Below are 121,896 nucleotides of genomic sequence, written 5' to 3' on the forward strand. Positions count from 1 at the left end.
TCAGGAGCCGCCGCAACAATATTGCAAAAGCACAACTCTCCACCGACCCCCCGCAAAACAAGTGCATGTAAAGCTGCTTTTTTAGCAAATCAAAAACTCGTGATGGATAAGCACAACATAGAGCTGAAAGGAATAGCTAAAATGGCGCGTATCAACAAGCGTAAGGCTTATGAAGAGCACTTTGCAGAAAAGGTACAAAAATTCCTAGAAAACGTAGAAAACGAGAATAATCTAGCACGAATGGCAAAAACATTCAGGTTTATCAAAGCTCATAAGCGGCAAAGAGAAACGAGAAAGAGAAGATTTATAAGTGTACAGCAGTGGCAAAAAAAGCTACAAGATTCGTGCCCCAGCGTTAGCTCTTAGGTAACGCTTCTCCCGGAAGACGATGGCAGAGAGGCAGGACCAGATCCAACTTGGGAAGAAATATGCGCAACCATGTGGAAAATACGCAATAATAGCGTGCCTGGAACAGACAACATAAATAATGAACTGCTGAAGTACGGCTCAGAAAACATGCAGCGGGAACTAACCGATATGATAAAGCAGGCATTCAGAAGAAACGAGATCCCTGAGAAATGGACAACAACGGTACAGGTATATGCTGGGGGAGGGAGAGATCTCCATCCAGCTTTATTACCGTGGGGATCACGTGCCGAGAAAACCTCCGTAGGGGGTTGTAAGGGACGGGGTACTTTGTGGGGCAGGAAATAGGGGATGCCTTTATTGCGAAAAGCTGGCGAGGAAAACGGTTTGCAGCGGGCATAGAAGGGGCATGATATATCAATACGAGGTGGGGAAGGGATGGGAGATGCGATAATAAAGCTGGGTGGACAGTTTGGAGACAGATCATGCGGGATACGGCAGGAAACCCCAAAATTAAATTTAACACCCCTCCAATAACCACAGCGAGAAACGTCGACGAGTACAGATGCATAACCCTATGCCTGACGGTCTACAAAATATATGCAAAAATTCTGCCAAACAGACTAAGGAACCAAATGAACCCGATCCCAAGCTATCAGATGGCCTTCCAGGCAAAAAGAAGTGCCTCTGATCAGATATTTGTATTGAGGCGGATACTGGATGAACGCTGGAGGAAAGGATATTACACAGTTCTAGTCTCAGTGGACGTCAAACAAGCTTTTGACAGAAAAGATACCTCAAAAGCGGCAGCCATCTTGCAAGATATGGGAGTTTCAAATGCACTAATCAATCGAATAACATAGGCCTACTTGTTTGAAATAACTTCAATCCAATGGTTCGGACAGCGCACGAGCCATGAACAAAGCTAGAGGAATAAAACAAGGCTGTCCTCTAAGCCCAGAGTTGTTCATTGTAATTCTGCACCACGTGCTGAGATCTATCCAAGACTTCTGGTCAGAACTTCGTTTGGAACAGGGAACGGACATCCGCCTCCCGTGTCTCCTGGGATACGCGGATGACATCTTATTCTTATCCAACAAAGAGGACGATGTGGGAAAGCTGCTGGACCTCCTAATCCCCTTGCTAGCATCAGTAGCAAATCCCTACTACACCGCAAACACAGCGCCAGATACATCAAGGAAGTTCGGCAATTACGTGCTGTCAGTGGTCACAACACTGAAGTACCTCGGATTACTCATCACCAGTGGTTGGAGAATTCGCGAAAAAGTGATCATTTGAATCGATTAACATCCCTCATGAACATACACTATTCGCCTGCCTCGCCGATAATGCACGCATCAGCTTTGAATTTTATCACGAACAGAACCTCAATGTGAACATCAGAATTCGTTCAAAAATTGAATATTGAACATTGAGTGTGTTCGATTTTTCGGACGTCGGAAATTATTCAAAATAATATTACCACGAAAAGGGAATAGTTTAAAGTAGTGTTAGTGGCTTTACAAGCAGCAGAAAGCGTCGATTCGCACTTTTGCGTTGCTCACGATATTCGTATATTCAGCGATGCTACGAAGCGTGAGTGTATGTTGCTCATTGTTATAGGCGAATTGAACCACTCGCGTAGCTGTTTTATCATGATAAAAACCGTTTGCCGATGCTCGACGTATCTATTCATTTTGTGAGTTTTCCAACCTCTGCTCATCACAAGTAGTTTAGCAAGCCCACCTAGCAGTTTAGCAGGCAACCACCTCAGAGAGAGTGGGGAAAGCATATAAGGCTTTCTACCACCTATGCAGTTTCCTGAAAAAGCATACGGTAGAGTGGGATACAGTAAAGCGATTGTATCATTACCTCGTCACTCCAGTGGCGACGTATGGTCTGGAGGTATCGACCATCCTCAAGAGAAATCGGAATTCCTTAAGAAGAATGGAGAATGAAATGCTGCTCACACTGAAAGACCTGAGCAAACGGCAAGAGGATACGGAGGAAAGTGCAGACGAAGGAGATTCAGGACGGAACCCTGATACAGAGAGTGACAGAGCGGAACTCGGAGTGGAAAACACAAGCAATGCGAACAGAAAATCGCAAGGCTCGATCGGATCTGACAGCCCATACATTGCACCTCGTTGGCTAAGCAACTATACAATCAACAATAAAATTAGAGTAGCGAGACTAAGACTAAGAGGACGACGGTATCCTGAAAAAGGCCCTGGAGCATAGAATACCAACACAAAAGAAAAGGGGCAGGCCGGCGCCCTCTTGCAGGAACAACATCAGACAAGATATAGAGAGGAGCGGAATTCCAATTAAGGCGTGGCATGAGCGGAAGACAGATCAAAGTACAAGACTTTGACTCAGTCACTAAACAAAAACGCACTGGAATCGGAATACGAAATGGGCGAATCAGAAGACGACGACGATAGTTCGGACAGCTCATTCCTGCCGTCACAGTTTGAAGGGTTCACCGACGAATCTGGAATCTCCGAGGAAAACTGAATAATTACATTACGCAACTACAACGAAATAAAAGCACCCACCGATTCTTTGTTTTACTTTTTGACGTAGGACTACGTCTTTGTTTACTATACTGGGACTGGGTAGCACTTTGTAAAAACGAGAAATAGAAGTGTAACGTTTGAATGAAATATTTCAAACGCTAATAGCTACTATACTACTGAACGAAACATAACAGTTAATATGTCGTTGGATAGATAAAATGTCCAACAATTTTATAGTAACATATTAATAATAATTTTTGATACGCTAAATAGTGAAAATGTGTGTAAAGTTTTAAGGTCGAATTTTCCCATACATTTCCCTTGTGATCGCCTAGCTTCACAGGCACGGACGACAATTAGATACACCAAAGGATTTGGATCCAAATGATAACCTTTGAGACCACTTTGTAAGCTACACCCCTTTCCCAATCCAATTGGCAACATCGATGGCTATTGACGGCAACACCGACCCCGAAGACAAGCGGAATCAGCGGGCAATGGCCAACGTGAATCCCACACGATGCACTTTACGTTACATTTTGCATTATCCCCATCGCAGACATGCGAAATTGTTCGATAGCTTGCTCAATCAGTGTCGGACAATCATTTAAGCAGCAGCAGCCGATATGGTTTCCTCCACCACCTACACTAGCTTACAAGTAGCAGCGGCAGTGCCAGTGACTATAAAATGGTACACTTGGTTCGCCTCCTGCTCATTTATCGCACGATCGCACTGACGGACGGTCAGTATTTATCATCGACGGCTATTGGTGGCGAAACCAACGGCATTTGGCGGCAACACCGACAGCAATTGGAGGTAAAAACGATGGCATTTTGGCGGCAACACCGGCAATTGGATGCAAATCCAAGGACTTTTGCGGCAATTAATGGCAATTCGAGGCATACCCGATGGCATTTTGGCGGCAGTTTCAATGGCAATTATCGCAAACCAACACTGAAGGCAAATGGAAACGGATCGACTGACGGGCAGCAAATTCAGCAGCAGGCCATAGTGGTCTTAAACAGTTCTCATAAGTACTATAGTAATTGAAGAGTGGAAAGATTTTTCTACACTTTCTAAATGGTTAACGTTCCATTCGGATAATTATTTGAGCAGCAGCAGCAGCCGATCTGGTTTCCCCACACCTACACTAGCTTACAAGTAGCAACGGCAGTGCCCGTGACTATAAAATAGCACACTAGGTTCGCCGTCTGCTCATTTATCGCACGATCGCACTGACAGACGGTCAGTATTTTGATAAAACTAATCCATTTCTACTTTACAGTGATTTGGTATTTCCTATCACTCCTGTATTAGCGAGCAACCATCATCCTAGAGTCTAAAGGACCGAATAACGACACCCATCTATATATTGGCAACAGTAATTATAGTACAGATTTTTAAGAAGTGCTATCAGCTCAAACATAGTTCTTTTCAGGGCCACCAAACAATTTCAAAAGGTTTTTTTCTAAACCACCATTGATTCAATGAAGAATTAAATCAGAATATTTCGCTCTTCTTTTACAAATAAACACTCAAACAATGATACTCACAGATACTCAAATATGCATATGCCATAAATGCAGTTTGCATTAGTCTTTGATCTAATGATCAGACATAAAGTTATACTTCATCGATTAAAACATGTTATCAATGTAATGAGTATTATATGACACAGTCCTACGTCACCCTTTCGTACAACCCTTAGGGCTGTATACCTTGTAGTTTTTTCTCTTGCCTGGTCAAACAGGCACTAGCTTATCAAAAGTACCAAGTATCATCACTAATCACAACTCATTTTACATTCTCATTTTCGGTTAACATGAAAATCCCAACGCGAGTCATCAAGAACATCGTTCTATCTTCTCATTTTCGAATTAACGTAAAATCCAATCCCGAGTCAACGAGAGTGTCATCAACTCAAAACCCGGCCACGACACGACACGGAGAAAGCCCGACCGTGATTCCATGATTAAGATAAGTAACCTCGTCCTATTTCCCCGCATTCTAGCCCCTGCATTTTTCATATCATCTTATAATCATGTGCTGTCATAGTCATCCCATAGATGCATAAATTTAACGCCGTAAATTGTAAAACGCTGGCCTTTGGCAGAGGGATCTCCGAATCAGCTCGAAGGGTCCGCGCAGGGTCGGATCACCGCTGTCTCCTGGCATAGGTGAGCCGACTATGCTTGGGGCTCTGCCTATGTTTTAGTGGGCGCAAGTGCCTGTCTCGTCAGATAGGTCTGATATTTGAGGTCTCTCTGATACTTTGACATCACAAAAAGGGCCCAGCGCAGAGTTTTATACGCTATTAAGCGACCAGCTGGTCAACCCAAAAAAAAGGAAAAAAAAGTTTTTGGTTCAAGATTTCGGCCTGCCCAGTTAACTTCGAGATACAAGTCTCGGATCGGTGGTACTGCTAGATAGAGTCAGATTCTTGCACTAGCCCCGTAAGTGTCCTATACTCTAACGGCAAGCTGCGCAGTCTGTCGGTATAGAAAGGTCAAGTTTTTGGAAGACATTTAAGCCCAAGGTTTTGCTTCTTTGGTTCAATTTTAAGTTTAATTCAAACTCGTTTCGAACGCAGACAAGAATACAAACTGGCTATTCTTTCGAACGAAAACAAACGAGAATAAGGGTGATAAAACAATGATGAGATATTCCGCAAATTTGACTGGACCATCTGTAAATTTGACTGGGGACCGTTTAGTGAAAATTTCGAGGATCACTCGAACTGAATCATACCTGAATAAACACTATCAATATCATAAATGAATCATATCTGAATCAGAAACAACACGTAGCACAAACCTTTGAATGTCATCGGGCAAACGAAAAATCAAGACCGGTACCACCGATAATCTTCTCTAGTATAGATTCAACAATATATTTCCGTAACCTTTGGAAGGAAACCTAAAACGAACATGAGTTTGCACTGTTTCAACCAGTCAACTAGCGTGATGTATACGATGGTTTTTATTGGCATATCGGAAAGTTCCATCCCATTTTTTTTTTTGCGTGTCGTTCTTAAGTTGCTATCATGTTTTCTTTTTACAGCTAAGCCGACCTTTCAAAGGTTTCCTATTTTTTAATAACTTAGTACATGCTGCTATGGCATTCGCCTTCAACTAATATGGGAGGGGCGTCACAACCCTGTTCTTTTCTTTTTTTTTGTATGGAAGTGATAAGTAAACTAATGGGAAATGCGAAATAAATACATCTTTACATCGTCTCCACGCCACATTGCGGGAGCGTAATCGATGGATGGTCACAACTGATTGCGTGGTTATTATATCTACGGTATTTTTGATTAAAAAAATTAACAAGCTTAAGCTAAGCTCGCGCTTCCCAGCCAGGTATATTTAAGTAGGTTCATTACTAGTAATTCTCTCAAGTTCTATGCAATGCAATGTTTTATGTGTCAAAATTGGATGGACTTACATGTTATCTTCTAATAGGGCGTTTTTGAACTCTTACAAACTCTTTCGTTCAAACATTGTCTGTGACGGTAAAATATTTTGATTTAAATAACTTCTATGTTCTTTTCTCAGTGTAATTGAAAATGAGAAATTCGTTGCCATTCTATCGTGTATGATTTTTCCTCATTCTCGCCTTCCAACGTCCTCATTTGCCAAGAAAAATAAATTGTGTACAGACTTGTTGGTTTCATGTTACTCCAGCTCATTGACATACGTTGTGTTAGGACTGATTATTACATGTCTATGTAAGTTTGGCATGGAACGATATACTATTCCAACTCCCATTATAACCTGTCTTCAATCGCAATCGAGTGAAATTAACATTATTTTGATTGTATGTTTAAAATTAGAAATTAAAATCAATAGTAGTGATGCTATTTTTACTGAACTGTGAGCGGGCAAATTAAAGCACCGTCGTCTTAGTTTCTAATTGTTCTGTTATAAAACTTAACTTAGGTTTGCTACGTCTTTGTGGTTTGCGAATCTAGTAAGTAACAAAAATTTAAAATACGTCATAAAGTGAAAATAGAACATTTTTGTCCATATCATGAACTTAAAACCGTCGCTCGTATTTATAGCTGTTGCTATTCTCGAAAAAAAAACACGTTTGGCCATTTGATTGCGCTGCTTAAAACACTACTACCGTACCATACATATAATAGTTATCACGCACTGGGTATTCACATTAAACTAGTGACAAGTTTTGAGCTTTCCTTCACTGCTCGGAATACCTTTCAACACATCTTTTCTGATCGTTAACTGTATGCTACTCAAACAATGCCGTCTAAACATACCTAATAATTCTGTATATATGCATTTACATTACGCTATTTGTAACTATCGCCCGTCTGTAACTTTTCCTTCCCGCGGTAGACTGCTCCGAGCCATGATGAAGTACTGCGATAGGGCATAACATGACAAATAACGTCATAATCGTCGACTTTCTCCTGCATGCTTTTTTTTTTTCATTTATCAACGTGTGTAATGCGCACAAACTGCTGCTGTTGCTATTATCGCCGAATGATTTTTTAGGCTTATTTTTCGATGGAAATGTTGAACAGGTGTAGTAAAACGTCAAAGCTGCATTCCTTTCAATAAAATTACTTCTTCACCTTATCTTCGCCCCGTTTTCTTCGTTTGTTTAGAAGCGCATTATTCGAGCTGTCCAAATTTTTGATGTGCATCTAGAATTGAGGAAAAAATTAAACAAACGGTTACAGTAAGTGTTACAAAGATTGGCCGGTGCGCTACCTGATCATAATCCACGCGCATATTAGCGAGTGATCGCGTCATTTCCTCCTGAACCTCTGGCCAGGTTTCCTCACCCTCCTTTAGGACACGTCCCGTGTGCAGTGGCGTCTGAGGAACTTCTGTGTAAAGCTTAAAAAAAAGAAAACAACCCCACCGTTAGCATCCCATTTTAACGCAGAAACAAGCCTCGTTGTCACTCACCCGAACCCAAGGGTTTCGCATGACCTGATCGATGGTTAGTCGTTTCTCCGGTTCAACGCTAAGCATGCCCTTGATGAGGTCTTTGGCAGCCTGGCTCACGTTCTGCCATTCCGGGTTAGGAAAATCGTACTGGCCGGTTCGGATGCGCGTTTTCATTCCGGGTGAGATCGCCAAACCGTGATTACTGTAGAAAGGAGGGAATCCACACAGCCTGCGGAGATCGAATAACTCAATCGCATTGCTAGGTAATGTCAGTGTGCGAATATTCAAGTACGTTAGCATCATGAAGTGAAATTTCTAGCGACCTCAATGGCATATCAGATTACTTGTATGTGAAATAATTTTCTCTTTAACCAAGGCCTGTAATTCGTGACTCATGCGCTTACGCCACTCTCCGTTTACGTTTGTACTTTTCTACAATTTTCGTTCGAAAATGGCAAGTACTCGTACGTCTTCTGTCAGTAAAATTATAGTCTCCACCCTGTCAAATTGTAGATCTACCGATGCTAGCCGGCAACTCTATCCTTGGCTTCCTCAGACCCCCGAAGCTACTATTACTACTATCGATTGTGGATCTCATACTTTCGTTGTATCGCCAATGAGATGCTCATCGAAGAATTACTTCCAACTGTCGATTACCTTGCGCTCTTCGGCCAACTCAGTCCGCGCTGGACGATACTTTCGGACAATAGGACCTTCCGTGAGCAAAACGATGATCACTATCTCATAGCAGTAAGTTTCGCTCCCGAGTGCCTCACAAATCGACACCAATTAGGACAATATAGCTGTATGTCTAGTGATTACCAGCAGAGGGTGCTACTGAAGAGTACTCACGGATCGATGGCACAGCATGATACTACAAGTAACATCAGTGGTTTGTCTCAGAGTACTAGCGAGTTACGGATAAGTACGGATAGGAAAGTAGGTCCACTAGACACCAAACAATGAACGGAAGCAGAAATTGGACCGTGCCAATTCCTGTTTTGTTCAATAGCAGAGAAGGGAACCTAATTACCAAGAGGTCAGGCAGCGGCGTTGGAAATGATATTTCAATGTGCTTATGAATGGTGAAGAACGTCGATCGGAGCTCAAGATCAGAAGGACAAGATAAGTTGAGGATGATAAACAATCTGTGGTCCACCGACTAGGGACGAGCTAAAGAAACCAGCGAGAGAGCTAAATAACGGCACACAGCTGGAAAGGGCGGTATTCCTGACGTGCTTTTTGAATTCGGGACCGGCTATATTATGCATTCCATCGCGTCACTGGTATAGTCCGAAGAGAAACCCTGCCTGCAACAAAAGCCTTTCACTAAAATGCAGCAGTTATCGAGGCATAAAGCTCTTCAACTCAGCATAATAAATTGATGCTACTAGAGGAATCTTTTGTTAGCAAACAACCCATCATCTAATTCTAGATTTCGAGGCAGCATACAATTTAGTGAAACGAAATGAGTTATGGCGAATGATGGTTAAACATGGTATTCCATGGAAAGGGGTTGGGCGAATACATGACATTGACATCCTTGATGGCTCCACGTCAAGCGTCAAGATGGTGAGCGGGATATTGGACACTGTTGTGACGGCAGTTGATTTGAAACAAAGTGACAGATTATGGAATCTACTGACCGATATATAATTGGACTTGGGAGGTGTTATTCGAAGTGCAATTATTTCTGAAAATTGTCGTGCAAAATAAACCGAGAATACGAACATAGTTTTATTATTTTATTAACCTTTCGTTCCTCGCGCCAACTTAGATTCATAGGCATGCTAAAACAGAACAGAATTCACTCGAATACTGACGCCACTTGGCGAAAATCTTATCAAACTTCATCCACCGATTGAAAGATCTTAGTTTGCGGATAAACCCGGCTAAAAACAGTAATTTTCTTTATTGCAAAAATCTCGAGATATACCGAGATAAACTTTACGTTCCACAGGCGTTGTACAAAATACAACAGTGAAGCAAACCGTGGCTCAATAAAAACATTATTTTGCCAAAAAAAAAACTCCAAGAGCAATTTTCCGATTTCTTTAAACTTGGCTCATTTCAAGAGTGTTAACTTTCGAACCAAACTTTTGCATGAAGACGCAAGAAAATTAACTCAGCATTTCACGAAAAATAACACGAAAATTTCGAAATAGGTTGTTCTTGTTCGCTAATTTAACTTTAGTGATAAACATTACATGTTAGCATTTTTTGTTATTCATTTACTTCAAATATTCATGTTTCCGCAGCCAAACACCGCAGAGTAAATATTTTTATTTGAAAATGTAAATAAATTTTCTTAGCTATCCAGACAAAATATTATCTGAACAAAAAAAAATAAAAAACATCTTTGTTCACCAATAACAATATATTCCCAATATCGTCGTCGTCTCAGAAGTCGCAAATCGCTTTCGACCTGGTCTAGTCATCTTGCACGTTGAGTCCCGCTGTTCTTAGTGCCGGTAGAGCTATTGAAGAGAACTATTTTCGTCGTTGTATCCGGCCCACATTAGCCTACCGACTTTCACTAGGTGTACGAGGGGAATCTCTCTAAGCAGTGCCTGTAGCTCGTTATTCATACGCCTCCACCACTTTCCACTTTTAGTTTGTACTCCGCCAAATAACGTTCGCAGCACCTTCCGATCGGCCACGGCAAGGGCCCTCCGTAAGCACCGTCACAACTTCAAGTCCATAAAGAACCACCGATCTGATAAGGGTTTTGTATACACTGAAGACTTATTTACACGGCAGACCAGCAACGTACCTCGAAGCTAACTGGGCGGTTTAACGATCCCAAATACACGAATTCATCTAAAACTGCTAGTTCGTCTAGGACCTCTACTTCTCGTTCGTCGCCGTCAACGGTTACCGCCCTAAGGAGGCATGCGTTTGTTTCCTTTGAGCTTCTTCCTTTAATGTATTTGGTGTTCTACGCCGTTTATTTTCAGCCCAATCTTCCTAGACTCCGCTTTCAGTCTGGCGTAGATAGCTTTCGCTGTCGCAAAGTTCCTGGCTGTGATATCAAAGTCATCTGCAAAGCCTAGGAGTTGTTACTAGGAGTGGTTACCTAGGAGTGGTTACCCTGGGTGAAAATCGTGCCTCTCGTCGAATCACCCTTTCAAGAGCGATGTTGACCAGTATGCAGGTTACCTTGTCTCAAAAGTTCGATCAGTCGCGTCCGTTTGTACGGAAGAGCGTGTTCATGCATTATCATTAACGATTGACTTTATCGTATGCTGCTTTGAAATCAATAAAGATGTGATGCGTGGGCACGTATCACTCCCGACATTTCTGCATGTACTATCGGATGGTTTTGGTCCGTAGTGACGCAAATCCCCATGAGGGTTGGCTAGTGATTCCCTACGAAACCTTGTGCAATCGGTGACAGCCGCCATAACAGGATCTGGGAGAGTACCTTGTAGGTGGTGTTATGCTATGTCACAATAGATTGAAACGCACAATAGAAAGCTCTGCGGTAGGCGGTCTTTACCAGCGGCTTTGTACACTCAAAATAATCTGCACGTCGCATCCACGTGAAAAATCATGTAAACTTCTGTACAGCAACTTACGTGAGCTTCATGTACTAGTTAATGGGAAAATGTATACAACTTACCGGGATCGCACGTAAACTGGTTAGTATGAGAGCGAGTTACCAACAATTCACGTGAATGTTACATGAAAAGTGTGATGGATGAGAATTACCTATGTTTTCACGTAAACTTGACGTGCTGATTTTTTTGAGTGTAGGCAGGGATGGGATGGGATAATCTCTTTAACTCAATTTTAATTCATTTGACAGTACCGTCTCAGCATAGCGAAATTTGAAAAAAATACATATGGGACATTTTTGGAACTAGTTATTATCTACCATTTTGCTGAATAAAACTAGGTTGTATTTTTTGTATTTACAATGCTATACCTGTTGGTAAATGGTTACCAAATTAACGTTCACTTGGCTACCGACGGGGTAGCAGCATTGAAAATATAAAAGATACGGCAAAATTTTATTCAGCAATATTGTAGAGAATACCTAATACTACAAATGACCCATGCATAAATTTTTCAGATTTTTCTTGGCTGAGACGTTACTGTCAAAAGAACCAAAATTGAGTCCATGTGATTGAACTATTTTTGAAGCATTTTAGCCGTACTATTCTGATTTTGTTGTTACCAGTTCTCCCTTTCGAAAGCTGTGCTACATCAAGAGAATCCATCAGGCTGCCCCGTCCAGGAACAAGGTCTCCCTGGTTACTCCACATAATGAGTATGTTCGTTGGGTTGCGACGGGGATGCATTATAATCTGTTACATCTGATTAAGCTACCGTATATCTTATCGCTTCAATACCATCTTTACAGAGAGCTTCGCTAACGTCTCATACTCCGTCGAACGTGAATCATCTCGGGTGCACTTGAGTATGATGGAGAGCTCCATACTATAAGTAACTAGGGGTATTAGGGGCATAATGAGCACCCTAACTTGTTGGCTGATTTAAGCATCCAAAATGACTGAATTTTTAAAGTGTCGTCATTGCAAAACATACATTCACTATCGATAATTAAAGGCATACTGTTAACAAATTGAAAAATAATTCACATGATAACGAAAATTGCAATTTGAATTCATGCTTCAAAAACTAAAAATTAGTCAGTGTGTGGGGCACAATGAGCACCCCCTGGGGCATAATGAGCACCCTTATAAACACATGATTGGAAGGTGTATACAACTACAACAACCACACACACACACATACACACACTCACACACATACATATACACATACATACACACATACATACACATATACTCATACACATACACACCCATACATACACAAATACAGAACATGTCAAAACGTCGAAAAAACTATCGACCGCTAGTCGCTTAAAGCCAATTCAGTCGCGAAGGTTGCCTCTGGAGCACACAAAGAATATTTCGGGTGCCGCTTAGGTTAGCTGTGTTTTGGTGTTGAAGACATAAGCTTTTCCGTTTCTCTCTGCCAGCTGGTATGCGAGGCTTCTGATTTCACGGGTAGTAATACCGTAGCATCGAACCTCCATATGCAAAATATGGTCCACCAGCTCTTGTTCTGCAGCGGGAGCGAACACAGTTTTGAAGGAATCAATTGGGCCCACCTCCTGTCCCGAGATTGCCGTTCGTATCGCGTCACATACCGAGCTAACGTCTGCCGCAGAATGCCGTAGTACTTGGCGACTTGTTTTGTGGATATTCCGTCTCGCTTTACAGTGGTCAAGGCCGCTTACAAGACCTTTTTTGACCAACTATATCTTCCGGATTCCTTTGGCATATTCATACCATCACTGTAAACATGCATTGACGCGATAAACAAAGAAACTGACAGGTTAGTTAATGCGACATAGTGCTCGTTTCACCCCACCTGAGGGTGCCCATTTCGCCCCCAGTCAAGTAGTTAAAGTAAAAATGGGTTTTTACACTAATTATAGTATAAAATCAAAACTTCAATGAAGGTGAAATTTGAGATACAATATATACATCATGTTGCAGTGTGCACTTGATAGTTTAAAATATCTAAATGGACGTAAAAGCTTATTTGGTAGTGCACCAAAATTATAACTTTTTCAGCGTCTGAGAACCAAGTTGAGTTTTTTAATATAACTCCGTGTTTTAAAAGGAGAGATCACTCATTTTTTGATCAATAGATACTGTAGTACCTACAGCAGTGTTTGGCATGCCATACGATATTACAAAATGCGTACTTTCGTAGAAAAGAGGGGTGCCCATTTCGCCCCGTGTGCTCATTATGCCCCTAATCCCCCTACTTGAATATAAGCGCTGGAGCTGGAACGGGAACTGGTTATCCTACCTTAACCCATTAAGCCCCACACTTTTCCCAGCAGGGATAGAAAGTTGAAACTTTCAGGAAAATTCTCTTTTAGGTAAACTAAGAAAAAGCCGCTGACATGTATTTTAATTTTGACCTTGTATCCCGCAACGCTACGTTGCGAAAACGCAACGCTGGGCGTTAAGGGTAGGGGCACGCTATGTCCGAAGGCACTTATTATTTAACTTACATGCACCTCAGATTTCTCTTCACAGGATGTTAGTATTAAACAAAACAATTAATTTAGAGAAGGTCTTAAAACATTCTATCTTGGGTTTCTTGAAAAATTCAATTTTCAAGGTTATTTAGGGGTCAACCCCTCTCAAATGATCATATCCGTTGTACTCGACCATCTCCGATTTCAACCAAATTTGGTATAATTGCTCATTCTGATCCCACATTAATTTTCCCAAAGTTTTGTACGGATTGATCAATCCCCCTTGCAGTGACGCTTCTCCATTTTTCTCAGATTTTCGAAAATACTAATTTTTCACTGCATGTCACTGCAAGGGGGATTGTTCAATCCATACAAAACTTTGAGAAATTAAATGTTGGGTTGGAATAGGCAATTATACCAAAATTGGTTGAAATTGGAGGTGGTCGATTACAACGGATATGATCTCTTGAGGGGATGACCCCTAAATAACCTTGAAAATTGAATTTTTCAAAAAACCCAAGCTAGAATATTTTAAGACCTTCTCTAAATTAATTGTTATGATTAATACTAACATCCTGTGAAGAGAAATCTGAGGTGCATGTAATTTAAATAATAAGTACCTTCGGACATAGTGTGAGGGGGACCCGGGGCAAGATGAGCACCCGGGGCAAGATGGGCACCCCTCCATTCCACAGCTACAAAACAGCTTTTGGTTATAAAACTCCCACAAACTATTAAATTGTGTCGAAAGGAAGTAATGTTTTAGCGCTGAACATAAAATATCACGCGCTTGTTGGAAAAATTCCATGAAATAAAATATCGTTCTGACAGCCTTGATTTCTTATAACATTTTGCCATCAGCAAAATAGCAAAATAGCAAAATCTGTTGTTTTGTCACAGCTCTAATTATGTTACATGTAACATCTGACCTTTGAGCAAAAACAGTTCGATTAGATTTTTTTCCAATCTTTCTTTGTTTCTCAGAGTCCAAATTGATATCTTCAAACGGGCCTTCTCTAGAAACGAATGAAAGTGCGTTGCGTTTTCGCAACGCTGGGAGGAAATGGGTTAAAGTAAAGTATACTTCCGTAGGAAAACGCATAATGCGTGGAACAATTTCTTTGCTTTCTTTATTTGCTCGGCGGTATTTTTTGCGAGCCCTAAATAGTGCAACTTAGTGGTTAATCAGTACTTGCTTTCTATTGATTGGAGGGCTTTACTTGAGTATAACGATGTTGGTGAGATGGCATCGAATGTGTGAGCTGTTCGCCAACTTTTTCTCATCTGTGTTCGTCAATGAAACAGCGTCTGATCTAGGGGTGTCGGTATTGGACACTTTTGGTGAAAACCGGTATTTCGGTATTGGCTCACAAAATACTGGTAATACCGGTAAAATACCGGTATTGACAAAATTTTCCGAGTGAAAGAAAATGTTGGTACTTTCCAGTATAAACCTTTATTTTTGGAAGGTAAATTTAAAAATTTCTGCTTAGCAAAGCAGAATTTCATCAGACATAACTTGCCTAATGATCTAATGATCTATGTTGCATTCACTGATGGTAGAATGAGTGCATTTGGTTCCTACCAAGTTCTTAAATTTTTCCATCATCAACAAACCTAATCAATCCCATTAGTCGCAGTTGCAATTAACCACTTTAAGATTTTGTCAGTTTGACTAATCAATGTAGCTCTTGAAGTCTTCCAAATTTGTTAAAGTCTATACTTACAAATTCTTTGACGTCAAAATTGCTCAAGAAAGCGATTCCGAAAATTTCAATTTCAAGTTGTTCCAACAAGAATTGAACATCGCGCTGGAAGGTGTTATGTACGCGGGTTTTAACATGCGGGGCACGACCTTCAATACATCTAGCCAATTCATCTGTTGACGATGTAGACAATATCGGAAGGACATTCCAGGCGGTTGCTGAGCAGTATCAGTAACAAACAGAAACGTGTAGCATTTAAGGTTGGATTAGTGTGAATACGTCTAAAATGAAGTATCTGTTAGCAGGAAGAATCGAGCGTGATCGTGCTCACATAGGCAATAGTGGTAGTCGACGGAGATGAGTTCGAGATGGTGGACGAATTTGTATACCTTGAGTCGTTGATGACGTCGGATAACAACGGCTAACGGATAACATACGCAGACGTATTCTTACATTCTTATGCATCTTGAACACGACTAATGTACACGCGCTAATAAGACCGGTAGTCCTTTACGGGCACGAAACGTGAACAGTGCTCGACGGTGACTTGAAAGTCTTAGGACCATTTTTGGCGGTGAATATGAAAACGGTGTATGAAGGAGAAGGATGAATCACGAGCTCTTCGGCGAACCCAGGATCCAGAAAGTTGCTAAAGCTAGAAGGTTACAAAGGTGGACATGTTGTGGGAATGCCGGCCAACAAGTCCGCAAAAATGGCGTTTGCCTCGAATTCGCCTGGCACCATATGTAAATATGCGTAGCCTGCCCGATGGTTAGACCAAGTGAAGCAAGACCTGGAAAGTGTGGGGCATTCGAGAAATTGGAGACGGACAGCCAACCACCGAGTTTGTTGACAAACCATTGTTATGCAGGTGAAATCATAAAGGACTTCGCACCAGGAAAAGTAAGTAACATGACTTGAATTACTACCTACGTGCAACGTCTGCCTAATACGGCCTGATTAGCAACGTTCCAGAGCTACTTAAACAAGTCCAAAACATACGCCAAAGTCCAAAGTCCAAAAGTATCAATTATTTGATTGATTCAAACTCTTCATCGCTAGTTACATTTAAATCAATGTTTTGAATAGTTCTTTCACATTAAGAACCGTCTTCAGCATTAATAGTACGCTATTTTTGACGAATTTTCGAATCTTATTATTTTCTGATATTACATCAGATATTTTTTATTCGAAGTTTTGAAGAAATCCCAAGAGAAGAAAAATACCGAAAATACCGGTTTTCTGCCTTTTCAAAACCGGTATTTCGGTATCCAAAAATTGGCCGGTATTACCGGTTTCGGTACTACCGGTACTACCGGTTAGACAGCCCTAGTCTGATCAGGATGCACAAACCGCTGCTTCATACGTTCCAGCTGATTTGGTCAACTTGTGTGTGTTTGAATTTACTGCTGACATGATAATAACCACTGCAACAAAACTGAAGCGTTCCTTCTCTGCGGTGCCTGATGGCATCCCAGCTGTAGTTTAGCTGTAGTTCGAACAAGCTAAATTCCCGAATATTTGGAAGGAGTAGTTTATGTTTCCAGTGTATAAAACAGGCGACCGCCGGAACGTTAGAAACTATCGCGGAATTACTAATTTGTCTGTCGCGTCAAAATTGTTCGAAACAATTGTTATCAGAATGATGTTGTCTCGTACAAAAAACTACATATCTTCAGCTCAGCATGGCTTCATGCCTGATCGTTCCGTTTGTACGAATTTAATGGAGTTTACCTCTACCTGTATTTCGCAAATAGAGAATAAGAAGCAAGTGGACGCAATCTACACGGACTTGAAGGCAGTTTTTGATCGGATCGACCATTCAATATTATTGCGTAAACTTTTTCGACTCGGTGCATCCCAACAACTAGTGCAATGGCTCAGCTCGTACTTGCGTGACAGGGTATTGCGCGTGAAGCTTGGCACGTGTATTTCTGCGCAATTTACTAATATCTCGGGTGTTCCGCAAGGTAGTAACATTGGAACACTACTTTTTTCACTGTTTTTCAACGACGTCACGTTGCTATTGGACATCGGATGCAGACTTGCGTACGCTGATGACTTGAAATTGTTTCTACCTATTGGAAAAACTGATGATTGTCGCCGCCTGCAAGAACTACTCGATACATTTGTTGATTGGTGTAAACGAAACTGGCTCACACTAAGTGTGGCAAAATGTGAGGTGATAAGTTTTTACCGTATTAAAAGTCCGATTCTATTCAACTTTCAGATTGAGGGGTCTGAGCTGCGCAGAGTAGACCACATTAGCGACCGTGGTGTGTTACTTGATACTAAGCTAACATTCGACCTACACCGTGAATCGATTATTTCGAAGGCAATGCGTCAACTGGGATTCATTTCTAAAACTGGACGAAATTTCAATGATCCGCATTGCCTCAAATCCTTGTATTGTGCTCTGGTTCGGCCACTGCTTGAAGCCTGTAGTATTGTATGGTGTCCTCAGCAGTTAACATGGAACTTGCGCATCGAACGAGCACAAAGGAAATTCATTCGGCTTGCCCTACGACTTTTTTTTAAATTTCACAGCCATCAGCTTAGAGCAGGACCCGACATCACTTCCAATTGCAAAGTGGCACTCGAAAATGAAGCAATGAAGTTTCGGTTTCAACTGAAGCAACACCGCTTCGCTTCAAAGCTGGCTTTAATCTGCGTCAGTAAAAGAGGTCTCACGTCAGCATGACGATTGGTTTTAAAGTTTTCACTTTCATATAAAACATTCAGTAGAAGGTCAGGAACTTGAATTGAATTTGAGTAACATTTCCTACAATATAACGCATGTAATATTTAACTTAGTCAACATCGACAAATCGTGTTCGTGCCTGGCTTTCAGTTGTCGTCACTTGAAACAGTCACCAACTTCAGCTGGCGCTTGCTTGAAACATTCTCATTCAACAAATGAGACCAGTCTCTTTTTGTATGCTGCGAAGGTAAGAGAAAGTCAGCGTCTTTTATTTGTTTCGACTATGCCAGGAGCCAGTGTTTCGACCCTGGCCGCGTCTCGAAGAGGCTCGATCCTATGGACTTTTACAGCCTCTCCCAGCCGAGATTCGAACACACAACGTACTTCGATGCGAACTAAGAGGCAATATTTTAACATTTGTCTGCTTTTGTTTCAATTCGATTTTTTGTCAAATGAAGTACACTCAATTTCAACCTAAATAGCTTTTAACTGAAAATAATTTCCCATTTCTTGAATAAACTGCTTAAGGTTAGGCTATTTCCGATTTTTTTTTGTAAAGCCCCCCCACAATTTTTAAAAAATAAACACGTCCCGATACGAATGCATAATTTTCGTTATGACCTGTTTAATGTAATACTCACAGAATGTACATAATCACACCCAGCGACCAGATATCACAGCTCTTGTCGTACTTCTCCGGACCGAGCACCTCCGGGGCGACGTAGTACGGTGTGTAGCAGGGCGTCTGCAGCGTGTCCTTGACGAACGTTTCCTTCGAGAAGCCAAAATCGGTCAGTTTCAGGAGTGCGTTCGGGTGGGGCGAAGCGTACAGCAAGTTCTCCGGCTTAAGGTCCCGGTGTGCGATATTGGAATCGTGCAAGTACTTGACAGCGACACAAATTTCATGCATGATCTGAGCGGCCTCTGTGTTTCACTCGTAAAAGGGAAGAGAGAGAAGGGACCGGTAACAGAGGGATGGGAAAGGTTCAAAGGAAGGACATTTAGATAAGACGGTTCGGGGCGCAAATGTAGTGTAGTGAGAAGAAAAACGAGAAAAAGTAAAAGAAAAACACCTATGAGAAGATGTAGGGTAAATATTCCCGAGAGGTAATAATTTAGGAATGTGTAAACTACATATAGGTTATCGTTGCGATAGGAGTTAAAATATCGTGGAAGGTAGGGTGTTACAGATAAACTAGTTTGGTTTGGCCTGCGTGAGCCGTCTGTCGACAATCTACATTCCAGAATGGTACTTTGTTAGCAACGCCAACATGGTTCATTCAAATGTAGGTTAAAATGTAAACAAACGACCACGTTAAATGCTTTGCTCTGCCTTTAAAACTTTCTATGCCCTATACATGGTAGGTACCATTTTCGCTCGGCAAACGAAAAGGAATTTGTGTTAAACCGAATAGCCGTAAGAAAATCTTACATAAATTAATTAGTAGTTGAGTTTACCTCTTTCAGTGAATGGACCATCCTGTCGTTCTTGAATACGCTGGAAAAGTTCACCTCCTTCCATGCTGAAAGAAAAATATAAAATGAAAATGGGTTTTCAAGTCTTTGCATCCAATTTGAACAGCAAGTATTCATTCATCGGATAAAGCGGAAATCAAACTGCTAACTATTATTTGGGTGGATTTCATAACATTTCATAAATCATCGTCTTGCCTATCTTTTCAACGTTGCGAAATGGTGCATGCAAGGACGATGCTGCCGTTTTTGCCTTGTATCTAGTAATCTAAAAACTGGCTTTAACCGGTTATAGAAAATTCCCATTTCCAGACAAAAAAGTAATCATGCGTATCTAACGTTTCGTTAGTTGAATATGTTATTACCATTCCATGACGACCAGCAGACATCGGTTTCCACTGTAGCTATTCTCGTAGACATCGATGATGTTTACAATATTGCGGCAACCGCTTGCCCTCCAGTGTAGCTCCACCTCACGCCGGGCCTTAGCATTATCGTGCAGCACCTGTGTAACAAACAAAAAAAAACAAGAAGCAATTAAATATCATGAGATTTGCCGGCTGCCGTGATTTTATGAACAGCTAGGCAGCTGTATTCGTGAGATTTATCTCAGTCACTAACTGGACTCACTGGATTGTGAGGAATAGTGTCGAAATAATGAGACAAAACTTCACCATCGTCAATCTCAATGGAACGTGTTGTCGAATCGAATTTTCTGTACTTTACACATACTTAAGCAAAGGCCGATAATATCTGTTACACTCGTTAATTGCAGTTTTAAAATGTGTGGGTTTAAAAATTGCGTACGCCATTAATTCATTATAATACTTATGAAGCAATTAGCATTCGAACGAGTGTCTAACGCCCTACACAAACAGTTGAACTGCACTACAAGGTAAAATGGTAACTTTTTCCTATGTGACACTTCGGATAGCCTTAAGCAGTGGATTTTACCCCGCACACCCCATTTCATAAAGCAATTTAAACACGATATAATTCAGATCATTACGGTCACATACTGCAATCTGCTTAACGTATAGGCTATCTGCGACACGCGTCAACAACCGTAATGCGTCTAACATTGCCCGCGGGGGGGATGAAGAAAACATTTGCGGTTCGGTTGATTTGCAATTCAATTTCGAACTGCATAATATGGAACAAAAGTACCTACATTACATGTCATCGACGCAATATTCCCCGGTCGCCACACAGGTAGCCTCTAGTCTGCTACAAATACGACTGAAGGCGACAAAATAATTGACATTTAATTATGTTGATTGTGTTTGCATTTGCGGACTGTATTTGGAAATCATTTCGGTCAAGCTACAAAGTCGTAAGGCGCAAACAGTTAGAGTAAATAGTGTCCGAATTAAAATATTTTTAAAATATCCTTTACTATGTATAGTAGAGCTTTAAACAAAGCAAATTTTTTCAACATTACCCTGCTAGAAACAGTGAATGTGAATCGATGCACTACCATTTTCGTTTGTTTATTTTATTTTGCCAACAAACTAACCGGTGACTAAGCGCTAGCCTTGCCTCGTGCGCTGCCCTCAAACACCCGGATTACTTTACGCGAATTCCGATGGTTGGTTAGTCATTAGCAGCCTACGATAAATAAACGCCACTTACCTTAAGCGCGTACTTGCTGCCCGTTTTCTTGCTGGTGCATTGCACTACTTTGCCGTTGATGCCAAGCCCCAGGACCGTGTTGGAAATTTCGTAATCCTCTGTGATCGGAGTAGACTTCGGCTGACGACCGTTCGGTCCACCTCCTCCCTGGGGTAGATGTTGCTGGGTCTGCATCGGAATCGGTTTGATTTCTGGCATCTTGTACATGGCTAACTTTCGCTTGCGACTTTCGCCACCACCGCAGCCTTTGTTGACGTTGCCGCTGCCGCTGCTGCTACTGTTCTCACTGACGTTGCAACTGCTATCGTCCTCTACTTTTTGATCCGTTTTGTCGGCTTTTGATCGTTCTGTACACTGCGAGAACCTTTGCCTGTTTGGGGTAAACCCGAAAATGATAAAATTTTTAGCAGTAGTTGTCCGCAGTCATTGTTGTTTTCTGTCTGAGCTCAGTTGAGAGTGAAAGGCAAGTAGATAGGCGAGCACATAAACGCGTGACAGAGTTTTTATCGCTTGTGTTTAAACAAAACTGCCGTCATAACTCTCACACGAATCTTGACTCCAGGGAAGGAAGTTATATAACAGCAAGCCTACGACCCACACATCGTATTGGGGACGTGTGTGTCATTCGAAATTTCCTGTCTGCAGCAACAAGACTGCATTTACACTAATTGCCTCAACTGTCCTCTATAAAACTCATGGCATTATTGTTTCACCAGTCACGGCCCTCGTTATGCTTCAGGCATTCAGTAATGCATGTAGTAGATTATTTACTAGTACAACTGTTTTCTATGCTATCTTATTTCAGACATTAACTTTTCTTTTGCTCTCTGCTCTCAAAGGAAAACATTATACAGTAAATTGTGTCATACACGCAAATACACTGTAATATAACGTCACACGTGCGACGGAGCATGAATATGGAAAGATAAACAATTTATGCAATCTATAGCTGGTATTACATGTTTATATAGTTTACTTTTATCTGCAACACAATTAAAAATGACGTCACAGATTTTATGTGGAATCTATATACTAATCCTAAACTGACGATAATGTTAGTCCAAACTTTTCTGCAAAAATTAGCAGTATTTTGTGCCTCAGCTCAACATATATTTTGGATCAATCACAATCTCAAGAAGCAAGGTCTCTTTTTCGGTAAACAACTAAGCTGCAGGAACCGTTTGGTCTCGAACCAAACAGAGCACGGAACACGAACACAACTAAAACAAACGATTCACAGCAAATTCAATTTGTATATCGTGATTATGCTTGGCTAGCAGACCCGAGCAGAGCAGTGAGCAAATTGATTATGATCTTTTGTCGGGTCTCGGGGGCGCAGACAGAACAGAATGCTTTCGCAGTGCTTTTATCTTTTTTTTTGTTTTATCCGATTAACCAAAGCAGTAATCCATCTCACCTAGTGGTAACCGTAAACGCAATAACAATAACGCACTTGCATTTATGTAATGATTTTACAATATTTTCGATTAACTTTTGCCGTAAGTGATTTTGTAGCAAGTGGCAATTTCGTCATCGATCACGTCGTCGTCACTTTACACTCGGTCAGAATCCTGCACTTTTGAGCTGTATAAATTCCTTGCCAGTTTTCTGGACAGTACACGAAAACTTAACAACACGAATAAAACGCTGCAGTTAAAACATATGTTACCCGAATAAAACTATACGTAAAGAGCAGAGCAAACGAATTACGATTGAATATTCAACGCGTATACGGAATATGGGAATTTTTCACAAACAGCTACTACACGCATGCACACGCACCAACCGAGAGAGTTCCGAACCATCAAAGCGACCGACGATACGAAGACGAAGACTGACGGATCGCTCAGGTCAGATGACATTTCTGAACGCAAAGTTTAAAAGGACGAACGAAAAAGCGAAAACCGCGAGAAAGAAAAGCGAAATAAAAACCCTATATGCACGCTTATTTCTGCCTGACTGAATCGATTAAATTAATAATCACTGATTTTCAGCATTTTCATCAAAGAGGCCAATTCTGGCTTTAGTTTTCAAAAGGTCGCATAATCAACCCTTTTACATGCATTTTGCGACCTTTTGAAAACTAAAGCCAGAATTGAAATATCTACCAGAGACGGTAATGTTTAAAAGTGTCTTGGATTCCCTGTGATTCCGAATTAAATTTTTCCTACTGTTTTACCTGACTCACTGTGAATATACGTGTTATTGAAAAAAGACGCAACCATATACATTTTATTCGTTTATAACGCATATGCAGCTAATATCATATAACAAACGATTTTTTATATGTTGTGCTTTTGTTATTGCATTTAACTTGCAAAACAAAAAGTTGCATAAATAACAATTCAGTTCTACAATACAATTATTATTGCGTACTACTGGCACTTGAAATATAACGTTTAAGTATACGTTATATTTAGTGTAAAGTGACTATATACAGAGTGGCGACATGTCATCCCAAATGTATGCAATGCGGGTTTTCCAAGGTTATTCTTTCTCTTTCCTGCATACGCGTTGGATAGGTCGTTTGCTCGATTGGAATGACACTGACAGATAATTATCATTCCAATTTTGACATTGTCGCCACAATTTTGGGTCAACGTCGCGGTTGACACATGGCACGTCCTGTCCTACTGTGTTACCTGACTCACTGCGAAATGCGTTGTATTCGCGGTATCGTGTTGGTTCGAAAGGTTTCGAAAAATATCGCCCTTGTATCGAAAATATCGTTAATTTTGATCACTAAAAATAACGTACTTAAACGTTATATTTCATGTGCCAGTAGTACGCAATAATTGTATTGTGAAACTGAATTGTTATTTATTCAACTTTTTACAAATTAAATGCAATAACAAAAGCACAACTTACAAAAAATCGTTTGTTATCGATATTAACTGCATATGCGTTTTAAACGAATAAAGCGCATGGTTACGTTTTATTTCAATAATACGCATATTCGCAGTGAGTCAGGTAAAACAGTAGTTTCGAACCAACACGACTTGCAACTCACAACACGATCCCGCGAACAAAGCTGGAATCACACTGACCATCACCGAACATCAACGGCAACGTATCGTAACGGAACGTCAGTGATGGTCGTATGCACTTTCAATGTGCGCATTCTTACGCGTCCAGAACATCACATCATGAAACGTCAAGGCACTCATGTGAATGCGCTCATTGAAAATACATGCGACTGGTGGGAGATAAGAATAATAATAATAATTAATGATGAATAAACATCATAAACAAAAAAATAATAATAAAGCGATTCACATCGGTCTGCTCTGACAACACTGTCAATGCAACGTATTATAGTCCAATATGGCAACGGCGCGTCAGCTGCCGAGCGATGCTATATAAAGGGACGTCATCCATATGAATGCTCATTCTTGTGACGAACTTTGGAGAGGCAACAACTGGAGGATCATCCCACCTTGGACCATGCAGCAGCAGTGGCTGAAAGGAGAATCGGTGGCTAAACCGATAGCTGGGCAGATCGACGCCTTTCGGACTGAAAGGTACTGCCGCAACAACAGGAGCGGAGATCCACCGGTAGCAATACCGAAGGGTTCGAAAGCGCCGCAGTAAAAGGTGGCTGATACCCACCAGCGGCGCGGACCCTTCCGCTTACTGGTTAGCAGCAGCAAGAGCACGGGCGGATGAACGCAAGCCAGTCGCTTCGGTTCACGACAATGGCACAGCCAGGGCCTTTAATTATCACCGAATTTCAAACAAAACAGAAAATCTTTTTTCTTAGCATACATTGTTTTTTATGCCTCTGAGTTTCGTATGTATAACTGCACAGTGATTTTCATCATAGTATACAAGTTCAATATATCGTGAAAATAGAACAGCAGAAAGTGATTTTCAAACCCAAAAGGTGATATTCACTTCAGGAAAAAAACAATTTTGAATGCAGTAAATGAAAAGAAAAATCTTATGTCCAACAGCTGAACGCAATAAATGCAAAATTACAACATAATTTTTTTATTGATTTTCACTGCTCAAACGTGAATATCAGTTTGTTACAATATCACAGGGCGCTGATATTCTATATTCTCGTGCATGAAGTTCATGCTTGCTGTATATAGTTATTATGTACGTTTGATCAAAGCAAGCAGATTTTCAATGCAAGGTAGACTGATAATCCAGAAGTTTGAACGTTATGCTGATGAATATTAACAACACTGGGCACAGCAGCTCCCTCGTAAGTCAAAAGCGGTAACTAAAAGTAGAGCGCTAGCCGACGGAAGGGCGGCACAGCGGAAGAATTTATTTTACTAGCCGACGGAAGGGCGGTTAGCAACATTATAAATAATACCTTACCCGACGGAAGGGCGGTGTAATGGTGAAATTTGGCTTGATAACTATCCGACGGAAGGGCGGTTAGTAACATTGTAAATATTACCTTACCCGACGGAAGGGCGGTGTAATGGTGAAATTTGGCTTGAAAACTACCCGACGGAAGGGCGGTTAGCTAAGTTTGCTAAATGCACGAATTTTTTTATTACTTTCCGACCGACCCCTTGGATTTATTACATTTGGATTGATGTAAAAATACATCTTTAAAAACGGATTGGGAAATTTTCGTTTTATTTGATGGAAATATATCTGATTTTTGTTTACGTCGAATGTGAGATTCATTTGTTCGTTCTGTGCAGTGAAACAGCAGTTTATAAATTGAAGGTTAGTTGCCTATTTCCAGCCAAACAATATTGCTCTTATTTTGTTGTTGAACACTTGAGCGAACCGCGAAAGTTTTATGACATACTCGCCCGTATGAATAAAACAGTTCTGTTTGCTTTGATTTCCCCTGGCAAACCTTATAGACGAAGTCTTATATATTTTTCAGCCTTACGTGATATTCAGCCTTTTGATTTTCAGCCTTTCGTAGCTTACAGCCTTTTGAAATTTCAGCCTTTCGGTTTTCAGCCTTTCGTAGGAGACCCCTTTGACATAGCTGGTAACGATGCCAGAGCTAATTTTTCATTCCAAAACCAGCGTCATGAGGGTGTTCATTATTTCAAAATAACTCTAAATATTGTAAAAATGTAATAGTTCAAACAATAATAAATAGTTCAAAAAAGGTAAACACACAACACAGAGCAAAATTGGCGACCGCTAAGGCAATTTTTTTTGAAAAAATCATGTTTCGATATAAGACAACTTTTTGAAATTATAAATTGAAATTATAAATCGCAGTGAGTCAGGTAAAACAGTATCCAGCTTTTTACGCGCTATAATAATGGCCGCTATAAATTGTGTTCGTAATATTCGAACAATCTTTTTGACAACTCTGCATCCATCAAAACTGGGCACTCTTCTCATGTACGGCAGTGTTGCTCTTTCTTTCGTTTACGCAAAAGAAGAAGAGCAATAGTTTTGTTTACATTTCGCACATTTTTGCTCTCCTTCTTTGACGTAAAGGAAAGAAAGAGCACGGTAGTGTTGCAAGATAAAAGTGCCAGATTTGATGTATGCAGAGTTGTCAAAAAGATTGTTCGCATATTACGAACACAATTTATAGCGGCCATCATTATAGCGCGTAAAAAGCTGGATAGGCATCCGGCTTTTTCGTAAGCGGGAAATAGGGGCAAATGTCGCAATATTTGGATACACTTATTTTAGAGTGCAGAATACTCGATTCAGGTGCAATTTCAGTGTATGTCGTTATTGTCGTGTAATATGTATCGATAAATATCGATAACTGTTTCATCTGTTTTGTTAAAAACCGCGCAAGGCGCAACACCGAAATCCGAAACCGTACTTCAATTTAAAATAAAGATTACAATTTACAAACAAAAAATAGTGTTTCCCTATCTAAGACCAAAGTGTGCTAGTTACTGCCGTTAGTATGGATTCGTCCAATAATTCCCCTCCGACACATTCAATAGCATTTCCGGATAAAATCTCAACTTTCGAGCTTTCAAGTTACGAATGGTCTCGAAATCTGCTATGCGTAGCCCTTCCCGATAAGCTGCTGTTAGGAATGGTTCGGTTTCCGGTTAGTTTTTATTGGCATAAAAATTATGTATATCTAATACAAAATGAATAATTTGCAGGAAGAAAGCGAATCAGAGTGCTTCGAGTGGAGCCTGCTAAAGGAGGTGCATCATGAAACTCGATGTCATGCAGTAGCATTTGCGCCGGAAACGTCGCTGGCCGTACTGCCTAAGGTTATCATAGTGTGCACGGCTGGAGCAGATTACAATCTTAGAATATTGAACAGTGATCTTGAAGATGATAATACAGTCCAGGTTTTATCTGGACATAATAGCTACGTAAATCAGGTTAGTTGGGATCCAGACGGAGAGTACTTGGCATCGTGTGGAGATGATAACATGTGTATCATGTGGAAACGGAAAGAGAATTACTCGAAGGGACCAGTTTTCATTTTGGACTCGGCGGTCGTTTCAGCAAAATGGCACCCGGATGAGGCAGGAAAAGTACTAATCGCAGAAAAATCCGGAATTGTACATTTATACAATGTGGAATCTAAGCTTGCCATATTATCGGTAGAGAGTAGCAGAAATCCGCTGAACTACGCCGATTGGAGCCTAAACAATTCGGCCTTTGTTGTGGCCATAGCTGGTGGAGAATTGGTGTTTTGGGATCTCAAGAAACCAAGCCGACCGATTGAGAGTAAAAAGATTCACGAAGACTGCGGTCATATCGTTAAATTTGCCCCTCATTCCGAGACGATTATTGCTAGCGTGGGCCGTCCGAGAACCACGCTGAAAGTAATCCACGTTAAGAACCAGATACCGCAAGTGGAAGCTAAGCTGTTGCTTTACGGCGGACTGTGCTGGCATTACCAACTTCCTTATGTTGTGGCAGGACAAGACAAAAAGCTCTGCTTTTGGAAGATTTGTTCGTAAAGTATCAATAATCATTAATAAATGTTGAATTTTTTAACCGAACTGGCGGTTTACTTTTATTATAACATCACAGACTTTTTTTTCATAATTGTTTATCGATTTATTTTGGTGTGAGTTCAAGGAACATTTGGGCTTATGTTTGGTAGGATAATCAGCTATTATTCGCATTGTTAAATGCGTTCTTCACGTACTGTAAAATTTGATTTAGCGAATCTTTTCCAGCACTCCCTCCTTGAAAGACCAGCAAGAGATAGTATCCATCGTTCGGCTTACTTCTTAAACTAAATGCTGCTTTTACGATGGGTTCAATACTGTGCACGTCCAACCTTGCCCGTTTGCAGTGTGTGTTCTCTTCACGCTGTTCGTTACGACTGTTTTCACCGCCAGGACTAAGTTTTCGCTGGTCCTCCCGTCTTTTTCTTCGTTGATGGGACCAAGTATTCTGGAAGGCTTCTAATTCCCACATGGTTTCGGAGTCATCCAATCGGCGAGTTTTGATATTAAGTGACGACAAAATAGTGATAAGTTTAGTGTTTGCCTCACTTAACGATGCTACCGCATTTAACTCCAGGATCTTGCCCTCCAAGGGTTTCCCAGGTAATTTTCTCTTCGTCGGCCTTTGTTCAAATCTATCCGGAACACGACAAAGCAACTCCTTTTCAGAAAAACTCCAAGCTACGCCCCATCGGGTCGTATTACCCTGACAAAATCTAGTAGTTGTAACATTCGTTATCGAATAACGTTTAAGAACTCTTAGTATCTCTTCAAAACTTTTTTTATGGCCGAGCATTGTGCTATAAATCGTAATTCGGTCTTTAAATTCCAAACTTTCCATAATTATCTGCGTTACGAATCCAACCTCACCTCCCTCAACTTGCAATTCCTCCTTTGCGCCTGTTCTAACATTCGAAGGTTCTTTTCTTCTTCCTGTTCGGTTTTGACCTTCAGCTCCATCTTCGTCGTAAAACGGTGGATTACACATACAGAATTCGAACTGTTTTGTACTCGTTTTATCAAAATATGTTTTTAAAACAGTTTTTGCGTCTTTATCCTGCTGAATGATTTCGATTATATTATTTAACCCATTGCGCTTTACATTTGCTCTAGCAATCTCGACACTGTCTTCTGACTGTTCTAAGCCAACCATTTGCCAACGTTGCTGAGAATTGACCGCACACAGCAAAGGGTATATGCAGGAAGCCCCGCAGCCGATGTCCAGTCCTCTTAGTCCGTCCACTTTGTCGTGTTTCCATCCGAAAGCAGCTTCGAAATCCTCTAACCAATGAACGTAATTTAAACGCAACGGAAGCGTTGGAATTAGCTTATCCGGAGGAAGCTCAATATCCAGGTTGAAATCTTTCTTCAACAGACAACGAGTCAGCAGTTGAAGCGCTGTTTTATTTTTGTAGTCGAACTTGATACGTCCGTTTAAATCCTGCAAAACGGGAAAATGTTACTTATCGTTGCAATTATCAAAATGTGTTCCAGGTACTCACCACATAGCAAACCGGTTTCAGTTCCGGATATTGTTTGACCATGAGCCGAAAGTCCGGTTGTTCACGGTAGATATTTTTTGGGTGCATATACTTATTCATCGACATTTTCAAAAATAATTATTGGTTGTAAATATTTGAACAAAAAATAGAGCGCCAAGAGCACCAGCATTTAGCATGGACGAGGGGGACGAGCGATATTTGCACAATACGCGGCCTTTTCGATTCTTTCCGTTCTTTCCATTATAATATCGAGTGCGTGATATCGATATTTTTTCAAGGAAAAGAGACCAGTGTTCGTTCACTAGTAATGAACCCACGACGGATACCGTGTACCCCCGCTGGAATGACCTTCCTTGATCTGAACATTTTTAATCTGAACTCCGTTGGTATGAATACGTTCACATTAAAAACTGATCAAGTGTCATACACAATTGACGGTTAAGTTGACCGGGCAAATTGAAGAAAAGCAAAAAAACTTAATACGTTTCCTCTTGCTAAGCAGCTTTGGCAATATAGCTCATATGCAACTCACTCCAGCGCTCAAAATAGACCATTTTAGTTGATACTGTCGAGCCAATTTCCTTTTCTACAATCTGGATGTTCAGAATTCGCGCATATCCGACATGTTTTCAAAACGTTTGTTTTCGTCGTTAAATCAAAACAATAAGATTAAAGAATGCGCGTATGTGAAAATGAATAGAATTACCAAATATTCAGATTAAAAATGAATTCGCCTGAACTGAACAGGGTGTTTTTCATATTAGCGGGGGTTGACAGTACCATTAAAGAGCCTCTCTAGATATTTTCACGTTGAAATTACGGGAAAAGTTATGTGAATACCCAGGTAACCAATAAGCATTTCCAATGCAATTTAAAAGCAAGCCGATAAGCATTTAAGTTGCCTTAAATGCTACTTATATGCTATTTTGACAAAATATGCGGCTACTTTACTGCTACTGTGTTACCTGACTCACTGCGAATATGCGTTCTATTCGCGGGATCGTGTTGGTTCGAAAGGTTTCGAAAAATATCGCCCTTGTATCGAAAATATCGTTAATTTTGATCACTAAAAATAACGTACTTAAACGTTATATTTCATGTGCCAGTAGTACGTAATAATTGTATTGTGAAACTGAATTGTTATTTATGCAACTTTTTACAAATTAAATGCAATAACAAAAGCACAACTTATAGAAAATCGTTTGTTATCGATATTAACTGCATATGCGTTATAAACGAATAAAACGTATGGCTACGTTTTATTTCAATAATAAGCATATTCGCAGTGAGTCAGGTAAAACAGTAGCCCTCTTATAGTTCTCACAATGTTTATTTGCAGCTAGTTACCAACAAGAAGAATTCAAATAGAATTTTGGATGCAGTCAAAAAGCTGATAAACAACAACCTGCAGTATAAAACGCCAGGGATGCTAATAAACGACTGATTTACTGCTTATTTTAATGCTTATTGGTTACCTGGGTATACTTATAACTTACAAACAGCTAAACAGATTTTTTTACGACGATTTCAAGCAGTCAAGAAAGTGAGCAGTGCGTTTTATTATCAAAGAAACGTGCAATATCGAGGTTTTTTCAATTAGATCATTAAGCCCCAAACACAATGCATACGGATTTCACTACGTTGCGGCAAATTGACAGTTTTTCCATGGGTTTTCTGTCAAATTTCCGTAACGTAGTAAAATCCGTGTGCATTGGGTTTTGCCTTTAGATTTAAATTGCTGCTTTTTTTTTTAGAGCTTTCCTTGAAGGGTTCTTCACAAGGTGCACAACCTGTTTTAATATGGCGCTGGTATTTTTGGCCGATGAGGCAAACAGTGTAACTGTCAAAGTCACGCTGTTCGATGACAGGAGCACACGCCAGCAACGATGGCATCGCTGGTTATTGATGTTTTCGCAAAACGCGATTTTGGATGGCTTTTGTGTGGTTATAATTTCAGCAAACGGTGGTGTTTTATATAAAAATATATTCAAGCTGCCGTTTTCGAAACCACCGGAACGGCGCAAAAGGTGCCGGAGCTACGAGTTCAACTTTTGCGGAAATGATCGATGCGCTAAAATTTCGGTAAGTGGATAAAAACGAACCGGCAAAGCAGCCTCCCATGTTTTGTTCAAAACGCATCGCGCTTGGGAACGCAAGCAAAAGCCACATTCAGTACTATCAGCCTACTTCTATTTCTGCCAAAAAATATAATTCAAAATTACACGCAGTCCGCACTGGATTCACGGCAAGTGCTTCAATTTCTTTGCAATCTTTTCCCCTGCGACTTTGTTACCTAGGTAGTTGTTTCAACAAAATCCAAAATTAGATAAGACTGATGAAAATTTTATTTGTCTTTTGTCACCATTTTCCTGACATGTGTTAATAGTTGAAATAATTATAAAGAGACCTTTTTTATGATTTAATTGCGAATGGTTTAAATTAATGTTGCAAGTCGTTTGCGGAGTTGATTTTCACATTTGCTTAATTCCTTCATCGTGGCTCCACCCAATTAAATGAAAGTATCAACATTTAAAAAAATAAATTTTGGTTACTTTTTTAGATCAAACTAATAAAAAATTGTTGATAAAATTGGTAGATCGATAAAGCGAAAATAGGGGATAAAAGACAATCTGGAACCTTGATTGCCACTGTATACTTTATTTAAAAATCAACAACCTGCCTGCGATGGAACCGGCAAGTGAAGTGGTGGGATTGGCCAATGAGTTGGCTCGGGCGGTCAAAATCACTATGGACCCAGCAGCTTCGCAGCAGGCACGAATGGATGCTTACGTTGCTTGTGAGAGGTAAATACGCACCGTAGAAAAGTTAATCTTTGAGCAGTAACATTATTTATTATCCGCAGGTTTAAGGAAGTTTCCCCTCTGTGCGCACAAGCCGGTCTTTTCCTGGTTACGGAAAACTATCCCTCCATAGTGCGTCACTTCGGGTTGCAATTGATGGAGCATACCGTCAAGTTCAACTGGAATAACATTTCACAGCAGGAAAAAATTTTCATCAAAGAAAATGCCATGAAACTGCTTTGTGCGGGCGTGGGCGAAGCACAGGATCAGAGCGTGTCGCACATCAAGGACGGTTTGTCGCGAATCATCGTTGAGATGATAAAGCGCGAGTGGCCCCAGCAGTGGACTACGCTGCTGGCAGAACTCAGTGACGCATGCTCGAAAGGTGTGTCTCAAACCGAGCTGGTGCTGCTGGTATTTCTGCGCCTGGTGGAAGATGTGGCCTTGTTGCAGACTATCGAAAGTAACCAACGGCGAAAGGATATATACCAGGCCCTGACGGTAAACATGTCGGAGATTTTCGACTTCTTTCTAAGACTCATAGAATTGCATGTAGGAGAATTTCGAAATGCCACTTCAATCGGTGCAAAGGACAAGGCTTTTGGCCATAGCAGAGTTGTGCAGGTCGCTCTACTGACATTGACCGGTTTCGTCGAGTGGGTGTCTATCAACCACATTATGGCTGCCAACGGAAGATTATTGCAAATTATGTGCATACTGCTGATCGATGAAGAATTTCAACAACCGGCAGCAGAATGCTTGCTACAGATAGTAAACCGAAAGGGACAAATCAAGGACCGGAAGCCACTGCTTCTACTGTTTGACGAAGTTCCGGTAGGTCACTATTATCGTGCGGCATTGCAAACCGAACGCATGAACAGTGAATCGTATTATACATTTTTGAAAAAGTTGATTCAAGTGTTGATCGGACTGGCAGGACAGCTTACTGGCTTATGGGGAAAAGAGGACTGCCAAATACCCCGACAAAGTCTTGCGACTTTCCTGGAAACGGTTCTGGTTTTTACACGTCACTCGAGCTTTACCCTCAATCAATCGGCAGCGTTGATTTGGATGAGCCTGCTAAAGCACGAACAACTCTCTCGCGATGCCATGTTGCTGGAATACATTCCGAAAGTAATCGAACTGATTGGTCCAAAGATCATCAAGGTTGGTTATCCAACCTCAAGGCCGACTGAAATCGTTATGCATCCGCAGACGTTCATAAGTATAGACTACGATAGCGAGGAGGAATGGTTGATGTTCTTCGCTCGCTGCCGCACGGATTTGTTGGAGATCTTTCGACAAGCCACAATTGTGGCGCCTCTAGTGACGTTTTCATACTGTGAACAATGGCTTAATGCACGCCTGCAGAAATCACATTCGGAACGTAACACCACGTGTAGCGTAACCGATCCCGTATATCTTGAATGGGATGCACTGGTGAATGTGCTAGACGGCGTGCTGTCGAGAATCCTGCTAGTTACCGAGCGCCCGTCGGTCGCTACCGGACTTCACCTGTTAGAAGAATGCCTCAAAGTCGAATCCAATGATCCACTAATTTTGTCAGTACTCCTGTCATGCATTTCTGCTCTGTTCGTGTTTCTCAGCATGTCCTCCTGCCAGATAACGTCTGCCAATTGTGTCGCCATGTCCGGAGTTCAACTATTGCCAAGGGTTCTGGATAAAATATTTGCCGCCCTGGTATTTCAAATACCCGGAGAAACTCGTATCTCCCGATCGAAGGCAGTGAAAAATCAACGCCGTCATGCGGCATCTCTTATGGTCAAGATAGCTCACAAGTATCCCTTGCTGCTGCTGCCCATCTTCGACCAGATCAACACTAGCGTTCACAATCTCATTCGTCAGCACGGCCAGCTGAGCAATGTCGAGCAAGTAACTCTACTGGAAGCCCTCCTGTTGATATCCAACCATTTCTGCGACTACGAGCGCCAAAGTAATTTCGTGGTAGAAATTACTCGCGATGGAGTGGCTCTCTGGATGCATTTAGCTCCGATCATAAAGAATGCACACACTTTCATAGATTTCGTCGGCTTGAATAAACCTCCCGTGCAGCCCGGCAGTAACGTGCCAGATCCATACAACGTCAATCGAGGCCAGATATTGTATGCCCTCAATCTGATTCTCGGTGTGATCAAGCGATGCTCTTGGCCGGACGATCCGGACCGTTGCTCTCGTGGCGGTTTCGTTGTGGCGCTGACCGAATCCGGTAACCCTATCTGCCGCAACCCAGCTACGTCGCACGTTGTTCCGCTGCTGCCACATATTCTCGCTTTGATGCGAGTTTTCAACGAACTGTGGAAGCCAGATGCCATGGCCGCCGTTCATGAGTACTTCAAGAGTGCGAACGGTATGCAAGAGCACGAAAAAAAGCAACTGCTTGGTGTTTCGTCCGTGCTTCAGGATCCGTTGGATCCCAGCGTAAAACGACCGCCGACAGCCTACGAGCGTATGCAAACGTTCCTCTCGCAAACATTTGAACACTGTTATCATATGATGGGAGCGGCCGGTGCGTATGACTGATTGTTTTTAAGGTTACCGTTTTAAAATGCGTTTTTTGTTTTGTTTCACAGGACCGTCTCTCGGTCGAGATTTGTACGCATTGCCTGGCATCGCAGATGCTCTGATTGGAAGCATTTTTGCAAGCTTGGAAAATGTTCCCGATTTTCGCTTGCGCGTGCTGGTTCGAGTCTTTTTCAAACCGTTCGTCTACTCCTGTGCTCCAGTTTTTCACGAAACCGTTTTACTGCCCATCTTTGCCCATTTGGCACCATTCAGTGAGTTTGTTGAGTTTCCTGTTTTCCTAAAACGTAAGCTCTATTGAATGTTTCTTCTTCTACTGCAGTGCTTACAAGACTGACCGCTCGCTGGCAATACATCACTGGACTGTACGAATCCGGCGAGCTCGGTGAAGATATTAACGATACCCAGGAGGTGCTCGAAGATATGCTGAATCGCTCGATGACCCGTGAATACATCGATGTGCTGAAAGTTGCACTGGTCGGTAGCACGGTAGATCCGACTGCGGCCAACACCAATAACGAAGCCAGCATGGACCAGGATGACCAGAGTATGGATGGACCTCCACAGGCACTGTCTAGAGCCGCCCAGTCAGCAATGACCTCGGAAGTGATCAGCGATTTGGGTGGAAAATTGCTGCGCAATCAGTACACCTGCACTCCGATTGTGATGACGGTTTTGAGGTAAGTACGAGTCGTAGTCATTTTTCGGCTGTTCTAGCAGGGTATCTTTCCAAATTATCATACAAAATGGTTCGCACTATGTTCGAATTTCACGAAATTTTGTGCGTGAGCATATTCAGTGGACTTTTGAACGACTTGTTATGAAAATTTATGACCCTTTGGGGCTTGTAGCGTAGCTGTTGCGTAGCTTAGCGTACGTGTACCGTTTCCAAGACGTCAGTCAGCGACAGGGTGGAGATCCAAAGGAGCTCACCAGTGAACAGTTACAGAAAGCAGAGCTATTTTGTTAAGGTAGGACGAAGTCTCGCCAAGCGCTGGGTTGCAGTCTTTACTTGTCTCACTATTCGTGCGATACATCTGGAAATAGTCTTCAGCTTGACAACGGATTCATGCAAGAAAGCAATTTCGCGGCGGTTTATCTCCTATAGAGGAGCACCAAAGGAAATATATACGGACAACGGTACCAATTTTGTTGGTGCTAGTAAAGAGCTGGCAAGTGACATACGACAAATCAACGTGACGATGAGCAGTACGTTTACTGATGCGAACACCGAAATGGCGGTTCAACCCTCCTTCGGCTCCCCACATGGGTGGATGTTGGGAGAGGATGGTGCGGTCAGTGAAGACGGAATTGGGAGCATTACCTTCATCCCGAAAGCTAGACGACGAATCCTTCATGACGTTGCTATCGGAAGCAGCTCACATGCTTAAGTCGCGACCATTGACTTATGTGCCACTGGAAAACGAAGAGAAGCCAGCATTGACTCCGAATAACTTTCTCAGGCTAAGCACGAGTGGTGTTCGATAGTTGACCAAGATTTCCGAAGACGCCAAGGCGGCCATAATGGAAAGTTGGAAGCTGTTACAGCTCATGCTGGATGTTTTTTGGCATCGGTGGATAGTCGAATACTTGCCAATGATCTCTAGACGGACCAAATGGTTCCAAGAGGTGCCCCAATTGAAGAGGACACGCTTGTTATGATAGCAGACGAGGGAGTACGTGGTTCGGAGGACGTCCAGCATGCAAACTTGCAGTTCTTGATATTATTGGTGATGCTGAAGTCGGAGGAGAATCGTGAAAATGCGATGGTGTAGGCAGAAGAGATTGTGACGTCGAACAAGGTTCGAGCGACACGAGGAGGAGGATGTTGCTACTTATGGATCCTATCGAAGATCCTTCACCTTAGCCTGAGATTGTCAGTTTGTGGATCATATTGGCGAATTACGTCATACGTCAAAAATGATGCGTGATCGTGAGGCGAAGTACTTCATACGTCAATAATAGGCTGAAGTGTAATAAGCTAAAATTGATTTGTCATCATTGGCTATCGTGAATCATAGTTATAAGCTAACCTAAAATCACTGACGAACTGACACGCCGCCCTGTAAAGTCAAAAAATTATAAATAACACAGAAGTTACGGGCATTCAACGGTAGGAACTGTAGGCCGCAGTGTTGGTACGCACCGTTCAAGAGAGCCAGAGTTACAAGATCCAGCAAACGTTTTTCGGAACCGCTTCGCGGATTGTCTTATCCTGGATTAAATCGGATCAGTGAAGGTATATACAGTTCTTCGGCTTTCTCATTGGAGAAATCCTCAGCCGCACGAAGCTGTCCTTTGGAAGCCGACTGAACAGCAGTAGAAATCGAGCAGCAGCTGGTTCAAAGGACTGATTTTTTTTGTACCGAGACGAGGTAAACTCCGTGCACAGTTCCTGTTTTATGACGTGATAATTGTGCAGGACAATCTGGTCGACGTTCATCGATTCTCCAGATGGAATATGTTAATAAGGACGGTGGCTTGCGTATGCAGATTTGTGTCCAACTGTCGAAGGCGGATGAAAGGGGATCCGATCGAAACGTTAAAGGTGACGCTGAGCCAGGCAACGTCGTTAAAGTCTAAAATACGCTAAAGTACGGGGACGAGTTGAAAATCTTGATGAAGAATCGAATCCGGTCTACGAGCGAGTGGGTAGCTTTGGAGAAGTTGACTGCCACTTGATGAACGCCACTGATCAACGAAAACGACGTGATTTGAATGGGAGGGCGTACGGAGAAATCTAAATTCTTACCATACGATCCACGTTTTCCGGTGATTCTACCGAAAGAGCATCATGTGACGGAATTGATCGTGCAGAACTACCACGAGCGCTTCGGGCACGGTTATCGAGTAATCCGAAGTTCGGTACGGTGGTGTACAAGGTATCGAAGGCGTGTCAGTGGTGTAAAATTCACCATAGTCGACCACGAGTGCTGAAGACGGCACCTTTACCGGTGCAGCGGCTACGGCCTTACCGACGACCGTTCAATTTCACCGGAATAGACTACATCGACCCAGTTAACGTGGTATTTGATGGTTATTCGTCCCACCAGCTGCCCCCAACATGGGTGGAGTATGGGAGCGTTTGGTCAGATCCGTTAAAAAGGCGTTGGAAGCATTGAACGACGGAAAACGGTTGACAGACGAAATTCTACACCCGTCAGTAACAGAAGCAAAGACATTATCAGTTCGAGGCGTGTACGTATCGCAGGAGATAGCTGAAGCAAAAGCGCTAAGTCCGCACCATTCTTTGCGTGGCGTTTCGTTGAACGAGCCGCAGAAGATTTCCCTTCCACCGTACCCGCACCGGCAGAGACGTTGTGGGATGCGTTCAGCGCCAAAGTCAAGGGCTCTAGTTCTAGGGGCGCCAAAACGGCCTGAACTTCAGTAAGGAGCTCTCGAATGTAGCGAAGTACTGGATATAGAGAGTTGTACGAATCATGTATGACAGTCTAATTACAAAAAATAAACTTGGAAGGACCACTGATTTAAGAAACGAGGGTGCGCCTAATCAGGCGTTCGTCAGGGCCGCTACAATATCACCTTACGGCTCTGAACAGGGCAAGGCTCCAAATCTGATAAAAGAGTGGTCCAAACAACCTTGTTCGAATGATTTCCAAAATCTGGAACAAAATTTGATCAAAAATGTGGTTCACGATATAGTCCAGGTTCAAAACATGGTCAAGATCTAGAATTTGGTTCAAAATCTGATCCAAAATCTAGCTGCTTGATTCAAAACTGATCAAAAATGTGGTCCAAAATATCCAAAACCTGGTTCAAATTTGATAAAAATGCGGTTCAAAATCTGGTCCAGAATCAAATCTGTTCCAAAATTTGTTACAAGATCTGGAAAATTTGATTAAAAATGTGGTCTGTAATCTAGTGCAGAACCATACCTGGTTGTTGGTTTAAAATCTGATCTAAAATGATCAGAATGTCAGGTCCAGAATCTGGTTCAAAATTTGATCAAAGATATGGTTCATAAAATCCAAAATCTGGTAAAAATCTCCAAATGTGGTCCAGGTCCAGAATCTAATCCAAAATCTGTTTCAAAATCTGAAACAAAAGTTGATAAAAATGTGGTCCGCGATGTAGTCCAGGTCTAAAATATGGTCCAGGTCCAGAATCTGGCTTAAAACCTGTTCCAAAATCTGGTTAGTGGTTTAAAAACTAATCAAAAAATCAGAGGGGTTGTGCACAAGACACGACCGCATAGGTGGTGTGGTAGGAGCACGTAAGTCTCTTTGTAGCGATAGTAGAATGTATCCATGTATGTAATAATACAATTCTTCATGTACATGCGTTGTACGTAGCGTTTATCAAAGTAGAAACATTGTATACATTCAATCCTCAACCGATTTTGGAGTTATATCGATGAATTGATTGAATCTATTTTATTAAACCGAAACCAAAAAAAATAAATTTTTATGATCTGTTTCAACGTTGAATAGTGCTTTTCCTCTGGTAGTCGGTAGACGGTACGCGCGAGTTTTCAAAAAGTTGAAACTTTTGCGCAACTTTTCTGCGGCTTACAAAAGAACACTGATAAAGCATTTACATTGAAATTTACAACCTGCAAACATTTTGAAAGTCGCAGAAAATGTCGCTCGTGTTCAGAAAACTTATTTCCGTCATTTGTTGGTCGTCCACAATGACGAAAAATTCAACTTTTCCCTCGTTGCCTGTGTTATTATGGTATAAACTGGGCAAGAAAATATAATAAACTCTTCAATCGTTGTGTGGCCTCTAAAAGGACCGATTGTTTGATTATCATAACTCCAACTTGCAATAAACTTGCACTAACGCACTTAACGTAATTCCCTGTTCAGTAAATTGGAGTACCGATAACCGCTAACCAGGCAGAGCTTGTTGCAACGGACCAGCCGGAAGCGCTATGCGATCAACGAAGCCGTTCGTGTATGGTCCTGAATCACGATGAAATACTCCTCCAAGTGGCCAGCTGCAAGTGACCTGGGATGTTTCTGGTCGTTTTGTTATCGCGTGCAGCATATTTCCTGCCAATTCCAGAACTTCGGCAGCCAGATATTTCATTACGGCAGCGAAACGAGTGCTCCAGCTCCAACACACGCTCAGTAGCCGATGAACACGACCGACCGGAAACTGCAAACGTGCACGAATCGAGCGTGACTTTCGTTTGCCCTGGCAAACGATGTTGGCAGTAGCTCAGCTAGCGTTTGAATAATGCTGTTCGCCGGCTTACCACGTGTTATGTACTTGACCGAATACATTGAGCTGGTATATTTGTTGGCTGCTTCTTACCTTCCGAGACGGCCAACTCAACCAGCAGCAACAAGCGAACAGAAGCGCGAGAGGTGATCGGTTAAAATTATTTGATAAGAAGCGCACAATTAGAATCAGTCTAAAGTAAATAGAATTAAAATCAGTGAGCGAAAATTCCTCAAATCTTCATGAACATTATGTTTTGTCCTTAAAAGAACATTTTGTCGACGTGATATGTTGGAAATTTAAGCCTTCTTTTCCATCTTCTTGGGCAGCAACAAAACAACTTGGATGCACGGAAAGACACTTCTCTGAACAGTGGTGACACCGGACAGCAATTTATTCAACTCTTCGTTGTTGCGGATGGCCAGCTGCAAGTGACGATAATTTCTGATCGTTTCGTTGTCGCGAGCAGCATATTTCCTGCCAATTCTGGAACTTCAGCAGCCAGATATTCCTTCACGGTAGCGAAACGAGTACTCCAGCTCCAACACACGCTCAGCATCTGCTCAACAATTTTCGATCGGATTCTATAGGGCGTAAATTAAATACAATCATAAGGAAGCTTAACCCATAGCTTATATCGTATATACTTCTGTCGTCCGTGCTAGGGAAGCACTGACGAGGGAAGGCAAAAATATGAAAAGAATTCAATTTTTCAATGACGCGCATTGAAAATCAATAGTGTTCTGTATTTTCAATATTTTCTAAATCGATTTTCCGATTAATTGGTGTAAATATCTTGGAAATCTATTGAAAATTTATTGAATTATAAGCCGAAGCGTGAAAACGCGTTTCTACTTTGATAACGTCATTTGCAACAACCAATCACGAAGCAAGAATTCTGGTACAACAGGTTCATTATTTTCAACTTTTTAATAGTTCAACATCAAGAATCCATACTTTTCTTCGTTTGGGTCAATTCTTAGAAGATTTTCCGATCGGTTGGTGTAAGAATATTGAAAATCGATCGGAAAACCGCTGAGCTATTAGCGCTCAAAACCTATCATTTTTCGTGACGCATTTTTCGATTTTTTGGAATGACACCCTATCTCAAAACTTGCCGTAAGACGTAGTCCTACGTCAAAATGTGGTTCAGTGTTAGTCCTCTACGGACTTGAGACAGTAACTTTGCTTACGGAAGACATACGTACACTTGCCGTATTTGAACGCAAGGTGTTGCGGACTATTTTTGGCAAAGTACAAACGGATAGCGGAGAGTGGTGTAGGCGTACGAACCGCGAGTTTAGTTGGAGAGATTCTCATCGTACACCTATGGCATTAGTTGGGAGACTTCGTATAGTGAAATCCGTTCTCTTTAAGAATCTTACCGCCACTAGGAATAGAGGGACCCAATGTGCTAGATGGCTCGACCAGGTTGGAGCTGACTTGCGTATGTTGAAACGCTTAACGAATTGGCGACGAGTAACCCAGGATCGAGTACAGTGGAGAGAAATTCTTGATACGACAAGAGCCGCCCCGACTTTTTGTTAGTAGATATAAGTAAGGTGGACGAGAACATCGGAAAATTTTCTTTAAAGTGTTGGTCATCCAGGAAAGACTTTGATTTTTTAAATATTGTTTTCATTCATAAGTTTATTAGCATTGTGAGATTCTGCGACCCAATCATGTACGATAATTTTGAAACATGCCCACTTGTCGTTCTTCATAAGTCATAAGAGTATATCTAACAATAACCGTTTATTTTAGCGTCCTCTCGTGGAACGACAGCAACTCAAGCCTCAAGGCAACATTCCTCAGTGGTCCTGTAATACGTTTTCTTGCATCCGAACAACTGATAACCGAAACGTTAGCCTCGAACATAATAATCGCCGTTTTGCAAGGACTCCAATTGCATGGTCAGCATGAAGCAAATCAGGTACCTATCACTACCCATCTGCCCCTTAAATCCAATGTCAATGAACCAATTTTTTTCGCAGGCATCACTTATAACACTCGGTGTACAAGTGTACGAAATTCTTCGGCCAAAGTTTCCTAACATTCTCGAAGTGCTACAGCAAATTCCCAACATTAGCGCAGCGGACATTCAGAAGCTGGATGAGAAGATTTCCGTTTCGGCTAACACGAAGGGCAACAAAATCGACAAGGCCAAGAAAGATCTGTTCAAGAAGATCACCTCGCACATTGTCGGTCGCAGCGTTGGCCAGCACGGTAAGAAGGAAGTTCGTATTCTTAACTTACCGCCAATCATCACGCCGACGGTGTCAGCAGCTGGACGGTACAATCTTATTGATGGCGCCCAGGAGACGGGTTTGGCTCATTTGTTCGCCAGTCGGAGTTAGTTTTCTCTCCCGTCCGCCGCCACCACTTTGCTATCCTATCAAATAGGACACTGTTGCTTAGATTCTAAAATTGTTAGGCTTTCTTGTCAATTTTCCTACCGCCGTTTTCTCTCGGTACCAGTTTATTGTTTCTAATTGCTTATCAGTTAAGGGCAGATCAAAGCAATCCGATGCTTGTTTATTGTGCTTCTCATTCTATTTTAAATAATATTTTATTTATTCTGCTGCAAGTGAGAAAGCAAAAACCCAGTTTTTCGAACAATTGTAAAATTTAACTCGAACAGCATCTGCTTAAATGAGTTTTGTATTTATTAATTTGGAATTTGTTAGAGCTTTGAAAGGTGTCGCCTAAATCAAATTACGAAAAAAAAACATTCTGAAAAAGCCATCGCAGTAGGAATTATCGAAACCGATAAGTCGATTTTGTAGAAACAAAAGAAATGTTAAGTGTAGGTAGTGTGGATAGTAGTACCGTATAAGCGAATTGAGACTGTGAATCACAAACGACATCCACTTGCGTCTTGCAGTCTTCGAGGCATCACTCTATGAAGGCTACAAGGAAACATAATGTAGTTCCATAATTAAATCATTGAAGACAAACAGTGGTGCTCGAACGCCCCGGGAAATACTGATTATGTAGGAAGATTATTGGTAACCTAATAATAATCTCTATTATTATCAAACTTTACATACCTATCAATTAACCGAAACGATTCTTTTGAGACCAAGATACCATGAAGGCACATCATTTTTATCTCTCAGCCAAATGGTTGATTTTAAAAAAAATTGAGTCAATGTAGTCAACGGACCTTGCTTCACTTCTCTGCTTTAGTTAGGAGCATTCTATACCTACTGTAGTTTTTGACTCAATCTCTAAAAACTGATTATATTTTGATTGAGCGGTCGGAGTGCGTTCAAAACACACACATTCTTCAACACAAAACCAAAAAGAACTATTCACTTGAACGATACGCTGCTTTTTATTGATTCAAATTTTTGTGTGACATCCGGTTTTGCAATCATTCATATAGCACCATAGACGGTGCTAAAATGAACCTCTTTCATTAAAAACATCTTCACTGAATATAAACCAGAGCTGCAGTTGCAGAGAATCCGGAAAGCAAATACGTTCTCCTGCCTGCTGCGGAACAGAGCACCATTTACAGCTTTAGCTTGGTACGTCTCCAGTGGCGGCGCTTAGCGTTGTAGCTGCAACGGGAAATGCAAATTGTTCAAATACCGTCGAATTTTGGTTGCGAAACCGATGTCGACTTACCGGATCGTGTTGCCTGTACGCATCCGAATCCACTGTGGAATGGGTCTGTTTTGCTTGAGCTTTTTAGCAAGCTTCTGCTTGATCCGGAAGGTTTTATGGGCCGACTGCAAACGGAGACGGATATTAGTCGGATGGCAATGATAATTTTAAAGCAATTTTCGCAATATATTTTGTAAATATCGAAATAAACACAAATTTTAGCTTACCATTTCGGTACGATGTGTTCTCTTCGCTTCGAAATTACGGAAAAGAGAGTGTCAAAGTAGCGGAACTAGAGGAACGCAATTTTACTGACAGATGATAAACGCAAATTTCTTTTGTTCAAGTGATGCCATCTAGCGACGATACATGAACCACCCAATAAAATTTTTTCCCTGCTTAAAGCATCGATGACGCTGGGGGTGAGTTAACAGGTTGCCAAAAAGGGAAATGGCGACCCAACTAACAATTTCAGGCTGATCAAACGCTTTCATAGCTGATTTTATTCAACCTGTGGCTGAACTATGGTTTAGGTTTAGAAATAAAAACCTTTTTTTCAGCTCTTAAACATCTAAATCTAGAGATTTTATCAAGCTTCAGACTTATTTAAAGCTGCTGTCGAAGCTGCGATGAAGCTTATCCCTTTATAAGGCAGTGGCAACTATATTGCCACCAACGAAAAATATTGTTTTTGCTTTTCTAACAATATCGTTTTAGCATATTATGTACTCAATATGTTCTGATAGCCTTTGGCAACATTCTCAATGTTTTTAAAACGCTGAATTTGTAAAAATGGTAATTTACGAACCGCTTTTATGAAAACAAATCTTGGTTCTTGAGTGTCAACAGTAAATTTGGTTTAAATTCGTAGAAAAACACATTAAATTGGAAACTTTTTGGATGGTAATATTCAGTTTACGGCGTTTTGTGATAGATTATGCAGATTTATCCAAAAACTTAGAACCAATATTCGAGAACATGTTTTTTGGGCTTAACGGGCTGCGGCAAACATATTGCCACCAACCCCAGGTAACCAATAAGCATTAGTATAAGCAGTAAATCAATCGTTTATTAGCATCACTGGCGTTTTATACTGCAGGTTGCTGTTTATCAGCATTTTGACTGCATAACTGTTGTAGATTGGCATCCACAATTCCATTTAAATTCTTTTTGTCGGTAACTAGCTGCAAATAAGCATTGTCAGCACTATGAGAGGGCAAGCAGTAAAGCAGCCGCATATTTTGCCAAAATAGCATTTAACCCTTTATAAGGCAGTGGCAACTATATTGCCACCAACAAAAATTTTTTATTTTGCTTCTATAATTATATTGATGTCATTATAGACGCAATACAAATATTTTTCGTTGGTGGCAAAATAATTGCCACGGCCTTAAAAAGGGTTAAGTAGCATTTAAGGCAACTTAAATGCTTATTGGCTTGCATTTAAATTGCATTGGAAATGCTTATTGGTTACCTGGGACGTTTTGCGCTAGACGGGCAATGGCTACTATATTGCCACCAATTTTTTCAAGTTTTCCAGCTATTTTTCCAGCAAAAAAAGCTAAATGTTAACGAATACTTTGTATAGTTGTAGATTTAAATGGTAGTACTTGATCAGTTTCTTAAAAGTGATCCTGCGAGCGGGTGTCAAAAATATTATCACCAACGTTTTACGCCAGACAGGCAGCGGCAACTATATTGCCACCAACGTTTTGCACCAGACGGGCAGTGGCAAACATATTGCCACCAACATTTTGCGCTCGAGGGGCAGTGGCAACTATATTGCCACCAATTTTTTCAAGTTTTTCAGCAATTTTCTCAACAAAAAGAATATAAATGGGTTCTACCGAATGTTAACATTATATTTTGCTGAAGTTTGTGTTAATTCCACGCGTAGTTGCCACGGCCTTATAAAGGATTAATAGAGGTTTTTGCGCGCTTTTCAATAGCCAATTTACGCAATGCTGTTAATTCTATTTTTAGAACGAGAAATAGTTTTGCAATATGCTCTTTCAGTCGCTTAATCAACGACTCATCAACCTTTATGCAGCCAAAAAAATCTATTTTTAAATTTAAAAAAATGGAACGCGTCATTTTTATTTTGCCGTGAACATTGTTCGAGCGCGATATATGTAATTTCGAATAATTTTAATTCGTATAAGTAAGTTAGCTAATTAAAAATGCATGTCTGTTTTTTCGGGGATTGAACCCGCCATCTTTTGATCCATAAGCACTCACCGTATGATCCGCCCCATTTGCATCTGCAGAACAAACAGTGAGAATATTTTTACACCTGAAGCCTAGCCCGCCTAGCGTGAAGCAGTCGATAAGGTCGATAACTGACAAACTTTTGCTGTCAGCCGAATTGCGAAATTCTATGATCTGACAGTATGTGTGCTGAGCGCCGACAGAAAACTTGGTAGAAGTTTGTAAAGCCACTTTAACCCCCTTAAGCAGCCTTAAAGTAGTTTGAAAACTGTGAGTCTAATGAAAGCTTCCACTCTACACTTTAACACTTTTAAGCAGTCGTAAAACGGCTTGATGTTTATGGTTGTTTAGCAGAAAAATCCACTATTAAGCTTGTTTATCAGCTCTTGGGATAGAACTGATTTGAAAAACTTAAAGTAGTTTAAACATCACTTATTTAAACACCATTTGAGTGCTTACTTTATGCAGCTTTGATCGCCTTAAACCAACTTGTAAACAGCCATTGCTCTTGCAATTCAGCTACCGTTGTTACTTGGGGAGCTGATCGTAAACTCGCCCACAGTGTTCAGTGTCATCTCGCCGCCAGGATAAATAATTATAAGATTGCTTGATAGTAGAACGGGGTAGATCACTTCCTGCATAAATATTCAATATGTGATAAATCCGGAGTGATTCGCGATTGGGGCTTAACTAACAAATTGTAAACAAATCGTTTTATTACACCATCCTTGCGTTATACATATATATCGGCTTGCAAAAATATCTGTAAACAATAAAAAAATAACCAAAAATAACAAATTACACGTCACACTCGAAATTATATGGCTGTATAGTACCTGTATATAAATACAGTGAACTATCGGAAAAGTTAATCGATTGCGGGGAATGGGTCGATTAACTTTTCCGAAATATTAACTTTTCCGAGTAGTCCTAAAAATCATTGAAAATGATAAATACAAAAGTGAAAAATGCAATCCAGGATATAGGATACACATTTTTATGTATTTGTAGAAATTCTAATGGAAAGAAATATGTTGTAAGACCTTTATGAAATAATACTTAGTTTCTTTCAGAAAGTTTAAAATAGTCGGTTCACTAGTTTACTTTTGTTTTTTCGTAGTCTGCGACTAGACTAGACTGAAATAACTATGTGCCCGTATGAGAAATAAAGATAGAAGGTAAACACATGTGTGTGGACGAACGCTTGGACAACCAATAAATACAAACTCTCAGAAAAGTTAAGGCAAAAATGAACTTTTTAGGGTGTTGCATGAGAGCTGCTATTCGCTTAACTTTTCTGAACTATTAACTTTTCAGAGATTTAACTTTTCCGAGAGTCCACTGTATTTCTTGGGACGCATCTTATTTTATTTCCGTTTCTCTTTTTTGACGTAGGACTACGTCTTTGTTTACTATACTGGGACTGGGTAGCACTTTGTAAAAACGAAAATAGAAGTGTAACGTTTGAATGAAACCCAGGTAACCAATAAGCATTAGTATAAGCAGTAAATCAATCGTTTATTAGCATCCCTGGCGTTTTATAATGCAGGTTGCTGTTTATCAGCATTTTGATTGCATAACTGTTGTAAATTGGCATCCACAATTCTATTTAAATTCTTCTTGTCGGTAACAAGCTGCAAATAAGCATTGTCAGCACTATAAGCGGGCTAGCAGTAAAGTAGCCGCATATTTTGCCAAAATAGCATTTGGGTAGCATTTAAGGCAACTTAAATGCTTATTGGTTTGCGTTTAAATTGCATTGGAAATGCTTATTGGTTACCTGGGAAGATTTCAAATGCTAATAACTACTAAACTACTGAACGAAACTGAACAAATTATATGTCGTTGGATAGATAAAATGACCAGCAATTTTATTGGGGGGGTAAGAAAGCAATTTTAAGGACGGCGTAAGAGGGGGGCTCCTATACAAATGAAACACAAATTTCCTCAAAACTCTTGAACTAATCAAGGAAATGGAACCAAATGTGGCATATGGGGGTTTCCGAAGGCAGGATTTTTTTCTACGGTGTACAGAGACCTCTTCTCTCTAATTAAACAATGACACTCACAGATTCTTATAAACATACATATGTATGTATGTATGTAAGGGGTTAGCCACCATCACCTCAAGGGTTTCCCATTGTATGCAAGTAGAATTACTGCAGAATCGAATTTATCTACCTAGCAACTTTCATGTCAATGCTGTTCGTGAAGGACCAAAAGGGGTTGGGTGGATCTATAAGCAATGTCGCTTATATGATTCCACGGGATATAAGACACTCCTTCCAGCATAGACTTCTGGTTTCTAGATACATAACTTCGCCGTGCAAACTTATCTTGCGTGATGATTTGTGTGCTAGAAGGGCGCGTCAAAATCCTCTCCAACCTTATATGACTTGGGCTGGTTACCACATCCCTCATCCAGTCTTCGATTCATTCGATACCCTGATGCTCCCTCCCCTTTACTATAACGATGGTATATGGCAATATAATAAAAATGTGTTATAGGAATATACAATATATGATAGTTACTTAATATAGCAACAATGATTTTACCATCAAATATTCACGTATGATATATATGACTAAATGTTACTCATGTGTGTGTGTGTGTGTGTGTGTGTGTGTGTGTGTGTGTATGTGTATATGTGTGTGTGTGTGTGTGTGTGTGTGTGTGTATATGTATGTGTATATGTGTGTGTGTGTGTGTGTGTGTGTGTGTGTGTATAACCTATCTATCTCCCACTGTCCAGCAGTGATATTATGAAAAAAAGATAGCTGCAGCGATGCTTTATCTCTGTAATTATCTTAGTTTCGGGTTATAGGTGGTGTTAGCTCTACTGACTATCCAAAGACCCATGAAGAATGACTGAGTACTTGCAGCGCATTCCGGAATCATTTTCTATTCAGATAGTAATACTAGAATCATATGGACTTTACTGTTACATTCAGACTTTCAACTCGTTTGGTATGTTATTACCAAAAGGGTCGACCCGTATATAGTAACATTCGACTTGGAACGATCTTACCAAATTGTTGAGAATTATGGGCGTGCGTCGAAATAACCTTCAGTATGAAGAAATCTTGGAAGAAATCAACGTATCTGGCATTACTGCTCTGAAAATTATCACAACAGCTCAATAAAGTAGTAGGTTGCGATTGCGAGCTTTCTGGTATTTTCGCACTAACTTATAATTGATATATGCAAATAAAATTCTTTACATTATTCTTATTCAATTTTACACAATCATTCTTTTTTCCACAAATCAATAACAATCTGGCGGTTGGCAGTTCATTCGTTTTGCTTTGATAAGGGTTCTAACATCGCCTAATATTTTACGCACTTGACTGAAAGTAGTAATAACATGCTGTTTCATTCTCTCACACACTAGCATGTTGTCAACAAAGCATTGCCGCACATCCGGCCTACTAGATAAATATTTACGAATAAATATTCCTACAATTCGCGCTGACGGCATTAAACGATCTCTAGCACACTCATAGCAATTCCCCTATGTAAGTGTGGGTGAAAATCTGCCAAAAACTTTCGATCGCTTGCGCTCTTAAACTTATTCCTATTCTGCTTCACCCCTACAGTCAACTTTTGGAGGTGGCAGCAGCTTACGTACGTCAACGCGAATTAAGCCCATGAAGCGTTCGATATACACTTTTAACCCCGAATAATTCAGCTGATGTCACACTTTTTTTATGATTCAAGCAGTTTGTACCCCCCGCTTAAAGATATTTTCTTGCGCTTCAACACCAACACAATGAGTCAACCTTATGCTTTAGGAAAATCCGGAAAACCATTCGAAACAACTCCCTATCTTCCACTTTCATGTGTATCACGCGCGGATTACTATTTGTGATAAACTTTTGAAACGAAACTGATTTTTAGCACTAAAATACCACCGAATAATGATTAAATTTTAACATGAACCGAGACGCACACCTGTGGTGAACCGTGTACCCAGATCATCTGATTCTTATAAACATACATATATGCCAGAAATGCAGTTTACATTAGTCTTTGATCTGATATAGTCCTACGTCACCCTTTGGTACAATCCTTAGGGCTGTATACCTTGTAGTTTTTCTCCAAATCGTAGCCTCAGAATAACTTTGTCGTACGACGTTGGACGGACCCAAGCGAAATTTTTGCTTGCGTTGGACGAACAATCATCGATTCTTATTGACAACACGATACAAGAAAATTAGGAGGGATTTTTTATCGGGTTACCCGACAATAATGAAAACTGCGTTTATTCTATTACGACCTTACGTCTAGTACTTCTATTGAAGTATCAGTTTTCAATTACCAGACTAGCTGCAAAAATTTAATAAACAACAACAAAAAATTGTATAAACAATACAAATTCCGGGTTTTAGCATACAAACTAAGAGTTTATGATTATTAACAGATAAATAGTTCTGCTGTGCTGTTCATAAGGATGAATCAATTTAGAGAAAAGTTGCTTAGCAATCTTAGCAAAAAAGGATGTGACGGTAGGTACAAATGCATGCTACCATCGGAACATCAGTTACTGTAATTTTTATTTTTAGAAATTCGCCACCAATTTCCGTTCCAGACGGACGACGAAATCGAGGATATACTTTTTCAACGTTACCGGCAGGACATGGGTAACACCAATGCGAACCTGAAACAATCGATAGAGAAAAGCAAATCATCGGAATCCTATCGTTTCATACCACAGTTCCACTTTGAACTACCGAAAAACACCGATAGTCTAGCGCAAAAGCTTCGCGAGGAAGCAAGGACACTATTTTTGCAGAAACGTAGCAAAGAATTGTTGGATAATAATGAACTGAAGCTGCTGTGGAGCTTGCTGGAAAAGCACCACTCGCCACCGTTGATGGGTGACGAGCAATACATTAACTATGAGAACTATTGCAAAGTGGCATCGATAGCGGGAGAAAAATTCAAACGCTATTTAACGGCATCCACGTTTGCCCGGCTGGTTGTGGCCAGTAGCTACCCGGGGAAAATAAGTGTAATGTCCCTGTTTAATTACGCGATGCGTAAGGTTTGGCTGCAGCAGACCAGAATCGGACTATCGCTGTACGATTACACGGGACAGGGTTATCTAAACGAATCGGATTTGGAGTCATATATTTTGGAACTCATTCCGACATTCCCCCAACTGGAGGGTTTGGAGAAATCATTCCACAGTTTTTACGTTTGCACAACGGTGCGGAAGTTTTTCTTTTTTCTTGATCCACTGCGAACGGGAAGGATTCGGATACGGGACATTCTGACGTGTAGCTTTTTGGACGATTTGTTGGAACTGCGTGATGAGGAAATTCCGAAGGATGCTCAAGAGATGAATTGGTTTTCGGCCCCGTCTGCACTGAGTGTGTACGGGCATTACTTGAACTTGGATAAAGATCACAACGGAATGCTTAGCAAAAAGGAGCTTATTGGTTATGGCTCTGGGACGCTTACTCCTATCTTTTTGGATCGCGTGTTTGCCGAATGTCTTACGTATGATGGAGAGATGGATTACAAAACGTATCTTGATTTTGTACTTGCTTTGGAGAACCGATCGGAACCGCAGAGCCTGCACTATCTGTTTCGAATCTTGGACGTGGAGCACAAGGGATACCTGACTGCGTTCACTTTGAATTATTTTTTCAAGGGAATTCAGGATGAAATTTCGGCTCATCGTGCGGAGCCGGTCAATTTTGCCGATATTAAGGACGAGATATTCGACATGGTCAAACCGGTGGATCCCACCCGGATAACGCTGAAGGATTTGATTAGCAGTGGCCACGGAGAAACCGTGGTGTCCATTCTGATCGAGTTCCACAAGTTTTGGGCCTACGAAAACCGAGAGGTGATGGTAACGGACTCGACGGCCGCGGAAGAAACGCACAACTTATGATACACGGCCGGTTTTAGGTGTTGCGAGCCGGAGGAGGATGAGGAAATTACCGTTTTTTGAACCGGTAGACTGCCTTTTTTATTAGAATAGTAAGGTACGAGTAGGAATGCTATTAAATGAACTAGGTCTAAACCTTAACAACGGGTTGTTTGATTTGCTGTGATGCGAATATGATCGGAGTTCTATCAAAACGACCCAAAGATTGGAAACATTAGCTTTTAAAACGGTTGGTTTTTACTGTCATCGTATTGTCGCACCCTATCAACAAAAACATGTACTCTATTTCTTAAATCATCCACAAACGAGCAAATTGCATAGCGAAACAAACAAGAGCTTATCTGTGACAAAACCTTTATCATTGAACCTTTCATGTTCTAGAAGATTTTGCGGTGGTGGGTGGGTGTTTACCTCGCCGATCTTCAAAACATCCAGAGCTCGCCTTCTGTAACGCACGATGGATTCTGCTACTGTCAATACACAGCGTGTTCATGAACATGGGCTTGCAAACTGCTATGCTCACATCACCGGCTTGTAAATAATACCGCCTGGAGTAGTGCTTCTTCCAGTTATCCGGATCGACAGCCCTCCTCCTATCAACCATCGAAACACGGGTTGATTCAGCAATAAATGCTGTTTGCATTGCCCATGAGCCATTTTCATAAAATTGCTTAAAATTGGCTAGACGTTGCTCGAAGGATATTTTGTAGGAACACCTGTTTCGGCAACCGCAGTGGTAATCGATTTGAATCTTCTTAGCCGGAACGGACACTCCCCGTGTGTTGATGTATGATTTACCTGCAGCTCTATTGCGCTTACGAACGTTTTTCTTCCATCGTACAGGTTCAGCGTGTTTACGTTTTATGCGACGCGCCGGCGAATCAACGTCCCCCTCCTGGTGAGAATCGGAAACTTCTTCGATAGACGCAAACGCAACGTTTTCTGGTTCTAAAATGTTATGATCGAAGAAATGTAAAAACCAAATGTCCAACCAAAGTGAACCAAGTTCGGAAAAGTTTATTACCTATAGCACTATTATAGCCTCTGAAAGTTCGTTCGTCCTCCATGAGCAAGTCATCTTCGATAACGGAATACTCCCCTTTATGCTGTGAGCTTATGTCTTCCACAATTTTTCCGAATTTTGAAGCTTAAAGAGAATGAAAACCAAAGTAATGTAGCTGCCAGGCAACGAAAACTTAATTTTCTACATTCAGCCAGAGCGCACCAAGTAAATGCTAATTTTATATGCATTTATTCACGTTTGATGTTCTTCACAAGATTATTGTATCTTTGTTAATGAAAATAAATTTATTTAAAAATACATTGCACTTGGTGCGAAATGGCAGAACGCAATTTGGCAAAATGCAGGCTGTTAATTGACGAATTTTGAATATCATTAGTCAAAACTTTCGGCTATTTATTGATCAAAGCAAACTGCGCAAGTAGAAGTGAAATTTTCAAATGTCACATTTTGGTCATATTTGCTAAAAACAGTTTGTCTGGTTTTGCTAACAACTTAGATCATTCATCTTGGATCCTCGCGATTGCTCGGCGTAAATGCTAACCACAACACCGTGATTGAATCTGGCACATGACTTCTATCCTTTCACGGGCACCCTCGTAGGTTTTCTGGCCATCCACATCTGCTTCGCTTCAACTGCGTATAGACAGGTGGCCTAGTTAGCGTTGTTTATCCATTGGTTGTCTCCATTTTTATTGCAGCTGCACCATAATCTGTGCCATTACACTGTTGACGACTTTCCAAGTTGTGGGCATTCGAAGACAATGTGCTCCGCTGTTTCTTCTACCTGTCCGCATTCTGGGCGGTGCAGGTATTGCCTGAAATAACCGTTCTCCGACAGAAACTATGTCAAGTGGAAGCTGACTTGCCCATGATTCCTGTTCAACCAGGTCCATCCATCTCGACCCTGGTCCAATCCTGCTGTCATTTAGCCAACGATGCCTCTCTCACCATCTTCCGAATTTCTCTGATGTGTCCTCGTCTGTATCATTCGTTATCTTCCTCCAGGATGATGTCGATGGGAAGGATTCCGGCGATAACACATACTGCCTTCGATGATATGGATCTGTACGCACTGGGTAGTATTCTCACGGCCATGAGCTGGAAGGTACTATTTAGCATTGCGCGATTCCACTTGGTTTGCAGCACTGCAATCCAGGTTGGGGCTTCATGTCGTAGTACCGACGATGATACACTGGCCAGTAGCCGTCGTTTGCTGCTACTAGGCCCGTACCTATTCGGCATAATGCTGGCTAACGCGTTAATAATCTTTGCTTTCCGCAGACATGTCGGCCTATATGCTGTTGGATTTTCTCCTGGCTTCGGCAACAGCACTGTCTTCTGCATTTTCCACCTATCCGGGAAGCGACCACCGTCTAGGCATTTCTGTAGCACTGTCCTGAACAAATTCGGCCACGCTTGTATCGCTGCCTTCAGGGCCGCATTGGGGCTTCCATCCGGACGTGACGGTTTCTTGATCATCAACTTTATCCTCTTCTTCTAAACCGTACGGCGTTGGTGGCCACATCGTAGGGTCGTGCGTCGGGAAAAGTCCTTCCACGATAACCTTCAGCTTATCTGAGCACAGTTCTGTTCAAACCAAATTAACTTTGAATTATATACAACACTAAGGACCAACCCTTCGTTAAATTTTTAATTATGTTTTGCATTGGCTTCTTTCATAATAAATTGTGTTCCTTTTTTAGGTATTTCGATAAATGTTTCAATTTATTTTCAATATAGAAAAAAAGTTATGAAAAAAATTTGCAATATAAAATCAAAGTTTATAAAATAAAAAAAAAATCTATTGAAAAGCGAAAAAAATATTAAAATTTAGAAATTCAACTTGTTTAATGAAATTACCTATTCGTCGATTTGTCTATTACCGAACGTCGTTTGACGTTCCCTATCAGCATTTAAAATATCTTTGGAAGATCAAAATTTGCAGTCATCTTTCTATTGTGTCTAATATGTTCTATTGCCATACCTAAAATCATCGTACGAAACGGGTGCCTGAATTTTATACGAGTGCTTAGTTAAAGGACTTAAGAAAGGAAATATTTAAAACCGCTTAATTCAAACATTATAACTTTTGAGACATGCGTCACAGAGCAAATACAGGGTGTTAGGCTGCTTAGTGCAGCTATTTCAGGGAGTGATAGAGGACCACATTTGATGAAAAAAAATCCTTCTACGCATACCTATAAAAATGGATTTCTGTCTGTCTGTCTGTCTGTCTGTCCGTATGTTTCTTATAGAAGCGAAAACTACTAAACCGATCGGCGTGAAAATTTGCATGTAGGGGTTTTTGGGACCAGGGAAGGTTCTTATGATGGTTAGAGACCCCTGCCCCCACTAAGAGGGGGGGCTTCCATACAAATGAAATACAAATCATGTGAAGGTTTTTGGAGGCAAGAATTTTTTCTATGGTGAATTAGGACCCCTCTCCACTTTAGGAGGGGGCTCCTATACAAAAGAAAAACTACAAGGTATACAGCCCTAAGGGTTGTACGAAAGGGCGACGTAGGACTATATCCGATCACTAATCAAAGACTAATATAAACTGCATTTCTGGCATATGCAGGGTGGCCACAGAACTTCTTGGAAAAAATTCCCGACTTTTTCCCGATCGGATTCTAGTTTTTCCCGACAGAAACTTCCTTTATTTTTCCGTTATAAAATAAAGGTAATATATGCTGTGAATATTACAGAACAAAGCTCAAGGATCAAAACTATCACTCTACTACGAGTCTACGAAGTGCACTTGTCGATTCTGTCACGAAACAGAAGTGGAAGCCAAAAAGCAGGTATCTTTATGGACAGCCTTGGCACGACTGACTCTCAAGTCCACTAAGTGTGCATCCTAATTAGTTTAAGAGTGCAGCACAACTAAAGGAACTTTCCCGCCAAAACACAGGTTCATTATTCAGGGTGCCTGGACCCCGGACACTGCGAAAACGAGAGTAATGAGCTTGCTGACAGCCTAGCGAAACAAGGATCAGCGAAACAGCAGACAGCAGCGCATCAACGATACGCTGAGCTCAGGATGGCTATTAAGAAGTCTTGTAAGCAGGACTAGAGAGCCAGGGTCAACTATCTAGCTGATGAATGACGACGTTACTTTTTGCAGCCTTCCACTAGGGGCAAGCCCATCTTTGTCAGCCCAGATGATGCATCAGCTTTTTAGCAATATATTAGCAATAAGGGAGCTGCAACTTTTCCGATGGACTGGATGCAGGGCATATTGATCAAAGTCCCTAGAAAAAGGAGACCTAACTGAATGCGGTAACTGGCGTGGCATCGTGTTGCTTTGCGTTACTCTCAAATTACTCTGTAAGGTAATCCTCAACCGGATCCGGGAGAAAATCGACACTGCTCTCTGGCAATAGCAAACTAGATTCCCTGCCAATCGATGTGTGGATCATAACACGACTCTCCGTATTATGTTGGAGCAAGTCATCGAAATTCCGACCTGTTTTTACTTGTTGATTTCGAGAAAGTATTCGACCGAAACAAGAAAACATCTGAGGCGCACTAAGGCGTAGATGAGTTTCTGATAAAGTAGTCTATCTCATTGTTTTAGTGAAAATTGATTCATGATGGCCTCCTGCCGGACCCTATATATGTTACTGCAGCAGTGACATAAGGCTACCTATGTACTGCCACCGCAATTGTTCCTAGTTTTGATGGACGAGATTTTAATTAGAACCATTGACAGTGAACTAGACCGAGGATTACCCTGGAGTCGTTTGACTTAGCCGCCCAATTAGCTTCGAGGTACGATGCTGGTCTAACAAGCCAGTCATCGTATGTTCGAATCTATAGAGTCAGCAGGATTGTTACACTGGGCCCGTAGTTTTCCTGTACAACCGGCTGCGAAGTCTGTCGATAAAGAAGGGTAATATCTAAAGACGGTTTTAGCCCAAGATTTTGCTTTTGCTTTGCTTTTGACTTTGGCCGACGACATTCTCTTGCTCTGCTGAGGACAATATGATATGCAGAACAACCTTGATGACAACTCCAAGATAGTAGGTCTCAAATTCAACGTCGCGACGACCAAATTAGTGAGATTAAACATCATTAGTCCATCTAATTTCAAAGTTAGACACATGTATCAGGATGGCCAGGGATTTGGGACTTTGGAATTCGGGCTCAACACACGAATCAGATTACTGTACTGATCCAAACACGAATGTTCAATTTAAACGTGAAATTCGTTCGATTGCCTGCAAGACGTAGTCCTTGTCGATAGAGACAACTGCAGGTCTTCGTTCTGCATCATTCAGGGTTGTTGGCCTCACACTTGGATTTCTAATTAGGAACTCTATCCGTCAATATCGCCATATAGAAACAGAGATTCGGAAGCGTAAGTGGAGAAGCATCTGATATATTTTGAGAAGAGGAGCGAACGAAATCGGCAGGAAGACACTCAACAGGAGAGCAGAGGAAGCATATCTAGAAGCTACTGACGGCATGGTCTTGTTAACTGTATTTGGATTATTATTGGAACCCCACCTTGCGACAGATGGCAGATGGCAGATAACCGTCCACCAACCACACTTGATACCTTTGTTCTGCCGAACCACAAGCCAACGGACATGAACACGACATGGAAGGAGACGGTTAGCAATAATTGGAGCTCTCTTCTGTTGCGGAACTGAACCACTGCGTCCAATATTTTGAATTATTGTAATATTCCCCGTTTTTATCTTGTTTCTGATGACTTAATTTCTGATGCGTACATGTCCGTTGGCTTGTGGTTCGGCAGAACAACGGGATCAAGTCCAGCAACGTACCTTGTACCTTGAAACCAACTGGAAGGCTGTACCCTTCACACACCACAATTTCGAAAAAACTGATACAGAGAGTGCCATACGCTCACAGCTATAGACGGTTTTCAGTTCGTCTTTGCAGGTGGAGGAAATTCCTGGTACGAAGATTTCGTTCGAGGTCTAAAGTTTCATATGTCTCAGAATTGCAGGGGTGTCGACATGTCTCCCAGATTCTATCAAGGAATTCAACTTGAACATCTTTACGTAAATTCATGAATTCCCGATTTATAGTAATTTTCACCAAATTCCAAAACTTTTTCCCGCATTTTTCCCGACAGGTTCCAATTCCGGACTTTTTCCCGCATTTCCCGAGTCTGTGGCCACCCTGCATATGTATGTTTATAAGAATCTGTGAGTGCCATTGTTTAAGTGAATGCTAAAAAGAGAAGAGCAAAATATTCAGATTCAATTCTTCATTGAATGCAATCGTGGATTTGAAAATACGTGGACGTGGGTTCATAAGTACAACGCCTGCAATGATTGAGACATAGAGATTTCTTTTAAGAATCACTTGTGTGCAGGCTTGGCGTACACTTTTCGCTTTGATTTTGCTCTTTTGATTGGTGCTCCTCAACCAAACAGAATTTGAAAAAGTGGTGTATGGGGCATTTATAGAACTAGTAATTATCTATAACGTTGCTGAAGAAAGTGAAGCTTTATCTTTAGTATTTACGGCGCTGTACGGTTGCAACGCCGTTGGTAGCAAAAAGAGCGCTCTTTTTGCTACAAAGAGGGTAGCAGCCTTATAGCGCCATAAATACAAAATGCACAGTAATGCTTTCTTCAGTAATATTATAGATTGTAACAAATTCTACACACACCCCATACATCACTTTTTCAAATTTTGCTTGGCTGAGAAGCAGTAATCAAAAGAGCAAAATCTGTTTCTGTTTCTGTTTCTGTTTGCAGCACAAGGTGGGGCAGTTAGAGCCAAGTCTGTCCAGGGCTGAGATAAGGTGGTTGTGATAATGTTAAAAGAATCCGTGCGGATTACGCTAGCTCCATAATGTATTGGTGATTATGGATTAATGGGCGGAAGAAGAGTGACAGAACTTGGCTTGATATAATTGTGTGCTTGGTCAATATAGCATAAGATGGCTTGCACTTATCTTGTTTTCTCCTTCCTTTGTTTGTTTCCTCATCTTGTTCGTAGTCAATCTTAAACCTGAAGCAGGCTCCACGCCGGCCGTCCTCTCCATCGTTGTCACCAGTGTGGTCATCTGTGGCTGGTCTCTTGCCTCCCCTCACGGCAACATTATTGTTGCCGTGAGAAGAAGCGATAGAGATCAGGCAGAAAAGAAAGAAAAGAAAAGAGGAATTTTTTAGTCAACATGTTGATTGCAATTTTCAAGTTAGTAATATCACGAGAATTCTATGTCTGTCCATCACCTATGCTACTACCGACTAACTACTCGCTAGGCTGGACGCTACTCATCTCCCAAATACCCATGTCATCACGATTGACCCAGCGCTGTTCCACAACCTATGCTCATTAAAAGCCACAGCCGCCTCTTTATCTACCATCTTTGCAGTATTGTAGCTGATGGCGTAAATTTTCGAATATTTTGTGCGGAATATTATTCAAGAGCAATATTATCGCTCAGAACTATCGAAAAACTACTTGAACTTCCGAAAAATAGAGCAGATGCGATGTAATGGGGACTGGTACTCGCTCGTATTATTCCCGGTGGCATTAATTGCATATTTGTAGCGGTAGTCAACCGATTTGTCGGTATGCTCTTCAGACCGTGGTCAATTGAAATGATTCTGTAACTAAGAAGGGATGAGGTGGATCAAAAAGAACTTCACTTGGAGATATGTATATATGCCGTGTTAGGTCTTAAGTGCAAGCTGTCACTAAAGCAAGACTTAATAAGATGTTAACGACGTTGATAATTCTGTGAGGATGGTATTGAATCGAAAAATAAATCCTCATACCACGACCATATATTATGTACTATGACCCCATTTTAGGAAGTGGAAATGATTGAGGACAGCCCTTCGCTATCGCTTGAATCAGCCAGAGAATCGAATACCAGTTTTACTTGAAGAAGTTTTAACTCTAAAAAGATTTAGTTAGAATGGAATTTCAGTTGAAGTCTGCCAGCATTGGGCAATGGACAGAACAAGATATATATCGAGGCTATAAATCTTTTCGAGTGATCCACTAAGTCCGACCGCGACGACAGCCGCAAGAATGGAGAGGAGCAGGCAGCCGGTGAGTTGCCACCGTTCGACTTGATGGACTCTCCGACAGAGGCTCATCAGCATTAGGAAGGCCCTTGGGAGACAAACAGCGTCATACATGATCATTTTATGTTGTTAGTTGAATACCGTTAACGCGGTTAGTCACAAGACATGCAAATCATTCTAATAAAGGAGGGAAATAAGAAGAAAAAAAAATTATAATTACATCCAAAACAATACAATAGAGGTGACAGTAACAGCAACGATAGCAATATTAGTAATAATAGTAATAGCATAGGAAACTGATACAGGAAACACAGCTACTGACTATAACTTCCTGTCCATTAATAATTGTAATTTGGCAGCATAGGTATAAGAAGAATTTCCGACTCATCATAGAACACTCAAACATATATTCATTCGTACCTATACACCCATGCACACTCATACATGCATACACATGTATACATGCACGTGTGTGTATATTTTTCAGTGCTGTGCTGTCCATAATCGCATAACAGCCACAAATTCTATGGCAATCTCATAGAAAATGTCTCGATTACGCAAATAAAGACATCACATCATTTTTGAACACTCGTTCGTTCTAACTAGCGATACATTTTAATTTTCATGAGTAAGTCAAAATCTCATGAATGGTGGGTAGGATTTGGTTTCAGTTTTCTAGAGAAATTTCTGTGCATACCAGCAATTCATCTAGGGAACCGAGTAAGCCCTCCCGGTGCTTCGGCCCAAACGGATTGAATTTAAAATCAAATCCGTTCGATTTCGCTCCATTCCGCTTTACGAGACACATGCTACACATAAAGCTAAATTATGCAATACTACATACTACTCATATATCCAACTTAAACTATAAACATTCTACATGCGGAACTAAGAATTTTTAGGTCATTTGGCCGAAGTACGCGTCAAACCACCTACCCATGGGAGGGAAGTAATCAAAAGAGCAAAATCGAAGCGAAAAGTGTATGCCAAGCCTGCTTGTGTGCATCATAAAGGTTGAAATAGTAATGAATGACCAATCCACAGATTATTATATCAAATATGATTATGCGAAGCTTGACATATTTCAATAATCTTGCTTTAACCTCGCTTGTGGCCTTTAAAAGGGTCATTGGTTACAAATAAAATTAAAGCCAAAGCACGTTTATCGCAATTATGACTTGCCATTCGAACGTCCTTCTCTTTTGATACGAATAGCAACAGGCACGTAAGTTAGCGGGGTCGATTCACTGTCTCTTGCTCCGAAAAGGTTTTACTAGTTTACTTTCACAGCTTACCGCTTGTAGAGATCGCCTCTATCTAGATTTATCTAGTTTCCTAGATCTACTGACCCCTGCGAAATGGTACTTTCTATGAAAAGATTTTCCGTGAAATGGTACATCCCGCGTAAGGTTTTTCGCGAAATGGTATTCTGCGAAACTCTATATTCCGCGTTATGGTCAACCGAGATTTGGTGTTCCGCAAAATGGTATTCGGCGAAATGGTTTGTAATGATGGCGAATATTTAAATGCTATCCGCTTTATTTTATCAGGCTAGGCAATGGGGGGAGTTGTTTTCTACTTTACTGTGAGAAAAATTTATATATTAAAACACACTTGAACTCTCCAAAAACTTGCGAAACTCGAGATTGCAAGTTTGACCATCCGAGATTCACGATTTATGTACAACACAGTTCAATTTGTGGCAATACGAAGTTTGTCGGCTCAACTAGGTAAAATTTCAATCGTTACAGAGTTATCAAATATTTTTAGCTTTCGCTTCTGCTTGCCCTCAATTAGCTCTGATAAAAAAAACTACGTAAGCTAGTTCAATTCTGTTAGTACTTTCATTTGAGAGCTGAGAAAATTTTGTACTGAAAATTGCTCCTAAACCTCCTAGTTCATGAAATTTAGTAACTTTTTAGAAGCAAAAAGCTTTGAAATAAGTATTTCTCAAGGTGTTTTTATCAAATTTCTTCTGGAAACGTGTGATAAGACTGATTACTTTTATTCACCAATTTGAAGCTCTAGCAATGTTCTTCAATTCGTTGTTTGACTTGAAACGCCTATCTCTTTTAGATTCGTTGCAATTTTGTTTTAAATGTATGGTTTTGGGTGTTGAACTAGTATCTGAAAACTGCACGAACTCATACATCACGCATAGCACACATCTACTGCAACGGACACGGTGTGACACATATGGGAAACAATAACAAAACAGACAGCAATCAGTTTTATCACACGTTTTTAGGAGAAATTTGATGCAAATGCCTTGAGAAACATTTATTTCAAAGCCTTTTGCTTCTAAAAAGTTAGCAAATTTGATGAAATAGGAAGTTTAAAAGGAATTTTCAATACAAAATTTTCTCAGCTTTCGAAAGCAAGAAACAGAATCGAGCTAGCTTTTGTTCCAAAGCTAATTGAAGGCAAACAGAACCGAAAACTAGAAATGTTCAATAACTCTGTAACGCTTGAGATTTGACCATATGCGTAAAGGATTTTTTCGTCAAATATGGTCCTCTATCACCCTCTGAAATATCTGCACTAAGCTACCTAACACCCTGTACTTTTTCATTCATAATAATATAATCAAATTAGTTAAGGGGTCCAGAAGAAATATTATCCAGAAAAAACAATGCCCGTATCTACCTATACTTCATGGCCCAAATCTGTACGCGATAATTTTGAAACATTTCCACACAAGTCATCGTTTGATTTTCCAGGTTTACAATCACCGCAACTTTTTCGGCGTTTGCCCACAGTTTCCTATCAAGTGTCCAACATATCCGATCCTCGAGGTACTGTCCTTGTTACAGTAGTTGCAGCGGATCACCAGCTTCGATTCGGAATGCATTTTTCCGTAGTGATCCTTTAGCTGCCGGAATTGGGCGTAGTCTTGTTCGCATAACGCACACCGGAAGGTAAGCTTGCGCCACGTGTAAGTAACTTTGTTCGGCTTACCGTCACCGTTAACCAGCTGTCTAACGTGCACCATTCCGTGCTTTCTGTTGCAGTGCGATCGGCGTGCCTTCTCCGAGGAGCACGCTTGCGAGCAAAACTCGCAAATTAGCGGATGAGCTTTCAACGTATGATTGCGCAATTCTTTCTTAGAACGGAAACTCTTAGAGCACTGGTTACAATCTCGATATTTTCGATGAACCAAAACGTGGTAACGAATTGTATTGATGGACCAGAATCGTTTGCTGCAATGATGACACTTGTACAGCTTTTTTTCATCAAGCTTGCGAGATGTGTCGTTTGTTTGATCCTCGTGAAACCGCGTATGATGACTTCGGTATGCGCTGGCGTCTATGAAAGTCCGCTGGCATGGTTCGCATTTCACAGTCGAAGCTATCAGCTTAGCCCCTTGCGCATGGTATCGGTCATGGTGTGCTCTTAGCAGTGAGGCAGAGGGCAGATCGACGCCACATGAGTCGCACTGAAATCTACTTTCATGTAGCTGCATGTGTCTCTGTAGACCAATCCTGGAGTCGAAACTTTTCGGACATTTATTGCATTTAACCAATCTCGGTAAGGTCGAAGCAGGTCTAACGTTGTTCTCGGTATCGATCTTTTCACAATAGGGCTCGTGGGTGAGAAGCTTCTCTTTTGTAGGAAAATGAACATCACAGTACTGACATGGAAAAGATTTTAAAACGTAACTAAGAATCGCGTGAGTCATTAAGCCAAAAACTGACTCGCTGGTCTTGAAACAATTGCGGCAACGTAGATTTACTGTGTCAATGTGTTTATTCATGTGGAAATTTATACGTTTTTTATCGGTGTAGAATATACCGCAGATCTTGCATCGATAGTCACGTTGTTCGCATTTTTGCTTATTTGATTTTTTTGTCGTTAATATTCTTTTCATTACAGACTTACCAGAGCTAGGGGTTGCGGCAACTGCTGGCTTTTTCAACAAAGGAGTCAAATCACTCTTATCCCAAGGAGACTGTTCGCTGGAAATTGGATTATTTGGGGTTTCCTCCTTAACTGCTAACTTCTTCGACGTAACTCTTGAATCAACATTCAGTTCTTCGCTTATAGCTGCTGAAGGTGCAACATTCTCCCCTGAGTAAACATTCATGTCAATTTCGACACTATTTAGTTTAAGTTGTGCCGTAGCTTTTTTCTCTATTACCGTGGGTTTTAACAAAGCATTGTTATTGCTGGAGTCTTCGTAAAAGTCATCTTCAATCATTAATTCTTCTTTCACTATCACCGGAAGTTCAATCTGATCTTCAGTGTTAGAAAAATTCCTATTACGAACATCGATTGACGGTTGAACTCGTCTTTTTCTTATTTCGTCATTGTAGGCACGGCATTTTAGCCTGAACACATCGAAATTTTCCAATTTTGAAACGCATACTTTGCAAATTGCCGAAGGAAAATCCAATTCTACTGTTAAATCTATGTCCACTAGTTTACGTAGTAAATTTAACAGTCTTTCGTTAGGAACTTCACCGGTAGGGAAAATTGACAACAAATTGCCGGTCGAACAACAAAATCGGCAGTATGATTCCGGTTTGTCCCGAACGCTGCAAATTTAATAGGGTTTTTGTTATTCCGTCCTATTTCGTCAACGAATAATTTATTTATTACTTACAAGTTTGGAACGTCAATCGATTCGTTCGTTGTTGAAGAACAGTCTGTCATTTTTTTTAAATAGCAAATAGAAAAGATTTTGTTAAATCGCTGACCTATGCACTTGAAAGGAAAAATGCTTACCTGGCTGACACGGAAGACCTAGATTGCTGGTCAAATTAACACTATTCCCATTTATTTCTGCGGTCGGATTGGACGATTCCTTAACGCTACCGGTACGATAGCTATATTCAATGGTTGACGGGTCTGCATATTCGAGCGACAATGCATCTTCCCATTTTGTGTGCCGATGTAACTTGATCCGTTCGGTTGTCGTCGTGGATGGCTTTTTCCTTGTACGCGTAGCGATGCTCGGTATACGCCCCGGATCGTCAGGCAGGTATTTCGTTCTCAACGCGTTGGACATTGTAGCTCACCTTTACTGTAAATCAATACCAATTTAATCAATTTATTGCAAACAAAAGCCGTAAAGCTGCTTTTGTTACCTGCAACAAAAAGGCGTTCGTACTCCGATTTCCGTAAAACTTCTGTTGATGTTTACATTTTATGCTGAACTTTCATTTATATGAAGCAGGGAGGGATGGGAATGCTGTCGATATTAATCGATAGTATCGGTAATCTCAATATGTATAACGATATTTAGCCAAAAGTTTAGATTTTTATTTCTTTCTTTCAAATGTTTTTAAGAAATACAGCAGATTGTTTCTCTTTTTCCTAAAAATAAATTTAAAAAAACATATAAATACCTTTCTTGTGCAGTCATGCACAGCTTTCGGAAAACGATTCTTGAGTCAAAATGGTGGCGTCAAACGGAAGTCTGAAGACCGAGAGCAGGCTTATAAAAACCTTGGAACGGCGGAGGCAATCTACGCCAGACTAAAAACGGAGGGTAGCTGGATAGGGTTACAAATCAATGCGTCGAAAACCAAATATGGTAGGGAGAGGCTCCAGAGAAAGCAACGTTTGCCTCCCACGGACAGTGACTATTGACGGCGATGAACTGTAAGTGGTTGATGAGTTCGTATATTTGGGATCTCTGGTTACCGCCGACAATAATACGACTAGGGAGATCCAACGACGCATTCAGGCTGGAAATCGAGCCTACATTTCCCTCCCCAAGACGCTTCGATCAAGGAGCATACGCCGCCGCTGATGATGTACAAAACGCTTATCAGACTAGTACAGTACCGCCCCGCTAATCCGACAAATTTATAGCCGGATTAGCGAATTTTGACTCGATAATCCGACAGTCAAACTGACGTCAGTGTGAATTTGAAATGTGGTTTTGTTTACATCCATACGTAAACAACTCCGGAAATTTTTGAAAATATCTGTCGAAAGTACGCAATAACTATGTTTTGTACTCGGTAATGCTCAATTTCGTCAACAAAATACTTTGAAATTCTTAGTTAGTGTCCAAATAAGCGCAAGCACATCAGTTTATTGAGAGTAGCAATGAAAATATTATAGCCATGGCAAAAGTGAACGTAGTTAGAAGCAGCACCATGTGCCATTTCCATTTAGTTAGAAAGAGTGCCATTCTGACTTTAACGGAGACGCCAAACGAATGTAGTGTTCGATTGAAAGAAGTCAAGTACAATACGTTTTAATTCGGAATTTTCCGGAGTAGCGAGATCCGGACTATTGAGTCGTCGGATTATTGGGTGTCGGATTAGCGGGGGGATACTGTAGTCCTCTACGGACTTGAGACAATAACTTTGCCTAAGGAAGGCATGCGTGCACTAGCCGTATTTGAACGAAAAATGTTGCAGACTATTTTTGGCGGAGTACAAACGGAAAGAAGACAGTAGCTGAGGCGTATGAATCACGAGCTACAGGCAATGCTTGGAGAGATTCTCATCGTACACCTGGCGAAAGTTGGGAGACTACGGCGACCCGGCCAAGTCGCAAAGGTGCCGGACGATTGTGCAATGAAGTCCGTTCTCTTCAGGAACCCCACCAGCATCAGGAATAGAGGGACCCAACGTGCTAGATGGCTCGACCGGGTAGAAGCCGACTTGCGTGTGTCGAGACGTGTCGAGTACAATGGAAAATTCTTGATACGGCAAGAGCCTCCCCGGCTCTCGGTTGCTAAAGTACGTAAGTAACGAACGAAGGCACCGAAGTGGAGGTTAACGACTACTTGTTTGCACCAGGTGATCGTAAGAATTTTGGATGCAGAACAGCTACCAGAGGCGAGGACAGTTTGAGTTAGCTGTCCAATCTACATGAAACGCAACCTGAACTTTTAGAGCAATCGTGCAACCTCCGTTGTCAATGCCCACATACAAAGTGCTCCTGTGTTCGAAGAAGGATCAGTTGTTTACAGTAATTTTAAAGCTGCGCATGATTCCATCGACCGTAAAGCTGACAACGGGTTTATCGGAAAGTTCCAAATCTAAATTTTACCAATACACTTTAGATAGATGCTAGCCAGCAGAATCGAGGTCAACCGACGCCGCTTCGGCGGTAGTGTAGTGTATCGCGGTAGTGATCGAAGACCTTCGATTCGAGGAAGTTGATGAATTTGATTGACTACTTTGGAAATTCAGAAACTTATTCTTATCATTGGAAGTCTTGCTTTCTGTGTGCTTTACAAACCGCTCATTATATTGGTTGTGCATCATAGTTAAACTAGGTGAAGTGAGATCTGACGGCGATTACACGATGTCCAAAAAATTGAAGTGCGGCAGCTCACTACCGAGCTAATTGGAGAAATTTTGTTCATTAGGCTATCTGGCTGTCTTATAGAACAAAAGCGAATTACTTAGATAATAACATAAAATAATCATGTTGATTTACTTGTAACGCTGTGATGTATTTTGAGTAAATGCCGTTTTGTGTTCATTTATTGTCAGAAGACTATTGCAGAATGGGGCTGCTAACCTCAACGACCCGGTGTGCCCTTCGGCTCTTTTTTGTGGAAAGTACCATTTCGCGATCCTCTCCTTACTCGCTGTCGCTTGTTCCAGGAAACCCAGGTAGACCTAGGAAAACAAATAAACCTAGACAGTAATGGTTTGTGCGGGGAGTTGCCTCACCCAGTGGGCAGCGCTTCCGACGGCGGGTCGCCGGGATTATTCGCGGCCGTCTCGTCCTGAATGATCTAGTGTTACTATAGATAGTTTTGGTGGTCTTGTTATTGAATAATGTTTTATGGAAGAGTCTCGAATTTCTCGAGTCCGATTAGTTTTTGAGTTTCGCAAAAATTTCTGTTTTATTTGTATGAGAATCCATATCCCCCTACGACAGGGGTGAGAGGTCTCTAACTATCATAAAATAAATTCAAGACTCCAAAATCTCCCGCAAGCCAAATTTGGTTCCATTTGCTTGATTAGTTCTGAAGTTATAAGGAAATTTGAATTTCATTTGTATGGGAGCCCCCTTCCTAAACAGTGGAGGGGTCTTAAATCATCATAGAAAAAAAATTCTGCCCGCCAAAAGCCCCACATGCCAAATTTGGTTCCATTTGCTTGATTAGTTCTGGAGTTATGAGGAAATTTATATTTCGTTTGTATAGGAGCCCCCCTCTTAAAGTGGGCAGGGGTCCTAATTCACCATAGAATATATTTTTGCCTCCAAAAACCTCCACATACCAAAATTGGTTCTATTTGCTTGATGAGTGCTCGAGTTATAAGGAAATTTGTATTTCATGTGTATAGGAGCCCCCCATCATAAAGTGAGGAGGGGTCCCAATTCATCATAGAAAAATTTTTTGTCTCCAAAAACACCCACATGCCAAATTTGGTTCCATTTGCTTGATTAGTTCTCGAGTTATGAGGAAATTTGTATTTCATTTGTATAGGAGCCCCCCCCCTCTTAAAGTGGGAAATCCATAGAAAATATACCATAGAAAATATTGTTGCCTACAAAAACACCCACATGATAAATTTGGTTCCATTTGCTTGATTAGTTCTAGAGTTATGAGGAAATTTGTATTTCGTTTGTATGAGAGCCCCCCCTCTTAAAAAGGTATGAGGTCCTAATTCATCATAGAAAAAATGGTTGCCTCCAAAAACACCCACATGCCAAATATGGTTCCATTTGCTTGATTAGTTCTCGAATTATGAGGAAATTTGTATTTCATTTGTGTAGAAGCACTCCCTCTTAGAATTGAGAGGGGTCCTAATTCACCATAGAAAATATTTTTGCCTCCAGAAACCTCCACATGCCAGTTTTGGTTCTATTTGCTTGATTAGTTCTCGAGTTATGAGGAAACTTGAATTTCATTTGTATAGGAGCCCCCCTCCTAAAGTGGGTAGGGGTCCCAATTCATCATAGGAAAAATTTTTGTCTCCAAAAACACCCACGTGCCAAATTTGGTTCCATTTGCTTGATTAGTTCTCGAGTTATGAGGAAATTTGTATTTCGTTTGTATAGGAGCCCCCCCTCTTCAAGTTGGGAGGGATCCTAATTCACCATAGAAAATATTCTTGCCCTCGAAAACTTTCACATGCCAAATTTGGTTTCATTTGCTTGATTAGCTCTCGAGTTATGAGGAAATTTGTATTTCATTTGTATAGGAGCCCCCCCTCCTAAAGTGAGGAGGGGTCCTAGTTCATCATAGAAAAAAATTTTGTCTCCAAAAACACCCACGTGTCAAATTTGGTTCCATTTGCTTGATTAGTTCTCGAGTTATGAGGAAATTTGTATTTCGTTTGTATAGGAGCCCCCCCTCTTAAAGTGGGGAGGGGTCCTTATTTACCATAGAAAATATTTTTGCCCTCGAAAACTTTCACATGCCAAATTTTGTTCCATTTGCTTGATTAGTTCTTCAGTTATGAAATTTGTATTTCATGTGTATAGGATCCCCCCTCCTAAAACGGGGAGGGGTCCCAATTTATCATGGAAAAAAATTTTATCTCCAAAAACACCCACATGCCAAATTTGGTTCCATTTGCTTAATTACTTCTCGAGTTATGAGGAAAATTGTGTTTCTTTGGTACAGGAGCCCCCCCTCTTAAAGTGGGGAGGGGTCCTAATTTACTATAGAAAATATTCTTGCCCTCGAAAACCTTCACATGCCAAATTTGGTTCCATTTGCTTGATTAGTTCTCGAGTTATGAGGAAATTTGTATGGAAGCCCCCCCTTTTAAAGAGGAGAGGAGTTATAATTCCCCTTATAAAGAGGGGAGGGGTCTCAATTTACCATAGAATAAATTCTTGTCACCGAAAACACCTACATGTCAAATTTTGTTCTATTTGCTTGATTAGTTGTCGAGTTATGCAGAAATTTGTGTTTCATTTGTATGGGAGCCCCCCCTCTTAGTGGGGGGAGGGGTTTCTAACCATCACTAAAACCTTTCCTAGCCCCAAAAAACCTCTACATGAATATTTTCATGCCGATTGGTTCAGTAGTTTTCGATTCTATAAGGAACATACGGACAGACAGACAAACAGAAATCCTTCTTTATAGGTATAGATTGAAAGAATTTATTGGAAACTAAAGTCTTGCATGAAAACGTGGTAGGCGGAGTATTCGGTTGTGTGACGTGATGCAGATATTGTGCCTTATTCTGTATTCCTACGGATCGGTTTGTCGACCGAAAGTGGGTGCTATTCCGCATATTCCGCCAGCAAACTCAAAAGGGCGAAACAACACGTTCGAAATAAGTCGGCCGAAATTAGCATCCATCGAAATACAGAATGAGGGTCATTGTCAGAGTGGAGAACTTAAAATTCTTTCGATTTAAAACGATAATAATTAATCATCTTTTAACCGGCATAATTTTCAACACATGTTAGGGGAAAGACAATTGAAATCAACTTGTCAGGTGTCACAACAAATAACGCTTTCAACTATTTTCGAAGTATTTGGAGAAAGCTAATCAATTTTGTGAATGATAGGCTAGATTAATAGATTACCCATTGTTTTCTGTTTACCTAAAAGTTACGTGTTTGGATGCGTAAATGTGTGATAGTTCCTACGGAACATTTAAGGGTTGAAGCAGCATAACAAAATATGATGTTGGTTTGCTTTTGCTCTTCCATCGGCCGTTGGTGCATGCTTTCCGATGATACATATCGTAAGCTCATGTCGTGAGATACAGCATATATGTCGCATATCATCATGCTACATGCGTTCCAACAAGTCAAACTTTCTTGTGCGACACAAACTGGTCATTCTTGTGTTGGTTGTTGGTGATCCACAATTCGCTGGACAGAAAAGTGGTTGAAAAATGTTTTAATTCAGGTGAAAAATAATTCGTTCGCGACCTAAAATATGTTCATCGCGTGTCGGAGTGGATAAGCAGTAACGTGTGATAAGTTTCGTCAAGAAATTCGTAAAGTTAGAGCCTTAAAAAGATGATTGAAGGTTCAAATTTTTGAGAATTCCGCAGGCTCTTCACTGGCATACTCACACACCATTGGTTGCGCAGACCAGAACAAATACATGCTTCAGCGATCAAGTCTGCGGTCTTGCTGGGGTCCAAGTTATACCTGTGTGCGAATAGGCCACCGTTTGTTTATGTGAAATTGTTGGAATTCCTTTGGTCCCGATTCACCAGTGCTCGCCCATGCTGGCAGGCAGCCTACCGTTCCCGGTGTTGTGTTGTTGTTATGCTCCGTCCAGCGGACTATGTTGAGTGATCAAGTGTTGGTGTCACTGACTCTGGCTGACTGACTGACTGAACGGTAGGGAAAGGGTGACTAAAAAGAAAATATTTCTGAGGAGAGCTAAGAAAATCCACATTTCTCCTCATTGGCAATCATCATCTGCGCTGAGTGGGCTTGGGCCGTGTGTCGCTATTCGACTATGCGATCGATTTAATGATTTCTGTTGAATCGAATTACATCTTGCAGTTTAAGTGATACGTGAGAAGTGCGGAAAACACAAAAGCCGAAGAAAAGTAGCCAATTATGCGATGGAATTTACCAATATAGTACTTTTCAGGCAGGTGTACAATTCGTACGGGAATCATACGCAAGTTAACTTTTAGTGATTGCCGACAAATAGAAAAAATGAAAAATATAAATTTTGGAAAATAGCAATTTGTGTAGCCTTTGGAACGTTATTCAGGAGTGTGTCAAGTGTGAGTATAAAGTAAACATATGGAGCACGACTTATTGGCAGCAGATGCGAAAATACTGAATACATACGGATAAAACCTGACAACATTGTCGATGATGAGTTCATCGACCACGGCGGGTTTCAGTTTGCACACATTATCACCGATTCTGTCATAGGTTAGTATTTATGTTGTTACGAAAAATGCGAAAAGATTTATTTCTAAAGCTGCTTATTTTAATTTAGTCGATCTCTCTGTTATCCATGCATTACGAATGTATGATAGACAATTAAGATTCCACACAGTACGGATAGATGTATGCATGAGGTGTCTCCCCGTTCAGACGACTCATTGAATACGGCGTATGATGGTCGGTCGCATCTTCAACATATTTAGGTACAAGTTGCTACAATTCTTTTTCCCACACCGTACTGTGACCGACCGACAGTCTGTTTCTTTGTTTCGTTTTCTCCGTCTCAAAACAAGCGCAGATTTGCATTCAATATGGGCATGTGGTATGCAAATGCCGGATCCATTTCTTTCCTACAGCAGTATTGTCCATTGTAGGTGGCAAAATATTCGCAGCACTCCCTCTCCAGCTCCACATCACGCTCTGCTAGGGTTTGTCGTCTAAACATTCGCACACGCATTGATGTCTCGTCGATTGATGGTAGCGCCGTGCATTAGTTTAATCACGAAGTGCGTAAGATTACCTAGAGTAACTGTGAAACGGGGCTTGAAGCTTAGCATTTTTCCCCAGATAACAACAAATTAATGTTAATTAATTACAATCTGCTAACTGAAATATTCAGTGTTTATTGTTTGATTTCATTTTTCTACTTACACAAGATAATCCGAGAACAAGATGTGTATTGAGATAGCTAAAGGAATTCTACTTTTTTTTCTCAAAAATTCAAATAACCCGATAGTACCATACCAAGTAAATCTACCTGCGGTTACTTTAAACATCGAAACTCATTCTTTAGCCAATGTTAGCATAAATTACACTTAGAATTGTTACGATGAAACTTGAATGATTTTAGTGGAAGGCGCAAATTTCACATTCAAAGCAGCATGTAATCATAATATCAAATAAACTGTGGATAACTTAAAATAAAAACATTAAAAATAATTATTTAAAAATAATGAATAATGATTTCTCGATCGTCATTGTAAATGAAATAAATGGCCGAAATTCACCTTACTTAAGGGGGGACCCTACTCCGGAAAGTCGGAAAAATCGATTTTTTTTGCATTTTTGAGACACTTATATCTTCAGAAATGTCATGCCAAAAGGATTTTTCAATATTTGATCTCGTTGAAAACTTACGGCAAATATTGTGGAGTCACCTCAAGGGAAGTCCATTGCTGTACGAAACTTGTTTCTAGCATCTGAAAAAAAAATTACGAAAATCTAATATTTTTCGGTCTTCCAGAGTAGGATCTCCCCTTAAGACCCGGATAAAGCCCCAAGTAACAAAATTGGTTTTATGATAATCTGTATACTGCTACTATGGCCATATACTTAAACCTTCTTTTTAGTCTCGTAAATATGTACGGCTATAACAAATCAATGAAAAACTTTACTTAGAACCAAAGAGAACCACAGTGCAGGAGAGAATTGGAACCAAACTTTAAAATCATCTGTATGCTTCTAAGTTTTACTACTGTCTAAGTATTTCAAGCAGAAATACAGGCAGTAATTGAATGTGCTACAATTTGTCTACGAAGAAATTATAGACATGCAAATATATGTATATTTTCTGATAGCCAGGCTGCTTTAAAAGCACTGAAGTCAGTTTCGTGTTCATCCAAACTGGTTTGGGAATGCATTCAATTACTACAACAGGTGGCTAAAAAAAGCACCGTAAGTCTTTTTTGGGTACCTGGGCACTGTGGAATTGAAGGCAATGAAAAGGCGGATCAGTTGGCAAAAGCTGGATCGATAAAAACTTTCATTGGACCAGAACCATTCTGTGGGACCTCAACATGTACCCTCAGAATGGAATTAAGTAACTGGGAAAAATCAATGATAGATAATATATGGAATAACAATTTAATAGCTCGCCAATCAAAGCGATTTATATCACCTGACAAAGCAGTAACTCAGAGACTTCTTAGTCTATCCAAAAAAGACTTACGTACTTTCTGTGGCCTAATAACGGGCCACTGCTCTAGTATCACTTGAAACAGCTAGGCAAACTGGAAGATGACTCTTGTCACTTTTGTAACCAAGATAGCGAGAATGCGGAACATCTGCTTTGTAACTGCGTGGCATTTTATCATAGGAGGAGTAAATTCTTTGATGAAGGTTTAATACCACCCTCTGTTGTGTGGACAAGTTCGCCCAATAAGGCAATAAACTTTATACGTTATTCAATACCTTATTGGGACAATGCCATTAGTCAACAAGTGGAAATCACTCATACAAATGATGATAGGACACCGTGACGTGGCTACAGTAAATAGGGGCCCGCCACAATAGATCAAATAAGTCGCAGTAGAGAACGTACCCAACAAAAAAAAAGTTTTACTGCACAATATCCTATCGTAATCGTAACTATAAAGGAGTTATTGCTACTTAAACGAGATCTGTTACAATTTGGAGATCTAAGAAACAATTTGAGTTTTATTGTACTCTTTTAGCTGTTTCTATGATCAATTTTATAATACTGATATTAACTCCTCCTGGTAACAGCTTCAGGAGGGTTTTACAAGCTGTTCAAAAGTAATATTAAGCGTAAGTAATTGGATTTTACGCTGCTTGACAACAGGTAGGTAGGCGTTTCTAATTTGAAAGGCAAGAGAAGAAAAGTTGTAGATTTATTATTAGATTATTTGAATGGATAAATAAAAAATTGACTAATCTCATGTTTTTAGTCTTGACCTTGAAATGCGGTCATACATGTATAGATTTTTTTTGAAACGATGGTTCTACAATTGATGAAGGGACGGTAGGGGAAAGAAATGAAAAATATTGGATACCCAAGGGATATTGGGGATATTGGTACCCAAGTAACAATTTCAATTTTAAGGTGCACTTGAAGAAGTTTCCAGCAATTGCTGCTTAAAACCGATCTCAAAACTTGTAATTCTACAAAACTGCGATAAAACAGCCATAAAACCCTTATAAGGCGAGGAAGGCCCACACTAAAGAAGGTTCTCAAGAAAATTTCCAAAGATCCTTTTAAAACTTGTAATTCTTATCGATATCTATTTATAATGACTTCTAAGAGTCGCTTGAAACAAAAAGAAAACCGCTACAAGTGTTGATAATTTTATGGTTGTCTCTTCAAAGAACACTTGCAAGACATCATACACTTTTCACAGCCTTAAATGTTTTAAATTGACCAAGAGCTATAAGCTATAAGCATTCACAGATATTGCTATTTCGAAATGGGTATAAATGAAAATTGAAAATAAAAATGGTGATAAAAGCAGCCGCTTTGTTGCCCATAAATGAGAAATTTTTCATGCCACGCTCGGTTTGTCGATGTTTTGTTGAAAATTTTAACGCGCCAGTTATTTTTGCTAGATTATTGAAAAATTAAATTAATAAAAAAATTAATGATTTCATGAAGAAGTTGATAGCTACCAAATTTTTAACTAATTGTGACAAAAAGGCTTTTATATGTCTAAACATTTATTTAAAAAGATAAGATCACTAATGGTATTGCATAATACCATATTTATAAGCGCCCATATGCAATTGACTACAATTTCAAAAGTAATCAAAATACCCCTGTTCGCCATTTTTTCAATGGTTTTATCCAAATCAACCCGCAAGCGATTATTAGACTAACATTTCTTGCACAAGACAAAGAAAATTTTTCCAAGAGCGCGATAAGTTCATCAATACTTATTGTATTCTTGAATAAGACAAGATGCGCTTGAATAAGAATTGTTTGAATTACCAAGTTTTTGCAAGATAACCATTCTAGTATAAACAAAGAAAACATCAACGAAGTATCGACGCAACGTGTTGTTTGTACTGTGTGTGCTGTTTGGACTGCACGACAGTTCCAAGCGTTTAATTTACAATCGGAACAACTGTTTTAAAAAATTATGCTTCAACTGCTTCAGTGCCTTCAAACATTTTCCATGCAAAGACATATCTGACTTATGAACTCTATTTAGTTTAAAAAATACGCAAAGCTCTAGAGGAAACCTGCACCGCCTCTGGCAAATGCATCATTACCGGCACTGCCCTTCCCCAGTTCAGTTAGTCCTGAGATCTTTATTGTTTTGTGATTTCACTAATTGTTCATATGAAAGAGTTTTCAAAATATTACACAGATTTTCGCATAATTTTCGTTTAAAAGATCTATATTCTTCAATTTTCTCCAGGTTCAGACGCCCATTTTGACAGATTAGTTGTTCGTTAGTATGTTCTTATTCAAGAGTATAATTTCTCTTTCAAGAATATACGATTTTAAGAGAGTTTTATGGCAGTATTGTTAAGATAAACGAATCTTGCAGAAGAATGTTATAAGTTTTTGTCAAAGCTATTGTCAAGTTTTAAGGAGCGTCGTTTTTAAGCAAAAATGAAGTATCCTTTAAAACCCCTTATAAGGTGAATTACACTTATTGATAATTTAGTTTTATGGGTGCTGAGAAACGCGGCTAACACACGCTGACAGACGAACAACGTCACGTGCAGTACCTTGCAAGTCGTAAGGGCCTGCATAGTGTCGTCGTCCTGCCAGTAAAAACCAGTTAGATTTAAACTTCACGGTCGGTGGTTATCTACAATAGACGTAGGAAGAGGCACAATGGGTTGGGTCTATAACCCAACCAGAGGCGTCGCTATCTTGATGAGTGGGTTTTGCAGTCTCCTTTTGTCCAGCGCCTCTATGGTTCAAAGGTACAAGTACCAGTGAACCACATGCCCTGGCGGGTGTTGTGGGTTCGAATCCGGTTGTAATCTCAGATTATAGCTTGGTTCGATTCATGTACCTTCCGGCATTGGACAAAACGTAGGAGTCAAAACGACTACTTGTTGAACGTAGCTACCAATATCCCCCCACCTCCTCATTTTTCCGCTCTTCCCCCTCCTTCTCCAAAAAAATTTATTTCTTTCCCCTAGCGTCCCTTCATCAATTGTAAAACCATCGTTTAAAAAAAAAATGAAAAAATTTCAGCCGTTTTCGATGTTGTATAGCATATGCGCGTTAAGTTTTATCGTGCATATTGGGACGATACGTGCTTAAAACGAACGCGCCATCGAACCAGTACGAATTTAGGAAACTATTTGTTTAAACAAAATAGATAAACTCGATTAGTTGATCTAAATTTCTAGCAAAATTGGTTTGCCTTTGGCGTATTATGCCTTGCAGTAAAGAAATAGCTAGAATTTTTGTTTCAAGTCTAAAAAATGCTAGAATGTCAATATGGCCTAGCATAAAATACAGGCTTTCGGTGATAAATGCTATATTTACTCCTCATAACAGCAGCAAACAATCAGCTTGGTCAGCGTATTACTGTTTTAAAAGCGTTAACTATCAGACTCATTGTGGTTTGATCACTATCAACCACAATAAGAATCAATTTGCCTAACATTGTTACATAACATTAACCAGATTGTTACATAACTGTGTTATGATGTGAGGTTCTAGTTACGTAACCTGAGAGTAGCAAGATGGTTGAAATTTTCCACTTTTTACATAACATTGTTACATTACAATGTAACATTGCGATAATGTTTATGTAACATTGGGATAACATTAAAGCAATGTAACGTTACGTATAATGTAAATGTTTTTGTAACGTCACAAAAAATATTTAACTATAACACCTCGATAATACTACGCGAATTGACTAACTGGTAACTGCTAGCAAGTGCACTTAAGAGCTGATCATATACTCACGCAGTTTACGATCCGCTTGCAAGCTCATTTGCTAGCAGTCAGGGATGGCACCTCCTCAGAAGAAAAAAAGAGAAGAGAAAAATTCAAACTGTGCTCAGTCTTCAACGCGATTTATTCTGCTCGGTTTCATTTTAACTGTGCTCTTTCTTGCTGAACGCAGTTGTATGAGCAACCGCACACTGTGCTACTCATTGAGGAGAATGTTAATACACTTTGAATACGTTGATGCGATGCGCTGACGTATGACAACTACGGGTAGTTTTAACATGGGTAGTGCGTTGAGAAAAAACGACGATTGTCAGTAGCGGTCATTGCCATCAGAAAAATATTAATCCATTAATGCAGTTGAATCATGATTCTTACATTTAGTATATTCAGTTGAGTTTGGCTGCCCGTGAACGCAACTGCATCATATGGTTAGGCATGTCACAACGGCAACAGTGCGAAAAATGTTATTTAGATATGGCAACATTTGAATTCCCATACATTTGCTTCTTGACGCGTACCAACAGGAAAGTCCCATTATAAACAAAGGCAATTCTCCGCTAAGATTCAAAATATAACGACTTTTGATTGTCTTGACGCCTCTGAGTCTATAGTTGCTGTACGCGCACCGGTTGTTTTGTTTCCACGTTTACTGCTGTAGCTACCGAGAGGACCGGGAGCAAAACCGAAAGTTGCTCATTTAAAGAGCGCATTAAGAAATTTTTCTGCACGTCAGTTTTTCTCATTGTGTTTAGTCTGTTTCTCATTGTGTGGATTTACTTCTCATTTCTGAAAGCAGTTCTGCTCATTGTGTTGAACAAAAAAAGTTGCACTTTTTGCACAATGAGTGAGGAAATAACAAGCCTGAGTAGCAGTTACATAGTCAACTCGCCTAGTATTCAGGCCTCCGTCACCAATCCTTGTTCTTTAAATGGTCGTTAAATTAAAAGTACATTTAGATTCCAAATCATTTATTATTCGATTCCTTTTAATTCATGTAGTAGATAGTAGCTCGAGTTCTTCGCTGCTTGACAAAGTGGAAGCAATATGCGCAAACCGCTTATATTTGCTTTACTGAGCTTCGGGCATAATTTTAAGGCAATCTAGAAAAATAAAAAATAAAATATTGCGGAGATTCCACCTATATAGACTCCCACGCGAAAATTATTATTTTTCTTCGTGTCCATATATTTGGTTTTCGACGCATTGATTTGTAGCCCTATCCTCCTAGCCTTCTTTTTTAGTCAGGTGTAAATTGTCTCCGCCGTCCCAAGGTAATGATGTCTAGTAATGATTTTGAAGTCGTCTGCGAAGGCCAGAAGTTGGCTACTCTTGCTGAAGATCGTTCCTATCGTTTCGATGCCCGCTTGCCGGATCACACCTTCAATAGCGATATTAAATAACATACAGGACAGTCCATCCCCTTGCCGCGACCCTCTGCGCGATTCAAAAGGACTCGAGAGTGCCCTCGAAACGCGCACGTAGCACATCACTCGCTCCAGAGTAGCTTTGATCAGCCGTTCAGTTTGTCCAGAAAGCCGTACTCGTGCATGATCTGCCCTAGTTGTTCGTTCCACTGTATCGTATACTGCCCTGAAATCCACGAAAATCTGATGCGTGGGCATGTTGTACTCTCGACATTTCTGGAGGATTTAGATGCATTCAAATGATTTTGAAACTTAGTTATCTAAAAAGATTTAAGAGTATGATCGTAACAGTTGTATACAGATTATAAAAAAAAAAATATTGTAACCTTGGATAACATTAAATCGTTTTCATGTCAATTTCACATTGGAATTGTATAATGATTAGAGTATGTCATATCGAAGTGAACCATAAGTTGTTTTGCAGTCGTGCGTGTCTTCATATACAATTCATGACTGTGACTTATAAAGCAGTATAGACGATTGCGATATTTGATTATATCTTAATCATATATTCAGGAGTATTTAGTTGCGTGTTATAAAAACTACGCAAAATAGAGTTACAAATAATTGTCAAAATTTTCGCACGTATATCGCCTCCACTTTGGTATATAGAGTAGGGCGGGGCATAAGTGCGATGTTTGAAGTTGTCATCAATTTTCGCGAGATATAAAGAAGAACGACAACAAAATATATTTTACAGTGATGCAGCAACTCAATGTCTTTACATTCAACTATAAATCATCTGGAATAATAGTGTTATTGAAAATAAATTCTTCATTCTTCTGAACAAGTGCCGATTCGCACTTTTACCCCACTAGCGGGGTAAAAGTTCGATTACCGCGGGGCAAAAGTGCGAAGCTCGAATCCATGAAATTAGCACAGCAGTAGCTAACAAAACCATATTATCGTCAATCTGCGGTATGTTTCGGTAAGGAATATTCTCAATTTACACCTTTCCTATTTTTCGCTGGTGTATTGCAGCCTCCGACAGATCGAAACTTTCCCAAACGTTTGTTTTATGTTTCATCAGCGGAAAAACATTGTTTTCCTTCGACCAACATCTGTAGAACACAGTTTTCTGCAGATCTTCCATTTTTAGTATCTGTAATATAGTGCCAAAAGCTGTATATAAGCTATACATTTTTGCCCCGTCCGTGAATCGCACCTTTACTCCGCTAGGCGCTTGACGGGGTTTGATTAAATGATGGAAAAGTGAAACTGTTATTTTCTTGATTCAAATAGAATTTCGTTTCGAAACAAAAATATTTTTAGGTTGTTATAAAAATTTCGTTTGAAACAAACGAATTTTTTCGCTCCGTGATAGAACTAGAATTCCTTTCCCCGAACAATCCCGTTGAGAATCGCGGCTATAACGCTGACGGACGAACAGCGTCGCCCGCAGTACCTTACAAGTCGCAAGGACTTGCATAGTGTCGTCGTCCCGTCAGTAAAATGAGTCAGATTCTCGATTCATGATTCGAACTTTTACCCCGTCAATAAATCGAACTTTTGCCCCGCTAGGCGCTTGACGTGGTTTGATTAAATTATGTAAAAGCAACATATATTTTGTAAATTCTTCTCACCGCAATTTCAAGAGAGATATCTGAGTGATGTAAAACGCTGCTACAATTTGTGAATAAGTAATATCCTCCTGTTGATATCGTATTTGCCGTACAACGAAATATTACATCAAAACCGTTCTAAAATAACTTTTACCCATAACTCAGCAACTATGATTCGTAAACAACAAATGTTTATGATGGATTTAAGCTGTCAAAGTACTCACTCATCCATGCCAATGTAGTCAATTTACTCGGAATCCGCACTGATAAATCATTGAATCGCACTTTTACCCGCATCGTACTTTTACCCCTCCTTACTCTATATGTTCTTATATGGCGTGAAATATAACTTTTTCGTTCAGATATGATTTCGTATATCTCAGTTGCAATCGAGATATACAAACCAAATGGTTTACTGGGTAGGAGATAGTTAAGGTTAAGGTTGTTGAAGGTTGTAATTTGGTTCTAAAGATTGAGTTTTATTATGCAGTTATGTACTGATTGCATTTTATTCGCCATCATAACCTAATGAAAGACTACGGCCTGTACGGCGTATTCAGGATACAGCATTCAGGCAAACATATTCAGGATATCTTGACGATAAATTTATTCTACGCGGTATATTGCTGCCTAAAAACAAATAAGCTTCAGTACTACCAGATTAAAAGTCATAAAAAGTGTATACGGCTTCATAGCATAGAAATTGGAAGGTTATAGGCTAATCTTGTAAACCCTTTTGCTTTTATAAACCGTGAATGAACCGTCCCAAGTAATAATTTTAAGTTTGATTACGTTTCACTAGTGGTTTTTTATGACCAATTTCATAAAACCGCTAATAAAGCTATAAGCTCCACCAAAACTTTCTGATGACCGCAATAAAACTGCCCTCCGACCAAGTGGTCCACTCAGTCCACTATATTGTCAGATCATTCTGATCGATTTGGTTTAAAGCGACCTTAATAAAAAATAATAGAATAATTAATAAATTTTAGCAATCTCCATTAGTCTTCCGCATATGCGCATTAAATTTTATCGGGCATATTGATATGATAAGTGGATAAAATCAACGCGCCAGTTAGTTGTTTTAACGAAATAAATATATTCAGTTAGTCTATCTCTATTTCTGGCAAAATCATTTGGCTCCAGGGGAATTGATTAATAATAACTTGCTTTCTGCAAAATAGGGTAAAGAACTAGTTTTAAGCAGTCTAAGCGGGTCACTGATTGTTTTACCTTATTACAAGCGATGGGTTGACTAAGTGGGGGATATCAGCATACCAATCTTCTTGCTATCTTTAGTTCTTCAAGCTGTTACCATTGGAAGACACTATTGTTGAGCTAAACTTTTGATTTTTCGCTTTAAAAGTTGGAGCGGCGGAACTAATTTTGAACAGACCGAACCCATTTTCACCCGCAAGGTGCTTTTTTAAGCAATCCTGAAATCTGAATTTTTTTACGTCCCCTTAAAAAATCCCTCGAACTTTTCCCCCTATTCAGTAAGTTCGCGTTCCTATCCGCGACCTACTAATCGGCATCTGATGCGTAATCGGCATAGCGTATCGGCATAGATGCGTAAAATGCCATCTGTCTAAATTGTTTATCGGGGCATACACTCACCGCACCGTTCGGCAAACGGTATTCGTCGTCTCTTTTATTCTCTGGTGTTCTTATGGGAAACTGCGAGTTTGACGTCTCACTCGCTGTTCATAAGGATGGTGGGAGAACAAAAGAGGTAAACATAGCAGTACACACGGTACGACTCAGAACAGTGTTGTCAAAGCAAATAACATTGAAACACATCGTTGCTTTATTAAATCACTGAGAAAATCTTCGAAAATTATTGAAAAAGCTGTCTTTTGTGTTGTTTTTAATAAAGAAAAATTAATTATGAACATACATATCACTTGAAAGTATTGAACCACGTTTTCACCATAGGAGGTTTCAGTTAATTTCAAACTTAAAATTCTTATTTCCAGAACCGAAACAGTGTCTTGGCAACACGATAGTTCATCAGTTGTGCTGCTGCTGCTGCTAGTGGTGAACAGGTTCCGTCAATTCAGAATTTGTTTTCAGTTTTGTTAGAAAATAATAAAACTTTTGGCTAGTGACAAAGCCTTAGATAATAGAAAAAAAGAGAGTGAATAATCTTCTTCTTCTTCAGCAGCATAGAGCCGGGGTGGCTCGTGCTGTTTCAAGCACTCGTCTCCATTCAACTCGGTCTTGGGCCACTCGTCGCCAATTTCCTAGTCGTCTCAGAAGTCGCAAATCGCTCTCGACCTGGTCGAGCCATCGTGCACGTTGGGCCCCCCTGTTCCTGGTGCCGGTGGGGTTGTTGAAGAGGACTATTTTCGTCGCACAGTCGTCCGGCATCCTTACGACGTGTCCGGCCCACCGTAGCCTGCTAACTTTCGCTAGATGTACGATGGGAGTCTCCCCAAGCAGTGCCTGTAGCTCGTGATTCATACGCCTCCGCCACTCTCCGCTTTCAGTTTGTACTCCGCCAAATATCGTCCGCAGCACTTTCCGCTCAAACACGGCAAGGGCGCGTATGTCCTCCGTAAGCAGCGTCACGGCTTCAAGTCCATAAAGAACTACCGGTCTAATAATGGTTTTGTACATTGTTAGCTTCGTGCGGCGGCGTATGCTTCCTGATCGTAGCGTTTTACGAAGGGCAAAGTAGGCCCGATTTCCCGCTTGGATGCGCCGCTGGATTTCCTTACTAGTGTTGTTGTCCGCGGTCACCAGCGATCCCAAATACACGAACTCTTCTACCACTTCTAGTTCGTCGCCGTCAACGGTTACCGTCCGTGGGAGGCGCACATTTGTTTCCTTTGAGCCTTTTCCTTTCATGTATTTGGTCTTCGACGCATTTATTTTTAGCCCAATTCTCCTAGACTCCGCTTTCAGTCTGGCGTAGATTGCCTCCGCCGTCGCAAAGTTCCTGGCAATGATATCGAAGTCATCTGCAAAGCCTAGAAGTTGGCTACTCTTGGTAAAAATCGTGCCTCTCGTTTCGATGCCCGCTCGTCGGATCACCCCCTCAAGAGCGATGTTGAACAGCATGCAGGATAGACCGTCACCTTGTCTCAACCCTCGTCGCGTCTCGAAGGGACTCGAGAGTGTCCCAGAGATGCGTACAAAACACATCACTCGATCCAATGTAGCTCTGATCAGTCGCGTCAGTTTGTCCGGAAAACCGTATTCGTGCATTATCTGCCATAGCTTGTCTCGATCGACTGTATCGTATGCTGCTTTGAAATCAATAAAGATGTGATGCGTGGGCACGTTGTACTCCCGACATTTCTGCAAGATCTGTCGGATAGTAAAAATTTGGTCCGTAGTTGCGCGAGCCCCCATGAAACCCGCCTGATAATTCCCTACGAAACCTTGTGCTATCGGTGACAGCCGGCGTAACAGGATCTGGGAGAGTACCTTGTAGGCGGCGTTTATCAGCGTAATACCGCGATAGTTGCAGCAGTCTAGCCGATCCCCCTTTTTGTAGATGGGACAAACCACTCCTTCCATCCATTCCTCCGGTAGCTTTTCCTCCTCCCAAATCCTCGAAATAACCCAGTGTAGAGCCTTTGCTAGCGTTTCTCCGCCATGTTTATAAAGCTCTGCCGGTAGGCGGTCCTTCCCAGCGGCTTTATTGGTCTTCAGCAACCTGATTTCTCGTTTGACTTCTTGGAGATCAGGTGCTAGGACATCACTATCTTCCATGGGCACTCCTAGGTTAATTTCCGTTCCGCCTCCTTCTGCGACTTCGCCATTGAGGTGTTCATCGAAGAACTGCTTCCACCTGTCGACCACCTCGCGCTCGTTTGTAATTAGATTCCCTCCCTCGTCCCTACACATGTCAGGTTTCGGTGTGTAGCCCTTCCGAGTTTGGTTTACCTTCTCATAAAACTTGCGCGTGTCATTAGCTCGGAATAGTTGCTCCAATTCTTCACGATCCCTGTCCTCCTTTTGGCGCTTTTTTCTCCTCAGGATCGTGGTCAACTTGTTCCTAGCTCGTCGGTACTTGGCCAGGTTCTCTCTAGTGGCAATACTTAGATAATTTTTCCAAGCATTTTTTTTCTCCTCCACCGCTTGTTGGCATTCCCCATCAAACCAATCATTTTGTGTACTCCGAGGCTCAATACCTAGTGCCGCGGTAGCGGCCTCCCCGATGGCCGAGCGTATTCTGCCCCAACCGTCTTCGAGGTTTGAAGCACCTAACTCCTCGGAAGAAGGTAGTGCCTCATTCAGTACTCGTGCGTAGTTCTCGGCAGCTTGTGGGTTATCTAGCTGCCTGATGTTCAGCCGAGGAGGGCGGTTTTGACGTGTCCGGTATACGGTGGACAGCTTTGAGCGCACATGTACTGCTACTAGGTAATGGTCCGAATCGATATCCGCACCCCGACGGGAGCGTACGTTCGTGATGTTAGAGAAGAACCGGCCCTCTATGAGAACGTGGTCAATTTGGTTCATTGTACGTTGGTCAGGTGATCTCCAGGTGGCTTTGTGGATATCCTTGCGCGGGAAAAAGGTGCTTCGGATCACCAGGCCTCGGGAAGCTGCGAAGTTTATACATCGTTGGCCGTTATCGTTTGTGTCGGTGTGCAGGCTATGGGGTCCTACCACCGGTCTATACATTTCTTCCCTACCGACCTGGGCGTTCATATCCCCGATGACGATCTTGATGTCCCGTGACGAGCAGCTGTCGTACGTTGCCTCCAGCCTCGCGTAGAACGCTTCTTTCTCATCGTCGGGTCTACCTTCGTGCGGGCAGTGCACGTTAATGATGCTATAATTGAAGAAACGACCCTTTATCCTCAATACACACATTCTCTCGTTGATCGCCTTCCAATCTATCACGCGATCCTGCATTCCGCCCAGCACTACAAAGCCCGTTCCCAGTTCGTTGGTAGCGCCACCGCTCTGGTAAAACTGGGCCTTTCCGCCACGTATCTTCCATACCTTCTCTCCTTTGCGACAGATTTCCTGCAGAGCTACGATGCCGAGTTTGCGGGGTTCCAGCTGTTCAATCAGCACCCGCTCGCAACCTGCGAAATTTAGCGATCTGCAGTTCCAAGTCCCGAGTCTCCATTCGTCGTCCTTATTCCGTCGCCTAGGTCGATGCCGAATATTCCGCTCCGAATATGCTTGAATGTTGTTAGTTTGTGTTGTTTAGGTGTGTAGCCGTACTGGGGCAACACTACCGAGTCTCGTGATGGGGCTGCCATCTTATAGTGCCGAGACACACTACCTCCTTCCCGGTTAGTATACGACCTTAGTTTCCACCGGGGTTGGTTACCCGATCTCCGCTAAGGTTGCTCGTATTCCGGCTGGTACCACGAGGAGGTCGGGATCGGAGTTGCTAGATAAGAGGCTAACGACCACTATGGGGTCTATATTCCGCATTATCCGGCCGTTTACCAACCTGAGTGAATAATATGGTATGTGACAATTGAGTGCTTGACTTTCAGAGTGGTTGTAATCAGTGCTGAAAATTTGATGAATTGGTTAGTAGCGAGGTGGCGATTGCTGAAGAGCAGCTGAAAAATGTACGTTTTTGGACAACAATTTTTAATTCATCATATTTCTTGTCGGAAACCCAGTAAGTTGTGTTTGTGTGAATCAAATGTATGGTTAAGTGATTTGTGAAGATGATCCTATCAAAAGATTTTGGAAATATGAATAAAAAAGTGCATTTTCGGATCATTTATGTTCAACTGATTAAAATAAGTAACACTGCTTAACTCGTTCCTTACGCTACTTTGCTTTGATGAATTTTTGTTTGTGAGCTAAAACGGAATGCCTGCTAGAATATGGCAATATGGGCTCGCATAAAAAAATGATTTCGGTGTTGAACTCTAGTATTCTTCTTAAAAGCTGCAATAAATCTAATTGGTCAATTTTATGAGACCGCCCCCTATTCCTGGTGCCGGTGGGGTTGTTGAAGAGCTATGTTCATCGCATTGTCGTCCGGCATCCTTACGACGTGTCCGGTACACCGTAGCCTACCGACTTTCGCCAGAAGTACGATGGGAATCTCCCAAGCAGTGCCTGTAGCTTGTGATTCATACGGTTTTGCCACTCTCCGCTTTCAGTTTGTATTCCGCCAAATATCCTCCGCAGAGCTTTCCGCTCGAACATGGCAAGGGCGCGTATGTTCTCCGTGAGTAGCGTCACGGCTTTAAGTCCATGAAGAACTACCGTTCTAATAAGGGTTTTGTACATTGTCATCTTTGTACGGCGATGCATGCTTCTTGAGCGTAGCGTGTTGCGTCGCAAAATTCCTGGCCATGAGTTGACTGCCTTTGGTAAAAGTCATGCCCCTCGTTTCGATATGCGTTCGTCGGATCACCCCCTCAAGAGCAATGTTAAACAGCATGAAGGATAAGCCATCACCTTGTCTCAACCCTTTTCGCGTCACGAAGCGACTCGAGAGTGTCTTCGAGGTGCGCATGAAAGTCAGTTTATCCGGAAAACCGTGTTCATGCACTGTCTGCCATAGCTGGATTGATCGACTGTATCGTATGGTGCTTTGAAATCAATAAAGATGTAATGCGTGGGCACATGTACTCCCGACATTTCTGCAAGATCTGCGGGATGGAAAAAATAATTTCCTACGTAACCATGCGCCAGTGACAGCCGGCATAGCAGGATCTGGAAGAGTACGTTGTAGGCGGCGTTTACCTGCGTTATGTAGCGATCCTTTTTGTAGATAGGACAAACCTCTACTTTATATTTATTTTATTTTAGTATTTATAATTAACTGCTATTATGTAATTTTCGCTCCATTTCAGAACCACATACTTCAAGAATTGAATCGGAACCGCTAAACATACGGCAACAATGGCCGAGTTTCTTCCACTGTGTGATGTACTGTTCAACGTGATCTCGCTGGCCGGCTACTTTTGCGACGTAGTGTTCGACGTCGTGCTTGGCTACGCACTGTACGAACGACAAAAGTTCGCCTACTTTACCGCTGTTATTGTAATTGTCAGTTTTTCTCTGATGATTTCTCAGGTAGGTTTACTGAGTTTACAGTACTGATTGGATGAAATTCTAACCGTTTGGCTTCTTTTAAGATCGTGTCTGTTCGGTGGTACTTAAACAAGCGGAAGCTGAGAAGTGCAACTACTGCACAAGTTGGTCCTCCCGGTTCTGAAGATTGCCGCGACAATACGGAAAATAGTTTAGAGAAAAAGAAGAAAAAGAAAAAGGTACCGGACGAAGTATTGACGAAAACCGCTCGATACAGCCGGTATGCTGTACTGGCTTTGCACGCTTCTCAGTTGGGGGTGCTCTGGCGGTACGCCAAACTATTTGTGCCAGTTGATCTTCGCCACGTGAAACATGAAGTGCGCGATTTGTGTATGCTGCGGCTGGTTCATGCGTTCTGCGAAGCTGCACCCATGCTGCTGTTGCAGTTGTATGTTCTGGTGAATTTGCAAAACGAAGATCAACTCAATGCACTAAAGCTGAAGGCACTTGCCAGTGGACATCACCTTTCCGCAACTGCTTTGGTTCAGCATTCCAGTATTGCAGAACAGCAGCAAAAAACGTTTCGTGATTTGAATATGGTATCAGCGACGCTGTCGCTGTTCAGCGTTTGCTGGGCCTTGGCCAGTTTTAGTAAGAATGTGCGACTGCAGAATGTTCATCGGCTGGTGCTGACGTGGTTGGGAGTGATTTTCCAATTCCTCTGGCGGTTGGGAACAGTTATATCACGTGTGATATCGCTGACCGTCTATGCTTCCGTATACAGCCACTGGGTGTTTCTCGTTATCAGTAAGTACTTTGCATACCTTCTGTTTTTTTTGGTGATATAATATAACAGTTATTTTGGTTTCTTTTAGTTTTACATTGGTTCTCGATGTTCCTTTGGCTCATATCGCCAAAAAACGTGTTTCATGGCGAACGGATATCCAGGCTAAAGAAAGCCATGCTTGGTGGACTAATTGCTTTCGTTTATATATTTGCCTACATCAATCTGCAGGAAGTTAAGCATAGACAGAAAATGGTAAATGATAAGCAGAATAGTCCAACAAGAATTTATTGCTGATTTCGTTTTTATTGCAGCTTACATTCTACGTAGTAATGTTTATGGAAAATTGCTTGCTGGTATGTTTATGGATGGTGGGGATTTGGCATAACCGACCGGAGGGATGGTATATCATTCCGATTTCCGTGCTCTGTAGCTTTGGAACAGGATTGTTTTTCATGATCGTATACTACCGATACTTTCATGTACGTCGGTTAGGTTACGAAGCAGGTGGCCGGGCTCCGTGTGGCGAAGGTGTTAACAAATGTTGCCATGATATATGTCGCTGCCGGGAGAGTTCAGAGCAAGTGGAAACTGACAAACCGCTGGGAGGTTGTGGAAATCAAAAATATCCACACGCAATTCCGGGAGTATTCAACTGTCGTTTCTCTAATCCGGTGAACGCTGCCACCAAAAGGAAGAAAAAGAAACCAACCACGTTTGTACCTCCTCCAAATTTAGCATTGCAAACAAGTGGAGCGGAGCAAGAGGCTCAAATTGGTCCAATGGCAATTCCATTCTGGCGAAGACCTCTTCCTAGATCACATACAGGAGGATCAAGTGAAAACGATGGAAGCAGTGTCAGTTCTAGGGTCAATATTCAACAGAAACTGCAAGAAAAGAAACAGAAGCAGTTGGCCGAGTTAAAAATCATTGAGGAAGAAATCAAACAAGGCAAACTGGGTGGGCCCGGTACCGGAACTCTCAGTTCTGGAGATGACACCAAGGCTACATTGCCACGTCAACCGATTCCACGGGCGAAGAAACACATCGACATAGATCCAATGGATTGGCGACCATCGAGTCCGGATATGGCTGAAATTGCTGTTGAAAAGTCCTTCAATGATTTGAACCTTTTATTGGCAGCGAATTTAGATGATGTAAATAATTTAAATAAATTTAGCACTAACTATGATCCCATTTACAACAGTTTTGGTTTGAATGGAATTAACATCTCGGCGCTGGTTACCATGAAAAATGCTGAAGCCCAGCAAGCAGCTGCCAACAATAGAAACATGTCACCTATTTCATCGCAAATATCAGCTACGGAGAGTAACTCGCTGACACGTCAGGTTCATCCACGTGCAAAAATTATGCCAAACAATGTACCTAGAAACCCATTCGCTGAAAATTATCGTGGAAATTTTGTGAACTTGTACGCTGATGCTGCCGCTAATAATAACCGACCACCGTCCATAAGTCCTCGAACCACGGACGTCGCAGCAGCTAATCGTGCGGTTCTGTACGATAATCACAGCCGTTTGTATATGGAAGCCAATCATCCTAGGCAGATATCCGGAACATACAGTAGTATGGAAAACGCCGGAACCGATAATCTTCCTTTCCCGTACAATGTTGTTCCGCCACCTCGGAGCAAATTGGACAGTCGAGCAACGCCAACAATGCCCAATAATGCCAGTGCTACCAATACGGGCAGTAGCAGTGGTCATAACAACAGCAACAGCATCGGCAAAAATGTCCCGAGTGCTATTGCCCCGACGACGATCAACAACCTGAACAACACCAAACGACAAATGCAACGAGCTAAGACACCGGAAATCCTACTAGCACCTCATTATCTCGAGAATTCACGAATCTATTACGACTGGGTGGCACGGGAGGCGGCGAACCTAAGGTAGGTGTTCGGTTCCCCCGTAGAAGATTTTCCTTGACCTTTTTTTAACATTCTCTACAGAATACAGGAAACCGAACGAAATCAATCCGTTGTGAGCAGTGGAGACGAGAATCTGGACAACAGTCCAGCAGATGATGGCCACAATCAGAACCGTATCCCTTCGGACATCGATAGTCAGGTAATTGGCAGAAAAATTCTTCATTAATACAAAAGCTATAACAATTCATGTTTTTTTTCTTCAGGTATCCTTACCACGCTCGTACACGCTACCACGTGAGTTCAAGTACTATCGCCGGAATAAGGGCCGGAAGGTGATCAAAAACGAGCACTTCATCGCCAGTACCAACAGCAGTGACGGCGATGTGGACAGTGGTGACGACAACGAGTCGGAGCACCATTCCAACAACTCCAACACCAACTCACAGCAACGACTGAAAACTGCAACGCCCAATTCGAACCACAACACGGCCCACCAGCAGAGATTGAACAATCTCAACAAAACGTCAACTGCTATGCACTATGGCCATAATATTTCTCCCAGTGCCACCATACTGGCGAACGGCGGTAACGCAACTATCATTTCCGCGACCAACTCGCGGCAGACGCTGAACGCGACTCCGCAAAGCATGCACATGGTCAACGGATACGGTAATAATTTGATAGCGGGTAATGCCAAGCATGTTCACAGCTTGGATCTAATCAACGGAGTCGATAGTGCGGTAGCCGGCGCCGGATCGTCCAACGGAGCAACGGTGTCATACAACAGTAGGCCGATGCGTTTACGAATGTACGGTGCCAAGGGCGGAATGATCCGCCATGAAACTAAGTTATGATTTTGACGGAAGTAGATTTATTGTAGTATATTTATGATGCTAGCTGTAAGTAGGTCTTTTTTTAACTGGAAGCATTTTTCTCGAAATATTCTGTAACATGTGATATAATTTTAACTCGTTTTACATATTGAGCATTTGTTGTCTGTATTGTATGCAAAACCAGAGACTGGCACTAATAAAATGTTCATTCAGAGTAGATTTTAACCTTACTGTACTCATGTTATCCACGTACAATTTTAGTGAATTAATCAAAATAAAAAGTTTTTAATTCTATTTCGATGTTTTTACTGACAAACCTTAAACCGTGACTATCAGATAAAGCAGAACAGTTTTCAGATTGCTCCAGTGTTCCGCAAAGTAGTGTTTTGGGCCCACTTCTCTTTGTGATACAAATCATCAAATAGTCATTATTACCTCCTGCTAGGTGTTGGTAAAGCTGCAGTGCACCAGTTGAGATATAAACAACATCGGTCCTCACCCGGTGAGCATAAGAACTTCATGTTAGGAGTGGTTCACGATAGCGTCTGACTAGGAACGGGTGACTAAATTAGGAAGCATTTCTCTGCACCTAGATGGTTTATTCTTCATGGGTCTTTGGACAGTCAGTAGAATTATCACCTTCTATAACCAGAAACTATAAGATAATTGCAGGGACGAAACATCACTGAAACTACCTCTTTTCATAATATCACTGCCGGAGAGTGGGCGATAGATGTTTGAGGACGATACTCAAACATCACCACGAACCCTGAGTCCAAGATGTAACGCGAACCGTGTCGAGAGATTCATGGTGAGGGAGGTCAAAGTCAAAATTACCTCACCGCGAACGGAACCTGGCGGACATCGGGGCGCATCTGACCAGTTCGATGCCCTTACTGCGTTACGGCAGGGCACTGGCGTAGCGGACTACGAATTATTTCCTTCAAAAATGAGTTTTCAAAAATTAAAAAGAAAATAAAATACTGTAGAAGAGAGCGATAGCGCGATTGATACGCAGAACAGCGATGCCAACGTGTTGGATAGAAAGTAGGTAGAAGCTGTGCAGATCGCCAATATTGGCGCACAAATGTTCAACGGCAACACACTGCAGCAGATAAAAAGGGCAAGACTCGATGCTAAACTTCACTACGCTCACCCCGAAGTCAAAGGAGGACAGCCAACAGACGAACAAGCTACAGGCTTCCGAAGAAAAGCTACAGAAGCTGATCGAGTTCATGAAGGAGAGAAGTAACATCCACGGTGAGATCAAGAAGCAAGCGACACGGACCTTAGCGGCGGTGATAGAGGCGAAAGTGGAGCATGGGGCCTTGATTAAGAGGGTTGTAATCGCGGAGGAGGTCCTGGCAGCGACGACCCTGGAACAGACGGCGTCGAGAGTCTCGCGCACAGAAAATCGGGATCGGGAATCGCCAGGTGATAAGGTAAGCTAAAAAAAGCGCAAGGATGAACTGAACGGCGACCACGGAGAGCAACATGAAAACAGAGCGGAGGGGCAGTGCGACAGGGAGCAGGGTGAAGCTAGCGGCTGGCGAACCATCCCTAAGCAGAAAGAAGAGAGTGAGAAAAAGAGAAAGATGGAAGAAGATCGGCAGAAGCAGATGCAGAGGGAAATGCCGGCAGAACGCGAAGAAGCGGGAGAAAAGGCAAAGAATAGGGAGAGGCCCCAAATTCGCCGGATCCGGAGCAAAGGCGACGCGAAGGGCGAGAAGACAACGTATGCCGATCCCCTCAAGAAAATGAGGGTCGACCCGAGGCTGAAAGAGCTAGGGGAAAATGTGAAAACCCGGAGAACCGAGAACGGCGATTTGCTCTTCTAGCTCAAGAGAGATCCGGAGATGAAAAGCGCGGCCTTCATGGTGCTAGTCGAGACAGCGCTCGGTAGCGAAGCTCAAGTAAAAGTTTTGTCTCAGAAGACGACCGTTGAAGCGAAAAACCTGGACGAGGTCACAACAGAAACAGAGAGTGAGGTAAAAGTGGTGCTAACAAGAGCAGAATACCTGGGCGCCGATTCATCTGTCTACCGCGGCGGCAAACCGGCTCTGAAGATGGACAGAGTCAAGATTGGATGCGCGGTGGTTAGCTTTAAAGCCATAACGAAATGGCGAGATGATTTAAATGCATGGACTTCTATCCGGGCCCCGACAGATCGAAGCAGTGTCGGAAATGCGACAATGAGGGACATGTTTCAAAGGCAGGCCTCAATAATGGAGGTGATTCAAACCAACCTCAATCACTGCGACACTGCACAGCAACTGTTGTGGCAGTCAAGACAACTGAAACGAAGTACGACGTTGCAATCATAGCGGAGCCGTTTCGAATTTCCTCCGATAACGGTAACTGGATAGCAGACAAAGCAGAAATGGCCGCGATATTGGTGATGGGCCGATATCCCATCCAGGAGGTGGTTACAAGCCGATACGAGGGTTTCGTGGTCGCCAAAGTTAACGGAATCTTCGTGTGCATCTGCGATGCTCCCCCAAGATGGACGTTGGAGCAGTACCGCCACATGCTGGACGAACTAACTGGAGAGCTCATTGGACGGAGACCGATCATCATAGGAGGTGACTTAAACGCCTGGACAACCGAATGGGGAAGTAGATGCACGAACGTCAGAGGAGCCAGCCTACTTGGAGCACCCGTAATGCTCGAAAAAGAGCTGAGCAACGTTGGAATCACCAGCACCTTCCGCAGAGATGGCCAAGAATCATCGACGTTGTTCATGCATAAATTTGGGACCCTACCGTTTTCTCCAGTGTTTTATTTTTTCGATCTAAAGCGGGGTACGCTGCTGAAAAGTAATGGGTAAAAAGATAGGACAAGAAATGCTCAAGAAATCGATTTCGTTTAGGATTTCTTAAGCAGTACGCACTTCAAAAGAAATATTATTTCACGTTCAGATGGCGCAGTTTTACATGCAGGTGAATTAAAACGTCACTTTTCCGTACGGAATAATATCCGGCGCAATTATTACCACAAGAAAAAATGACAGGTGGTTGCTTGCATTGGAGTTGTCAAAATTTCTTCGGTAAATAGCAAGATTTTTTCTTGAGCTGCTTTCTTTTCAGCAGCGTACCCCGCTTAATCTTTTAAATAACATATATAGTTTATGGAGTACTTTGAAGTGGAGTGGAGCAAGAAATCACAGCAACTGAAATAATTGATGAGTCCCCAATTTATGCATGCACAGATATCTGTATCTGTGGCAGCCCTGGCTGGGAACCGACATCAACTGGAGAGTTTGCGAAGTGTTCACGTACAGTGACCACTAAGCTATACGGTACACTATTGGCCAACGGAACCCCGTGGCAGCACAGTCAGGAAGAATTCACGAGCAGCAGTGGAAAATGGATGCATTCGACAAGGACCTCTTTGTCGAGGCACTACGACCACACAGCGAAGCCCAGAATTGTAATGCTGACGAAAGCATGCGACACAACCATGCCGAGGAAGGTCGAGCCCAGAAACCGACGATGCCCCGTCTACTGGTGGAACGAGTCACTCAACGCATTACGCGCTAACTGCAACAGAGCTAGAAGGCGCTTCCAGAGAGCAAGATGTACCGAGACTAGAGCGGAGAGAAGAAGTGACCTCCGCGTTGCCAAGACCGCACTGAAATACGCGATTAAGCAGAGCAAGACAAACTCCTTTAAAGAGCTTTGTAGAGAAGCATCTTTAGCCTAGTCTAGACTAGTCGATTCCACCGCGGCGCCATCATACGCACGAGATCAGTCAGCTCGAAAATAAACGCAATTTTTTACGGTGCTCTGTATGCTGTTTTCTTGGTAAAATTCTCCCTTCACCCTTATAAAACCAACTTTACCTCTGCGATAGCTAGTTTTCAGGTAGCGTGTACAGAAACTTAACGAAAATTATTTAACGAAACAAGAACGTCAGTCAAACAGCCCCAGCTAGCTGTCAAATAAATTTTCTCCGATTCCGAGCCCGAACTTTGATGCGAAAGGAAAATAATCGCCGTGCGTGTTACTATTTCGCTATTCGGAAAAGCAGCTTAAATTTACTGTGATTCGCGAGCCATTTCACTTTCCCGTGCGATCGCATTGATGCAGGTGAACTGGAGAAGACCCGCAGTGTGTGATTATTACCATCGTGAACTAATTGTGGTGCTGCCGTTGGCAGAAAAAGTTCGTCCGATCTTCGCGTAGAATTTTGCTAACTCAACAATCGCAAGTGCGTAACAAGGAAAATATTTCTCTAGTTATAAGCTGTGCAATTTGGATTGCCACTGGTTATTTGTTAGGGTGCGTAGTGATTAGTGCACATTTTTCGCATTTTGTGATTGAATTGTGGCTACGTAACAGGAGGAAAATTCACACCCAAAACAGATAGGTTCCGGATTACGACGGGAGCGACCCAGGTGACGTACGGTGGATCCGTGAAAATGTCAGAAAAACCAACCCAAAAGCTGTCGGAATCGGATGACCTCACCGATAATTCAGCGGATGTAAGTACCTTCAATCCTATACCGCAATTACCTAGTTGCACTTTGGTAAACATCATGTGTAAATAAGAATGTTAATTCCTCCTGGCAGAAAATGGAGGAAAGTTTTTCCTTTTTCCAAATGACATTTGTGATCAAGGTGAATGTCAGTCCGTGCCAGGACCGATCATTTTGAAGGGAATCAAAAGTAACAATAATGGGTATACTTCAGTGGGCTGTTGGAAATTCACAGTCCTAAAATGAATAATCTGATGTCTGACTATTGAAATATTGTTTGCTTTTTTAATATTTTCCCAGTAGAAAAAAAAAACTGAAAACCAGTTCTTAACGAAAGGGTTTGCATACGTTGCATTACCTTTGACCGTGGCTTTCACTCAAGTAACAAGACAGCCGACCGCATGTAACTTTTGTTTTTTGTGAAAGATGACATAAATAATTATTTTAATGAATTTATTGTGGGATTAATTTGATTTAATGAGCATCATATAGTTCAATAGGTTATAGAACATGGTAATTTTACACATTTTAATGATATTACACAAAAGTAATACTAACAAGGATCCGTTGTTCTTGTGTGAAACATTAGTAATTTGAACTAGTAACTTATTTTTTGTATTAGTACAGAAAAGTTTTCATTGAATATATGGAAAGATTGTGTGCAGAAATTTTACACCTTTTAATGCGACTAAATCGGGGCAAAAAACGGTAAAAATAATGGTTATCATATATATTTGTGCAATTCATGAGTTGTAGATTGATGAATAAACTATAACTGACATTAAGTAAAGTTAAAACCATCAATCTTTATAACAGTTTGTTATTTTAACAACGAGAAAGTATGTGTTTATAAATGGGTGTATGAAATGAAGCACGGTTAAAAATCTGCAAAATAAAGAAGAAAAAATTGGATGCGAGGAAGCAACACTGATAACGATATTTTTTTTATTAAATGATAATTTTAACAGCTGTTCAATGTTCGGCATTGCCTCGCCTAGATTGTTGTGTGCTTTTCACTTCTGTACGTTACTATTTTAAAGTTTTATATTTGAACATTGTGTTAATTTGAAAACCATTGGCAATTTTGAGTTTACATCAGTTAAGTTGGCAATCTAATTTGAGATCTTAACCAATAAATTTTCGACGTGGAACGTGATTTTATTATGTATTTTTCAGAAGCAGTTTCTTTCAATGTGAAAGAAAATGGAAAACTTCATATTATTTAATTCCAGCTGAGTGCCCGATCGTAAGATCGGCCCCTTTGCTTCTCAGCCATTTACATATCTGTTAGCGTAATGGAAGGAACTATCTTTCTATTCAGAAATAAATACATTTCGTTTGACACTACAAATGTTACATGCACGATTTTTACAGATATGGTTTCTATTAGACAATACAGACCAAGTGAGTGTAACTGAATGTTGGTAGCATTCCTGGAACCATCCTTAGATTTTTGGTACTCAGGAATAAAACATACTCTTCCCAACTATTATATTTTATAAATATGTTGTTCAGAAAACTTACTTATATTTTCATATAAGAATGTTTCCTAAGCGGTGGTTCTTTTCGGAGATAAGAATATATGAATTAAATAAATGTTTAATGAGATCGAGGTTTTCGAGCATAACTCCAGAATAAAACAAAACTCTACCTTAAAATTAAAATTATTATTAAATAAAAATGAAATAGCAAACAAGACAAAAATATTTTATAAATTTAAATAACTACCGAACGATGCCTTGCCGGGATGCACCGACAATGGCACCATGGAAGTCCCTATCCTTCCCGCCGCAGTTGCGCCTTTCCTGCCAGCGCTCATCTGTCGTCCTGGCCCTACGTGTGGGTGTAGCGAAAGGGGCTTCCGAAATTCCCTTCCAGACAAGCGCACTACCGCCAATTTAGATCCCCCCGTTGATTCGTCTCCCGTTTCTAGCACATCACCCAACCGGTTACCGAACAGTACGCGCGATGTCCAGCAAAACAGCCACGTGTACTACCAGAATGTAGGCGGAATGAACGCAATGACGTTCACGACTATCTGCTAGCGTGTGTCGATAGTCCATACGATATAATCGTTTTAGCCGAAACCTCGTCCACACAAATCTTCGGACCGACCTACGAGGTCTTCCGTTGTGACCGGAGCGCGCACGACAGTCGAAAATCAACGGGCGGCGGCGTTTTAGTAGCGTTTCATCGCCAACTCAAGGCCTCTGTCTTAGAACGCAACGACTGGTTACCTGTTGAGCAAGTTTGGGTGACTATAAATTTATCCGATCGCTCTCTAAACCTGTGCGCTGTCTATTTCCCATCAGATCGAGTAAGGGACGCCGTGCTCCTCAAGGCTCATATGGCATCGGTCTCCACAATTTCTTCGGTAGCCTCCACCTCTGATGATTTGCTAATTCTAGGAGATTTTCACCTTCCCAGGATTAATTGGCGTGAACGCCGCAACGGCTATCTGTTCGTCAACTTCAGTCCTGTAACTCCGATCACCACCGAGTTGTTCTATTGATGTAGCACGCTATAGTACAGCCACTGTGCAGCAAATTAACAAAATCAATGAAAACGGACGCTGCTTGGGTCTCTGCTTCGCTAGTGTATGCAGTCAGGCTCCAGAATGTATGTTGGCACCTGCTCCACTTGTCAAAGATGTTCTCCATCATCCACCGCTATTAGTTCCGGTTCATCAACATACACCATGCAAAACGACCGACTCTCCGCTGTCTGTCTATTACGATTTCAACTGTGCCGATTTTGATGCGATCCAAGGTATACTAAACAGTATCGATTGGAACGCAGCCTTGGAAGAGAACAACGTAAATGCTGCCGCCTTGACATAGCATATTTTAAATTATACCATCGACTGCCACGTGCCGAAAAAGACCTGCCTTGGATAAACGCCACGCTACGTCGCCTTATCTGAAAGAAAGGCTGCTTCGAGGAGGTATTACTTACGTGTCCATGTCCGCCGGTCCGGCGGTACAAAGGGATGCAAGCAGAGATCTTCACTGCTGACGGTTACCCGTCATGGCTTTTACCTGTCGCCAGGACAGGTTCTCGTCTACAGCCCGGATGTCGTTGCCTAAGCTCCGTCGCCATATGCCTCTGGGTCTGCCTCTTCTACGCTGTCCTTGTGGATTCCAGTCGAGTGCTTCTCTGCAAACCTCGTTCGCTCCTTTCCTCAAGGTGTGTCCGATCCACTTCCACCTACGTTCACGAATTTCTGTGGCTATCGGCCGTTGATGACACCAACGATGGAGTTCCTCATTGGATATCCAGTTATCAGGCCACCAGGCACGAATGATGTATCGCAGGCACCGGTTAATGAATACCTGCAGTTTTAGCGTTGTCTCCGCTGAGACGCACCACGTTTCGCAGGCATACAGCAGTACGGATTTGATGTTTGAATTAAAGATTCGGGTTTTCGTACGTAGAGTGATCTGGTTTGAGCGCCAAATGTTTCACAGACCTGCAAAGGCACCCCTGGCCTTCCTGATCCGTGTGGCTATATCAGTCTTGGTACCACCATCGGGCGTTGTTTGGCTACCAAGATATTGAAAGGCGTCTACCAGCTCAACTTGTTGTCGCGCTACTGTGAAGTTGGTGGCATTGTCAGTGTTCACAACCATAGACTTAGTTTTCGCTACATTGACTGTAAGACCTGCTGCCTGGGAGCTCTTGGTGAGGTCATCTAACTTGCTCTGCATATCGTTTCGGCGTTGTGCGAGCAAGACAATCTCGTCGGCTAGGTCGAGTTCATTTAGCTGCTCCATCGTTAGAGGATTCCAAGGCAATCCTCGATTTGGTCTACTGTCAATTGCTCCAACTAATATCTCATCCATAACGATGAGAAACAGAAGCGGTGATAAAATGCAGCCCTGTCTCACGCCAGCAGTAACTCTTATGGGGTCGGACAAGACACTGTCGTGCAAAACCTTGCACGAGAACGCCTCGTACTGAGCCTCGATGAGATGGACTAGCTTATCTGGAACTCCTCTACGCCTAAGTGCGCCCCAGATGTTTTCGTGATTGAGTCGGTCGAACGCCTTTTCGAAGTCAACGAACACCAGCAGAAGAGAGTCCTGGAATTCGTTAATCTGCTCCAATATAATGCGGAGCGTTGTGATATGGTCTACACATGATCGGCCAGCACGGAATCCAGCTTGCTGCCGCCGGAGAGTAGCGTCGATCTTCTCCTGGATCCGGTTGAGGATCACCTTACAGAGTACTTTGAGAGTAATACAGAGCAACGTGATGCCACGCCAGTTACCGCATTCCGTTAGGTCTCCTTTCTTAGGGACTTTGACCAATATGCCCTGCATCCAGTCCACCGGAAAAGTTGCGGTTTCCCAAATATTGCTGAAAAGCTGATGCATCATCTGGGCTGACAAAGATGGGTCAGCTTTGAGCATTTCGGCTGAAATACGATCTATCCCTGGCGCTCTATTGGATTTCATACTCTTGATGGCTGCTACAATTTCATCCAGCGATGGCGCCTCCGAGTTCACGCGATTTATTCGACGAACTGTAGGCGTCGTACGCTGCTGGTTTTGTTAGTATCTGACATTTGAAACTCGGAAGAGTTGTTCAAAATGTTCAGTCCATCGCTTAAGCTGTTCTGTACGGTCAGTCAATAGCTGACCAGCTCTGTCCTTTAGCGGCATCTTTGTATTCATCCTGGCACCACTAAGGCGGCGAGAAATATCGTACAACAAACGGATATCACCATTGGCGGCGGCGGTTTCTCCTTGTTCGGCTAGGGAGTTAGTCCAGGCTCTCTTGTCCCGCCTACAAGCACGTTTAACAGCCCTCTCCAGTTCGGCGTATCGTTGACGAGCAGCTGTCTTAGCCGATCTGGTCCGCGCTCGCTCAATGCCGGCTTTCGCCTCTCTCCGCTCGTCGATCTTCCTCCAAGTTTCATCCGAACTCCACTCCCTCCGCCCACTGCGCGCTTTGCCGAGGGTTTCATCACTGGTCGTGATGAAGGCGTTCTTGATGCCGGTCCATTGCTCTTCGACGGTTCCACCAGATGGCAACTCCGAGGCTCGAGATTCAAGTTGTTCAACAAAGGCCCTTTTCACCTCAGGATTCTCCAATCGGCGGACGTCGTAGCGGCACCCAACTTTCTCCTCCCGTCGTTGGACACGCGCGACGCGCAGACGTATCTCAGCGATAACAAGATGATGGTCGGATGCAATGTCAGCGCTGCGTTTGTTGCGTACATCAAGAAGGCTCCTTCTCCATTTCCGGCTGATGCAGATGTGGTCGATTTGGTTTTCCGTTCGGCCGTCGCGGGAAACCCACGTGACTTTATGTACTGGTCTATGGGGGAAGAGCGATCCACCAATGACCATGTCGTTATTACCACAGAATTCTGTAAACAGCTCCCCGTTTTCGCTCATCTCTCCTAGGCCATGGCGTCCCATGACGCGTTCAAGGTCCGCGTTGTTTGAGCCAATCTTCGCGTTGAAGTCGCCCATGTGAATTTGGATGTCCCCTTTCGGGATTTTCTCAACCACGCTGTTCAGCTGGCTGTAAAAGCTCTCTTTCTCCTGCAGGTCTGCAGCATCTGTTGGCGCATAGCACTGGATTGCCGTAAGGTTCCTAACCCGTGTTTTAAATCTGGCAACGATTATTCGCTCATTTATTGGTTCCCACTTCATCAGGGCCGCACGTGCCCCTGGGCTCAGTAGGAATCCAACTCCTCTTTCTCGAGTAGCATTTTCACCTCGTATGCCAGAGTAGAGCAAGACTTGCCCGGATGATGTCCTGTGTTCGCCAGTACCCGGCCAGCGGACCTCGCTCAGCCCCAGGATTTCAAGCTTCAGGCGGCTAGCTTCCCTTGCAAGTTGAGCCAGCTTGCCCTGCTGGGCAAGGGTCAGTATATTCCATGTTCCGATTCGTGTCCGTGTTTTCATGCTAAAGGTCGTTGCCAATAATCCGGCGAGATTTCTTCTTTCATTTTCATTAACTTTTTGTGTGTTCTGGTACAGTAGGCTGTTAACCTAAGGTCCTTATCCCGCTGATGGGGCTGCCATCTTAATGTGGGCGGGAGCCACTGTGCCCCCTTTCCTGTTAGCATACGACAACCGAAGTTGCGTACCCCAGCCGGCACCTCGTGGAGGTAGGAATAGGAGTTAATGAACAGAGGTTATGGAATGCACATGTTCACCCTTTGCCAGCCAATTAGATAAAATAAAATAAAATAAAATAAATAAAATAAAATAAAATTAGATTAGATCTATGCAAACTGATGGCTCAAATTCAAGATGATTTGAAACATAACATATTTATTCATAACGATCCACGAGATGAAATTGTGCCGAACTATAACGATCGGTTCGGAGTGTGAAATTCACATACTCAATAAAAATCAGTTGTTGATGTACAAATTGCATTGCTTACTAGGGAACACAATATTTTGACAATTTAGATTGCATTATCTTTTAAAGAGCAAAGAGTATCGCAAATCTGCTAAATAATTACAATTCATTTTTACTTTTTTTCTAGAAACTTTAATCCTTCGAATAACCTTAATATGAGACAAATATGCTTTACCTTATATATACTGTCGGTTTTAAAGGGAAGGCTTATTGCGTGTCCTCTGGCTGCAGTATCTCGAACGAAGTAAATAATTACCTTTCTTGAATGAACAAATAGATAAGTCTTCTGAGATTTTACACCCCTTCCATTTCACCTTTCTAAAGCTTGGAGACGCTACTACATATTTCGTAGCTGTCTATTAACTACGTACTTATTGGTATTGGTCGTTGTAGACCCCCCGAGTAGTTTTCGTCCATACGTTTTATTATAATTTGCGAGGTGCGTTGTTTCTGGTCGTCCCCCGACTTCTAATAGCCCACGTGGTTCTAGGTTGGGCCCATACGGACTAGTTCATATTGTTCTACATGTGTATTGTTCATAGATACGCTACTGTTAATTTATTAGGTGTTTAGCTTACTTTTATGGTTTTGGCATAATGTCACCCCCTAGAAGAGGTGAGATTGTGATAAAGTTCATGTAATTTTAATATTATCAATGTGCATTGTAAGTAAACTATCTTTCTGGCAGTTGTTAACTAAACATTGAAGTATATATTGACAGGCTTTGAACGTAATCGCTAAATTGTGTCAATAACAAGCTAAAGAATAAAAACTTACCTGGCAGATGATAGTACTTTCGTTTTAAGGAAGATCTAATTTTTTCCTGTATGGACATTGTTTGTATGATCTATGATGATAGAATTCAGCTCTTTTGGTGATTCGGCATTTTTTTTGCTGTTTTACTATTAAGTGAGCGAACTGCCTATTATCCATGTTTGAGTGTCGTTGATTCTGGCCTTTTTTCCTTCATGTTTTTACTACTTTTTAATTAATCTCGCTATCTAGAGCCATTAATCTAATCTCATACTAACGCAGCTAGGGCTGTCTAACCGGTAGTACCGGTAGTACCGAAACCGGTAATACATACCGACCAATTTTTGAATTCCGAAATACCGGTTTCGGAAAGACAAAAAACCGGTATTTCCGGTATTTTCTAATGTCGTGTATTTTCAAACTCATTTAAAATTTTGCTTCGAAAATATGTCCGCTCCGGTATCGAAGGAGAACTAGGTTTGATAGAAGATTGTAAAACTTATAGAAAAACAACTTACACACTTAAACGATTTGGTAAAATTTACCGAAATCTTAACAGCTGAACGTTCGGTAAATTTTTTTATTGCACCAAACATTACTAATGATCTGTAAACGTCGATTGGCACTATCGAAATTTTTACCGAACGTTCAGCTGTTTAGATTTCGGTAAAATTTTACCGAATTCGGTGCTTTTTGTTAAGTGTGTAGTGTTAATGCTGAAGAGATTCTTCGACTACTAGTAATGAAAAGGGTGAAACTGTGGGTCAAATAATCAAAGCTCTTGTACCCATTTGAGTCACAGTAGAGCATCTTTATTGTCAAAATGTTTCATTGTATGAGCCATCAAATTATTCGACGCTCTCAAATAACGAATCTAGGAAATAATATCAGAGATCTTTGCGCATTTTGAGCATTCTTGCCATTAAAGGATCTGCTAGGAAAAACTTTGGAATACATATTTCTCAGATATTTCGAGTGATGCCGCGGCATTCATTATGCTGCAAGCTAAAATACCATGATTATTGAAAATAGTTAAAAGCAAGTTTCCTTACTACAAATTTGAAGAAATGAAAAAATCCTAATGCGCTTGGACCCTTTCGTCAAATTTCGGTGGAAGCGGAAGTTTTTGTAATTGTTGGAAGCGTTGGAAACAAAATCCGTTCTAGCGAAAAAGATAAATGGCTAAGCGTATATTATACCTGCTCACTGGCATGTCCAGGCTGCGGCTTTGACCTTCGCTAAAATTTGTAGAAAATTATAGAATAAAATATTTCCTCAATGTGTAATCCGAAAGCATGATGGAGATATCATTTCAATAGCCGCTAATTTTGCAATAAGAAAATTTATAGCGTAAAAGTAGATCCAGTCAGCCTCAAGTCCAAATCCAAATGCAATTAGACGGCCAAATTTAAGTGCATTTTCATGTGAGATTTCCAATCCAAATTCAAGTCCGCTTTCATGTCCAACAACAATTTCAATTTCAAGTTCGATTTTAAGTCCAATTCCCACCAATTCATTTTGAAGTAAAACTAAGTAAAGCAAACTGATCTATCCTAAATATGAGTATAACTTCATGTGAATTTCACAATTTTAAGTCCTGCCTCAGTTTAAATTCCAAGTCCAGTTTCAAGTCTAGTTTAAAGTGCAATTTTAGGTCCAGTTTAAGTCCATTGTTTCAACCGCTTAGTTGGTTTCGAGGTACGATGCTGGTCAAGCCAGTCGTCGTATGTTCGAATCTTGGCTAGACAGTGCTGCTAGATAGAGTCAGTAGGATTGTTGGATTATCCCCGTAACTGTCTTGTACTCTAATAGCCGGCTTTAAATTTCCATTCCAAATCCTATTTCACGTCCAATTGCAAATCCTATTCCCAGTTCAGGTTTAAGCCCAATTTCAAATGTAACGTTAAGTCCAAAAGTTCGAATTTCAAATTAACGTACTAATCTAATGTCCAGTTCTATTTTTAGCTTAGTTGCAAATTCAATTCAAACCCCAATAGTGGACCGAGGCTGGCGTACATTTTTCGCCTTTCCTGTACAATTTAATGTAAAAAAATCTCGTAACTGTAAAAAATCTCGAAAGTCCAAAATTTTAAATCTAATAATGAAATGATCTAATTTGAAAAATGAAGACATTTACATTAAGTTTTTATTGATTTTACCGGTACACCAATACCGAAATACCGGTTTTCACCAAAAGCGCCCAATACCGACAGCCCTAAACGCAGCCAATTCTCGAAAGGATCCTAAAAAAAGATTATTTGAATCAATTATTTTTCTTATTGACGTCCAGGCCAACTGCGCAGCACGTACCACAGAGAGAATTTCAAGTAATAAAGTGGAACTAGATATAATACCTAGTTCCATTCAACTCCTTGAAATTGAGAGGAAGTAAGAAAGCTTGGATCTGTCGTACCAAACGCTTCCTATATAACATATTTACATTGCAATCGTTGGGCTGAGAGTATCTATGCTTATAAAGGTTTAGTTATACTTCGGACCCTCGGGAATGAATTAATGGCATTTAAACCAGAAGCCAGGCTGCATTTGACCAAGGATATATCGCCGTATTTTGCTCCTTATTTTAAACACTAGTTTAAAATAAATAATATAATAATGAAAATAAAGTCGTGTAGTTCAATGGTTGCAGCTGTAAGATCAGCAACTGAAAACCATATGACCCCGCCTAGTTTTGCTGCTCAATTATACAAATTGGAGTATTTCCGGACATGACCATGTGGATGTTTGCTGTATATGTAGTGTTAAAAGTTACGTCAATACTTTCAAAATGCGATATTATTACCGATCACCAAAGGATATGTAAATGCAACTGGGTACTTAACTCTTGGTGGACAATACATTGAACGAGAAGTTGCAGCAAAAATAATAATTGTAGAATCTTACTCGCTTTACTTTTTCGGCGACAATCCGCTTATCGAATCAGTGTCGTATTTAGGAGTCGCCTTTTTACTTCATGGCTCACATCGTTGTCACATGTCACCAACGTACCAAGATAAACAAATTCGTCTACCACTTCCAAAGTATCTCCATCTATCACCACCGGAATTCCAATCCTACACCAAATAACCGCGTTCACTAACTCTGTGCAAGCACAATCCGCCGCAGCTCATTTTGTTTAATTGAATTGTACACTGCTTTAAAGCCTATAAAGAAACGATGAATCTGCAAGTTTAATTCCCAGAATTTATCCAGGATTTATCACAAGGTGAACATTTGGCCCGTCGTGGAACGTCCTTCTCGAAAACTACACTAGTATTCGCCAACAAAAGTTTTCAGCAACAGCCTCAATCGGTAATCAGGTTCTTCTGTTGATTGTTTTAAAGAAACCTGTTGAAGCAATTCGCCGCCTCCGCAAGAACGCGATGCCAGTGCTGCGTTTCTTACGACGGTGAAGTCTCTTTTCGGCCTAGAGATCTCGGTATCTCCCTCTGCAGTGGCGTGTCCCAGTTGCAGCCAACATATGAGTTCTGGCTCAATTCTTCTCGTCAGTGATTCGTTGGTACTTTGCGTCGATTCACTCACCGGAAGTGGCTACAGCTGTAGTACTCAACAGTAGTGCCACGGATCGGAACATTCAATTAGGAGTTTATCATTTAAATTGTACTCACATTAAGGTTTTGCACAAAAATACACAGGAAAACCCATCGAGTCATTTCTTCACGACCAGTTAGGGAATGATTAATGGGACCATGTTATGGAACTGCTTTTAGAGTATTATCATTAAGATAAAAGTTTAATTGTTTTTCGGAAAATTGCAATTTACTTCATCAGCTCTTTAACTGGGCTGTATGATACAATTACGACCGGCTGCAGAAAATTTACCGAAAGCGGAATGGAAAGTTAGTGGTACTCTGGACAAACATTAATTGCTTAGTTATTATCTTTAGTATTTGACAAACTACACATAGTAGTTTTGATCCATTAGCCACATCGAATCAAATCCGTTCCATTGTTGGAAACATTCCTCTTTTTTTTTTTGGTTGCCTCAATCAACGAGTTCCTGGTTTGATATTAATTAACCACCACAACACACTGCGCCGGAGTGGACAGCTGGTGGCGAATACCGATCTCGTTCGCTGCTACGAACACGCGACTCTCCCCGGTGCACTGTCTGACCGGTACATAAGTGAAAGATTTTCCTTTCTTGCTGCTACACGGCAACGTACCTACGTAGATATGTGCGTCCATTGTGGGGCGAATCACTGTTACTTTACAACCAGCAGGATACGCGATACCATTTCGAATTTCTCGGAGAAGAAATAATGTTGGCCCAAGTATCGCGACTACAGTGGTAATGGTGGTCTGGTGATGGTGGTGGTGGTCTAAAGAGTTAGACGCAAAAGATTGAAAAATCGGAAATGGCCGAGTCGTGCGTACCGGCGGCACGGCGGAATCGAAGCCAGTGTGTGGCAATTAAATGTTATATATGAAAAGTTGTTTGCTTTCGTGGGAGATCACATCGGATGCGCCCAAATTGTGTGCTTCTCACTCTTGTTTTGCAGGTGATCTATTAGATGTGCATGGATGACGCCAGCAGCAGCGCAGCGTACTGATCAATTACTGCACATATATGGTGCATTTAAGCTCGCGCGCGCACTCAATCAATATTGTATGCTCGGTCAGTTCGAGGAACGTTATTTCACTGTTGGCACTATTACTCTCACTCATAACGTCTTTTTTTTCGAATAAAGTCTTATATCACTCGCTGCGCATTGTTTCGTGTGATGCAAATTAAATTGGTAGTGCCTGCTCGCAATGTTTATTCCAATGTTTCGCTTCCACCGTAAATTTTCTGGACAAAATTTTACTACTTAAGGACATTTGATAGCAATTTTCTAGAAAAACTGTCGAATAGAAAGAAATGTCACTTTTTATGTGACGATAAAAAATCGCCTACTATTGTGTATGTAACATAGAAACACTGCATCGAAAAGCTGTCACTTTTGTACGGTATCTAGAAATTGCGGACCACAATCATAATGTGGACCATTAAAATCCCAGTTAATCACAAGACAAAATGTAGAATTGATTTGAAATTCCAAATTGTAATAATCTTGCAGTGGAACAATTCGAACTTTCCATCCAAGGCAACGTTCGGATTTGCACCATACCGGCATTGAGGCAGCCCGGAAGGTTTGGTAATAGAAGCTTGGATGGAGCGTTTTTTTTTGCTAATATATGCAACACCGGCAAAGCCGGCTATTCGACGAAAAACTCGCGACTCAGATGTGCACGAGACTTTGCTGTGCGCGAGCGAGCTGCGTCACCTTTTGTCGATTGGAGAAATTGCCTGCCTGCCTGCCTGCGGTTGCTGGTGCTGGCGCTGGCCTGGCGCTGGTTGCCACCGACTCTGATCGTCCGAGCGTTGCGCGTTCGTGAATGAAATCCAATTAAAACCATTATTTATTGCCTCTTTTTTCTTCCCCGTATCGCACTTTGGTTCGCTTGCGGCCGCTATCATCTGTTTTCTTTTTTTTTACCACGAATCGGCGATTTCGGTTTTGAAACGTTCCGGTGCAAAATGCACACAAAGTTTTGTGCTTAAACTAGGAAGAGAGGGCAAAAAAGTGAGATAATCATTTTGATACATGTGGCCAATCGGAGGTAGAAAGGTACCCCTAAAATAGAAATAGAATGTGTTACTTTGACGAAATTTGTGAAATAATTTCTTGATAAGAAATGCTAATTTGTTCCGTATTTACTACTTTATAGAATGCCAACGATGCAGCCAGAGAGGATACATCCCAGCAGAGCGGCTTAGCCACGGTAGAGTCCGAGTACGATACGGCATCGGATTCGCCTTCGGATGGGGAAGAGTATGACGACCAGGAAGACAGTGACAGTGGCGAGGAAGAGTTGATGGCCGGCAGTGACGGCGAAGATGAGGACGAAGAAGAAGATGGAGACGATGGATCTGATGACGATGTGATTGAAGTGTTGGACTACGAGCGCCAGAGTGGCGATGGTCAGGAGCAGGAGGCGGATGCCAAGCGAAAGGTGGATGACGATGAGGATCGCAGCAATCCTCAGTATATTCCGAAAAAGGGAACATTTTACGAACACGACGATCGGACAGTGGAAGACGAGGACGAGGGAAAGGACGCAGATGACGAGAACGCCAAAAATGACGATGCTTCCGGTATGGGTGGAGAGCGTAAAGGAATTGATAAAAATGCTGCTTCAAAGACGATGAAAAAGTGGCAAGCTTCCGCGGATCGCTGGACGCACGATCGGTTCGATGAAAGCGAACAGGCTCCGAAGTCGAGGGCAGAGCTGGTGTCCGCCTACGGATATGATATCCGCAGTGAGGATGGTCCACCACGTGCCCGCAGGAGAAGACGTTATGCGTAAGTAATAAATATTTGTTTCAATAAAAAAGTTTGTTTTAACATTGTGTGCCCTCTTTTCAGTCGTGGTCCTAACAAATATACCAGAAACTGGGAGGATGAGGATGCCTACTCGAAATCTAATAACAATCCAGAGCATAATCGAGTACGGAAAGTACCGCGTCCGGAAGAATTCCCAGAGCTTGGAAGCAACAGTGGTGGCAAAGTACGAAGTACTCAGAGTTCACGACGAGCCAGTAAAACGAGCCGATCGTCGATTAACGAGCGGTTGGATGAGCGAAGCAGCGGTCGCCAGCGTGTAGAGCGTCGAACTACCGAGCGAGCTCGTGCCAGTAACAACAATAGTCGAAGTGGATTAGACCGCGATCGGGATCGTGCTATTGATAGAGATCGCGGTGCAGATCGGTATGACCAGCGAACAGATAGGAATGACCGAATGGACAGAGAACGTGATCGCGATCGTAATTGGGATCGGGAACGTGAATACGATCAATACGAGCAAAATAACTATCGAGACAGTAGGGCCGACGGTAGTCGGTACAGTTCTGAGCGAGTCAATAGTGTCAATAACTATCATAATAAAGAAAATAAGATTAACAATCGTGGAAGCAAAGAAAAAGACCGCCGAGGACCCGACTATAAGGTGATCACATCGCTGCAATTTAAGAATCAAACTAGAAACAAAAATGTCGAGCCAGGAATGCCGATGCCTGCTGGGGGCGGTGCTGCTGGTCAAGTTGTTCACAGCAACAGTGCTGGAGCGTTATCCGGTAGCAGTAACAGCAATAAGATGAACAATACATTAGAAAGAGTTCAAACTGTTTCAGATCGTATACTGGATCAACGGACCGTTCAACATCACTACCAGAATCAGTCAGCACAGCTGATCCAGCAACAGCACTCTCAACAGCAACAGCCATCGCAGCAACAGCAGCAGTTGACACAAGCTCAAATGGCATCTCCCCAAACACAGGTTCACCCAGCTCACACGCAGCCGCCGCCGCAACCGATTCAGCAGCATCACCAACAGGCCGCCTACGTGAACGATGATCATTATGATTCTTACAACGAATCAAAGATGCCGAAAGACGCCAAATTCCCGTACAATCCTCCCGCCAATGCTACAATTCAATCAGTCGAAATTGGTCAAACCGATATTGCCAAATATCCACCACCGACTGCACAAAGAACCAGCAAAGATCGCCAACAGGTGTTGGCTACGACTTCCACCGGTGTGGCCATGAGCACCCGCTCTCAGATATCGCCACGACAGATAGTTTCAACACAAGCAAATCAGCTAACAACGATTTCAGCCAGTCAACAGCAACAGTTAGCCCATCAGCAACAGCAACAACAGCAGCTCCAGCAGCAGCAGCAACAACAACAGACTCAACAGCAATACCAACAGCTCCAACAGCAAGCACAATATCAGCAGCAGCTGCACTCACTGGCTAGTCAATCGGCACCTCCCACGGTTTCACAAGCCCCTCAAACTCAAGGTCCGCCTCCGCAGTTACCCCAGCAGCAGCAGCAAGCGCAGCTTGCACAATCTGCCACACCCCAAATGCACAACGTTCACCTGGCCGGAGCTCTGCCAAACACAGCCGTCAACCAGCAGCAGATGCTGCCAAGTGACAGCAGTTCTCGGTCCGCGAAACGATATTCCAGTCTTCGCCAACGATCCACCTTGGATAATCCCAACGTAGTCGTCGTCCAATCGCCGTTACACGAACAACAACAACAGCAATTGCTACAACAACAGCAACAGCAGCAGCTGTTGCTTCAACAAGAACTCCAACACCAACAACAACAAAAACTTGGCACACAAGCACCGAAGCCAGGTTATCAATTAAACCAACCGCCGCAGCAACCAACGTTGCCGCTGAACCTGCCGAGCGACTATCTCGTCCAAAGCGCCAGTCAAACGACCGCTTCAAACAAACCGCAATCGGCAAGTCAGGCTCCCGTCCAGTATCAACACGCAGCTGCCTACTACACGGCTACGACACCCACTGGAACGGATTTCGTTACCGGCACGCCCGCACAGCCGGTGCAGGTTCAACAGCAACCGCCAGTACCGGCGGTACCAGTAGTTCCCGCACAACCAAACCCGATACTATCCGCCGCACAATACCCGCAGTACAACCAACCCAGCTCGACTTCCCATCAGTACATCCAAGCTCCACCGCCTGCCGCGTACATCCCACAGTCAACGGCAACACCTCAGCCAGCCCCGCAACCGGCAGCAGCTGCTCCTCCTCCCCAAATTCTAAATTATGTCCCTTCAATCACACCAGCTACCCCCGCGCAGTATCCTGCTGCTCCATACACCGGGTACCAGAACTACAATTCTGTCGTGCCCCAGCCGGTAGTGCCACCAACCGTGCCACACAATCCATCCCCATCGGCAGCGACGGCAGCTCTCTATCAGTCCAGCGGTGGAATCACCTATTACGCCCCGCAATCACAGACGCAAGCCCCTAGACCACTACCGTCGCAACGACGACCGACCAGTGCGATCCCGATCCTAGCACCACCGGATCGTAAGGCGAAAAACAATCGTTCCGGAGCGGATGCCGCCGGAAACAGTGGCAACGAGAACGAAGATAACGGCGGAGCGACGGTTAGCAGTAGCGGGGGTATGACGGGCACAACCGCAACCAGTAGCGGTGGTTCGGCGGCCGGCACCAGTAGTGCACCGATCGCGAGCGATATCGACCACATTCTGGATAACATGTTCGTGCAGCGACCACCGTATCAGCCACCGGCACGGAAAAGTCCTTCGCCGGCACCGGCACCCGGACAGGCAGCGGTCGCTGCTGTGAGCAGCGTTGGCGCGGCAAACAAGACCGAAAGCGGTACGGCGTTGCTGCCGGATCCGGCTAAGGATCTCGATAAGGAGTCGATCGATAAGATTGGTGATTCAGTGCAGGTGAGTGAATATGTTTTAATTTCAATTATATTTATTGAATGGCGTTTAACCGGCATTCTTCCGTGGTAACACAGATGATCCACAGTTCGATTCTAAAATCAGCAGATTCAATTTTTAAGACATTCAAACATGGATATTTGCATCTCAGGACATAGCGAGAAGCATTGATGGGAAGACAATTGAAATGTTTTTACAATCCATATCAGTTGCTTTGTTGCTACTGAAATATTGTCAAAAAGGTCCAGATTCTCGTTTCTTATACAACTTTACGTGAAATGAAACGTTTATAGGAAGACTGTTGTATCAGCTGCTTAAACTTTGCCAAATTTTCGACAGTTAATCTAAGGCTGTAGTTCTGACTTGTAATTAAAGTTATTACAAATTTCTTCCTCGTTCACCCTGGCATTTATGCACTGTTCAAAGATAAGTCTGCATAGTAAATTGAACGCAGGGCGACTTCGGCGTTCGCGGTAATCGACAGAAACTATAAACCATAGAGTTGCATCCAACCCCCGAGACCAAACAGCTAGTGCGCGGTATTTATAAAGTGAATCCGCGGCCTCGCCTCAAAAACCGGACACTTCCAAGCGCGCTGCTGTTTTCGCAGCCTGTAGATACATGGTTGCAACTGCGTAATACGGTCGAATGACCAATTATGTCAATTATTTACTTACTTACATACTTAGTTGGCCTTACGTATAATAACAAGGCCTGCGTAACCTAATTCCTCCATCTAATTCGGTCCAAAACAGCTGGTCTCCAACTTCGCGGACATCCAGTGCTCGCCCGATCTGGCTCCACCTCTCTTGCCACATCGCTCGCTGTGACCCTCTTTGTCTTGTTTCTTCCGAATTCAATGCGAAAACCATTTTTGCAGGATAGTCCGGCATTCTAGCAACATATCCGGCCCCACGTACCCGTCTAGTTTTAGCCACTTTATAAATACTGGGCTCGCCGTAGAGACGCGCGAGTTCGTAATTCATTCTTCGCCTCCATATACCGTTCTCTTGCACACCGCCAAAGATGGCTCTTAGCACCCGCCGTTCGAAAACTTCGAGCGCTTACAAGTCCTCTTCTAGCAGTGTCCACCTTTCATGCCCGTAAAGAACAACTGGTTTAATTAACGTTTTGGACAATATGCACTTGGTACGGAGGCTCAGATTGTTCGACTGCAAGAGTTTGTAGAGTCCGGGCTAGGTGCGACTTCCACTGATGATACGTGCTTTAATCTCACGGGTGGTATTGTTGTCCTCTATTACCAGTGAACCAAGGTATACGAACTCGTCGACTACCTCAAACTCATCCTCTTCGATTACCATGGTTACGTATTTATCTTTAACCCAATCTTCTCCGCTACATGTTTTAGTCTGGTCTACTGATCTTCCACCACCTCAAATGTTCTGCCGATAGCATCCACGTCATCAGCAAAGCAGATAAATTGACTGGATTTATTGAAAATCGTACCCTCGTCTTACAACACCTTTAAGCGCAATGTGGAATAGCAGGCAGGAAAGACCATCTCCTTGTCGTAGTCTCCTGCGAGATTCGAATGAATCCAACAATCCACTCGAGATTCGCACACAGCATTGGGTTCTATCCATCATAGCCATTAAAAATTTAGACAGTTTACCCGGAAAGTCGTTTTCGTCCAGAATTTTCCATAGCTCTTGTCGGTTTACACTATCATATGCGGCTTTGAATTCAATGAACAGATGCTTGAGGACTTGGTATTAGCGTTACGGTGGACGGACCAAAAAGATTCGAACAGAATCTCTGAAATTCCTCGCATTGCAATCGTGTATAGGAATTATGCATGAAATTCGTGCAGAATGCCTTGCCCAAGATACCTATAACTCGGTAAAGTAATCCTCTTTAATAGGTGATAACTAAAATTTCTCAAGCTGTTAAAAAAGACAAAGACATTTGAAGATCTGATTTACTGAAATTAAAAATATTGTTGAAAAAAATCATTTGAAAACGGTCCGTAATCGGCTGTTCGGTGAAGTTTCCGTTTGATGTCGGAACAGGAGCGTTGTACGGTCGTCATGTCAACTTTGCGAATGTATCTTTTGATTCTACCAAACAAATGTTTGGAATTCGTGGCTCTCCAGTTATTTCAAATTTATTGAAAATTTCGATTGGGCGACACGCAGATTTGTGAACCATGGCTTAGAAATACCTCTCTCGGAAATGGTAATGTACAGCATCACTTTCTGTTCAAACTTATGTTTTACTTGATAGATGACTTGGAAAAGCACTTTATAGGCGACATGCAAGATAGTGATCGCTCGGAAGTTTTCACAATCCAGCTTATCGCCTTTCTTGTAGATTGAGCAAATAAACCCATTTTTCCACTCCTCCACAGTAGTCGTTCCGTATCCCAAATCTTGGTCAACATGTTCGGGCCCATTTTGATAAGTTCCACTCCAATACCATCCTTTCCTGCTTTTTTAACTTCGCTTATCGATGGGAGTGCTGCATCTCCGTTGCTTGCTGCACCAAATGAAGTCACTTCCTTCACGGTATTCCGCCTGCATGCCATTCAGGTATTCATCGTAGTGCTGCTTCCACATTTCAATCACCGCACGGTCGTCAGTCCAAATACCTCTATTTCGGCCCGCGGCACAAAGCGTTTGCGAGATTCATTAAGTATTTGATAGAAATTCCGTGTGTCGTGAAAGCAGTACAGCTGCTCGAGTTCTTCGCACTCCTTCCCCTCCTAGTGGCGCTTCTGCTCCTGGAAGAATCGGGTTTTGTTGTCTCCGCTTCTGTTTGTATCCATATTTTGACAGGTGGTTCCACGCAGTATTTGTACCTGCGCTGCGTTCTTCTCATCCAATATCTGTTGGCATTCCTCGACGAATCATTCGTTATGTCGATTCGGTGCCACACAGGCACCAACAGTCCTTAAGAGGGGCTTCATCCAGTTCACCTTCTTCCGGCAGTGAGTTAAAAAGTTTCCATATCAGAATTTAATAGCACGTGCTTTTAGCACAGGCACATAAAAAAGTTAGTTTGTGATGAAAGCGTCGTTGGATGTCACGACTATGGAGAAACTAGCTGAGTACCCGGTCTTACTCAGGGCGCCTTTATCTAACAGCCACTTGTACTTCAGTTATTGTAACCAAAATGCTTGTAATGCAAAAATATAACGCTTGTTCCTCTTTTGGACGTTCCTCTCCATTTGTCAGCTCCCCCTCTTTTCTCTACCCGTCCATTTACACATCTGTTTTCTTTACGGAAATCCCTGTAAAACCCTATAAAGAAAGAGAAACAAAGACATTTATCCTATTTGCACCTTCCGCTAACAATGGCTACCCCACCCAAAGCAAAGCAAAGCCTGGGTGCTAATTCCGTTATCGAAATTTGACCTTCTGTTTTTTATACGACTGACAGACAGGCCACCCCACCCATAGGTAATGAATAGTTTTGTTTTTTTTTGTTTAGATTATTGTCACTTTAACAAGTTTTTGGTCATTCGTGACTTCTGCGGGTTTGGGATCTGAACCCGGGTCCTCGGCGTGAGAGGAGTGAATGCTAACCACTACGCCGGGACTGACCCCTAGTTTTGTTATTGTACTTTTTAAAAAAAGTAGAAGGTGCACCAGTGTTCAAATTATTGGCCAGGCCCACTCTGGAATACAATCAAACTAAGACCTTGTGTGTTTGGCATTATGGCTTAAGTCTTACTTGACGTAGTTTCATTTTCGTATTGTGTCTCGTTCGGTGTGCACTTACCAAAGTTTGAGGTACGGTCGTTGATGATAAATAAATTGTTAAACGGTGCTGCATGCGGCACAATTTTTCGTGACCTCAATCATTACGGCATAAAAAGAGGATTTGTATACTATACAGTAAAAAGATTAATCGATATGGGATCTGTTGAAAAGCGTAAAAAACCGGAAGAAAACGAAGTGTTAGGACTGCAGAGGTCAAAAAGGTTGTTCGAGAACGAATTCGTCACAGTTGCGACCGGTCCGCACGAAAAATAGCTGTTCAGCTGAATATCAAAAGGAATTTTTAAAATGGATCTGCATATGAAACCATTCAAAAAACGTAAAATCTATGGATTAACGGAAGCAACAAAACAAAAACGGCAGGAAAGATGCAAACTGCTGCTCTGTCGGCACATTGTTTCCGTGATCTATTTTGATGAGAAGTTGTTTATTCTTCAAACACCGCATCATGCTTAAATCATCGACTTTCCAAAGCTTAAACGGAATGTACCATAATACCATTGTATGGGGAGGCATTTCAAAGAAAGGGAAACTTCCTCTACTTTTTTTTTTGTTAGATTATAGTCACTTGAACACTTTTATGTCATTCGTGACTTTTCCTCTATTATTTATTGACAAGGGTGGGAAAGTTAATGCAAGATACTATCTGGAAATGATTTTCCTTTTTTCCTTTTTCCTTTTTTTCGGGTTATCCAACTGGTCGCTTAATAGCGTATAAAACTCTGCGCTGGGCCCTTTTGTGTTGTCAACAAAGTGTCAGGGAGACCTCAAACATCGATTCTACCTGACGAGACAGGCACTGGCGCCCACTAAAACACAGGTAGAGCCCCAAGCATAGCCGTCACGCCTATACCCGCAGGCGGAGGCGTTTCGGCCCTGCGCGGACTCCACGAACTGACTCTAAGATCTCTCTGCCAAAGGCCGGAATGTCATATTTTAAATATAATGATGATGATGACGATGATGATGATAATGATGATGATGACGATGATGATGATAATGATGATGATGAGAAGAAAAATAATAGATCGAATTTGTAAATGTGCTTTGGACTTTTTGTACCACTCGAGTTGCAATATGTGGTATAGTGAAGAAGTGGAGAATTCGTCAGCCCCGCCTGACACTGGTCTTCAACCGCGCGCACGCTTTTAGTTTCCCAACACAAACAACCACAAATGAACCAATAGATAAGACAAATTTCGGAGCAACTCGGATCAACTTATCAGGGCAAATTTAATCTTTCATCCCCTTAGCATTCACAATGCATTCCCACGATACAAAGTAAATTGAGCGCAGCACAAGCTGGACGTTCGCGGTAGTCGACAGAAGCTTCAAAATATAGAGACTCGCCCGCCGAGACCAAAGTGCTGTAAAGCTCTGGGCTTAAACGTCTCTTTAAGACTCGACCCCTTCCCATAGACAGAGCCCGCGGGCAGCCATCAGAGCTCAGGACAGCCACGGGGCCAGTGCAAAAATCCTGCTCTATCTAGCAGCACCGCCTAGCCGAAACTTGAACACGCGACACGAATTGACCTAATTTTCCCATCTGCTACCTAAGAAGTGCTATTACCCGTAATCATTACAGAGTGGTCCTTCGGCATCCAATCGGATCTGGTATCCCGCTTACATCCCCTTACTAACCCTAAGCCTCCGACCAACTGAATTAATCCGACATTTTTCGGAGATATTTGTGACAGTTGTTATAAACAGGGATGAATCCTAGAAAACTTCATCTATTGTCAGAGATCCCCATACTGGCATTATTCTTAAACGGAATAAAAGCACTTTCTGAACAACGCAACAATCACATTTGGTAAATTTTTACCCCGAGTCCCACTTGAAATCACAAAAGTATTTTGATATATACCCACATTCAGAAGTAAACGTGACCGCTGTTCATTTACTGATTAGTTAAAAAGCCCTACACCACGACAAGGTTCAGTTTTATCGTAGGGAGATACTATCTGGAAATGATTTTAGAACAAAATACCTTACGTTCGGAGAATGTATGGTGAAGAAGCTTATGGCTTTCAACATGATGGAGCTCCTACCCGCACTGCAAATCTTGTGCAGACGTGATGCAAAGCCAATCCTACGGATTTCATATCGAAAAAGGAATGGCCTCCAAGTTCTCCTGATTTGAACCTCTGGACTTTTGTATATGGGGATACATTCAGCAGAAGCTCAAGGAATATAAATATCATAATTTGGATGAACTTAAATTAGTTATCAACATTATATGGGATGATATTCCGATGAAAGTAGAGCGTGCCGCGTGTAACGACTTTAAAAAGCGTTTGAAGCGTATTATGCAGGCAAAAGGCGATTTAATAGAGTAATGATTGTTTGTTGCGTTCTGCATCAATGGGTAAACATCTCCTAAAAGTAAAATTCGAAACTCAGCCTTTCTTTACAAAAATATATGCCTTTGTTTTTGTGCGAATACATATGTGTCACACTGTATACATTCAAGTGATATTATGATCTCATTTTTGGAAAAAATGGCATATTGGCCAATTTTCCATTTATGGGCAGCGTATGAATCTGCGCCAAGCTTCGGAGGTGAAAGCCATCCAGAAGAGCAGCGTAAGCCACCAAAAAATGCGATCGCAAACTATTGACCATTGGTGGTACACTTGGTGTGAAATTCCAGATGAGATTGGATTTGTTTGATTGAGTTGCAAATTGAAATGGGATCAATGGAAGTACCTAGCCTAGTAGAAATTGCAATCAGTACTCCGCCGCCATGTGATTTGTTGCTATTGTGTGAATTCCGATCACAGCGGAATACCGTAAATGTGCCGCCAAACAACTGGCCAGAGTAACTTTTCTCGTAGAACCATGTTTCAGGGAGAACGATGATGTCAACGTTCGATTCCGCCATAGAAATAAAAAATTCGTCGATTTTAGTGCACAATCCTTGCACGTTTTGATAATAAGCCGACAGATGCCCTTTCAACAACCTGTAGCTTGTACGGCAGCTGATGACGAAGGGATGCTGCCGCTAGAAGATATGGACAGTGAGTATTTACCTGAGTTCGAGGGCGAGAAGACCTCTTCTCCGCTATGATGAACGCAGGCTGCGAGAGGCTCGGCTGGGTCGGACGGATAAGGGGCTTCTGAAATACTGTACACATTGCGTCCCGGTAAAGATGCGCATTCCGCGTGGTAGTCGGCAGCAGAGTACGTGGGTTAGTACGAGTATTCTTGCTAAAATTCGATGACCCATCAGAAAGCGAAAGATGTCTAAAAGCAAAGCGGTACTTGTCTGCGGTAATGGGTTGGAAATTTGGATTAGAAAATTTGAAAGTATATGTCTTGCATGAAACAATTGCTGGCGTCGTTAGCTAGAAGTGATAGAAGCCAAAATACGGCCCGAACTGATTTGAAGGGATTTTTTGACGTAGGACTGCATCATAGGGACATTTCACTAAGCCCGTATCGTGCACCTACGTACCACTGAGCTAGATAATCGTTAACAAAAATTGCGTTGAAATACATTTATGTCGCCGTGACAAGCGTAAGAGATGAGACACGAAGAGAATCTCTCATTGCCACATTGGACCAGTAACAGTTGGTTTTAATAATTTAAAAAGCACCAATGAAGTAACACAATCTGCCGTGAGACTTTCCGCCTTTCTGTCACAGCTAGGTAAAGATAAAAAAATTTGGTTCGAAGTCCTCGCACGTTTTGGTACTAAATCAGCGACGAATTGACAGACTTCTGTTGCGAAACAGGCAAAGAGCTGGAAACGAGGTTCGTGTGAAAAGAAGAATCGTAATTGAAGATGCTGCATTTCCTTAGTCTGGCCATTATATCCCGGTATCGCATCCGATGGAACTGTTACTAGCAGCCGTCTAGCGTTACGTGCTAGTTCAAGCGGGTCACGATTGATGAAAAGAACATCGGTCAGATAGGTGATGGTAACTGAAATCACGGAAACAATTAAATTGATGTTTGATAATGATGAGATAACTCCTGCCTTCATCATACCATTATATCTCCATCATTGGGCCTCAGATCTGTCTGATCGGATAATGATAGAGTGGCCTCGGGAGGTTGGTTGCCACGGCTTCAAAAGTTTAATATAACGACGACTTTGCTCTGATTTCGCGACTTTGCTTCTGATGTACTTTGCGAGACTTTTTTTTCATGCTCTAAGGTCACTTTTCACGACGTATAATAATACTTCACACACAGTTTATATTCAATTTTACAAACATTTCCTTTCTCTCCACAGAAACTAACCATCCAGGAGGAAAAGCTACCGATAGTGGAAGCACTGGCAGCCGGCGGCCAGAACGACAAGCTTGAAATCACACCTGCAGCGGCCATCGATTCGACGGCCGGTTGACGCTACTAAATCGTTCGCTGCGTCCACGCACGGATGGGATCGCCTCGAGCAGGTCAGGTCGCCAACAATTGTACTCTAGATCATCATTTTGGGTTATCGTCGCTTCTAAACACTTGCGTCGTCTTCCAAAGGCGGCGGCTGTTGTACGTACCAGTGGTAGTGTAATTGCACCTAGCTAGCGCCGCGAAGCATGATCCCCGCCCCATTATCTAAATGCTACTTCGGTGCGTTTTTTCCCCTTTCCTAGCATTAATATCAACCGTTGTTAGAATATACGATGAATCAATGTATGTTAGCATTAGTAAAATGCTATGCACGATATTCTTCTGTATCTTTTTTTGTCTTGACAATGTCAAATACGAGAACTATTAGACAACAGAACACATAACAAATTTCGACTTGTACCGGTACAAAAGAAGAAGCTTTTGCTGGTTTTGTGCGCCACAGTGTGTGATCTAACAGATTGGGTTGTTTTGTACTACCGTCAACCGCCGGACTGTAAGCTTGAAGCACTCCGATGCTAATTTTGAAATTTAGTTTAGCATTTAAGGTGAGATATTTTAATAAAACTGATTTAGCATACCGCTTGAGTAAATGTAAGGAACAAGTTGTTGATTATGATACGAAACTTTCTCATTTGGTATTTTGCTTATGCTGCCGATTGGATAAGCGTACTTTCACAGCGTTTTGGTTTGGTTTGTGCTTAGGGATGGAACACACACACGCACTCACACACTAATCGGGCGATTTATTGATCTTAAGCTCTATCCTTATTCAAAACACATTAGTTAGCAATGTGCGATCTACTATACACTGCACCCGATAAGTTTGAACGTTCGCAATAGAGGACAGAGAAGGTTTAGTCTCTCTGGTCGTGAGTTATATAGTGACTCATACTTCTTTACCCAAGGAAGGGTTTGTTGGAGTTCGAAATTTGAAAAAAGTAGTGTGTTTATCGTGTGTAGATTTGCATGATAGCAGAAACTGACAGAGACCGGTATTGCTGCCGCAGTTCACTAACATGATATTGGTATTTTGGAACATTGATCAATAGAAACTGTACGATCTAGATATAACATAATTGCAAGAAAAAATGAACTGTATTTATAATTTAAATTTGTATGATAAGCATATAAAGTCTATAGGCAGTATAAGTGAAAGTAAATAAAAATATGTTTGAAATAATTCAAACCTCAGCGAAGGTTTCTTAAAAGTCGTATGTAAGTTAGAAGGTTAATGTATCCTGCCATTGAATGGCGGATCTTTTTAATTCATATTAACTTACAACTATTAGGAATCAGAGCAGAGAGGCCAAAACCTCTAGAAAGGAGGATGGTTGAGATGGTAGTAATCCATGTGCTATCACTTTGCGTTAAATTGACAATTTTTTAAAACATGCGTAATATTTCCGCAATCAAAGTTTGAGAATAATCTTCACGTGTTATCTGTCTTCATATGAAAACAAATTGACAGTTTGCATCACTCAACCCACGCTACGTAATGAAAAAAAAAAAGAAAACAAAAACACGATCGATGAGCTGTCATTTCATTCCGCCATCTTAGTAAATGGGTTAGGAACGAGTGCGAATCAAAACTGTGTTTGTAATCAAAAGTTTATCGACGGATTCTTTACAGGTACTATTTAACCAGTACACCGCAATTCCTATTATTTACAGTAGTTTTGTTTACAATATTTTTGATGCAAAAGTGAACGGATTTAAGAACCCTTTTTTTCGCACAGGTGCCTAATTCCTCGCAACCGCACTCGAGAAATATGAGTGAAATAACGAAGAAGAAATATTCCGAGTTACTGGATAACCTCAGGAAAGGACATTCGATTCGTTTTACGGTAAAACTGTTCCGAATTCCAGCAAATGCCCTGCAGGATAAACGAAATAATCGTTATTTCAACCATGATTTCAACAAGTCGCCTGGAAGGCCACCGGT

General features: G+C 41.7%; 8 protein-coding genes across 9 annotated transcripts; 5 read left to right on the top strand and 3 right to left on the bottom strand.

Annotated features, from left to right (window-relative positions):
* Positions 1-5,760: 5,760 nt before the first annotated feature.
* On the bottom strand, positions 5,761-23,152 carry LOC128733766 (MAP kinase-activated protein kinase 2). The gene is made up of 8 exons (XM_053827544.1): positions 22,760-23,152; positions 21,343-21,712; positions 20,076-20,215; positions 19,696-19,760; positions 18,879-19,161; positions 7,821-8,031; positions 7,620-7,748; positions 5,761-7,552 (listed from the first exon to the last, which is right to left on the bottom strand). Exons 2-8 carry the CDS (start codon positions 21,547-21,549, stop codon positions 7,469-7,471), a joined length of 1,119 nt encoding a protein of 372 aa, XP_053683519.1. The 5' UTR covers positions 21,550-21,712; positions 22,760-23,152; the 3' UTR covers positions 5,761-7,468.
* A 3,966-nt stretch (positions 23,153-27,118) lies between these two features.
* On the top strand, positions 27,119-28,230 carry LOC128737628 (nucleoporin Nup37). The gene is made up of 2 exons (XM_053832304.1): positions 27,119-27,349; positions 27,408-28,230. Exons 1-2 carry the CDS (start codon positions 27,200-27,202, stop codon positions 28,221-28,223), a joined length of 966 nt encoding a protein of 321 aa, XP_053688279.1. The 5' UTR covers positions 27,119-27,199; the 3' UTR covers positions 28,224-28,230.
* A 128-nt stretch (positions 28,231-28,358) lies between these two features.
* Positions 28,359-29,824, bottom strand: LOC128737733 (U6 small nuclear RNA (adenine-(43)-N(6))-methyltransferase). The gene is made up of 2 exons (XM_053832430.1): positions 29,720-29,824; positions 28,359-29,658 (listed from the first exon to the last, which is right to left on the bottom strand). The coding sequence occupies exons 1-2, from the start codon at positions 29,822-29,824 to the stop codon at positions 28,375-28,377; spliced, it is 1,389 nt and encodes a 462-aa protein (XP_053688405.1). The 3' UTR covers positions 28,359-28,374.
* A 1,846-nt stretch (positions 29,825-31,670) lies between these two features.
* Positions 31,671-43,243, top strand: LOC128733648 (exportin-5). The gene is made up of 7 exons (XM_053827385.1): positions 31,671-31,801; positions 32,280-32,523; positions 32,583-35,047; positions 35,112-35,315; positions 35,384-35,741; positions 42,013-42,181; positions 42,243-43,243. Exons 2-7 carry the CDS (start codon positions 32,405-32,407, stop codon positions 42,603-42,605), a joined length of 3,678 nt encoding a protein of 1,225 aa, XP_053683360.1. The 5' UTR covers positions 31,671-31,801; positions 32,280-32,404; the 3' UTR covers positions 42,606-43,243.
* Positions 43,244-50,458: 7,215 nt separating this feature from the next.
* Positions 50,459-52,066, top strand: LOC128737330 (serine/threonine-protein phosphatase 2A regulatory subunit B'' subunit gamma-like). The gene is made up of 2 exons (XM_053831947.1): positions 50,459-50,574; positions 50,632-52,066. The coding sequence occupies exons 1-2, from the start codon at positions 50,520-50,522 to the stop codon at positions 51,969-51,971; spliced, it is 1,395 nt and encodes a 464-aa protein (XP_053687922.1). The 5' UTR covers positions 50,459-50,519; the 3' UTR covers positions 51,972-52,066.
* Positions 52,067-52,204: 138 nt separating this feature from the next.
* LOC128737118 (uncharacterized) lies at positions 52,205-65,130 on the bottom strand. Of its 2 annotated transcripts, XM_053831683.1 has the most exons (6): positions 65,102-65,130; positions 64,740-65,037; positions 64,618-64,660; positions 63,894-64,549; positions 52,993-53,115; positions 52,205-52,916 (listed from the first exon to the last, which is right to left on the bottom strand). In XM_053831683.1, exons 2-6 carry the CDS (start codon positions 65,020-65,022, stop codon positions 52,339-52,341), a joined length of 1,683 nt encoding a protein of 560 aa, XP_053687658.1. In that variant the 5' UTR covers positions 65,023-65,037; positions 65,102-65,130; the 3' UTR covers positions 52,205-52,338. The 2 variants fall into 2 exon arrangements, with proteins under 2 accessions (XP_053687658.1, XP_053687659.1); XM_053831684.1 differs by lacking the exons at positions 52,205-52,916; positions 52,993-53,115 and adding an exon at positions 55,231-58,197.
* Positions 65,131-87,307: 22,177 nt separating this feature from the next.
* On the top strand, positions 87,308-90,968 carry LOC128737910 (uncharacterized). Its single transcript, XM_053832680.1, has 6 exons — positions 87,308-87,481; positions 87,544-88,246; positions 88,315-88,478; positions 88,538-90,135; positions 90,196-90,313; positions 90,378-90,968. The coding sequence occupies exons 1-6, from the start codon at positions 87,308-87,310 to the stop codon at positions 90,966-90,968; spliced, it is 3,348 nt and encodes a 1,115-aa protein (XP_053688655.1).
* A 3,964-nt stretch (positions 90,969-94,932) lies between these two features.
* Positions 94,933-121,092, top strand: LOC128735082 (histone-lysine N-methyltransferase 2D-like). Its single transcript, XM_053829564.1, has 4 exons — positions 94,933-95,430; positions 108,291-108,925; positions 108,989-111,857; positions 119,836-121,092. Exons 1-4 carry the CDS (start codon positions 95,368-95,370, stop codon positions 119,947-119,949), a joined length of 3,681 nt encoding a protein of 1,226 aa, XP_053685539.1. The 5' UTR covers positions 94,933-95,367; the 3' UTR covers positions 119,950-121,092.
* Positions 121,093-121,896: the final 804 nt, after the last annotated feature.

The sequence above is a fragment of the Sabethes cyaneus genome, chromosome 2, assembly GCF_943734655.1.
Source record: "Sabethes cyaneus chromosome 2, idSabCyanKW18_F2, whole genome shotgun sequence".
Classification (NCBI taxonomy): Eukaryota; Metazoa; Arthropoda; class Insecta; order Diptera; family Culicidae; genus Sabethes; species Sabethes cyaneus.

Bases quoted from the DNA above. Each gene is read 5' to 3' on its own strand.
- LOC128737910 (XM_053832680.1), top strand. From the start codon at position 87,308: ATGGCCGAGTTTCTTCCACTGTGTGATGTACTGTTCAACGTGATCTCG. The intron at 87,482-87,543 runs GTAGGTTTACTG...GCTTCTTTTAAG, and splicing joins TTTCTCTGATGATTTCTCAG to ATCGTGTCTGTTCGGTGGTA. The intron at 88,479-88,537 runs GTAAATGATAAG...TTTTTATTGCAG, and splicing joins TTAAGCATAGACAGAAAATG to CTTACATTCTACGTAGTAAT.
- LOC128735082 (XM_053829564.1), top strand. From the start codon at position 95,368: ATGTCAGAAAAACCAACCCAAAAGCTGTCGGAATCGGATGACCTCACC. The intron at 95,431-108,290 runs GTAAGTACCTTC...ACTACTTTATAG, and splicing joins TCACCGATAATTCAGCGGAT to AATGCCAACGATGCAGCCAG. The intron at 111,858-119,835 runs GTGAGTGAATAT...TTCTCTCCACAG, and splicing joins AGATTGGTGATTCAGTGCAG to AAACTAACCATCCAGGAGGA.
- LOC128733648 (XM_053827385.1), top strand. From the start codon at position 32,405: ATGGAACCGGCAAGTGAAGTGGTGGGATTGGCCAATGAGTTGGCTCGG. The intron at 35,048-35,111 runs GTGCGTATGACT...TTTGTTTCACAG, and splicing joins TCATATGATGGGAGCGGCCG to GACCGTCTCTCGGTCGAGAT. The intron at 35,316-35,383 runs GTGAGTTTGTTG...CTTCTACTGCAG, and splicing joins TGCCCATTTGGCACCATTCA to TGCTTACAAGACTGACCGCT.
- LOC128737330 (XM_053831947.1), top strand. From the start codon at position 50,520: ATGAATCAATTTAGAGAAAAGTTGCTTAGCAATCTTAGCAAAAAAGGA. The intron at 50,575-50,631 runs GTAGGTACAAAT...TTTTATTTTTAG, and splicing joins TAGCAAAAAAGGATGTGACG to AAATTCGCCACCAATTTCCG.
- LOC128737118 (XM_053831683.1), bottom strand. From the start codon at position 65,022: ATGTCCAACGCGTTGAGAACGAAATACCTGCCTGACGATCCGGGGCGT. The intron at 64,550-64,617 runs GTAAGTAATAAA...TTAAATTTGCAG, and splicing joins TCGATTGACGTTCCAAACTT to CGTTCGGGACAAACCGGAAT. The intron at 53,116-63,893 runs GTAAGTCTGTAA...ATTCTCTTTAAG, and splicing joins TGCCGCAACCCCTAGCTCTG to CTTCAAAATTCGGAAAAATT.
- LOC128737733 (XM_053832430.1), bottom strand. From the start codon at position 29,824: ATGTCGATGAATAAGTATATGCACCCAAAAAATATCTACCGTGAACAA. The intron at 29,659-29,719 runs GTGAGTACCTGG...CCCGTTTTGCAG, and splicing joins TGAAACCGGTTTGCTATGTG to GATTTAAACGGACGTATCAA.
- LOC128737628 (XM_053832304.1), top strand. From the start codon at position 27,200: ATGGATTCGTCCAATAATTCCCCTCCGACACATTCAATAGCATTTCCG. The intron at 27,350-27,407 runs GTTAGTTTTTAT...AATAATTTGCAG, and splicing joins TAGGAATGGTTCGGTTTCCG to GAAGAAAGCGAATCAGAGTG.
- LOC128733766 (XM_053827544.1), bottom strand. From the start codon at position 21,549: ATGTACAAGATGCCAGAAATCAAACCGATTCCGATGCAGACCCAGCAA. The intron at 19,761-20,075 runs GTAATAACATAT...TTTTTCTTTCAG, and splicing joins CTGCTGGTCGTCATGGAATG to CATGGAAGGAGGTGAACTTT. The intron at 19,162-19,695 runs GTAAACTCAACT...AGTGAAACACAG, and splicing joins TGGTCCATTCACTGAAAGAG to AGGCCGCTCAGATCATGCAT.